Raw genomic sequence first — 144,179 nt, 5'->3', positions numbered from 1 at the left:
GCTCACTGTGAATATAAACAGTGTAAGTATACTCTGTGAATATAAACTGTTTAATTACACACACTGAATATAAACAGATTAAATACACACACTGTGAATATAAACAGAGTAAATACGCTCACTGTGAATATAAACAGATTAAAAACACTCACTGTGAATATAAACTGTGTAATTACACTCACTGTGAATATAAACAGAGTAAATACACACACTGTGAATATAAACAGAGTAAGTACACTCACTGTGAATATAAACTGTGTAATTACACACACTGTGAATATAAACAGATTAAATACACTCACTGTGATTACATATAAAATAAATAAGACCAAGTTCATAGACAGTCAATGGAAACACGGCGTAAATATCGGCGCAATAAGTACTTCACGGAGTGACTATATAGACAATATATGTACATGGTCTCTACATATGCATACAGTAAATACAAGGTACGCATAGAGCAAGTATACATTAAACACATATACCCAATCATTATGTGCACAGATTAAATATATACACAGTAAATGTACATACGAATGCATACATAGATTAAATTTGCACACAATTAATGCATATAAAATAAAATCAATACATGGTAATTTCATCAAAACACACGCAACCAAATTAATAATGTACAGTGAATACCACAGACCAAATTTGCACAATAAATAATGAACAGAGTAAATACTGCTCAGCAAATATATACACACACAAGGAATATGTGTACAGTAAATACCACACGGGAAATGCACACTTCCGATAAATACATAGCAATAGAATAGACATCACACAGTAACTCCATATACGTACACAATAAATACACGTACAGCAGAGTATATGCCACATAGTAAATAAACACACACACATTGCGCGCACCTTTTATTTCTTTCAATTGTTCAGACACCGGAATATTTTCTTTGGTTGGTTAATGATAGTCTGAGTGAATGTAAATTGGAGTCCCACTTTATACTCTTGATGACTTCTCGTTATCTCTGGCCAGTGGGGGGATTTCCCACAATTTCTTCTGATATCGAACAAATCGAACCGACAGCACCTTTTACCTTCGATGACTTTACCCTTAGACCATCTGCTGACATTTACACATTTAACCGCATCCTCCAGCTACATCCGAAAAGCTTAATTTCCTCTTGTATGCCCTTTTGTCCTCAGTGACTTTAATTCGGTATTAAGCCCGAATCATCCCGAGACTTCGAGACTGTTCTTGTATCTGGGCAGACTCTTTGCCGTCTGTGTGCCCTCCTGTGCCAGTCTGATAAGGTCTCTCTCTATATATATATATAAAATAATAATAATCGGCATTGTCTTCCAGCCTTTCGCCAGTCCTCACAGTTCTTGCCTTTCTATTTTGTCAATAATTGTGGGCAACGTTCCTCTAAGCTTTCTTGTTCCTTGTAAGCTCCAAACCTACCATCCTCCTCCCTATTTGGCCACTGCCTTGAAGTCAAGGCTCGTTGCCCGGTCCCCCGCTCCTCCTCATTCTTTCCCAGGAAATCCTTACCTCCCTCAATCCTTCCTTCCTTTGGAAACTTCGGGCTTTTAAACCCCCATTCCTGACACCACCTGATCTCTCTTCATACTCTCTTCACCCTTGGTGATGTCATGTGTCGTGGGCCTTGGACCTCTGAATAAAGAGACGTAAATACATATCTACAGACAATAAGTACACGCAGAGGGCAATATAGGCCACTGCCAGGTGGCTGTACACGCCAGTAAATACACAAGCAGGGTACACACACAATACCAACTTCCATCGCTGTGCAGAAAGAATGCATTAAAGTATTTGACCATAAATGAGTTTCTTTCATAAAACACGATAGGAAACGTCACCGAACAAGCTATCATCAGGAAATATAAACAAAATGTGTTGCTCCCTTCAATGTAATGGTTTCACCCAACAATTCCCGTGTACCTGTTAGGGGATTTGGGTAAATTTCCTGCTTCTGAGCGCTGTGGTTTTTACAGATGTGAAAATTCTGGCACCGACCTGTGTGTAGCGGCACTCGTCTCACTGACTGGGGAACTGACCCTGCTCTGTGTGTGCGAGGCACCGATAGGTTTATTTACAGGGAATTGCTTCCTGTAAGTTATAAATGATCATTTCTCCGAAGCCATTGAGCGGAGTGTCCTGGCTCGGGTCTGACTGGTCCAAGAGATCGAGCAACATTCCCTGGACACCCTGTTTGGAACCGATTACCCGACTTATAAAAATTCACATAAACATCACAACTGTTTTACATTCCTAGTTATTTAAAAAAAAACCTTCGCTTTAATTTGCCGCCAACTTGTTCTTGTTTTTATTGCATTTCATACACGCGAACTGAATCCAGACCATAATCAAACAAACTGTTAATGTCGCTGGCCTGATGTTAAACTGAGCTGCAATCGGATTCAAAGTCCCGTTAGCCCAGGTGTACCCGGGTTAGCAGGAACTGCCCTGATTCCCGCAGGATAGATCGGTCCTTTAGCCCTCATCCAAAGGCATCCCGATTATATCTACCCCCCTCCCTCCACACCTCATCCTCGTCCAGAGATGGCCTTCCTGCTTTTACACAAACCCCACCCACCGTCCCATAGACTCTCTCACTCTCTAAGCCTCTGAGGATATGTTCACACTTCAGGTTTCCCCTTGGCAACTATGCAAAAGTTGTCTTGTAAATGTAGAGTCAGGCGCCGACTTTATTTAAGGTTATAACACTTTACAGGGAATGTTGTACGGTTATGAGAGGGTTGAATCTCCACCAATCGCTCTCCTAACTTTAAGATTAGGGCCCAGGAGCCCTCCAACTCTACATTGGAACAGGAGGAGGCCATTCAACCCCTCGAACCTGTTCCACTATTCAATCAGATCATGGCTGATCTGCACCTCAACTCCGTCTACCCTCTTTTGCTCCATGTGCCTTGATGCCCTTACCCAACAAGAATCTATGATCTCAGTTTTAAAAGCTCCAATTGGCCTAACCTTTTGGGGGAGCGAGTTCCAGATTTCCACTACCCTTTGGGTGAGAAGTGCTTCCTGGTTTGATTCCCCCCACTAGAGGAGATCGTTTCTCAATATCTACCCTATCCAATTATGTTATCATTTTCAACACAAAACTCTGCTCCTACAACCAAGCTCCATACACGGAGTTCCTTTGTGGCTAACCTTACTGTCAATCACAGAAATCACAGAAGCCCCACAGTGCAGATAGAGGCCATTTCGGCCCATCGAGCCTGCACCGACACATATCCCACCCGATTCCCGTAACCCCTACACCAACACATATCCCACCCTATCCCCGTAACCCCACGTATTTAATCCCCCTAACACTAAGGGTCAATTTTATCATAGCCAATCAACCTAACCCGCACATCTTTGGACTCCAGTATAACTCCAATCTGAGGACTGCACATCCAACTTCACAGATACAGGTTCTGAGGTGGTAGCTACAGAATCGTTGCACCTGTTGTCCCTGTGTTTATCTTTTCAGCTGTCTATTTCTCTTCTTTCTCCATGCCTTTATGTCTTCTCTCTCGCCCTTACCATCTTTCCATCTATCTCGGTCTAATTCTCTCTTCTTGTTTACGTCTGTCTATCACTTTCTGTCTGTAATTCTCTCTCTCGCTCTCTGTCTCTATCTCTCTGTGTTCCCTTTCTCTAACTCAGACTCTCTGCTCTTTGTAGTGTCTCTTTATCTCTCTCTCTCTCACACACTCTCTCTGTGTTCCCCTCTTTCTCTAACTCTCAGGCTCTGCTCTGTTTGCAGTTTATCTATCTCTCTGTTTCTCTCTCTCTCTCTGCTCCCTTCTTTCTGTGTCTGTGTCTCTATCCCTCTTTCTCTCTCTCTGCTCCCCTTTCTCTCACTCTCAGTCTCTCTGCACAGTCTCTCTGCACTATTTGCAGCCTCTCTCTCTCTGATCCTTTCTCTCTCCCCCAGGCTTTCTGTTCTGTCTGTAGTTAAGAGCCTGTAGTTTGTGTTTGATCAATTGAAAACCCCCTTCCCACTTGAGTTCTGATTGGCTGAGTCGGAGAGAGAAGGAAAATCCGTAATTAAGTAGCGAATCTGATCCTGGGATGAGAGGAGCTCCATTTCACATCAGTCCTTCACACATGGTAACTTTACACAACAGAACCTGTCTTCAGACCGCCCCGGCCTTCTGAGGAATGCGCCATCGCTTTCTCCCTCCTTTCTTGGGATTCACCTCTGATTATTGTGATTACTATTCCCTAGAACGATGGTTCCCCAAGGCACGCTCCATTCACTGTTATTCTTAACCATCTACCTAAAGCTGTGCCAAGCCTGGTAAGTGAAGCCTTTGGGGACAGGGAGACTCTCGCTGTGTTTCTTCCGTCTATATTCCGCACACTCGGTCTCTCCCCGCTCCGCGTTGCTGCGACTTACTAATCAGTTATTCTTCAAGTAGAGATTCTGAGATTTTAGTGCCTTTTTTCTCAATTCTTACTCTCCGTCACATGATGGGCCAATCTCAAAGGTTGTCAGCTTAAGTTTTCAGACAAACTCTAATGAGTGGGGAGGGGAGGGAGGAATCGCATCAGAGGCCGTTTGAAGGATTTAAGACAAGAACCCCCCCCCCTCCCAAAAAAAATCCCAAATATTTTCGGAGGGCAAAGTTGGAAGCTTTCTACAAGTTAATCGTTTGGCTCTTGTTTTTCCAGGTCAGTGAATAATTTTCTTATGACTGGTCCTAAGGTAAGAGAGATTCTTATTAATCTTCTTCAAATTAATAAATTATAATAACACTGAAAAATGTTTTTTTTTAAATAGTAAAAGATAAATGATAAAGATTCAGACGCCATTTGAAGAGAGGGAGACTCCCCGGGCCGCTTTTTGCGGGTCTAAGGCTATCATAATGTGGAGATGTTATAAAAGTCTCGCTTCCCACATTCTGGGCACTGTCCCACTGATCGAAATCCGGGCCCCCTCCCCTGCAAACTGGTCTTAATTCCATTTGAGGAAATGCAACGGAGGGAAAGGCGGATTATTGTGCATATTTTTTGCGAATTACTTTGTTTAATCAATCTGAGTGGGGCGAAACTGCTGGGAGTCTGAGAGTGTCGGGTGTAACAAACATTGAAATAAACAGTTAGCAACCATCCTGGACACTTCACCGGGTAAAACTGACCAGATACCATCCCCCACCCCCCCCCCCCGCCACGCCTCCTTCCAGATCACTGGGTGCTGGTTGTGAATATTGGAGACACCTTTCCCACATATTCTGCTCTCTCCAATTTCATTCCATTGGGTCCGGAGATGATTAAAGAACTCCGCTCAATCTCACAGGGCCCGCGACTCTGAATTTCTATAACCGGAGGGTTTTATCGAATTAATAATCGTCCGTGTCTCCACTAGCGAGATTTATACACAGATATCGGTACTGTTTTTTATGGGACTCGATATTTGCTATACACGATTAATGCAGATCGAAGCTAAACTTTGGATTGCTACATTTAAAGTGTAAAGATACCAGCTCCCCTTTCTCAGCCCCCGAATATAAAGTAAATTCCTGTTAGGTGTATATTGTTGTGGGATGTATGAAGTGACGATTGCCTTTCCCCACTTACTGTATGTGGCCCTTTGCTCATCAGTTTCCTTATGAAACCGACCGCCCCGACCTTCTAATGTGGGGTTTCCAACTGCCCCGATTTAGGAGAGTGGAGATGAGCTGCTGGAAGTCTGGCAGCTGTAAAGAATCCGTTCCTTTCCCCTACAGGGAATGTTGAGAGTTTCCCCTGTGACGGAGCGGGTACCAATTATTGCTTCGATGGGAGGAAGCGATCAATCGAACGTTTAACCTCGGTTTGAAGTAATCGCCAAAAGGCCCGGGGTTCTGGAGACTGACTGGGAATGATCTTATCCCTAACTCCCAGTAAATGAGGGTTAGGAGAGTCATAGAGGCACAGAAGGAGGCCATTCGGCCCATCGAGTCCGCGCCGGCTCTCTGCAAAGCATTCCAGTCACTCCCATTCCCCCGCTCTATCCCAGTAGTCCTGCAGGTTTACTTCCCTCAAGTTCCCATCCAGTCTCCCCCGAGTGTCTCCGCTTCCACCACGTCTGTCGGCAGCGAGTTCCAGGTCCTCACCATTCGCTGCGTAAAAACGTTTTCCCTCACATTCCCCCCTGTATCTCTTGCCCAAAACCTTAAATCTGTGTCCCCTAGTCCTTGTACCATCAACTAGTGGGAACAGCCTTTCCCCGTCTAGCCTTTCCAAACCCGTCATAATCTTGTACACCTCTATCAAATCACCCCTCAACCTCCTTTGCACTAATGAAAACAAATCCAGCTTCTCCAACCTGTCCTTGTAGCTAAGATCCCCCATCCCCGGAACCATTCTGGTAAATCTCCTCTGCACCCTCTCAAGGGCCTTCACATCCTTCCTAAAGTGTGGTGACCAGAACTGGACGCAATACTCCAGTTGTGGCCTAACCAGCGCTTTATAAAGGAGAGGGGGCTGGTTGTGGTGGTCTCCTTTACTAAGTCAATGGGCTGGGGAGAGATTTGGTCCTGGGTTCTGATCTGCTGGGTCTCCTGTTCTAGGTGGATGGGGTGGGTCTGGGGTCTGGGCCCTGGTTCTGATCTGCTGGGTCTCCTGTTCTAGGTGGATGGGGTGGGTCTGGGGTCCGGGCCTTGGTTCTGATCTGCTGGGTCTCCTGTTCTAGGTGGATGGGGTGGGTCTGGGGTCTGGGCCCTGGTTCTGATCTGCTGGGTCTCCTGTTCTAGGTGGATGGGGTGGGTCTGGGGTCTGGGCCCTGGTTCTGATGCGCTGGGTTTCCTGTTCCAGGTGGATGGGGTGGGTCTGGGGTCCGGGCCCTGGTTCTGATCTGCTGGGTCTCCTGTTCTAGGTGGATGGGTGGGTCTGGGGTCCGGGCCTTGGTTCTGACGTGCTGTGCTTGGCTGTGCTTGCTTGCAGGCCTATCTGATTTACTCCAGCAGTGTCGCAGCAGGTGCCCAGAGTGGCATTGAGGAATGCAAACACCAATTCGCCTGGGACCGCTGGAACTGCCCGGAGAGAGCGCTGCAACTGTCCACACACAGCGGCCTGAGGAGCGGTAAGGCGTGTGCGGTTTAAATCCAGGACAGGAATGTATTCCGGGAATCCATTTATCATTACCTCTGTATCTCCAGCCAGGGGCAGTGACCTTCTCCATCCCCGCACTGTCAGCGGAACCAGCCTCTCCAAACAATGCGCACGGATTCCCACCGACCCGCATCCACTGCCTGCAACCCCTGACACCAGTCACACTCCAAATCGGCGCATTTTCTAATTACACAACCGTATTAATGTGCAAGTCTCAGACACACTCCCACAGACAGCTGTGCGCACATAACCTGGGTTCAGGTCCCTACTCACCTACACGTAACTACCTCCCGACTTTTCCCTCAAAATACTGCAGATGCTGGAAATCTGAAATAACAACAGAAAATGCTGGAAACACTCAGCCAGTGAGGCAGCCTCTGTGGAGAGAGAAACAGAGTTAAAGTTTCAGGTCGATGACCCTTCGTCAGAATACTGGAAGTGCTGGAGACTAGCCGAGTGTTTCCAGCATCTTCAGTTTTTATTTCCGACTTTTTCTCTCTCCTTTTCCCCTCTCCCTTCTTTACATACTTCTCCCTCTGCCCGTGTCTCTTTCTCCCTCTCCGTTGTATATTACTGTGGGGGCTGTCTATTGCTCCGCTCTCACTTTATGCCAATCTCTGGCTAGACATCTGCCTGGATCTGTATTTCCTGCTTATATCTATCGCTTTCTCTGCATGTATACTTCTGTCAGTATTTTTGTGCTTGTTGTGTATCTCTGTCCTTGTATGCCTGCCTTGTAGGAACAGGAGGAAGCCATTCAGCCCCTCGAGCCTGTGTCTTAACCCCATCCACCCTCCTTTGCTCCCTGTCCCTGGATATTCGTGTATATCTTTCTGTCGCTGCTTCTTTCAGGACTTGGCTGTTGGCAAGTCTCTCTGTACCGTCCCAATAGCCCCACGAAGACTCCCTCCACCCAGACCCGCAGGTCGCCGCCCCCTCTTTCTATCCTCTGCTCTTCCTCCTTCTGTTGGCCGTTCCGTTACCTTGTTTTTCTTCATCTTCGCCTCCCCGTTCTCTCCCAATGTTCAGCTGCCCATTCTCACTCCGAGGCCCCCTTCCCTCAACTTCCATTTCCTTCTCGCTTTCATCTCTTGATGTCCTACCTGGTAGATCCCGCGTCCCCTGTCACACCTTAACCCGACTGGCTACAACGCGACACACAGGGACAGCGCTTCAGACATTACTGAAATGGAACAAGGGAGGTAACAGTAACTCATTTGTGTCGACAGCAAACCGAGAGGCTGCCTTTGTCCACGCCATTAGCTCGGCGGGAGTGATGTACACATTAACCAGAAACTGCAGCCTGGGAGATTTTGATAATTGCGGCTGCGACGATTCGCGGGATGGACAACTGGGTAAGTGTTGGCCATTCAGATCTGCCGGGTGTTGGATGAGAGCTGTTAGTGCGGCGGCGATTGCCGGCAATAACCGTGTGGCTGGTGCTTGCTTGGTGCAGGAGGACAGGGCTGGCTGTGGGGCGGATGCAGCGACAACGTTGGCTTTGGAGAGACCATCTCCACGCAGTTTGTTGACGCGCTGGAGACGGGACAGGATGCGAGAGCGGCCATGAACCTGCACAACAACGAAGCCGGCAGGAAGGTAAAGTTCTCACATCTTCGCCACTGTCTGGCCATGTCACCCACACCCACACACACGTAGACAACATTAAAATCAGAGCCAGCAGCGAAATCAGGAAGGAGTTCTTCCACACAGAGGGCAGTGGAAATCTGGAACTCTCTCCCCCAAAAGACTGGGGGTCAGTTGGAGCCTTCAAGACTGAGGTGGATAGAGTTGTGTTAGGTAAGGGTATCAAGGGATATGCAGCAGAGGTGGGTAAATGGATCAGCCTTACATAGTGTTACATACAGCACAGGAACAGGCCATTCGACCCGACAGGTTCATGCCGGTGTTTATGCTCCACACGAGCCTCCTCCCACCCCTCTTCAATTGCGAGTGGGACCAGGGCTGAATGGCCTACTCCTGCAATTCAAAAGTATTTAATTAGCACTTTGGGGCTTCCTAGTTGGTAGGTTGGGCCGCTACTCATATAAGATTGTGAGGGGGCTTGATCGGGTGGATGCGGTGAGGATGTTTCCACTGATGGGTGAGACTAGAACTAGGGGGCATAATCTTAGAATAAGGGGCTGCCTTTTCAAAACTGAGATGAGGAGAAACTTCTTCACTCAGAGGGTAGTGAATCTATGGAATTTGCTACCTCAGAGAGTTGTGGAAGCTGCGACATTAAATAAATTTAAAACGGAGATAGAGTTTCCTAGCTGATAAGGGAATTAGGGGTTACGGCAGGGAAGTGGACGTGAGTCTAGGTTCGGATCAGCCATGATCCTATTGAATGGTGGAGCAGGCCGAGGGACCGTATGGCCTACTCCTGCTCCTACTTCTTATGTTCTTATGGCCGTGAAAGGCGCTATAGAAATGCAAGTTCTTTCTTTCTAAATGAACCTGTCCTGAGCAGCCTATATATCTACCAATTCATCCGTGCACGATAGAGTCACATACTGTACATGCATTTCTCTCTCTGAACATTTCTCATGCAGAGCAGTTTAGGTTGCTGCCCAGTCTTTGAAACGATCGTGTCTTGTGTCAATGACATGTCTGCGATGAACACCAGATTGATTGCTGGGCTGTGATACAGAATATAGCCTGGATCCTGCCTCAGCTAAACGAAAATATTTGCACCGTGCATTCTCTGGCTGTCTGATCCGTCTAGCTTTATGTAACATTAGAACTGCACTTACCCAATTTGACTGGTTAACTAAGATTGGACATTCCAACAATTATCCGAATTTACTGGTTAACCAAAGTGTGTAATTACTTCATCCTTATCAGTTTACATGCAGCACAAGGTTGGAATTAATAGATCAGTAATCCAAATTATTCACTATATTGAAGAGGGATGTTTTCCAAACTGTTTACATAAACAAGGCTCTCTTCCCACCCCGCCCTCACATATATGCTCGCTAAGGCGCGAATCTCCCATTCTCATAATGAGTTTTCCGTAATATTACAGCGAGGAAACGATATTCTGCTGAAAGAGCTTGGAAAGAAGTTTGAGAGAGATGTGCCCAGGGACAGTGAAGTAACATTTGTTTTTTAAGAAGTAGTTTCCCCGAAAAATTGTAGCCAATCATTAATAAGTTGTGCAATGGATAACGTTGGGAAAAAGGGTGCTCGGGATATGAAAATGTGCACACCCCAATTCCTGGTTTGCTGATTACAATTTACTTGCTGTGCCTGCCTATACCTGAAATTTCTGTGTCACAATTGATGATAAATTACAAATCAAAAATAGGAACTCAGCAACCGCTACTAATACAAAAGGTGAACCAATCAAAGCACTCCACATATTTTTGAATATCATTTGAACCCCTATTTTAAACTCTGCACTAATCTGAGGACTTATTAGTAATAATCAAGTTTGTAATATAATAGACATAAATGTTGATATGAACAATATTTATTTCTCACTTCTGTTCCAAACAGTAATAACTTCCGGAGGAACTGTACCATTAACATAGTTTGGAGGGAAATTCTGGATTAAAAATGCTGCATTTAAAATATTTTACTAAAATGTTTTGCTTAAATGCACTAAGCACTAAGTACTGTTCAACTGGGGAGCGGGCAGGGAAGTGGCGTCGAGGGCGATCAACCATGATCTTATTGAATGGCGGAGCAGGCTCGAGGGGCCGAATGGCCGACTCCTGCCAGTAATCCTTGTGCTCTTACATTTGGTAAAGAAGGAAAGATGAACATACGAAAAAAGTTAAGTTAATGTTTTATACATTTCTTTGCCTTCACTATAAAAAAAACCCTCAGTGGACAGAGACTAAAGTTAAAAATCTACTTCCCCCATGGCATGAAGAGATTGATTGATCTCGCTGTGGTGCGTAAGGGAATAAATGTATTTCTCTACCTGCGGCGAGTAAGGAAAATATTACTTATTTGTTTAGTTGTTAACCAGGAACTAATCAAAAACACTAACTTCACTGTCTCTGGGAAGAACTCATAAACGTCTTTCTAAATTCACAAAATGTGCTCTCCTCCCGGATCCCACACCTCATATATGAGAGAGAGGGAGAGAAAGGTAGCTCAACTAATACTAGGAGATCACATGCTACCCAAAGTTCAAATTTAGGATTGCAGTATTCTAAATTATTGCATCATATGAAAAAGTGAAACCATAATTAAATTACTAATGGTTTGTTCCAATCTGCCTTCCTTTCACTTTAAGGGGTATATATTCCACCTTTTAAACACAACTTAAAATAAGCATCAAGTCATCTCTTGGCCTCTTTCTGCTGATAAACAGAGCTGCTGGCTGTGAAACCCCCCTCCCCAAGATGTGCGACAGTTTCCTTTCTTGTTACAAATCCACCTCACATTGTGATCCTGGATTTCACACATCGCTGAAGGAAATCTTTCCCTTGTATGCCTAGAATTTTTAAGCCATAAAACCGAACTGATTGGACATTGTAGATGTCACAAGAATAATTTACATGGGGACTTTTCTGTTATGGAAGAAAGATGAGAAATGTCTAAATGCTCTTGCCACATTCTTGCTGCAGTCCCAAGAACTGTGTCCAAACGAATACAAAAGCAAAATACTGCAGATGCTGGAAATCTGAAATAAAAACAGAAAATGCTGGAAATACTCAGCAGGTCAGGCAGCATCTGTGGAGAGAGAGAAACCGAGTTAACGTTTCAGGTCGATGACCTTCGTCAAGAGACAAGAGTGCAACCAACTGAGCCACGGCTAACATTGCTATCACGGGGTGGATCTTGTCATTGAAGAGTTGGGATTTTTCACAGTTGGCCTCAGATAACCCTGCAAGCCACCACTTTCTTTGTTAAGGGGTTCCGAGCTGCACAAGCAATGGAAAGCTTACCAGTTCTTAGCAAACAGTGCCGTTTTAGCGATTTAAGTTCCAGTGGTGAGTCATGTACAATTGGGCTCCCACAGCCTTGGCTTTTGCGAACCTTTACCTAAGATCTCTGGACTTGGATAACTGGAATGTGTCCCTAGAGAGAGAGCGTGTGCACTTCATGTAGGACAGAGAGAAACTCTACCTGTGTGGATTTCTCAGCAGTTTGCTTTGGAAACTGAGCATGGCGATGGGATTCTATGCATTTCAGATACTCCGCAGGCCAAAATAAAACCTTTGTTTTGGCCAGTCCTTGAATTAGGACACTCATCATCTTTCCACTTTAGATGAAAGTCTTTATCTGAAATGCTAAACTATTCTTTCTCTTTTCAGGTGTTCACAGACCTGATGTGCATTTCAGTTTTTAATTCAGATTTCCAACATTGAGAGTTCCTTTCCTTTTTTATCTCCGCTCTTGATTTTTGCCACGAGGGGCACCTCATCCCTTGTACCCACAAAGGGCAGGCCTTGGTGGTCAGAACAATGAACAGGAGCTGATTTGAAAATAGTTCTGTTTATAAAAGGTGGACTGTTTAAAAATAATAATTTCTCTCGCAGTGAATTTAAAATGAAATGAAAATCTCATGTCAGATGGATTAGCTTCCACTGAAACCCCTCCATGTAAATGAGAATATTGGAACAGTATGTACTCTGCTTTTCCCAAAACGTAGACATCTTGTGAGGGTCTTTCATCATGGAGTCTGTGTGACAGAATCATACAGCACAGATGGAGGCCATTCAGCCCATTGTGCCTGTGCCAGCTCTATCCAATTAGTCCCACTCCCCTGAACTTGCCCCACAGCTTTGCAAAGTTTTCCTTTTCAAATATATATCCAATTCCCTTTTAGAAGTTACTATTGAATCTGCTTCCACCACCTTTTTAGGCAGTGCATTTCAGATTATAACAACTCACTGCATAAAAAACATTCTCCTCATCGCCCCTCCTGTTCTTTTGCCAATTACCTTAAATCTGTGTCCTCTGGTTACTGGCTATCCTCCCAGTGGAAACAGTTTCTCCTTATTTACTCTATTAAAATCCATCATAATTTTGAACAACTCAATTAAATCTCCTCTTAACCTTCTCTGCTCTGAGAACAACCCCAGCTTCTCTAATCTCTCCACATAACTGAAGTCCCTCATCCTCGGTAGCATTCTAGTAAATGTCCTCTGCACCCTCTCCAAGGCTTTGACGTCTGTCCTAAAGTGTGGTGCCCAGAATTGAACACAATATTCCAGTTGAGTCCTATCCAGTGTTTTATAATGCAGATTCTGTTTCTTGCATTGTCCTTTTAATATCATACAATGCCCACATGCCCACAGTAGAGTCCCACGACAGATCAAGTGCCAGTGTGTAGTGCCAGGGACTGGTAGAATGTTGAATCTCACACATTTCCTCACAACAACCTCAACTGTGCAGTTTTAGTGAGGTGCAAGCAAATACCAGATATATAGGGAGGGAAGGAGCGAGAAATCGGAGAGAAAGATTAACCTCAAGCTGCGTTTGGCCATCTCCTGAAAGATAGGTATATTGCAATGAGGTGCTGGCTAGTCTTTTGCTTATCCTCGTGGTTACTAAAGCCATGCAGTGAGAATAAGACCAAGAGGCTCATTTGAGATCAGCAGACTGGATATTTTGCAACAATATCATTCCATTTCAACTATGCTCTGTGATCACTGAGCAAGAAAGTTGCTTGGTGTGGTCATGCAGACAGTGTTAAAGGCTAGACAACAGCATGGTTATTGAACATTACACTGTTTGTCTCTGCCTCAGTCACTTGGTCCCAGTCCCTCAAACATTGGCGGCTTTGAGAAAACTTTGTTTTCTTAAATGGCAGATATATATATTACCTTATACATTACTATCTTCCATGGCTGTTGGTAGCACTCTTGCATCTGAGTCAGAAGGTTGTGGGTTCAAGTCCCACCCCAGAGACTTGAGCACAAAAATCTAAGCTCCCAGTGCAGTGATGAGGGAATGCTGCACTGTTGGAGGTGTCATCTTTCGGATGAGATGTTAAACCACCTGCTCTCTCAGGTGGATGCAAAAGATCCCATGGCACTCTTTAGAAGAGCAGGTGAGTTCTCCCAGGTGTCCTGGCCAATATTTATCCCTCACTCAACATCACTAAAACATCATCTCATTGCTGTTTGTGGAAGCTTGCTGTGCGCAAATTGGCTGTCGCATTTCCTACATTACAGCAGTGACTACACTTCAAAAAGTACTTCATTGGCTGTAAAGCACTTTGGGATGTGCTGAGGTTGTGAAATGCACCATAGAAATGCAAGTTCTTTCTTTTCTTTCTGTGATCCACAAAACAGTGTGTATTTATACCAGCACTGTGTTTGTATTTATTGAATAATGGTAAACTTTAAAATCTTTATTCTTCAGGCAGTTAAAGGCACAATGAAGCGAACCTGTAAGTGCCATGGTGTGTCTGGGAGCTGCACGACACAGACCTGCTGGCTGCAACTGCCTGAATTCCGCGAGGTGGGAAATTACCTGAAGGAAAAGTATCACAAAGCCCTGAAAGTTGACCTCCTTAAAGGGGCAGGCAACAGCGCTGCCAGCAAGGGAGCCATTGCCGAAACCTTCAGCACCATTTCCAAGAAAGAGCTGGTTCACCTGGAGGATTCCCCGGATTACTGCCTGGAAAACAAGACCCTGGGTCTACAGGGGACGGAAGGGAGGGAGTGCGTCAAAAAGGGTAAACACCTGAGCAAGTGGGAGAAGCGGAGCTGCAAGAGGCTGTGTGGGGATTGCGGGCTGGCAGTGGGGGAGAGGCGAGCACAGATGATGAGCAGCTGCAACTGCAAGTTCCACTGGTGCTGCGCGGTGAAGTGTGAACAGTGCCGGAAAACCATCACCAAATATTTCTGCGTGAAGAAGGACAAGAAATCCAGGAATGAGAGTTCCTCAAAGAGGAAGGAAGCACGGCTTGGCAGGAGGCACTAAGGCCGTCCCTTGAACTGATGTGCCCTTTGAGTGACAATAAAATAGACTATTAAAAAAATGGCAACCCTTCTTGGTCTCAAATTGGCCAGCGTTAGCAAAGCGATAAGTAGATGTAAAAAGAAGCATTGTGCTCTCTAAGAAGATGGACAGATTTCTTTCAGTCATATAGCATTGTTCCATTTTTTTGAAGTGTTGCAAAATATAACGCAGCTAAGAGAACAACAAACTGTAAGTACGACAGTGCAGTTACTGCTGATGTAGTGGGTTATTGGGTTGCATTCCAAGTTATAGTAAAACATACACCAACGATGTCTTTAAGACCAATTATCTCGTGTTGGTTTTCCAAGGCTGCCACCCTCATTTTTTGACTTTTTTTCTCTTTCTATTTTCCACAGTGTTGCCCACCACTTTAGCTTATTTCTCTAAAAAAAAGACTTGCATTTATATAGCGCCTTTCATGACCTTAGGATGTCCCAAAGTGCTTTACAGCCAATGAAGTACTTTTGAAGTGTAGTCACTGTCGTAATGTAACACCACAATGCAGTCAAGACAGTGGGCAGTTGGTTTTTGCCCAGATCCTCTGCTAGCTCCACTCTGTGACCATCTTCTGGGGGACAGGGGTAGTGACTCAGGCCAGTCAAAGCCAATATGCCTGTTGAATCGCTCTCCCTCTGCTGGTTTCCATCTGGCACCTATGAAAGCTCAGGGTGGAAGCAGAGGGACGTGTATCCAACCATTGGGTAGCACAAGACATCAGTAGAGGGAACGATAGCATGTTGTTATGTTACTGGACTAGTAATCCAGAGTATATGAGTTCAGAATCCCACCATGGCAGCTGGGGAATTTAAGTTCAATTAATTTAAAAAAACAGCTAGTATCAGTAATGACCATAAAACTAAGATTTTTGTAAAAACCCATCTGGTTCACTAATCCCCTTTAGAGGAAGGAAATCTGCCTCCTCTAGACCCAAAGCAATGACTCTTAACTACCCTCTGAAATGGCCTTGCAAGCCACTCGGTTGTATCAAACCACTAGGAATTGCATCCGTTCAAGAAGGCGGCTCACCACCACCATCAAGGGCAAGTAGGGATGGGCAATAAATGCTGGTCTTGCCAGCGACGCCCACATTCTACGAATTTAAAAAAAAATCTAGTGCAATTGTGTCATCCTCATTGTAAGGCTCATTAAGATATATTAATAAAATACATTAATTTGAAAGTGAGTTCTACTGAATTGGCCCACAATCCTGAATGTTATAATGGAACATTTCTGGTGTCTCTTGGTTGCCCCCGTTCCATATTATAGACCTGCTAGCTTGAAGCAAATATTTTGGGGGTTGCTTTCTGAGGTCACGCCCACAACAAGTACGGATCAGGGATTCTCCGTCCATTGAAACGATGGGCAATGTGCCCGCAATTTTCTGAGACATGCTGTCAGCGGGTGATGCTCCCCACCACCAGGTCACACCCAGAACATTACCCTTACTGTGTGGCAATCCTCCCCTCCCTTAGGTGATATGAGGAGATTCCACTCCAGTGAGGGCCCCAATTCAGGACGACACTTGCAAAGAATCGTGAATGCCACCCTAAAGGGTTTTATTCTCTGTAAACCATTCTATTTATAGCAAAGAGGACTAGTAAAAATAAATAGTTGGAAGTATTTTTTATTTAGTTTTTCATTGACTGAAACTAGACTAGCAGTACAGAATTGGGGAGAGGCTGCAGACATGTGATAGCACATGAAGTGAAAAACTGGCGATAAAAATAGTAAAAAAAGGAATTTAATTGTGTTCTGTTAAAAAGACTCAACAGGGAACATAGAAACAGGAGGAGGCCATTCAGCCCCTCGAGCCTGTTCCGCCATTCAATGAGATCATGGCTGATCTGTATCCGAACTCAATTTACCCACCTTGGTTCCATGCCTAATAAATATCTATCTATCTCAGTTTTGAAGTTTTCAATAGATCCCCAGCCTTAACAGCTTTTGAAGAGAGACTAATCTGATTGAAATGAATCATAGAAATTTATGGCACAGAAGGAGACCACTCTGCCTATGCCGGCCAAAAAAAAAAGCTAACCAGCCTAATTCCACTTTCCAGCTCTTGGTCCGTAGCCTTGTTGGTTACGGCACTTCAAGTGCATATCCAAGTACTTTTTAAATGCGATGAGGGTTTCCGTCTCTACCACTCCTTTCAGGCAGTGAGTTCCAGACCCCCACCACCCTCTGGGTGAAACATTTCTCCTCAACTCCCCTCCAATCCTTCTACCAGTTACTTTAAATCTATGCCCCCTGGTTATTGACCTCTCTGTTGGGGAAATGAGTCCTTCCTATCCACGCTATATAGGCCCCTCATAATATTATGCGCCTCAGTTAAATCTCCCCTCAGCCTCCTCCGCTTTCTGTTTCTGTCCCGAGAAGCCTTTTTGGGTAGGGTTGGGTAGTTGAGTAGCAAGAGAGCGTTACTGAGCGAAGATCCCCTCTCACCAAACTCCAGTAAAACAGGATGCGTCCTCCCGAGGTTATTAACAGAAGCTCAGCTCAGCTCTGATTTGAACTAGCGCCAGGTGTGTGCAATCCAGCTATCGGATTGACTCTCCACGTGTGCATTATCCAGTCAAATAGTCGAAGGCAAAGTCTCGATCTTAAATCCTGAACATTTAATTTGACATTCGAGTCTTAACGACTTAAACCTGAGGTCTCCCGGTTCATATAACGTGTAATTATACATAAAACTGGGCTCAATACTCAAATCTGTCTGCTCCAAAGGGACAGGAACACAATTTTTAAAAAACTCTTATTGATCCGTCGATTATGTTAAAATGGTATAAGGAATACAATGTTAGTTAAAAGTGTTGAATTCTGTAGAAGTTAACCTGCGTTGACAAGATTAATAAGCGGAGGCTCCTCCAACTCGACGGGAAAGGACTATTTACTTGTATTATACATAGGAACATTAAGCACTTTGTACATGGTTAATTTATTGTACCGTTATTTCCAGACGTTTTGTTGGTCTCAGATCTAGTTGATTCTCAATGTTAGTTTATTTAGACGTTGTGCAGTTTGTAATTAAAGAGAATTTAGACCGTGTTCCCTTTTTGACATGGGACTCTCTGGGTATTTGTAGATGTGAGCTGTGTTGTGATGCGGGGATGGTGGGCTGGGGGTGAGTGCCTGAGATAAGGCGGGCTGATGTACCTGGGGTGTCCAGCGGCTCTCGTTATACCAGCAAATCAATCTTATTCAATCACCACACTCTTTCTTTGCTTGTGTCTGTGTGCATTTTCCTCCCAAACCATACTGATGGAATTCAGTAACATACAGAAACTCCAAACCATTAACGCTAACCCCCCTACCTTCTGTTAAGTTATCCCGTGAACGCTTAATACAATCGGTATTAAAAACCGTATTTTAAAAATTGATAAAATAATGTTGTAGTCCTGGTTTATGGCGCTAACATAGTGGAAAATGTTCTCACACTCGCTTTCTTTGGGGTCTGCCAAGGATTGTCGGTATCTTTCCACATTTTATAGATAAACACATAACATATATATACACACATTTACACACATTTATAATATATATACGCACATATATATAAACACACAAACACATATATATAAACACACACATTATATATATATAAACACACAAACACATTATATATATAAACACACAAACACAGTATATATATAAACACACAAATACATTATATATATATAAACACACAAACACATATATATATAAACACACATTATATATATATAAACACACAAACACATTATATATATATAAACACAAACACAGTATATATACAAACACATTATATATATATATATAAACACACAAACACATATATATAAACACACACATTATATATATATAAACACACAAACACATTATATATATAAACACACAAACACATATATATATAAACACACACACATTATATATATATAAACATACAAACACATTATATATATAAACACACAAACACATATATATATAAACACACAAACACATATATATAAACACACAAACACATTATATATATAAACACACAAACACATATATATATAAACACACATTATATATATAAACACAAACATATATATATAAACACACATTATATATATATAAACACACAAACACATATATATATAAACACACAAACACATATATAAACACACAAACACATTATATATATAAACACACAGACACAGTATATATAAACATTATATATACACAATTTATATATATACAAAGACATTAAATATTTACACACATTATACCATTTATATATACGTTTTATATATATATATATATTAGATATATAATTATATATGCAAACACAATTCATATATTCACATTTTATACACAATTGATATATACACACATTTTATATATACACTTCACTTCGGATACAGGCGCATGTTTAACAAAGAGTGAAATGTAATATTAAAAATACTTTAAATCCCAACCCGTATAATTGAGAACCTTACTGTCGACCCATTTCTAATACATTATAGCTTTCACATAATAGTGAGACTTGATATGAAATTATTTTCTGCGAGTTTAATATCATTGGATTAAAATATCTGTTTGAGATCTCTTAGCTTTATAATAAAATTAAGGCTTTAGATAACTGCAATGGAATATTTGAATGGGATTTAAAATCGTTACTTTAGACATGAATCACTTATTTTTTCCAGTTTTACATCCACGATTTTGCCTGAATCGGCAGAGAGTTACCCCAAGAATCCCGTGTTTCCTCCCGCCTCCAACACAAATAAAGCGGGAGAAACGAGCAGATACAATCGTTGCAATTTCATCAGAATACTGGAAATGCAAACGAAAGGCAGGTGGAAGGTTTGATTCGGACCCTTTATAAAACTGCCTCCTTCAGCTTTTGGGGGGCGGGGGCTTCTATTTCCGATGTCTAGCGTTTCACGCAGTTCTTTCTATCTCTACAACTTTTAAACGCTCGGTTTGGTCCCCACCAAGTTAGTTCCCGTTTCACCAGAGTCCCGCGGGAGGAACCAGAATCTCTCCCCCGCTCCTTCACTGGATAAACCCCGCTCCGTCACTGGATAAACCCCGCTCCTTCACTGACCGCACAGAATTTAACCCCAGTTTCTCAATTCCACACCCGTCGTAAATCTCTCCCAACAGGCTTATTGTTCATACACCTTTTTAACTGTGTGTTTTGAGATACAATAGATTTTATCAAAATATATTGAAATCAAAGTGTAAAATTATACAACAGTCACATTTATATTTCACATCATCCCTGTCGATTGGGTGAATCTGTTAGCGTCTCCTGATTCACCAAACATTATTCAGAAAGGTCCAGCCCAGCTCAGTGTTCGGTCCCTTTCCGAATATGGATCTCCAATGCAGCAATATTCCTGTTCAACGAAAAATATTAACGAACGACAAACAGCCCATTCGGAGAACGAGAAGCATCAAAGTCTCCAGCCTCCTCTCACTATAAACTATCACACCCCATTTGCCTGTTATGTGGATGTCTTTATACCCCTGTATAAAATCACAGAATGATACAGCGCAGGAGGTCATTCGGCCCATCATGTCTGTGAAAGAGCTATCCAATTAACCCCACACCCCCTTCTGAAAGCTACTATTGAATCTGCTTCCACCGCCCTTTCGGGCAGTGCATTCCAGATCACAACTCACTGTGTTAAAAAATGTCTCCTCATTTTCCCCTCTGGTTCTTTTGCCTTATATATTATATAGATCGATAGATCCCTGTCTGTATTATTCGATGCCTGGTTGTGCTCCAGTTATGTGTCCCCAGAGTTTTCTGTGTCTGTCAGATCTCTATCTCCTTGCACTGTTTTTTCCATTCTGTTGAATTCAATTTGTATGTAACATAAAAGAAAGACTTGTATTTCTATAGCGCCTTTCACGATCAGCCAATGAAGTAAAGAAGTGGAGTCACTGTAATGTAGGAAATAAGGCAGCCAATTTGCACACAGCAAGCTAAAATGATAATGAGCAGATAATCTGTTTTTGTTGGTTGAGAGAGAAATATTGGCCAGGACAGGGCTCTTCTTCGAAATATTGCCTTGGGATTTTTTAAGTTCACCCGAGAGAGCAGACGGGGCCTCGGTTTAGCGTCTCATCCGAAAGACGGCACCTCCGACAGTGCAGCACTCCCTCAGCACTGCACTGGAGTGTCAGCCTAGCTTTCTGTGCTGAAGTCCCTGGAGTGGGACTTGAACCCACAACCTTCGGACTCAGACCCACTGAGCCACGGCTGACACGGTACTGTACAACGTGTACAGGTAACTACACACACAGAGAGAATGGGGCAGGAGATGCTACAGTCAGAGATTAGATAGATGGAAGAACGGAGCAACAAGTGCATTAGATACTTCACAGCAAGGGAGAGTTTGGGATTCCTCTCCCCCAGCCCCAGCCCCGCCAGAGGACAGAAGTGAGACAGGGAAGAGCAGCGAGCAAAAGCAGAGTCCAAGCGAGGAACAACGCATCTTTTTCGAGTTGCTCAGGTTCGTGCTTTGGATTTGGGACGTTCTCGTGTTTTGATCGGTTTGTACCCAAGGATGGCATCAAAATCCCCCGTCCGCTGTTTTAAGGAAGGTGTTAAATCGTTTAAAACAAACGGATTAACATCACAACAAACGGGTCGATGTATAAATGCAGCCTTCATGAAAATAGTCAAGGGACTGCACAGAGAAAGCGGATATTTGATGGAATTTTCACAGAGCCGTTCAAGCTGGTTGTCGCCCGGGCTGCAGCCACTTCCAGTGAGTAGAAATATTCCACCTGCTGCCCGAGACGCAGCGAAGGGTGTGTGGGCTGGTGTGGACGGTGCAGAGCCAGTCCAGCTCAGAAGATGCTGCACCCGTTGAGGTGAGGAGGGAGAGAGATTCTCCGCCTGTTGGTGTAGTGCCCGGCCTTAGAGACTGTGTACCTGCAATAATAGACTGGACGGTACAAACAAGCTTTGGAGGGGTGTAAGTGTTGGAATAGGACAGTGCAGGGACCCCGCTGGCGTAGACAGTAGAGAGATGAGTACAACCTCGGGTGCGCCTTCTGGTGTAGATAGAGGCCAAGCTTTAAGAAGCCTGTGTCTCTTAGGGTGTATGGTGCACAGTCCATTGAAAGCCAAGAGACTTTCAGTGATGGCCTGTCTGTTCCAATGGCCACCTTTTGCCCATTGGAGTCTCTTGTTCATAGATATCCGCGCCAGTTTAGGTGATGCAGATAATTTCCCCAATTTGTCCCGTGGGCACCCCTGCGTTTAATAAAACACTTGGCTTTTTAACACTGCAATATTCTGTCATTCAGTTTGTGGTAAGCATAATATTCACTTTGGTGCAAGATGACCTGAAGTGGGCCATGTCCCTGTTTATTTTCCCTCCTTGCTTTTATTTGGAATTCTATGGGATGGAATGCGTCTTAACAGTTTGGAAATGGGAGGAATATCAAGATTTGCAATACTAATGTAAAACAAAGTAATATAAACAAACAGAATAAAAGTTTAAAGACTTTAGACAAGTTAACTAGAGCGTCTCCCTCAGACTCCATCCACGCTACAGCTCCCAATCTAATTGATCATATTAGCATTTACCATGCAAATTCTATTCCCATTGTATGACCCTTAATCTCCATGGAATACCTCAACATTAGTGCGATTTCAAGTTGCTTTACTGTATAATGCAAGTTTAATTAACTTTTGGGAGGATTTAAACATTAAACAAGCAGGCAAGACGTATCCCTGCGTTGCTTCATTTTACATGCAAATCCCTTTTTCACGCTACCTTAGATCTCCCCCTTAAAGTTTGGGAAAATGTGCGTGTCTCCTGAGGAGTTCCGTGCACATTTCTTGCCCTGCACATTGCTCTTTCACTCATCAAGGCTCCCTTTATTGACGTGACAATGACTCACGACTTAAATCAGCCTCCAAATCCGCAGCTGCTGAACAATGTAATCTCCTCTTTCTTTCAATGAGCTGGCTGCTTGAAAGGACTTGGGAAAAGTATTTGCATAGTCTCACACTGTTCACTGAATAGAAGTTAGTGCAAGTATTATACCAGAACAAGTGGCTTTATCAACAAGTGCTTGCAAACAACCTAAAAACACACACGATCACTAAACTCAACCGAGGGGACGTGATGTTATCTCCATCAAGGATTAAAGTTCCATTCACCTCTCTCAGGATACTTTTTTGCCCACAGTTCCAAAAATTGAGGCGATTTTTTTGGAGAGATGGGGCGCATTTTTTCATCTTCTTGGTCTGTTTTGTGACGATCTTTAACGTAAAGCAATAGTAAAAAAAAATACTTTATTTGAGGAGACGTTTTGTAGACTCTGAGAGGCTGGACTTGATCATAGAATCACAAATATTACAGCACAGAAGGAGTATTTCGGATTTAAGGTGACAGCCCCTGCGAACCCTTGGACTGGAGATATGCACTTTAATCCCAGTTCCCTACCCTTTCCCGTATCATTTTCTGTTCTTCTTTTGCACATACTTATGCCAATTCCCCTTTAAATGATGTTAAAGCCTTTGCCTCACTGCTCACTGTAGTAAAGCACTCCATCTTCTGCTAAATGTGTGTGAAAAGATACCGTTTAACTCTCCCCCCCCCCCCCCCCCCACACTACCTTCTCCTAGCTGGAACCTCAGTGTGACATAAGAACATAAGAAATAGGAGCTGGAGTCGGCCATTTGGCCCCTCGAGCCTGCTCGGCCATTCAATAAGATCATGGCTGATCTTCTACCTCATCTCCACTTTCCTGCACTATCTCCATATCCCTTGATTCCCTTAATATCCAAAAATCTATCGATCTCTGTCTTGAATATACTCAACGACTGAGCCTCCACAGCCCTCTGGGGTAGAGAATTCCAAAGATTCACCACCCTCTGAGTGAAGAAATTTCTCCTCATCTCAATCCTAAATGGCCGACCCCTTATTCTGAGACTGTGACCCCTGGTTCTAGACTCCCCAGCCAGGGGAAACATCCTCCCTGCATCTACCCTGTCAAGCCCTGTAAGAATTTTGTTTGTTTCAATGAGATCACCTCTCATTCTTCTAAACTCTAGAGAATATAGGCCTAGTCTACTCAATCTCTCCTCATAGGACAATCCCCTCATCCCAGGAACCAGTCTGGTGAACCTTCGTTGCACTCCCTCTATGGCAAGTATATCCTTCCTTAGGTAAGGAGACCAAAACTGTACACAATACTCCAGGTGTGGCCTCACCAGGGCCCTATATAATTGCAGTAAGACGTCTTTACTCTTATTCTCAAACCCTCTTGTAATAAAGGCCAATAAAGGATATATTTCTATAATATTCACCCTGGGACAGATATTTCTAATGAGTGGCAAACAATGATCCAGAGAACTGCCCTGGGGGGAGGGGGGAAGGTTAGCAACACATTTACCAAAGTTTCAGAAACGATTATGGGTTGGATTGGTTACTACATCACCTTTCATCTCTGAGCCCATCAGCCCAGAGCTATATCTCCTTTCTCTGTTGACTGTAAGCATGGCTTATAAGAATAAAGACTTGCATTTATATAGCACCTTTCATGACCACCGGACGTCTCAAAGCGCTTTACAGCCAATGAAGTACTTTTGAAGCATAGTCACTGTTGTAATGTAGGAAACACGGCAGCCAATTTGCACACAGCAAGCTCCCATAAACAGCAATGTGATAATGACTAGATAATCTGTTTCAGTGATGTTGATTGAGGGATAAATATTGGCCAAGACATCGGGGAGAACTCCCCTGCTCTTCAAAATAGGATCTTTTATGTCCACCTAAGGGAGCAGACGGGGCCTCGGTTTAACATCTCATTCAAAAGACGGCACCTCCGACAGTACAGCACTCCCTCAGCACTGCACTAGTGGTAGTGCCTTCTGTTGCCTAGGCCCTAAACTCTGGAATTCCCTCCCTAAACCTCTCCGCCTCGCTACCTCTCTTTCCTCCTTTAAGACGCTCCTTAAAACCTACCTCTTTGACCAAGCTTTTGATCACCTGCCCTAATTTATCCTAATGTGATCGGTGTCAAATTTGTTGTCTTAAAATACTCCTGTACAGCGCCTTAGGACGTTTTACTACATTAAAGGCGCTATATAAATACAAGTTGTTGTTGTTGTTGCACTGGAGTGTCAGCCTGGATTTATTGTGCTCAAGTCTCTGGAGTGAAACTATGAACCTACAACCTTCTAGACTCAGAGGCGAGAGTGCTACCATTGGCTGACACAAGGGAAATGAGTTATCTAACAGTTTCAACCCAGTTACTGTAACCTCAAGTGTAGCGCCAAACCAGCCCAGAATTTAGCTCCAAGTTGCAGTTTCATTCCAAGAAGCCACAAGGATTGAGAAATGGAAATATGGGGCTATCACAGTAGGAGCTTCCCTTCACAGGTTGAAGTGAAGGCACATTGTTGGGACAGTGTTAAGTTTTACCCTGTGTGTAACCTATCAGAGCGGCCCTGGGAGTGTTTGATAGGACAGAGTGGAGGAAATCCTGCATCTAACGCATGTTGTACCTGTCAGAATACCAATGTCTGATTGCCCCACCTTTTGAATACACAAAAGAAACTGTAAAATTACTGAGGAACAAACCCAAAGTTTGGCAATGATTTGCAAATGTAAGAAATTGGTCATCACTACATAGTGTAAATATGGATCAGTTCGACTATAAGGACGATATTTCCCCCGCTCACTAATTTCAGTGGTAGACAGATGTATAAGTTGGACAACACTGTTTCATACACGTTCTGTACGTATCTACTTTTCAGTAAAATTAACGAGCACAATAAAATCTTCCAGTAAATATTTACACAATGCAAACTATACCTCTCACTGTCCTCTTCAAGAATAGTGCGAGGCAATCTTTCGTGAACAGAGTTTGGTGACAAAAACCTTTGACCCGTTAGGTTTGCATAGATGCTTAAAAGCTGCAGTAAGCCTTATCGAAAGTGGATTCCACTCACTTCCTTAATTCTAAAACAGCTGGCTAGAGATGCTTTGTCTGCACGACAACCACTGAAAACTTTTATTTAGGTGTGAACTGGCTTGTGCATTCGAGTATGTTGTGAGAAGAGTGTTTGCCAGTGAGTGGCTACAGATGTTACCTCATGAAGCCAGCTAAGATTCAGACGACGTGTGTTTAATTTCTCATTAGCATTCTATGCGGTTTTAAGATAATGTAGTCTAATCTTAGAGGAAGATTAAGAGGTGGTGCACTATTGTCTCGTGTCAAAATGGTATTGTTACTTTGATCACGATTGATTGGCACTCCCACCTTCAAACAAATTGAGGGTATAAAGCAGTGGATCTTTATATGTTCTTTATTCCTTCTTGGCTTTCTGAACAGTGGTCCAATTAACAAATTCCTCCAATGGTTGGATCATATATCTTTAACTGAAAGTCTGCACCGGATAAATTACTGTTCCATTCCAAGATACTCTGAGAAATAGGTAGAGTGGATACTATAGATGTACGTATTGTAAATTAAGTTGTACTGTACAGTAGGTGCCTAGTATTTTTGCTTCTGTATATTATTTAACTGTAAATAAATTTAATTAGTTGCTTTACCCTGTACCAATCTGTTTTAGTGCATGATATTTTCCATCCTCTGATTGATTGGAGCTGTAATGAGATCATACATTAAGTCCAGTACACAATTTGCATAGAAATACACAGAATTTACAATATAGAAACAGGCCATTCAGCCCAACCAGTCGTGTCGGCATTTACCCTCCACATGAGCAAAGAGCTCTAATCACATTTACCCAGCCTGTCCCCATATCCCTTTAACCCCTTTTCCTTGATCTGTATTTTTCATTCAGTTTGGTACCCTCCCTCTAATTCCATACCCTTTAATCTTCTAGATTACTCTCCCATGTGATACAACTTAGCAAAGATTTCCCTAAAGTCCATGTACACTACATCCACTGTATTTCCCCATCTACCATTTATTGCCTCCTCAAAGAATTGTATGAGGTTTGTCATTTTACTACATTAAAGACACTTTATAAATGCAAATTGTTCTTTTCAAGCTTGATTGCCCCTTTTGAAATATGTACTTCTAACTTTTTTCTCTTTATCTAGATACATAGTAATTTCATCCTTAATTAAATACACTCACATTTTCCCTAAAACAGATGTTAAGCTAACTGGCATACAATTACCCAGGTTAGCCATCTTCCTTTTAAAAAATTGGGTGCTACATTGGCCACTCACCAGTACTCCAGTACACAGACCCCTGAAGTAGAATTTCTAGGGCCTCGTCAATTTCCTCCCTCAGGATCCTATGATGTATCCCATCATGCCCTAATGCTTTGTCTTCCTTTAGTCTAACTAACTTATCTAAAACATTTCTTTTATCTATCATAATGTATCTCACTCTCAACCACCTCAGGATTCACCCCCTTTCTGATATCCTTCTCTTTAGTGAAGACCAATGCAAAGTACTTAGTAAATACTGCCGCCATGTTTTGATCTTCTACAAATGGACAGTCTTCTGTTCTCAGGGGTCCCACCTCACCTTTAACAATTCTCCTTTTACTGATATATTTCTAAAGTACTTTACTTTTCCAATTGATGTCTTTGGAACATTTTTTCCTCTTAGTTTTCCATAGCCTGTTGTTAATCTCTTATTTTCTTTAAATTCATCTTTAGTTTTTTCATCATTATTCTTAGTCTTTATAGGCCATCCTCTTCCATTTTAATTGGTTTTTAACCTCCATTTATCCATGGCATCCTGAAACTACTAATAGTTTCCTTCTTTTTTAATGGCATTCACTTGTTCTGTACGTTTAAAATCTCTTTTTTTAAATCTCACTGTTTCTCTGCAGTCCTGTGGGCCAATTTCTCCTTCCAACTTACCTCAGCTAGCTCAACTCCCCTTGCTTTCTAAAAACTGCCCCAATTCAATCTGGTGTCGTAGATTTTGAACTGACATTTTTCCTTTCTAGTTGGACCTTAAACCTCATCATATTATGGTCACTGCTCCCAAGGTGCTCATCCACATTTAGCTCATCATCTGATCATAGAATCATAGAAATTTACAGCACAGAAGGAGGTCATTTCGGCCGATCGTGTCCGCACCAGCCGACAAAGTTATCTAGCCTAATCCCACTTCCCAGCTCTTGGCCCATAGCCCAGTAGGATACGGCACATCCAAGCACTTTTTAAATGTGGTGAGGGTTCCTGCCTCTACCACCCTTTCAGGCAGTGATTTCCAGACCCCCACAACCCTCTGGGTGAAGAAATTTCCCCTCAAATCCCCTCTAATCCTTCTACCAATTACTTTAAATCTGTGCCCCCTGGTTGTTGACCCCTCTGCTAAGGAAATAGGTCCTTTCTATCCACTCTATCAAGGCCCCTTATAATTTTATACACCTCAATAAGGTCTCCCCTCAGCCTCCTCTGTTCCAAAGAAAGCAAACCCAGCCTATCCAATCTTTCCTCATAGCTAAAATTCTCTAGTCCAGGCAACATCCTCGTAAATCTCCTCTGTACCCTCTCGAGGGCAATCATATCTTTCCTGTAATGTGGTGACCAGAACTGTATGCAGTACTCTAGCTGTGGCCTAATGAGTGTTTTATACAGTTCAAGCATAACCCCCCTGCTCTTGTATTCTATGCCTCGGCTAATAAAGGCAAGTATTCCGTATGCCTTCTTAACCACCTTATCTACTTGGCCTGCTACCTTCAGGGATCTGTGGATATGCACTCCAAGATCCCTTTGTTCCTCTACGCTTCTCAGTGTCCTACCATTTAATGTGTATTTCCTTGCCTTGTTAGCCCTCCCCAAATGCATTACCTCACACTTCTCCAGATTGAATTCCATTTGCCACTGTTCTGCCCACCTGACCAGTTCATTGATATCTTCCTGCAGTCTACAGCTTCCTTCTTCATTATCAACCACACAGCTGATTTTAGTATCATCTGCAAACTTCTTAATCATACCCCCTATATTCAAGTCTAAATCATTGATATATACCACAAAAAAGCAAGGGACCTAGTACTGAGCCCTGTGGAACCCCACTGGAAACAGCCTTCCAGTCACAAAAACATTCATCAACCATTACCCTTTGCTTCCTGCCTCTGGATCCAAACTGATCTATTTCATTATTCATAAAACAGATCTAGCAATGCCTTTGCCCTTGTAGGCCCACTAACATACTGCTTAAGCAAGGAGTCCTATACACATTTTAGGAATTCCATTCTCTTTTCTCCATGTACTCCCTCCCTATCCCAATTATTAAATTTCCCAGAACAATAATCTGGTTATTCCTACTCTTCTCATCTCTCTAATCTAACTTCCAGATTTCTTCTTCCATTTCCTTCCCATAATTTCAAGTCATGTAATACACCCCTACTAATGGAACAAGCCCTTTTTATCTTTGAGCTCCAACCATATTGACTCCATCTGTACCCCTCATTTACATCAACCATGTATTCCATCCATTACCAATGTTGCCACTCCACCTCCTTTCTTACTGTTTCTATCCCTCCTAAATATATTATATCTTGATATGTTTATTTTCCATTCTTATCCAGTGTGCAGCCCGGTTTCTGTTAATTAATCGCAATTGTTAGACGTAAGCAATCTCACCAAGTGAAAGGTGCAGATTTCAGTGTGTAAAGTGATGTGATCCACTTAAAGAAACTGTTGTCAGGTCATTTGAACAAGAAAATGGCATCTTAAAGCACAAACTGTAGCACATGCACTTTCATTTATAATTACATTGAGGTAGTCTTTAAGAATCCACTAAGCCAATCCTTTGATGTTACGGTCGGGAAGCTCTTAAGATTAGTTAAATGGTCCTATAGCAATATGTTTTTGTTCAATCAGGTGTTAGATGTGCTGGTTATCTGTAACCAAATGGAAAGAATTCCAAACCCCAGTGCCAGCTCTACCCTTTCTCCATTCCAATCTCCCAGTGCCCAGGTGTGTCATCTTGAAGCCAACATAAAGTGACCCTACTTATCTCCTCTCCCCACCCCCCAAAGGAGGCTAGAAGCTGGTTGGTCATCAAACAACAGACAGGCATAGGTGTAAAGTCCTTGTTGGCCAGACAGCAGATACATGGAACTCTTCCTGAGTGGCATGTGAGCAGCAGTCATAAATTATGCAAGGGCATTGTCATCATCCTTGTAACCACAGAACAGACATACAAAAATTGGAGGTAGGCACCGACCCTCGATAGGTGAGCCTGTGCATACCCAGGGTTTGCTGAGCGTGCACACCCAGCCTCCAAACATGGTGGAAGAACTAAGGTGGGGCGGTTTGTAACATGCCGGTGAGATGGTTCTGGACATTGGAGATCATCATCGCCTATCCAGATCCTTTCCTTGTCTAACATCCCCAAATACCCATTTCCAACTCATCTACTGCTGAAACCCTCATTCATGCCTTTGTTACCTCTAGACTCAACTATTCCAATGCACTCCTGGCCAGCCTCCCACCTTGCACCCTCCGTAAGCGTGAGCACATCCAAAATTCTGCTGCCCGTATCCTAACTCACGCTGAATACTGTTCACCCATCACCCCTGTGCTCGCTGACCGACATTGGTTCCTGGTTCACGGTCCTTGTTTTCAAATCTTGCCATTGCCTCACCCCTCCCTATCTCTGTAACCCCCTTCAGCCCTACAACCCTGAGAGATCTCTGTGCTCCTCTAAGTTTAGCCTCTTGGATCTCCCAGATTTTCTTTGCCCCTCCATTGGCAGCTGTGCCTTCAGCTGCCTAGGCCCTAAGCTCTGGACTTTCCTATCTAAACCTCTCCACCTCTCTCTCTTTCTTTAAGACGCTCCTTAAAATGCCAAGTTGAGTGTATCGTATCCAAGTTTGCTGATGATGCAAAGCTAGGTGGGAAAGTAAGCTGTGAGGAGGACACAAAGAGCCTGCAAAGGGATTATAGACAGGTTAAGTGAGTGTGCAATAAGGTGGCAGATAGAATATGTGAGGTTATTCACTTTGGTAGGAAGAATAGAAAAACAGAATATTTTTTAAATGGTGAGAAACTATTAAATGTTGGTTTTCAGGGAGATTTAGGTGTCTTCATACAGGAAACCGGGACCAATGTCCTAGGGGGAGTGTTTGCTAGTGCTGTTGGGGAGGGTTTAAACTAAAATGGCAGGGGGTTGGGAACCTGTGCAGGGAGACAGAGGAAAGGGAAGCAAGGATAGAAGCAAAAGACAGGAAGGAGAAAAGCAAAAGTGGCAGTCAGAGAAATCAAGGGGTTAAATCAAACATGGCCACAGTAAATAATAATGCTTAAAGGTCTAAGAGTGTTAAAAAAAACAAGCCTGAAGGCTTTGTGTCCTAATGCGAGGAGCATTCGTAATAAGGTGGATGAATTAGCTGCACAAATAGATGTAAATGGATATGATATAATTGGGATTACGGAGACATGGCTCCAGGGTGACCAAGGCTGGGAATTCAACATCCAGTGGTATGCAATATTCAGGAAAGACAGGCAAAAAGGAAAAGGAGGTGGGGTAGCATTGCTAGTTAACGAGGAGATTAACACAATAGTAAGGAAGGATATTAGCTCTGATGATGTGGAATCTGTATGGGTAGAGCTGATTGAAATACCAAGGGGCAAAAAATGTTAGTGGGAGTTGTATACAGACCCCCAAATCAGTAATGCTGAGGTTGGGGATGGCATTAAACGGGAAATTAGAGATGCGTGCAATAAGGGCACAGCAGTTATCATGGGTGACTTTAATCTACATATAGATTGGGCTTACCAAATTAGTAACAATACTGTGGCGGAGGAATTCCTGGAGTGTATATGGGATGGTTTCCTGGACCAATATGTTGAGGAACCAACTAGAGATCAGGCCATCTTAGACTGGGTATTATGTAATGAGAAAGGATTAATTAGCAATCTTGTTGTGCAAGGCCCCTTGGGGCGGAGCGATCATAATATGATAGAATTCTTCATTAAGATGAAGAGTGAAGTATTTGACTCAGAGACTAGGGTCCTGAATTTAAATAAAGGAAACTACGATGGTATGAGGCGCGAGTTGGCTAGGATGGATTGGGGAATGTTACTTAAAGGGTTGATGGTGGATAGGCAATGGCAAACATTTAAAGATTGCATGGATGAACTACAGAATTTGTTCATCCCTGTTTGGCATAGAAATAAAACAAAGAAGGTGACTCAACCGTGGCTAACAAGGGAAATTACGGATAGCATAAGATCCAAGGAGAGGACATATAAATTGGCCAGAAAAAGCAGCAAACCAGAGGATTGGGAGCAGTTTAGGATTCAGCAAAGGAGGACAAAAGGATTAATTAAGAGGGGGAAAATAGAGTATGAGAGTAAGCTTTCAGGGAACATAAAAACTGACTGTAAAAGCTTCTATAGATATGTGAAGGGAAAAAGATTGGTGAAGTCAAGCGTAGGTCCCTTGTAGTCAGAATCAGGGGAATTTATAATGGGGAACAAAGAAATGGCAGACCAATTAAATACATACTTTGGTTCTGTCTTCACAAAGGAGGACACAAATAACCTCCCAGAGATGTCGGGGAACATAGGGTCTAATGAGAGGGAGGAACTGAATGAAATCAGTATTTGTAGGGAAATGGTGTTAAGGAAATTGACGGGATTGAAGGCTGATAAATCCCCAGGGCCTGATAATCTACATCCTAGGGTACTTAAGGAAGTGACCCTAGAAATAGTAGATGCATTGCTGGTCATCTTCCAAAATTCTACAGACTCTGGAACAGTTCCCATGGATTGGAGGGTAGCTAATGTAACCCCACTATTCAAAAAAGGTGGTAGAGAGAAAACGGGGAATTATAGAATGGTAAGCCTGCCATCAGTAGTGGGGAAAATGCTAGAGTCCATTATAAAAGATGTAATAGCAGAGCACTTGGAAAACAGTGACAAGATCGGACAAAGTCAACATGGATTTACAAAAGGTAAATCGTGCTTGACTAATCTACTGGAATTTTTTGAGGATGTAACTGGTAGGATAAGGGAGAACCAGTGGATGTGGTGTATTTGGACTTTCAGAAGGCTTTCGATAAGGTCCCGCATAAGAGATTAATGTGTAAAGTTAAAGCACATGGGATTGGGGGTAAGGTACCGACTTGGATAGAGAACTGGTTGGCAGACAGGAAACAAAGAGTTGGAATAAACGGCTCTTTTTCCGAGTGGCAGGCAGTGACTAGTGGGGTACCGCAGGGATTGGTGCTAGGACCCCAGCTGTTCACAATATATATTAATGATCTAGACGAGGGAACTAGATGTAATATCTCCAAGTTTGCAGACGACACAAAGCTGGGTGGACGTGTGTGCTGTGAGGAGGATGCCGAGAATCTCCAGTATGATTTGGACAGGTTGGGTGGTTGGGCAGATGCAGTATAATGTGGATAAATGCGAGGTTATCCACTTTGGTGGCAAAAACAGGAAGGCAGATTATCTGAACGGCAATAGATTGGGAGAAGGGGAAGTGCAATGAGACCTGGGTGTCCTTGTGCACCAGTCGCTGAAGGTAAGCATGCTGGTGCAGCAGGCGGTTAAGAAGGCAAATGGTATGTTGGCCTTCGTAGCGAGAGGATTCGAGTACAGGAGCAAGGATGTCTTGCTGCAGTTGTACAGGGTCTTGGTGAGAACACAGCTTGAGTATTATGTGCAGTTTTGGTCGCCTTATCTGAGGAAGGATGTTTTTGCCATGGAGGGAGTGCAGCAAAGATTCACCAGACTGATACCTGGGATGGCAGGAATGACGTATGAGGAGAGATTGGGTCAATTGGGCTTATATTCGCTGGAGTTTAGAAGAATGAGAGGGGATCTCATTGAAACTTATAAAATTCTAACAGGACTAGATGCAGGAAGGATGTTCCCGATGGCGGGGGAGTCCAGAACCAGGGGTCACAGTCTAAAGATAAGGGGTAAGCCATTTAGGACAGAGATGAGGAGGGATTTCTTCACCCAGTGAGTGGTGAACCTGTGGAATTCTCTACCACAAAAGGCAGTTGAGGCCAATTCATTAAATATATTAGAAACATAGAAGATAGGAGCAGGAGTAGGCCATTCGGCCCTTCGAGCCTGCTCCGCCATTCAATGAGATCATGGCTGATCATCCAAATTCAGTACCCTGTCCCTGCCTTCTCCCCATATCCCTTGATCCCTTTAGCCTTAAGAAATGAGTTAGATATATTTCTTAAGGCTAAAGGGATATGGGGAGAAAGCAGGGACAGGGTACTGAATTTGGATGATCAGCCATGATCTCATTAAATGGCGGAGCAGGTTCGAGGGGCCGAATGAGGGTTGTGAATCTTTGGAATTCTCTACCCCAAAGGGTTGTTGATGCTGAATTGTTGAGTATATTCAAGGCTGAGATCGATAGATTTTTGGACTCTAGGGGAATCAAGGGATATGGGGATCGGGTGGGAAAGTGGAGTTGAAGTCGAAGATCAGCCATGATCTTATTGAATGGCGGAGCAGGCTCGAAGGGTCATATGGCCTATTCCTGCTCCTAATTCTTGTTTTCTTTGACCCCAACTATCCTAATATCTCCTCAGATGGCTCTGTATCAAATTTTGTTTGATAACACTCCTGCGAATGTTTTACTGTTAAAGGCGCTATATAAATGCAAGTTGTTCGTCCTCACTTGTTCAATCTCCATATATTAAATTGTCAAACTGGAACAGGAGTCGAGAGGTTGTTTTGCATCACACATGCTCCTACAAACACACATGTCCTGTCCCAACTCAAAACCTCAGAGGGGACCCATCCAAATCTCCAACTTTCACCTCTTATCTAATGACATAGCCGTAAAAAGAAAACATTGCAGAGAATTATAATTCAATTTCAAAATCCTTCCACATTTCTAAAGTTAAGACAAGGTTTCAATTGAAAAACTTTATTATGGACTTTTTTTTTCATATACACAATATTGAATGAAAAAATATGCTATTGTGGCAATAAGTTCATAAATATCTGTGCAGACAAGGCAGCATTTACGCATTTGAGTGCCTTTGAGACACAATAACTGGGTTCTTTGTGCAATCTAAAAAAGCCGCTTACATTGATATCACAGAAATAACTAGAACATTTCCACAGGGCAAAGAGTGTCCAATTGATGGCTATTTTGTCTATAGGAGAATCCTTTGAGGTCTCGTGGAATAACAATGGGCAACAGAGAGAGAGACCAAATCTTTCACTGGTATGTTGCGAATCAGAAGTGCAAAGAATTAGACCTTGACAAAGTGTCCTGGCATCTGCAAAGGGTTCTATACGCAGTATGCGTTAAAAAAAAAAAGCCTCTGTTCACCATTGTAGCGCCATTTTTAGGGGTCCATAATTGAAGCTGGCAGCCAAATATCTGCAATGCCAGTACCACGGTCATCTCTGTAATCAGACATACCGAAATTGCCATGATGATGGTGAGGCTGAATTCTGTATGAGTACGGTGTGGCATTTGATAAGTTTCAACCTCTCAGCTGACACAAACCCACAATTTAGTATAAACTTTACTGAGAATACAAAAAGTTAATGCTTTTCTTTTAAAATAAAAATGTTTCATAGTAATTCACTTAAGCTTTTCCAGACTACATAAAAAAAATTGTGTCTCCTACAACGTAGTAACTCCTGGCTGAAATGTTTTCTTGTAGCCTCGTAGGCCCATGGGTTGTGCCCTCCAATGAGTGTGAAGCACAGAATCTGAGGTTCATCCCGTTTCCCCTCACCTTCCATCTGGCCAATTCATAAATCGTAGCTGTGGATTTCAGATGGAGCCAATTTATTTGACTGCATGACTTCCATGTCAGTCTCTGCTATCGACGGTATATAACATTTAACCGGCACCGAGTGGCTACTGGCCATACTCTAGCTATTTGTGGGACATCAGTGGCTGCAGGGGGGAAAAAATGGCGTCCCTTAACACAAAGAGCTGCACAGATGTCTTGTGACTGCCCAATTGACCTTTAGTAAACAAGTAGCTTATGCCTATCACAAGGCGACTACAAACCAGAAGCTCTTAGCCTGGACCCCGCCAATGGGTGCTTATTAAAGAACTCTCTGAAGAGAACTGTAACCTTAGAAATGAACCAGATTCAACCCAGTTCAGCTCATTTAAAAGCGAAGAACCCCATGTGGTGCATTTCACAGAAACAAAAGCTGAACTTTCAAAGATAGGCTTCACTAAATATTGCAAACGTTAACACTTTCTTCATATTCAATGAATCAAAACACTGAAGAAAAGGAAAAGCAAACAATTCAAAAATCCCAAGTATCCTTGTCCTCAAATCGACGTGAAACGCTGCAACAGCAGTTTCTTCAGATGTGGAGCTTGTTAGCGATTGTCACCACCACTTTCAGAACTGGCATGAAGGCAGAGATCTCGCTGAAATTGCTGCTGCTCACGACGTGTGTGTGAACAGCCAGTGCTTGCTGGTAATTGCATCCCTCTATGTTCCGCACAATTTCATGCAGTCCGCTCAGAATGTGAGGAGAGAGCTGGGGGACCAGAAAATAGAAATGTTAGCAATGCTTCTAAACAGCATTACAGCACTTGCAGGCTTTCACCCACACACCCACCCAAATGAACACATATATACAGATGAACACCTGCAACCCACACTGCAGCATGTACAGCCCCCAACCATAACTGGACTAAAGAGAAGCATCAAATTAGCTCCGGGTTCCCATCCCAATTCCATTATGGAACTTTTGTTGGAACCATAACTATATAAACAAGTATTAGTTTATCTGAAATGTCAGGTATGATCTCGGAGTAATCCTGCTTTTAATCCTCTAACAATGTGGGCTTTCATTCTGCATTAATGCCTGGTACTTGTGCCCACTCAGATTCTTTACACTAATTTCTCTATTAAAGTGCACTGAACTTGTCACTAAACTTAATTTCAACCTCAATTATTCAAGCTCAGATAAGTTTAAGATGATCACCGTCAGCTCAGCCCTGCTACGTTTAAGGGCAACTCTTAAACAAACACACACTGCAAAGAATGAATGCAAAAACAGTGCAAAAATGTAAAAAAACATTCAAGCTCTCGGTGGCTCAATGAGTTTATCCAGTGAGTTCAGTCGCTGGTCTGTCCTAGGTTAGCCGAACTCAACAAGGGGTGGACAAATGTAAGAAGTCACACAACACCAGGTTATAGTCCAACAGCTTTATTTGAAATCACAAGCTTTCGGAGCGCTGCTCCTTCTTCAGGTGAAGTGGAGAAATGCATAAAGACACAGCTTATATAGTCAGAGAATCATGTCAGATGTTTACAGGTAACCTTTCCAACTGCCATTTATCACACCTCGGCAGAGAGATAATCACAGCAGTCAAAGGTGTGAATGGTGTCCAAACAGGTCAGTCAGGGAAACATTACATCAAAGAACAATGAGGTGGGGTCACAAGGGGTCAAATATTGCAGATGCTGGGGTCTGTATGAAAAACAAAAAAAGACAAAAAACATTTTTTTTTGGCTGGAAATCACAGCAGGTCCGGCCGCATCTGTGTAGAGAGAACAAGCCAATGTCGACTCGAGTCGAGGGGCGATAGTGGGCGTACAACTGCCCTCGGGTTGGAGGTGGGAATTCAGACAGGGTTCCTGCCCCGAGTTGGTATCCAGTGACCCTACCAATGGAAGTGCAAGTTGATTTGGGTGAGGACAGGATTGGGCTTGGCTGTGATGTCCTATAGTTGAATAGTCTCCTGACACTCATGGTCCAGGCTCACACGTGAATAACAGTAGCTCGGGTGATGCACCAGACAATACATATGGAGCCAGAACTACAGCTTTTGGAGAGGAGAGAGAACAGGAGGAAAATGGCAAAAGAAAAATCACAGTACAAAACTAAGTTGATACCACGTGTGACAGGAGATGGGTTGAGTTATTTGCGTTTGGTTATTTTGTGGACAAGATTTCACGTGCATGACTTTGCATCACGTGGTGATGACCAATGTTCCCGCTAAGGTGTGCGCGCGCACACAGCCGCGCAGTAATTGGAAAGGCCCCACGCAGGCCGCTCACCGACTTTTACATTGTAAATACCGCGCATGCGCAGAAATTTAAAGGGACCGCGCATTAAAAGAAACAGATCGCGCAGAACAAAGCGCAGCTTCCAGGGAACATTGGCCATGATGGCCGGCCTTTTTTCCCTACGAGAGGCTAAATGTTAGGCTCAGCAAGGGGAGGGATATTAGTCATAGAGTTATACAGCACGGATAGAGGCCCTTCGGCCCATCGTGTCCGTGCCGGCCATCAAGCCCTGTCTAATCTAATCCCATATTCCAGCATTTGGTCCGTAGCCTTGTATGTTATGGCATTTCACGTGCTCATCCAAATGCTTCTTCAATGTTGTGAGGGTTCCTGCCTCCACAACCCTTTCAGGCAGTGAGTTCCAGACTCCAACCACCCTCTGGGTGAAAAAGTTCTCTCTCAAATCCCCTCTAAACCTCCCACCCTTTACCTTGAATCTATGCCCCCTAGTTATTGACCCTTCTACTAAGGGAAAAAGCTCCTCAGTATCCATCCTATCTATGCCCCTCATAATTTTGTACACCTCAATCATGTCCCCCCCTCAGCCTCCTCTGCTCCAAGGAAAACAAACCCAATCTGCCCAGTCTTTCTTCATAGCTGAAGCGCTCCAGCCCTGGTAACATCCTGGTGAATCTCCTCTGCACCCTCTCCAAAGCGATCACATCCTTCCTGTAGTGTGGCGACCAGAACTGCACACAGTATTCCAGCTGTGGCCTAACCAGTGTTTTATACAGCTCCATCATAACCTCCTTGCTCTTATAGTGATTGGGAATAGAGCACTTTTCAATCTTTGCACTCGGTCAGTGAGAAGTAAATAGATTAGGCAGATTCAGAGTAAGGCTTTCTATACTGTAGCAATATTCCTTAGCCCTAACTGAGTCAGTTTAATATTCAATTTCCCATACCAGCCACCCCTTGTGGCCAGAGTGAGATTGGTCATTTAGTGTTGAATTATAGGCAGTTGTATGCTGTGGACTGAGAATTGCTATGAACTGTGATAAGACTGCCCAAACTAAGTCCCAAATGTGAAAAGACAGTAACCTAGCTCATTGCAAAAAGCAAAATACTGCAGATGCTGGAAATCTGGAATAGAAATGGTTGGAAACACTCAACAGGTCATGCAGCATCTGTGGAGAAAGGAGTTTAACGATTCAGGTCTAATGACTGTCAGAACTGAAGCGTCGCAAGACCTGTAACATTAACCTTTTTCCTTTCTCCATACATGGTGCCTGACCTGCTGAGTGTTTCCGCCCATCTCATTGCAGCCCTTAGTCCTCCTCAGTCCCCTGCATCCAGCTAATCTCACTTCAAAATGATAAATCACATGTACCACATAAGAGCACGCTATGAACAGTATTATGAACTGGGGAATGATAGGATGTTAGAAAACAATTCAAATTGACCTCGAGATACAGCTTCCTAACACTTAATTTTTCCTACATCCCACTGTTCCCCATCTACGACCCAGCCATGACAACATGAATTAATCTCAAAATTATTCCAGAATAACCATTTAAAACAAAAGAATCTATGGCCCAGGAGCAACTACAATAAGGTAAGCATTTGTCTCAAGCGCCTTTCATGTCAATCTACCTTGTACAGACAGATAACCAACTTAAAAGGCAAAGTCTGATAATATTTGTGGGAAATCCTACTTTCACAGCGCAGTTGCTTAAAAAAAATATAAAACCCCCATACAGTGAAATTAAACCATCCATCAGATCATATCCTGGAACTTCTGCCGAAACACGCCACTTTTACCGTTGCCTTTGCTTAAATCGTTCTCACTTACCGTCTGGTCTCGCAGTTTATCATACAGGTAATCTAGTCGCTTTGCAGCGTCATCCAGCTTCCTCTTAGTTTGCTGTGGAATAATTCAGAATTCATCGAATGAATGTGGTTCAGGATGGAGACAGGGGCAGCCAAAGTTCCATTAGCGTCTTGCCTTCATAGAGAAGGAAGCTCTTCAAATCTTGGCCGAGTTAATTCTTAAGATTGTGCACAATGCCTTTGTTTTACTTCTTGCATGCAAATGTATATACATACACAACACACACTTTTCAATACACACTCCTTTCCATAGGTCATTTGCAAAATAGTTAATCAATGTGATGCATCAAACTAGTGCTCCATATGATTTACCGCAGATTGCTATAAAATTGGTTCACTGGTACAATCACACCTTGACGTAAGAAAACTACTAGGCACTTAGTCTAAGCGTTAAACAAAGCTTTAATCAACTGTTTTACAACATGGAGGTCTAGTTGTGTCCTTCACTAGTTCCTGTTAAGAATGTCCTGCGCAAGCTGGGCCCGTGCCCGAGTATTTATACACTCCCTGGACAGTGCCACCCGCAGGCCGCTCAGTATTATTTCATAAGTCTGTCTTTCATGAATGACTGATTCATGTCACACCTTACACGGACACAGAATCACAGAAACCCCACAGTGCAGATAGAGGCCATTTCGGCCCATCGAGCCTGCACCGACACATATCCCACCCGATCCCCGTAGCCCCACGTATTTAATCCCCCTAACACTAAGGGTCAATTTATCATAGCCAATCATCCTAACCCGCACATCTTTGGACTGTGGGAGGAAACCGGAGCACCCGGAGGAAACCCACGCAAACACGGGGAGAATGTGCAAACTCCACACAGACAGTCACCCGAGGCCGGATTCGAACCCGGGTCCCTGGCGCTATGAGGCAACAGTGCTAACCACTATGACACGTATGAGAATATTTGTTACAGCAGTATTTATAAATTAAATTAATTTATTTTTGTCCTCAGGTTTCAATTACTTGGAAAGGCAATATCCAGGAGTGTAATGTTTCCCTCTAAGTAATTAGAGGCTATATAGTGGAGCACAACTAAAGTGAAGAGCTGAAGAGGTTATTGACTATTGGGCTGGTTTCTAGGCAGGCTTTTTAAAAAATATTAATGCTTTTAGATACAGGTGAATACTCTGGCAGTCAACGCTGGCTGTGCGATATTATTAATGCAGCCTTAAAACATTACCACATTTTCTTGTTGTGAAACGAAGAGGGCACGTCAAGGTGCAGAGGGCAGGACACCGCCATGGCTGAAAAGAACAGGAGAGAAGGTGAGGCAAATGAGGAAGTAATTTAGGTGATGGCGGCAGGCTTGCAGTTTAAAAACTTGAAGATCGTGGGAGGAAGGAAAGACCAAGTGATATAAGGAGTTCCATATTTTAGAAGTCCTGCGAAAGAATTACCAAGTGAGAGACTGGGGAATTAATCTTGACTTAAAAAGTTAGAATGTAGGGAACATGAATAGTCTGTATGACAACACACTTGGAGTTTAGAAGAAACAAGAGAGGAAGATTCAGAAAATTATTGGCTATTGCTGTATTCAGTTGGAGGGGGAGGGGTAGAAGAGGCAAGAGAGAGAGAGAGGCAGAGTGTGAAAAACTGAGAAGAGATTGTGATTGATGGATAGAAGTGAGAGGAATTGTCTATCAAAAAAGTTTTTTTTATATCTCGTCCAGAAATGCAAGTGAAAAACATCTTGGGCTTTATAGATTGTAAGAGTTGTACAGGGAAAAGTAATATTTGGCGCAGAAGATTAAACAGAGCTTCTGGAGACAGCTTTTGCAATGGAGGAGATGCGAGACTTCCATTTGAGGTGGAGATAGCGCGGCCAACAAAATGTAATTGGATGAAGAATGCTGGGGGTGGTTTGCCAAAGGTAAGACGTGGCATCTGCTGGTTAGATTTGCAAGATAAAGAAATTGTCTTTGAGCAATTCAAACAACATTTTTATTGCCCCACTGAAAGGCATGAAGGAGATCTAGTCGCTGTGATTCAGCCACTGCACTGCAAGAGGAAAGGAGTTGAACATTAAGGGTTTGCAATCTAAAGGAAGTTAATGAACGCGAAGAGGCATCAGCAAGGGTGTGAATAAGGATGGGCGGTGAGTGGAGAAAGTCAATGATATAAAGAGCGAGCGAGAAAACGGAAATGCTCTGGGATACCCGAGTTAATGGAAAGCGAGTCAGACAATGAACCATCTACAGCAAAGATGGTGCAATTTGAGAAAACTAGACAGCCATGAACACAGCAAAGTCAGATGATGGTAACTTGTTTAGAAGTGCATGGTAAAAGGACCGGTGGAAGGATTTGGAAATGTCCATGGCAACAAGTGATTTATCAACGCATTTCAAAAGCAGGGTTCTAGAAAGTAACTAACATAGCGGTCAAGATCACCAGTTGAATGGCATACTGCAAACCATACTGCACATCATGGGAGTGCTGATGAAACTATAGTCAGTTATGTTTCTGCACGGTACTGTGTTTAGCTGATGATTATATCAAGTCGTACAGCATAGGCTTCTGTTGGAAATGACCAACTTACACTTTTCACGTAACAAAATATCTCAAGGCACTCTAGTGAAGATCAGAGGACAGGAAATGGGAAGAAAATTAGAGAGCTGTCCAAAGGGGCAATGGAAGTGCTTTTTTCCCCAAGGTGAAAGAGAGGTAGCAAAGGACAAGGATTTAAAGAGTGCAGAGGGATGGAGGCTCCAATGGATCGGAGTTGAAAAAACACACAAGAAAGGTAGGTACTGTATGACATTAATCAGGGCCTGAGTGGTCTCCTGGACCAGTTTTGATCGCCTAAAGGGGTTGGAGAGGAATTTTCCAGATGTTTCCCTCCAAATTGACCTGGGTTTTATATATTTTTCCTCCCTGTGGAGTGCATATATTGTGATACACAAGGCATTGCAGTTTCGTGGGACATGCTGGATGGACCAGTGGGTCTTTTCCTGACCATCATTGTCGTACATTAGTGTAAAGAATTTGAACACAGTTTGTGAGGTGGGGACTCTGGTGGGTGATGTTACAAAGTGGAAGATGGTGGTCCTGTCAATGGACCAGAGGGCCAAACAAGGCACAAAATCTGCACACCTTCAGGGTTCAACCTGAACAAGCAGTCAGGACGGGGTCGGATCACCTACTGAGATGCGAAATTTCTGGTGGGATTTGAGTTTTTATTGGTTCAATTATGTTGTTTTGACTCACAAGTCATCCCAAGACATGATAACGCAGGCATATATTTTGGTCCAGATATAAACAGTGAATTAGCAGTACACTCAGTTAAGCCAGAGTCGTAAATCCTGTGGTTAAACACAAGAGAATTGACTGCTGAAAAAAGTGCAGCTGTAAGAGCATGTGTGGTATCAGTGTTACGGCCAGGAATAGCTCCTCCATGTTAATACTGCAATTATAGCAATGACTTAGTCGCCCCATCAAAGGTTTAATAAAATGTCTCTACTACTATGCAAGTAGATAATGCTTCAATATGAGCACAGAGCACTCAGCCTCCAGCTGGCTTCAATTCTACTGACTATTTTGCCAGCTACCAAGATATAAATGTCAACAGGTCAAGAGCGAGGTGTGCACAAATGAAGTCTAGCCATTTTCTACACTGGCCCGCCAGTAAAAGGAACGTGATGGCAAAATAGTTGATCTACTTCATCTGAACACACTAAACCCTAATTGGAATCTGCGTCCGATAAAATGATCCTCCAGATGAAGAAAATCCCCAGTGAAACACTAACGTCGAGTGTGCTTTCTGGAAATAATCCGGATAAAGTACTGGGCTCCAATCGTGAGTCAGATTGTTCAGCACTAAATCCAATTTGAGCAGTGGAGCACCTTACCACCCAGGAGGGGGAAGCTTCAGTACACACTGACCATTTGAGGGCTGCAGCAAGGCCTGCGCACCAACATTTGGAATAAATATTTCTTTATTCAGCGATTACCATATAAAATAAACACATTGCACCACAGACCATTTTAATATCAGCATTTGAAATGAACAATTTGTAGAAAATTCATACTTCTGAAACTATATATGACCTCCTTTGGGGCTCAGAAAAAGCCTTGCGTACAAGATAATTATGCTTGCAGGAATTTGCAGCGAGCATTAGGGTGCTAGACGGGCACGCTTCACTGGGATAAATGATCTGGTCTTGTCCTTGTCTGTTCTTATTTGACCGTGAATTCACAGGTGTGATTTCTCAGTTTCGCTTCGACACTCAAAATGAATCCAATGGTAGAGACATTGAACTCCAACTGCTCTGGAACCTGGTCCCTTGGCACGTGATGTTATAAGATAGTTCTAGTTGCAATTCTCTTCTGCTTGCCACAACCCTCAAGTGCTGCAGAGCAGAGAACATGGTGCCTACTATAGTACTTGCATTAGGGTAGGTCTTCTCAGGAGTCAATAATCCACATTAAAAAAAAAAGGCACAGAGACATGGAAGTATCAGGTGGGCCGGGCACTTTGTAAACACACTGCCCCGAGGCTGAAAAGTACCTGATATAGGAGCATTGCTGCAGCTGCATGGAACATTAGAACTGTCTTCTGTTGTGCCATATCCTTGCCGACCAGCTCCCTGTGAGAATGGTGCGAATTATTTGAGGGAATGTAATAAATTTGAAAGCTTTTATTCTTTGGCGATTAAATAGACAGCAGAAATCTAGGGTGGAAAAAGCTTTCCTGAATTTTTTTTTTGGGGGGGGGGGGGGGGAGGCGAATGTAAAGAGAATACAAGCCTTTGTGTTCTTAATCCTGAGATTTGTTTCCTATGGTACATTGAGGAACCCTGCAATGGTTTTTCAACTCTGGACATCCACAAGGGCTAACGTAACCTGTCAAACTTTGAGCATCTTAACTGGAAGTAAAGCGATAACCTAGTTCCACCATCTTAAACACCCATTGTTCCATAGTAATTTCACTCCAACTTCATGGGTCGAGCAGTTAGCGCTTTCCCCATCATACACACATACCATTATATAACACACACACACACCATTATAACTCACATATATACCATTATATATAACAAACACACGTGCATAAAACAAACACATGTATAGGTAATCTACTTATTTCAAATGGCAGGATTATTGTTAAGCAGGGACATACAGGGTCACCAGCAGCTAAAAGGCATCGTTGTACCAGCCCATCAAAGGTCGTCTTCAACACCATGTGCTCTTCTGGGATTTGCTTTTTCACAATCTTCTCGGTGGGCAGCTGCTGCAGTGGCTGGAAATGACAATGATAAAAAAAATATAGCGAAATACTGTGTAGGTTACCCATCTTTGAACAGACAGAACCAAAGGGAAGGCACAATATAGCATATGCAACAGCACAATGTATCCTACACCAAACTGCAGCCCAGTGCAAAGCCATGTACACCAGTACTCAGCTCAGCAGACATCCACATGGGCCAACGTACACCCAAGTGCGAAATTCACATAGTAAAGTTGCTGGAAAAGTACACAAACTTGCTATTCTGTCTGGAGTAGGTGCAGAAGTTTTATACCCACATTATAAAAGTTAGCTAAAAGATGGCACTAATGGAAGCGTGATATATATGTTAAAAAATCTTACATCTATACACACTTTATGTCTGCAAAATCTTCCCTCCAGTTGTCATGCTGGTGTCAATTTTGTCCCATTTAAAAAATTCCTACACCCATATGGGTGTGGGAGCCTCGTGGTTATGGTGCTTGACCAGCACTTTAGGGGGTTGAGAGTTCAAATCCCACCATTGCCAATTCACTAAATTTGGTAATTTATGGGTTGGCACTAGATAACTGATACATTAATATCAGGGAAGGGAGCTTGCCACCCTGAATTTATCTGCTTTAAAATGGGGACTGAATTAAAACTGCATGCTCTGGTCCAACTATTCCCATGACTGAATTAAAGGAGCCCACGCTAATAGGAGACAAAATGTCATTGTGAGAAAGAGGATCCTTTTCTTTGCCCCTCCTCCCAAAGGCTAGTGATCCCTCCACCTCCCTAGGCCAGTGACCAAATTTGGAGAACCTATTCAATTCTCTCTGCCTCCCTACCTCCCATTGTCTCCTCTTTTCCAGTTTACCAACTCTACTTGGGAGATGAGCCACAGATAACAGACTGCCTGCCACCGCCTCTTGCCCGGTTTCACCAGGGGTGGTGCTGGATCTACAACATGTCCGATCAGGAGGCAATTTACAGAATAAACATCCATGTAATTCATGCAACCATATGCTACCCTTTTTAATCTGTATACATATGACATTGTATGGATAGCAGTGATGCTATTGCATCTGCAAATGGATCTTCCTCTTCCCAGTATCTATGTAATTAAAATGGTTTTGTATCTAGTATGTCCATAGCCGAGGCAAAAAGGAGATATTAGATGGGGTGACTAAAAGCTTGGCCAAAGCGGTGGGTTTTAAGGAAGGTCAAAGGAGGAGAGGGACATGGAGAGGCAGAGGGGTTTAGGGAGGGAATTCCAGAGTGTGGGGCCAAGACGACTCAAGGCACAGCCACCAATGGTGGGGCGAAGGGTGTGGTGGATGCAGAAGAGGCCAAAGTTGCAGGAACGCAGAGATATATGAGGGCTGTAGGATTGGAGGAGATTACAGAGATAGAGGGAGGTGAGGCCATGAAGGGATTTAAACACGGTGAGAATTTTAAATTTGAGGTATTGGGGAACTGGGAGCCAATGTAGCAGAAGAGTGATAGACAAGTGAGGCTTGGAGTTGGATAGGCTATGGGCAGCAAAGCTTTAGATGAGCTGAAGTTTATGGACAAAGTCGCCACAAAAGGCAGGCAATAAATGCTGGCCTTGCCAATGACGCCCACATCCCATGAACGAATAAAGAAAAATGTTGGAGGATTGGCGGCCATCTAGGAGAGCATTGGAAGTGTCGAGTTTGGAGGTGACCAAGGCATAGATGAGGGTTTCAGCAGCAAATAGACTGAGGCAGAAGCTGAGATGGGTGATGTCATGGAGGTGCAAGTAAGCGGTCTTTAAGATGGAGAGGATATGTGGTCGGAAGCTCAGCTCAGAGTCCAATAGGACACAGAGGTTGCAATCTGTCTGATTCAACCGGAGATAATGGCCGGGGAAGGGGATGGAATGGTGGCGAGGGCCAAAGGCGACGACTTTGGTCGTCCGGGTAAAATCAGGAATTGATGGACAAAACCTATGTGTCCTCATGCTCCCCACGATAACCCTCAGTTTGGGAACCTCTGATCTACATTATATAATGTTTATTGTTTCACAGTAGATGGCTGCTGTTGTTATAAAGCAGCGTGTGCTCCAACTTACTGTAAGCAGCGCTAGGGGAGATCTGCTAGTACATTATATATTGCTGCAATGGTTTTTTTTGGCCACGCACGCTTAATTGTTCATTTTTTTTTTCCTTTTGTATTATACAATCCTAATTAAAAAAACATAGCAATGACATTCCAGCTCTAGATTTCTTTTGCAAGCTCTGCAAATGTAGCAGGATATAGTATTTACATTCTTTGCCAGTATAAATTCTTCACAATGAGAGACTGCGACAGGGCATAACACTGCACTCTCTCCTCCAGCGTTACCGATTACATTAAATTATGTCACAAGCACAATCTCGGCAGGAACGAGTCATAAAAGCTCCAAGCTCTGATTGGCAAAGAGCAGACCTGAAAGTTGGCCTCTTTTGGTGCGCCTGGAGGTCCTTGACTGGTTTCCTGAGAAGTGAAGCCCTGGGGCTGGAGCTGCTGGGTATCTGCAGGGAAATTCACAACGGGAGCAGTAATGGGAGCCGGAGGGGTGTAGTTGTCAGGTAGCTGTAAGATTATAAAGAGCACGTTATAAAAATAGCCGCCAACACAAAAGGCCTCCAACTGTATCGAGAGAATAGATCAGAAAGGAACGCAAAAAGGTCAGGATACTGATCATTCTACACAAACATACTGGCCCACTAACTAATGGTACAAAATCAATACAATTTCCGTGGATAGCCTGACACAGAGGGCTATTCCCAGTTAAAACAGACCACAACTCATCCAATGTAAGGGCAATTCTCTCCTTAGTTCTAGAATATAGCATACTAATTGGGCTACGTAACATTCCATTGTCCTAGGCTACACAGTGGATACTGGGTGCATGCTAAATCCCTTTATTCAAAAATGAGCACACACTCCATCTAGTGGTGTGTGTGAAGAGTAGCCCCCTTTCCTGTGATGTATCTTTCACCTTTGTATATTGGTTTATACAAGTACTTACTGAATCACATGGCAGTCACGTAAAAGATCACATCCAATGATCAACAGGGCTGCAGGACAGTTAATGCTCAGAAATGACAACCAAATCACTTCTAAACCTTCTATAGAACAGTGACTGCAAAAACTGGCAATATGGATTGTCGACTAGAGTAAGTACGTTTGATTGAGAACTCAGAACAAACACTGATTGGGAAAAATGTGTTTTATCTGCTATATAATTTAACACTGTTTATAGATCCTAACCACATCTCAAATCTTTTGCAACGGTTTGGGATATCAGCACACGCTTCATTAATGTACAAAACTGAATGCAGACACTGCATGGGAATTTTCCTTTTTTGGTACATTGCAGGTTTAAAGAAAAATTGAATTTTATGCAGAAGAATAGGTGGCAAAATAAGGAACCTTCACAGAGTCATGACATAGATCAGTTATGAAGGGAAATCGTGATTTTCTTTTTTATATTTGAAAATTCAGAAAAAGTCTGTACAGTAATAAGCATTTTAAAGGAATACCCACTCTCCCACTGATCTCCAACAATCGCAGTTTTCCCATCAAAACAATCAGAAAGAAAAAGACTTGCATTTCTACAGCGCCTTTCACGACCACCGGATGTCCCAAAGCGCTTTACAGCCAATGAAGTACTTTTTGCAGTGTAGTCACTGTTGTAATGTGGGAAACGCTGCTGCCAATTTGCACACAGCAAGCTCCCACAAACAGCAATGTGACAATGACCAGAGAATCTGTTTTAGTGATGTTGATTGAGGGATAAATATTGGGGATAACTCCCCTGCTCTTCTTTGAAATAGGATCTTTTATGCCCACCTGAGAGAGCAGACGGGGCCTCGGTTTAATGTCTCATCAGAAAGGCAGCACCTCCGACAGTGCAGCACTCCCTCAGCACTGCACTGGAGTGTCAGCCTAGATTTTTGTGCTCGGGTTTCTGGAGTGGGGCTGGAACCCACGACCTCCTGAGGAGAGGGTGCTACCAACTGAGCCATGGCTGACACAACAGCTGTGAAATATAGTGTTCCAAGCATAATGAAACCCATGAAAGATGTTAAAAGCACATCGACTTGTGTCGTCACCTCAGCATGATGTTACACTGCAGTTATAGTACAGGCTTCTTAAAGACACCTGGAAACAGTTCATACAGATCAGCAATTGGAGAACCGCATTGCTGGACTGCATGGACAGGCTGAAGCACTCAGCCCATCATGGCCAGGACATATGGCCCTTCGAGTCTCTGGAGGGCCAGTGAACGCCAGCTCCTTAGGTGGGTCTCAGTTCCTATGGAGACAGCGGCGCTAGCTAGGGTTGGCATCTTTTGCAGGCCCAAAAAGGAACAGGAGTCTGTTTAAAGCAAGAATGGGATCATGGCTCGAACTCTGAGGTTTGTGTCGCTGATGGAAAAATGATTTGAAAACCCTAACAACCTAAATCATTTATGCCTCCACATCATGAGACATGGAAAAATAAATGGATAAACAGTCTTATTTTAAAAACAGACTTTTGGTTTCTGGCTTGCATCCTGCAAATTTCCTGACAGTTTACTCAAAACAAAAGTTCAGACTGCCCAGTCTAAAGCTGGATGACTGCCAACCCCGCCACCAGCACAGAGAAATGCAGTATAGCAACGACTCCCGGAATTGCATTTACACAATAAGCACGGTCAATAGCAACAAAAAAAGGAATTAAAGATTCAACTGTTCTGCCAATTTCAACAACAACTTGCAGTTATATAGCGCCTAAAACGCAGTAAAACGTCCCAAGTCACTTAACAGGAGCATAATCAAAAAAATTTGACATCGATCCACATAGGAGATATTAGGGCAGGTGACGAAAAGCTTGGTTAAAGAGGTAGGTTTTAAGGTGCATCTTAAAGGAGAGAGAGGCGGAGAGGTTTAGGGAGGGAATTCCAGAGTTTAGGGCTGAGGCAGCTGAAGGCACGGCCGCCAATGGCAGGGCGATTAAAATCGGGGATGCGCAAGATGCCAGAATTGGAGGAGTGCAGGGCTGGAGGAGGTTACAGAGATAGGGAGGGGGGCGAGGCCATGGAGGGATCTGCCAGACTGGGAGCCAATGTAGGTCAGTGGGCACAGGGGTGATGGTGAAGGGAACTTGTCGCGAGTTACGATAAGGGCAGCACAATTTTGGATGAGCTCATGTTTACAGAAGGTGCAAGGTGGGTGGCCGGCCAGGAGAGCATTGGAATAGTCGAGTCCAGAGGTAGCAAATTCTTCTCTCTTACAAAGATAGAATATTGCACTACTGTGCAACTGGCATTAATTAATCATATGTGACAGCGGTGAAGTTTCTGCTCTTTCTATAAATCTTATAATCCCTCTACAACTCAGACGATTTCATAAAAAAAAAAATCTCTTGCTCTTTGAACTATATTGTAGTAATCCATGTAAGTGCACTAAATATTTTCGCCAGTATTACTATATAAAATCCTTCTCCTAGCCCACAAAAAGCAAAATGCCCTTTTTGAAGTTGTCCACTTGGTGGTATCACTTGCAGTTCACAAAAGGAAAGAGCGAGCAATTTCTAGCTCAGCTCCACTACCGCCCCCCCCCGCCCCCCCCCCACCCCCAGAAGGCAGCTGTTGTTATTCGACTGCAGCCTCCATTTTCAGGTCAGGTAGATTAAGTTAAAAATTCACAAATGAGGAGTAGGGAAACGGAAGGCGACAGGTTTTCACCCAAAGGGTAGGAGGCTTGTGGAATAAGTTACCAGGGAAGGCCACCGAAACAGACACTATAAATGGATTCAAGATAATAAGGTGCGTTTCTAGAGTGAGAAATGATTGAAGGATATGGTGAGAGGCAGGTAGGCATGATAAATCTATCAAAAAGAAACAGGCTAATTTACTAATGATTTTTCTGTTCCAAATATTCTTATAGTTTGGAAAAATGGCATTGGACTTTAAAATGTGACAAGTGAAAAAAACACCCACTCAATTCTCTTCAAATGCCTAAAGTAGGCTTAAAGAATATTGCTCCGTTTAGGAATTTCAAACCTCAAGAATGCAAAGATTAGAAATGAGAATCCATAAGCTATGGAAAACGAGATTCATATCCCAAGAAAGGATAGGTATAAAACGCTTTGGATTAGATACTCTTATCTCCTTTACAATGCAGGAACTGTGAGAGTGATCCAAGAGCCTTAGAAATACATAAGATTACAGTAGCTGCAATATGCACTCTAATAGAGCTTACTTGCAAAGCAAAGGTCAATAGATGGTGGAGGTACTCCAGAATTATCTGGTACCTCATGATAAGAGATCAAGTCACCTGGACAAAATCCAGAGAACAAATTTCTTCTACTTCGTACCATGGGGTTCATTTCTAGCCAGTTTCCTGGAAGGAAGTTATCAACTACAAATGCCAAAGTCTTGGTGAGCAGATCAAGCGTGGGAGAAGGCCTCTATTTTCTACGTCTGAAAAATTCTTCAGGGATCTCATAAGGAACAGAAACCACTGCTGCTGTGGGAATGAAATCCTTGATGAAAATAGAATTACTGATCAAGGAAAGTCTACAAATCAGAAGGAACACCATGGGGGAACAGAGGAGCAAGAGACTGATTCCCAAAGTGACCACCAGAGAAGGGAATGTGGCACCAGATGATGTTCAAACTTTCTTGGTAAGACAAGTGAAGATGCTGAAGGGGGGAAAAAAAAAAAGTCAGGATATACCTCAGCCTACCTTCCACAAGGAGTGTCAGCATCAGCCTGTTGCAAAGACATCACATGAGCCTGTACGTCTGGATTTAAAAATTCTATCAGTGCCTTGGAGCAGTGCAACGATAGACTAGTCACTTTCCTTGTGATGTTCTACACCAACAATTCGGAAAGGCTTGATGTAAGCAGTGAAGAACAGAACTTACAATCTGAGACATTACATCCTGGCACTCAAAGTAGGAGAATATACCTTAAAATTTGACACAAGGTATCCGATATACCGTGAAACTAGAATAAAAATAGCAAACAAAAGTGGCATCGCTCACTCCACAAGTAAGACTTTCTGAAGTGGGACTTAAGACGCGCTGTTAGGTCAGAGTAAAGGCAGCTTTAGCTGACCTGGGACATGACACTAGGTGGGAAAAATGTTCCATTTCCAGTGCCAACATCCTTCACTTCATTAACCACAAAGTTCACCCAAAAAGGGGAAAAAATTGCAACTGATTTGAAAAACAAAGTTATATCGTCGGCAGAAGAATAACAACTACCGAGAAGCAACAGCACAGAAAAGTGCTCAGCAGTCTGCCAACTAAAGTAGCCAAGCATCGGTTATCAGGGCAGTGTAAGGAGTTCCCGAGGACTCTGCGTTAATCCAATTCTGGCCTCTTGCGCATCCAACCATTGGCGGCCCTGCCTTCAGCCGCCTGGGCACCAAGCTCTGGAATTCCCTCCCTAAACATCTCGGCCTCTCCACCTCTCTGTCCTCCTTGAAGACAATCCTTAAAACCTACCTCTTTGACCAAGCTTTTGGTCACCTGTCCCAATATCTCTATGTGGCTCGGTGTCAAATTTTGTTTGTTAACGCTCCTATAAAGGCGCTATATAAATGCAAGTTGTTGTTTTCAAAATAAGTTCTTCTGTACAGAACTGTACAATAACAATGAAATTACATCAAATTGGTAGCTTTACTCTGATTTGGTTTCACATGCAGTAGAAAGAATACCACTGCTACTTTTCAGCTAGATTACATTGATGTTGCAGATCAACGGTTGACCGAAAACAACCTGAAAAAGGTTCCAAAGATTTCTTCTTGCCTCGGAAGGCAGATAATGTGGATAAACCTAATGGAGAACGGGACAGATGTGAGGGAGTGGGCAAATGAAGGGCACTCATTTTCATGGCTGGCGGGATGGGATGTGGAGTCTTTTCCTGTACTTTCCTCTGCTCTTGACCCTGTACCTTATTTGAGCCCTTGTTTGTGTATCATATCCATCAGAATAACATCAACTTCAAGGATTAATGAGATCTTCACTTTCCATGGTCACATTCGAGTTATTCTGCTCCTTGACTATGTTCCTACCAATGCAAAATGTGCTATTTGAAGGGTTAACATCACAGGCACAATGTTAACACAACTGATAGTAACTATAAGTGACACAGGCTGACTGAACTACAGGCACTGTGGAGAGACATCACCACAAACTGAAATTGCAGTTAATGGTTCCATGAATCCACAGCTAAAAGGATTTTCAGATTAACCCTCTAAGCTCATCATGGCCACAAGAGGTCACTCAGCTGAACTGTAAAATCCACTGAAGGAAAGCAATTACAGTCACAGTAAAACGGATGACATCTTTCTCCTTCAAAACAGCTAAATAATTTCAAGCAGGGCTAACAAACACTCGCTGCTTCATTAGTGCCTCTCCAAATACAGTTTAACTTTGTATGAATTCAACCAGCACTTGAAAGTGGTCCTGATCAATTCAGGTTTGCAACTTTGTTTGTTTTTATTTGAGTAAGATAGCTTCATTTTGCTCTTGTACTATCTGCTGGGAGAAAAGGAGGAGGAGGGATTAGGGTAGGGGATTACTGCTGACATTAAAAAAAAAGATACCTCCTACTTTGACTGGCATTATACTGCAGTACAAACGAACAGCCCAAGTTTCACATGACCAGCCCTTTTCCTGCACCACCTATAATCCCTTCCTTGGATCATTCCCTTGATTCTTTCACCCAATGAAGTAGATATACTTGACAATAAAATCCAATCAAAACAAACTGGAAGCTTCAAAGACTTTCAAATAACATTTGTAGTTTACTCAGATCCCCAAGGAAGCATCAGTTGCTCAAATCCTCTTGCCCACAAAAGCATTTGGTGTTCTGATCTCATCCCCGCCTCCCCCCCCCACCCCAAGCCCCAATCACAGTTACTCAAAATTCCACATCCATTAGCATCCACAGCTTGAGACGTGTACAAATTAATGGGAATGTGGATTTAAACTTCATAGCCTCGATTTTCTGGTATGGGCGTAGTTTAGACGTCAATGGCTAACACAGGTTCTAGGGTACGGTAGCTTAGTGGTTATGTTACTGAACTAGTAATCCAGAGGCACGGAATAATAATCTGGAGAATACGAGTTCAAATCTCACAATGGCAGTTTGAGAAGTTAAATTCAGTTTTTTAAAAATCTGGAAATAAAAAGCTGGCATCGGTAAAAAGTGATCACAAAGTTGTTTGATTGTAAAAGCCTAACTGGTTCACTAATGCCCTTTAGGAAAGGAAATCTACTGTCCTTACCGTGACTCGAGTCCCACATCAATATGGGTGACTCTTAACTGCTCTCTGAAATGTACTAGCAAGCCACTCGGTTGTATTCAGGGCAATTCTCAGGGCAAGCAGAGATGGGCAATAAATGCTGGCCCTACCAGCGAAGTTCACAGCGAGAGGATGAATTAAAAAGGCTTTAGAGATTCAAACAGAAAGGTGCCATTTGCACCCAATTTGTTGAGGTTAGCTCCTATGTATAGCTTTACACATGGCACTGTTTAATTGCAAACAAGGTATCATATGCCCTCCTTCCAAAGCTCAAGGCTGTCTAGTTTCCTCTCAAAACAGCTCTATTCTGCAGTGAATGACACATTCTCTAGCTCTTTTCCCCCCATTAATTTGAGGGATCCCCAATGCTTTGTTCTTTCGCTCCGTTATTTAAATAACTTCCTTCAATCATCCAAAAACAATCACTCTTTTTGCTGCTAATTCCACTCATTTCTCAAATTCCTTCAGATCACACAAGGCAACTAGGGATGGGCAATAAATGCCGGCCTTGCCAGCGACACCCACATCTTGAGAAAGAATTTTAAAATGCAGTCTTCGACGCAAACTCATCCTTTCTCAATACCTCAAATTTTTGGAACTCCTCATCATGTTGAATCATTCCTTCCTCCAAAAATTCTTTGGCTTTTAAAATCCAAGCACAGCATCACATTATCATTACTGCAGCACTGCTAATATTCACAACTCTCATAATTTCCAGTAGTCTCTGCAAATGTTCACACTTCCTCATTCATAGTTTTCTACATGTTTAAATTTCCCATGTGACGAACAAGCATTTAAAAACGACAAGTTACAGGATGTTTAAGTAAATCACACGCAGGGCCACTATTTTAGTGACTGAATAAATTTAGTTCCATTTTTAAACAAAGGGATTCTGGGAATTTTTACTCACGTTTTGGGAATCGTGTACTGCAGTTCCATCCATTTAGAATTCGGTACATTGGTTTACGGTAACCAGTTTCTACTACATGGAGTTTTACAACTTCAGTCTTTCACGAAAACAGCAAATCAGTGGCCGTGACCGTGAACGTTCGGAATGCTTTGTCAGCCTTGGCTCAGGGGTAGCACTCTTGGCTCCAAGTCAGAAGGTCATGGGTACAAGCCCCACTTGAGACTTGACTACATAATCTGACCGACACATCAGTGCAATACTGAGGGAGTGCTGCACTGCTGTAGGTGCCGTTTTTCAAATGAAGCGTTGCGCTTCAGGCCCCATCTGCTCCCTCAGGTTGGCGTAAGAGAGTCCAGGGCCCTATTCAAAAAGCAGGGGCGGTCTCCTGGTGTTCTAGCCAACATTTATCCCTCAACCAACACTGCTACTACAGATTATCTGGTCATTTAGCTCATTGCTGTCCGTAAAGACCGGGCTGTGCAGAAATTGGCAGCTGCATTTGCCTACATTACAACAGTGACTACACTTCAAAAGCATGCCATTGGATGCCAAACACTTTGGGACATCCTGAGGACATTAAAGACACTGTATAAATGCAAGCTTTTTTCTTTCTTTACTGACTGTGAGGCGGATGCCGAGAAACTCCAGTATGATTTGGACAGATTGGGTGATTGGGCAGATGCAGTATAATGTGGATAAATGCGAGGTTATCCACTTTGGTGGCAAAAACAGGAAGGCAGATTATTATCTGAACGGCAATAGATTGGGAGAAGGGGAAGTGCAACGAGACCTGGGTGTCCTTGTGCACCAGTCGCTGAAGGTAAGCATGCAGGTACCGCAGGCAGTTAAGAAGGCAAATGGTATGTTGGCCTTCGTAGCGAGAGGATTCAAGTACAGGAACAAGGATGTCTTGCTGCAGTTGTACAGGGCCTTGGTGAGACCACACCTTGAGTATTGTGTGCAGTTTTGGTCGCTTTATCTGAGGAAGGATGTTCTTGCCATAGAGGGAGTGCAGCGAAGATTCACCAGACTGATACCTGGGATGGCAGGAATGACGTATGAGGAGAGATTGGGTCGATTGGGCTTATACTGGCTGGAGTTTAGAAGAATGAGAGGGGATCTCATTGAAACTTATAAAATTCTAACAGGACTAGACAGACTAGATGCAGGAAGGATGTTCCCGATGGCGGGGGAGTCCAGAACCAGGGGTCACAGTCTAAAGATAAGGGGTAAGCCATTTAGGACAGAGATGAGGAGGAATTTCTTCACCCAGAGAGTGGTGAACCTGTGGAATTCTCTACCACAGAAGGCAGTAGAGGCCAATTCATTAAATATATTCATGAAGGAGTTCGATATATTTCTTAAGGCTAAAGGGATCAAGGGATATGGGGAGAAAGCAGGGACAGGGTACTGAATTTGGATGATCAGCCATGATCTCATTAAATGGCGGAACAGGCTCGAGGGGCCGAATGGCCTACTCCTGCTCCTATCTTCTATGTTTCTATGCATCCTGAAGAGCTCAGTTTCTCTCTTACTTTTTTCAGCTTTGGGGTTGCGTGCACTACACACATTGGACTCTTAATTGGCTTCTCAAAAAAAAAATAGGGCGCATCAAACATTCATAACGAGATTTAGTTCCCATACAGATGCAGTGGATATGATATCCCATCGTTAGGCAGTATAGTGGTAATAAATATAAAATGACAATGCTCAGACAGGGCAATGTACAGTTCAGTCAGTAGTTGGCACAGATGATCTTGGGCTCTCCTAGATACATTGGGAGACTTGGAAGATATTAAATGATGGCATGTCAACTTTCCAAGAGCAAAGGTCGACTTTTCATGTAATTTCAAAGACCCGCATAAAGGATGAATATGCAAAAGACTAGATTTTTTTTTTTTTTTTTAAAAGGTAGAACGAAGCAATGATATTACAGAGATGCAGCAACATGACGGGGATGCAAAGAGACACAGAAGCACCATTTACGTGAATGCGACAATTTGCAAGCAATCTTCTAAAATAGTTTTATCAACTAGTTTTCTTTTAATAGCTATATGTCCAAATTTTGTCATGCAATTATCATTAATAACAAGCTGCAAAAATCCCTAACTTTAGTTAGCACAGGTTTAAAACTAAGACAACAGGACCAGCACAACAAAAACCCTGCTCTCATTCCCACTTTGCAAATATTTGTGGAAATAAGATATTATTTTGAGGCTTAAAATGGTGATATCACATCAACTCCCCCCTCCCCCCATGGTTGCTTTTAACTTTGTGCTTCATATAACACTGCTGATGCTGGAAGATTTGCAAATTAGGAAAATCTGAAGGAAAATCATCATGTGTCAAAAAATGTATTAGCAATTCAAATTTGAATATACATCAGTCAACCAGATGAGAAGTATCACTTTTTTGGCAATACAGCTTTGGGGTGAAAAAACAGAAGGTGGCGCTCTTGTGCGCATCTCAAGCATGACCTAGGCAAGGAAGACGAGCAAGTCAATCGGCCTCTCTGTTCAGGCAGTGAATGCTGCCTGGATATCAATATAGTGGAGGAAATTGAAAAGTGAAGAGATCAAAATGAGAAAATTTCCCAGTTATTTTCGCTCCTTAAACTGCTTCTTTCCCATATGCCTTTGCCCCCCCCCCCCCCACTACCAGGAAATGGAGCAGTTCCATTTGAGATAATATGGCACATAATGCAAGTTCATCACAACTGCAATAAAACCCAGGTTGTATGATTAGCAAGTATGCACAACTTACCATTTTCTTTCGTTGCCCTGCCCGCATTTTTGGAGGATCATTCCATCCATCCAGGAACCCTATTAAAAGTAAATAACGTGAGATTGTGTATATGCAAAGAGGTCTCGTGTGTCATACTGTTGATAAAGATGCTTTTTTTTTTACTGCAAGTCTACAATCACTTCAATGGCGTTACATCAAGCTCAGTAACAGCATTATTGCTTTTTGCATGATAACGTCAACACAGCAAAGCTTCAACATTTTAATGCTCTCAGTCACAGCCCCCTCTTTATTGGTACCAGAGAGCACTTTAATATAATCTACACCCAGGCTCCCTGAATGAATCTTTGAAAAGCACTCGGTTGGGTATAATGACTTATTTAAGGGTTTCCAATGCTGCCCCGTACCTTAATGCATAGTTTGATGTACAGTCACAACCTCAAGATGAATCGCGCCATGAACAACTGTTCATCACCGAGACTGTGACCTTACCACAGAGGTCACTGAAGACTGCACTGGACCGCCCATTAATTACTACGTTATCTGTGCAAAGCTTCAAGTGCATTGTTAGGCATTTTCATCATCAATAACCCCATTGGTCAGTTTTCATCAGTTTGCTTCTATGTGCTGAAAATGTATGACTATGTCACATGGAATCTGGTGGCAACTTACTGAAACCGTTGAACAAAAAGCAACAATTCCTTTGCTTATCTTAGCAGGGATTAACACAAAATAAAGCTCTGGGCTGACCATTCCCTTTAAGAACTCTTGTTGCCTGGATTAAGCCAGTTATTCGCATTTATTAACATGATCACCTCATGCCATCAGCCGGGAACACCTTGTGAAATGGGAGCTCACAACCGTCAGCCAGGGAAAGGCGCTGACTGGAAGTGGAAGTGTTTCCCCCGCACGGCAAAAGAAAAAGTGAAAGTGGGCGGCAAGGGGGGGGGGGCGAAGAGAAGCGTCAAGATTCAACCCAAGCAGCTCTTTTACCTATCCTACCATTTACTCAAGAGTAGGATACACAGAGCTTGCAAGCAGGTCACTTGCCTATCTTAGAAATCATTAAATGAACAGTTTAATGAGGGAAGACAAAATGGAGGAAAGACAAATGAAAACAAAGGAACCCCCCCCACAAAAAAAGCTTCCATTAATATCAATATCACTCAATGAAAGCCTCACATTAAGTGGATTGGTGCAACATAATGCATGAATCCCTGCTCAAGTGTTGTTAGTTGCAAAAGCAACTTTCAAGTACGTCTCAAAAAACAGTTCAACCAAGTATTACAACTTTGTTTTTTTTAAAAAGCATGCAAACTGAAAAAAGGAACATCAGTGTTCTTCATACTCTGCGCAAGAGATATAATATCAGTTTATAGATTAATCTTTAAATTAAATTATACAGAAGAACCCTTCCTTTAAGAATAGGACTAAAAACAGGCGTGAAAAATCTGAAGACCTCAGATGTAAACAAGAGATACAAGCCATGAAGAACACTAGCGTTTCAACAGAAAATCCATTATACAAGGCTAGCTGACCCAGCCAGGACACTTATTATCCTTTCACCTGATGCACAAGGGCGGTTTTGTAGCCATGGAAGGAATCCTGAAAAATCAAAGAATACAGGGAGGTTCTATGGACAATCTAGACATCACTCAACATACTACACACTACTAGATAAATAATAATTCAGCCAACTATATACATTAGAACAAGGTGGTGACTATTCTGTTGGTGTTTATTAAATAGCCCAGCAATGTGATAGTTTGCTCTAATGTACACAAAGCAGAGAACATCAATCCTTGCCGCATACTGCCAAAAACACTCCACAAGTTGTCATCCCTTACCATCATGCAATACAGGGGAGTACTTTTGTCAAAAAGCATGCAGCACTGCCTCTTCTTGTAGAATTGACACTTAAACCTAATGGCAGAATTGGGCAGAAGATGCACATCAAACCAGCAAAAGTCAACAGCACAAGCCAATGGTGGGGACCAAACAGCCAAACTTGGGCACAAATAAAAAGGGAACCAAACAGAGGCAGCTGACAGGAACTGTGAGCAACTATGGAAAATGATCTGTGGACTTGAAAACCCTTGAACTTCACTCTTCAGATCATCAGAACTGATTGTGTTTAGTTAGTTTACAGCCTTCACACAGAAATCACACAGAAACCCCACAGTGCAGATAGAGGCCATTTCGGCCCATCGAGCCTGCACCGACACATATCCCACCCGATCCCCGTAACCCCTACATATCCCACCCTATCCCCGTAACCCCACGTATTTAATCCCCCTAACACTAAGGGTCAATTTATCATAGCCAATCAACCTAACCCGCACATCTTTGGACTGTGGGAGGAAACCGGAGCACCCGGAGGAAACCCACGCAAACACGGGGAGAATGTGCAAACTCCACACAGACAGTCACCCGAGGCCGGATTCGAACCTGGGTCCCTGGCGCTGTGAGGCAACAGTGCTAACCACTATGCCACCATGCTGCCTTGTTAACATATTTCCACCCAACTCCATTTGCTAAATTCTCTTGAAATGGTTGAATCCATTGTGCATCTTCCATGTTTAACCAGAATGGCAGCACTGGCAAACTCCTTCTTAGACAAAAAGGAACTCGAGCAGGAAATTATCGGCAGTCACTAATAAACAGGGACTACATTTTGCAAAGTGGCACAAAGTGAGTTCCGTGTAGTTTAAATATGTGCATGCTAATTCTAAGTGTGTGTGTTCTGGCAGCGTAAAGCATTTCAATTGGATTAGTGTCTGATGAAAAGTGCTGAGGCAGTTTGGTTAAAAAAAGACTCTCAGTTAAGGCACATCGTTCAGCAAAATTGGGGGAATTTCTCAACAAGAGTCTGGAAATTTTAGCCTTACTGATATATTTGGAGAGGATTTGAAGAGTACAACACCTCACTTCCAAGACCTGCTGAAATATTCACCCCACTAGCCCTTTCACAACAATGAGTGTGATCTGGATCAGATCTTAGGAGAGAATAAATATTCTCTATACTTGTTCATTCTTAGGATCTCAGGAGACAATATCACAGAGGCAGGTTGGGTGAATAGACATGAAGAGGCTGTTATTGCACAGGTGGAAAGGAGATCCTGTCCTTGCACTGGATATCTTTGTGGTTAGGTTAGGTCACTTAGGCCCGTCTAGGGCTAACCAATAGGTTTATCTAACCACAGGCTCCACTGGACAACTATTGAACAGCGAGATAAAAACAGAAAATGCTGGAGACACTCAGCAGGTCAGGCAGCGTCTGTGAAGAGAGAAACAGAGTTAACGTTTCAGGTCGATGGCCTTTCATCAGAACTGGACAAAAGCAGGAAATGGAACAGATTTTTAAGCAAGTTTAGGGGCTGGGAAATGGGGGAGGGGATGAAAGAACAAAAGGGAAGGTCTGTGATAGGATAGAAGGCAGGAGAATTAAAGAGACATTAGATATATTCAAGGCAAAAGGAGATGGTAATGGGACAGGTTCAGAAACAAAAGAGCCATCCTTTGTTTCTTAACCTGTCCCATTACCATCTCCTTTTGCCTTGAATATCTCTTAATGTCTCTTTAATTCTCCTGCCTTCTATCCTATCACAGACCTTCCCTTTTGTACTTTCATTCCTTCCCCGCTTTCCTAGCCCCTAAACTTGCTTAAAAATCTGTTCCATTTCCTGCTTTTGTCCAGTTCTGACGAAAGGCCATCAACCTGAAACGTTAACTCTGTTTCTCTCTTCACAGATGCTGCCTGACCTGCTGAGTGTCTCCAGCATTTTCTGTTTTTATTTCAGATTTCCAGCATTTGCAGTATTTTCATTTTGTATTGAACAGTGAGGTTTGACTCATGTCTTCCAGTTTCTTCAATTAAGGTCCTAGCCTGTGTACTCCCCTTAGTAATAGATGGTTTTAATTAGATCGTCATCATAAGGCACTCATATTTAGCATCTTAGCGGTGTTGTGAGGCTCTTGCATAATATATTCCATATACATCTGGGCTAGGATCTGAATCAATGACTATACAGAGAACATGTGAAACAAGCAGTAACTGATGAGCAGTTAAGGACATTAACAAGTGCCTCCTACCCACCGAGATCACACCTACCTAGAACTATACACATACCAGTGACCACATCCCCTTTGGAGATGCATGGACAAATAGCAATGTTAGGCTACTAACAGTAAATGACCAGTTTTATTTACAACACTCACCAGACATCTTCATTTTACCATTTGATGCAATCTATCAAAACTTCTGTGCTCCAATAATCTACATGTACATTTACAGTAGACTCCCAATGTAGAGATTCCCAATAAAACATGATACATAAATATATGTAGAATACTCAGATATAACTGCTACAAATTCTACCCCTTCTCAACATATGGACATTGAGACTCTAAACTAATAAAATAATCACAGGTAATAGTGAATTCAATAGAATGTGGAGAGATGGATAGATAGCCCAGTGAGTATACATTATGTAAGAGTGTGAGCAGGAGCATATAACAATCTGTAATACAACCCATGGATTTTGATCTTCTTCAAAGACCTGAGCTTTGCTCTCATGGTGCACAATTTCATTAGAACTCCAAGATTGCAGTGCAGTATATAATACACCATTCCATTACACCTCCTGTACTCCACATAATACTTTATGGGGCCAATTTTCCTGGGTGCCCTCTGCTCAGGCACCAAACAGAAGGAGAGCACTTAAAGTAGATCATCCCTACTTCCAGTCTGGGGCCATTTTAATGGCCTGAAGGCAATCCTGGCACAGACCTGCCCCATGGCAGGGCCTAGTGCTAGTGGTATGGCCTGGAACTTCAGAGGCAGCTGTGGGCCTCTCAGGCCACGGTGACTGGGAAATTCTGGCTGCCAACAGAGATCAGGAGGTCCTGACTGAAGTGAAAATTTCTAGGGAGGACAAGAAACAATAATTGCGGCCTGCCACCCACCCCGCCCCCCCGCCCCAAGGGAGATCGGGGATAGAGCACATCAGGTTTTTGTGGGCAGCCAGCAAGCGTTCCAAACCGAAATAGAGGCAGGAGGCTGGGAATGCTCTTTCGCATGCTGCGGTCTGACCTGCATCTTCTGCACACTAACTGGAAAGCCTCGGGAATCCCAGGGTAGCGTTAAAGGGGAGTAGTCCTAACAATCCAAGTATCTGCTCCTTTTTACTGGCCTCTGCACCCGCAGAACACTCAGTGCCTGAGCACAAGGACCAGTAAAATCAGCCCTTACAGGTCCTTCCCATACAAGACAGGTTAACAATGCCAGCATCGGAATCAAATTCTCAACCGAGAATAATCGTGAAACTAAATTTATCAATAGACTTGGCTTTCCTTATGCACAGTCAACAACCAGTTGAATTTCAATGAAGTGATCTGCAACCAATGGTTTCTAGTAACAATTACAATGCTGACTGAGTTGTAGCAAATCAGTAGTAATTCAAATATGATTTGGCATCAAAATAATTCATTTCAATCATAATTAAATCTGCCTGAGTGTGGCAAAGAGAGACAGCGAACTGGTGACGCTATAGGTTCGTACATCAATATGCTGTAGAGTAGTAGGATGCACGAGTGCACCTGCAATTCTCCAAATGGCAAGTTCCCAATCTTGCCCAAAGGTACCAAAGGTCTTTCCCTCAAGGAGGGAGAGAAGAACAGGGAGACCTGTCTCCTGGCACAAGTCCTGGCAGCTGGTACAAAGCAGTGCTGGCAGAACATAAGAATTGGGAGCAGGAGTAGGCCATACGGCTTCTTGCACCTGCTCCACCATTCAATAAGATCATGGCTGATCTTCAATCTCAAATCCACTATCCCACCCAATCTGCATATCCCTCGATTCCCCTAGAGTCCAAAAATCTATTTACCTCAGCCTTGAATATACTCAACGACTCAGCCTCCGCAGCCTGTTGGGGTAGAGAATTCCAAAGATTCACAACCCTCTAAGTGAAGAAGTTCCTCCTCATCTCAATCGTAAATGGCCGACCCCTTACCCGGAGAATATTCCCCCTAGTTCTAGGCTCCCCAGCCAGGGGCAACAACCTCTCAGCATCTACCCTATTGAATCCCCTCAGAATCTTCTATGTTTCAATGAGATCACCTCTCATTCTTCTAAACTCCAGAGAGTATAGGTCCAAGAGGCCTGGGATCACGTTACCTGCACGTGTTCTCAGTGAAGAGCTTAGTGTGAATATCTCAAAAGAATTCACACAATTTTATTAAGTACCCCGAAAAAATGACACAATAAGAGATCAAATTAAAAAGAAATTTCTTAAAATAAGAAAAAAAATCAATAGCAATTTATCCAGACTCATTATGAAGCTTTCCATTCTTCCTTTTGAGTACTTAAGCCAACAGTCAACATGGTAGGAGGGTAACCAGTTCCCAGGGATGTGCAGTACCATTCCCAATCAACTACCAGGAGATGCACAAGAATCATTCTCCTCCCCCCCCCCCCCCCATTGGAGGAGGTCCTGTCTGGCCTCCAATTAGCACCTCCCAACGTGCCAGAAGCAGCGGAGGCAGGCGGGCGGACCTGCGAGGGAACGAGGCTGAGCGGCGGCGAGTTCAAAAACAGCTCCGAGACCAGGTAAGGCCTCAGAGCAGCAGAGGCAGGCGGGCGGACCTGCGAGGGAGCGAGGCTGAGCGGCGGCGAGTTCAAAAACAGCTCCGAGGCCAGATAAGGCCTCAGAGCAGTGGAGGCAGGTGGGCGGACCTGCGAGGGGACGAGGCTGAGCGGCGGCGAGTTCAAAAACAGCTCCGAGGCCAGGTAAGGCCTCAGAGCAGCGGAGGCAGGCGGGCGGACCTGCGAGAGAACGAGGCTGAGCGGCGGCGAGTTCAAAAACAGCTCCGAGACCAGATAAGGCGTACCAGTCTCCGAAGTCCGAGGGAAGGAGAGAAGTAAAAAGTAATCCAAGTGTGACGTCACCAGAAAGCGGGTAAGTGATTGGTTGGTAAGTATTTACTCTTTCTCCTTCTTTACAAAACTTAAATTCTGAGGTTTATAGTTTCTAGGGTCTCTGTGGTGCAGCGGGGACTGCTGGCAGGCAAGCGCCCTTGAGTATATCATTAAATTGGTGGTATTGATTTAATTTAAATTAATTAAAGGGTAAGTCATGTCAGGACAGCCCAGCCCCATGTTATGCTCCTCTTGCTCTATGTGGGAATTCAGGGACACTGCCGGTGTCCCTGACGACCATGTGTGCCAGAAATGCATCCAGCTGCAGCTACTAGCAGACCGCATTGCGGCGCTGGAGCTGCGGGTGGATGGGCTTTGGAGCATTCACGATGCTCAGAGGGTCGTGCATAACATGTTTAGTGAGTTGGTCACACCGCAGGTAAAGGCTGCACAGGCAGAAGGGAAATGGGTGACCATCAGGCAGAGCAGTAGAGGCAGGCAGGTAGTGCAGGGGACCCCTGTGGCCATCCCCCTCTCAAACAGGTATACCGATTTGGATACTGTTGAAGGGGATGACTTACCAGAGGAAGGCAGCAGCAGTCAACTTCCTGGCACCAGGGGTGCTTCTGCTGCTCAGGAAGGGAGGAAAAAGAGTGGGAGAGCAATAGTGGTAGGGGATTCCATCGTAAGGGGTACAGATAGGCGTTTCTGTGGCCGTAGACATGACTCCAGGATGGTTTGTTGCCTCCTTGGTGCCAGGGTTAAGGATGTCACTGAACGGCTGCAGGGCATTCTGAAGGGGGAGGGTGAACAGTCAGAGGTCGTGGTTCACATTGGGACCAATGACATGGATAGGAAGAGGGATGAGGTCCTGCAGCAAGAATTTAGGGAGCTAGGTAGCAGATTAAAGGGCAGGACCTCAAAGGTGGTAATCTCTGGATTACTCCCGGTGCCACGTGCTAGTGAGTATAGGAATAGGAGGATAGAGCAGATGAATGCGTGGCTAAAGAGTTGGTGCAGGAGGGAGGGCTTTAGTTTCCTGGATCACTGGGCCTGCTTCTGGGGAAGGTGGGACTTGTACAAGTCGGACAGGTTGCACCTGAACCAGAACAGGACAAATATCCTTGTGGGGAGGTTTGCTAGCACTGTTCGGGGGGGGGGTTTAAACTAAAATGGCAGGGGGTTGGGAACCTGAGCAGGGAGACAGAGGAAAGGGAAACAGGGGTAAAAGCAAAAGATAGGAAGGAGAAAAACAAAAGCGGCAGTCAGAGAAATCAACGGTTTAAATCAAACATGGCCACAGTAAATCATAATTCTAATAGGTCTAAGAGCGTTAAAAAAACAAGCCTGAAGGCTTTGTGTCTTAATGCGAGGAGCATTTGTAATAAGGTGGACGAATTGGCTGAGCAAATAGAGGTAAACGAATATGATTTGGTTGGGATTACGGAAACGTGGCTCAAGGATGGCCAAGACTGGGAACTCAACATCCAGGGGTATTCGATATTCAGGAAAGATAGGCAAAAAGGAAAGGGAGGTGGGGTAGCATTACTGGTTAAAGAAGGGATTAATACAATTGTAATGAAGGATATTAGCTCTGATGATGTGGAATCTGTATGGGTAGAATTGAGAAATACTAAGGGAAAAAAAACATTAGTGGGAGTGGTATACAGACCTCTCAACAGTAAGGCGGAGGTTGGGGATGGCATTAAAAGGGAAATTAAAGAAGCGTGCAATAAGGGCACAGCCGTCATCATGGGTGACTTTAATCTACATATAGATTGGGCCAACCAAATTAGTAACAATACTGTGGAGGAGAATTTCCTGGAGTGTTTACGGGATGGTTTCCTGGGCCAATATGTCGAGGAACCAACCAGAGATCAGGCCATCTTAGACTGGGTATTATGTAACGAGAAAGGATTAATTAGCAATCTTGTTGTACGAGGCTCCTTGGGTCGGAGCGATCATAATATGATCGAATTCTTCATTAAGATGGAGAATGAAGTAGTTGACTCAGAGACTAGGGTCCTCACTTTAAATAAAGGAAACTATGATGGGATGAGGCGCGAGTTGGGTAGGATAGCAAAATACTGCAGATGTTGGAAATCCGAAATAACAACAGAAAATGCTGGAAAAACTCAGCAAGTCAGGCAACATCCGTGGAGAGAAATTTGAGTTGACGTTTCGGGTTTGACCCTTCTTCAAAACTGGAGAGAAAAGGAACTAGTTTTGAAGAAGGGTCAAACCCGAAACGTCAACTCAAATTTCTCTCCACGGATGTTGCCTGACTTGCTGAGTTTTTCCAGCATTTTCTGTTGTTATTGCGAGTTGGGTAGGATTGATTGGGGAATGGCACTCAAAGGGTTGATGGTGGATAGGCAATGGCAAACATTCAAAGACCGAATGGATGAGCTACAGAATTTGTTCATCCCAGTTTGGCATAAAAATAAAACAAAAAAGGTGACTCAACTGTGGCTAACAAGGGAAATTAGGGATAGCATAAGATCCAAGGAGACGACATATAAATTGGCCAGAAAAAGCAATAATCCTGAAGATTGGGAGCAGTTTAGGATTCAACAAAGGAGGACAAAGGGATTAATTAAGAAAGGGAAAATAGAATATGAGAGTAAGCTAGCAGGAAACATAAAAACTGACTGTAAAAGCTTTTATAGATATGTGAAGAGAAAAAGATTGGTGAAGTCAAGCATAGGTCCCTTGCAGTCAGAATCAGGGGAATTTATAATGGGAAACAAAGAAATGGCAGACCAACTAAATTCATACTTTGGTTCTGTCTTCACAAAGGAGGACACAAATAACCTCCCAGAGATGCCGGGGAACATAGGGTCTGATGAAAGGGTGGAACTGAAAGAAATCAGTATTTGTAGGGAAATGGTGTTAGGAAAATTGATGGGACTGAAGGCCGATAAATCCCCAGGGCCTGATAATCTACATCCCAGGGTACTTAAGGAAGTGGCCCTAGAAATAGTAGATGCATTGCTGGTCATCTTCCAGAACTCGATAGACTCTGGAACAGTACCCATGGATTGGAGGGTAGCTAATGTTATCCCACTATTCAAAAAAGGTGGTAGAGAAAAAGCAGGGAATTATAGACCGGTAACCCTGACATCGGTAGTGGGGAAAATGCTAGAGTCTATTATAAAAGATGTAATAGCAGAGCACTTGGAAAGCAGTGACAGGATCGGACAAAGTCAACATGGATTTACAAAAGGTAAATCATGCTTGACTAATCTACTAGAATTTTTTGAGGATGTAACTGGTAAAATAGCTAAGGGAGAACCAGTGGATGTGGTGTATTTGGACTTTCGATAAGGTCCCACATAAGAGATTAGCATGCAAAATTAAGGCACATGGGATTGGGGGCAAGGTATTGACTTGGATAGAGAACTGGTTGGCGGACAGAAAGCAAAGAGTTGGAATAAACGGGTCGTTTTCCGAGTGGCAGGCAGTGACTAGTGGGGTACCGCAAGGATCGGTCCTAGGACCCCAGCTGTTCACAATATATATTAATGATCTGGACAAGGGAATTGGATGTAATATCTCCAAATTTGCAGACGACACAAAGCTGGGTGGGAGGGTAAGCTGTGAGGAGGATGTTGTGAAACTCCAGTACGATTTGGACAGGTTGGGTGATTGGGCAGAAAAATGGCAAATGCACGATAATGTGGATAAATGTGAGATTATCCACTTTGGTGACAAAAACAGGAAGGCAGATTATTATTTGAATGGCAATAGATTGGGAGAAGGGGAAGTGCAAAGAGACCTGGGTGTTGTGCACCAGTCGCTGAAGGTAAGCATGCAGGTGCAACAGGCGGTTAAGAAGGCAAATGGTATGTTGGCCTTCGTAGCAAGAGGGTTCGAGTACAGGAACAAGGATGTCTTGCTGCAGTTGTACAGGGCCTTGGTGAGACCGCACCTTGAGTACTGTGTGCAGTTTTGGTCGCCTTACCTGAGGAAGGACGTTCTTGCCATGGAAGGAGTGCAGCGAAGATTCACCAGGCTGATACCTGTGATGGCAGGAATGACGTATGAGGAGAGATTGTGTCGATTGGGCTTATACTCACTGGAGTTTAGAAGATTGAGAGGGGATCTCATCGAAACCTATAAAATTCTGTCAGGCCTAGACAGACTAGATGCAGGAAGGATGTTTATGATGGCCGGGGAGTCCAGAACCAGGGGTCATAGTCTAAGGATAAGGGGTAAGCCATTTAGGACTGAAATGAGGAGGAATTTCTTCACCCAGAGAGTAGTGAACCTGTGGAATTCTCTGCCACAGAGGGCGGTGGAGGCCAGTTCATTAAATATATTCAAGAAAGAGTTGGATATATTTCTTAAGGCTAAAGGGATCAAGGGATATGGGGAGAAGGCAGGGACATCAGCTATGATCTCATTGAATGACGGAGCAGGCTCGAAGGGCCGAATGGCCTACTCCTGCTCCTATCTTTCTAACTGAGATCTGAAACTCAGTGGAGTGGGGGAAAGGAAAAAAAAATTCAAGATTCCTCCAGGATCTTAAAAATTAGCTTCACATCAATTATTATCCATTATTTTTATTTCTATAACTTCTTTGAAAGCCATTTCTGACTAGCACAAAGAATTCTAGCCAACATGTTGGTTATGAACCTGCTAAGATACAATTCCAAGTTTTGATGAAATGACTAATGTAGGGCACTTGTGCTGATTTAAAACAAGTTTTGATAGACAGGACAGTTGTTCACATCCTTAATGTGTATTTTGTTTGTATCAAGACCGCAGGAAGTTACCCTCAACTCCAGCAATCTCCCCCAACATTAGCTAGGTAACATAACTTTCTCCAGCTGCCATCTCCCTTCACAGCCAAGCAATAACAGATGTTCCTGTAGCTCAGGTGCAACCTTTATGATGAGGAAATAACATTATAAAACTCAAGAGGAGTGTCTTCATTCAGATAAATGGTCGATAAACTGAACTGTCATCTTACACACTGAAAACAAGTCTTAAAAGTGCCACAGTCAACGGCTGTCAAACAGTTCACATGAACATCAACTGGCAATGAACTTCACCACTCCCCACCCACTCCCCAAACGCCATAGCATTCTCAGCTCCAGCTGTGCATTAATCCAGGGATTAATCATTTTATTTTCAAAAACCATTCAGAAGGCTCCTCTCTAGGCTTCACAAGCTTTGCCATGCACAAATGTGAAGAACAACTGCCTGCATATCAGGTCCATACCTTATTTTTTTTTTTAATCCAAAAAGATCCATGCAAAGCTGAAAACCAGCAAGGCCGCTACTCTTTGAACGCAAGTGCATCTTGCTTACAAAGGTTTGATGGTTCAGGAACAGTTGGAACTAGTTTTCAGAAGGAACAATTAATCATATTTATTTTTGGCACCATTTTGTGTAGTTTGCCTTCAATATTCCAGGCAGCATTTCTCTGAATAATAGGAGAGACTTGGCAGGAAGTCTCATGTGAAGGGCATGCTCTGCTCTTCAGCCAGACACTCGGAGCCAGGCTGTAAAGAGGAAAATGGAGGAGGGTGGCTGAGGTGGGGGACACCAGAAATTTTGGGAATGTTAACCTTACAATGCATCTGTAGGGAGTGCAATGATACTTAAAAGACAATTCCGCAAACCCCAAAACAAGACGAAAGCAACAAAACTATTAAACACCGTGTACGGGCGCTCTTTTGGGATTTTCACCAAGGGGATTTCCCTTCTTCACATAAACCAGATGCAAAAGGCAAGGTGCTGAATTATTTGCCGTGCTCTTAGATTAAAATTTAAACGCAGCCTTTCGCTTTGTTGCATCCAAGACTGGATCGTCAATTGTTCTTTGAAAACTAGCCCAGATTTGTGTGTGTGTGTTTTTTTTTGTCGGATTCAGCTCACTGATTGATGGCTGAAAGCAACCTGCTGGTGAGCAATGTAGTCAGTATGAGCGCGCCATCTCATAACGTTTTTTTAAACTTCATGCAAGTGTCCAATGGTTGCATACACCTATTGAGGCAGACAGTGCGATAGCAGCTATAGACTGAGTACCTGTTGGAGGAGGAGGAGGAACAGCTGCAGACGAGAACGGTTTGGAGGAAGGAGCTCCGGGGCCTCCTGTTCCAGAGGGGTGGGGAAAAGTAGGGTGAATGCCTGGTAGAGACGTGGGCGGGTGGGGCTGATGCTGGTGGTAACCTGGGTAAGTTGGCAGTGGCCCAGGCTGTGCAGAGGGTGGCAGTGTGTTAGAGGGTTGATAGGATGGCATTGAAGCAGGGGTCACTGAAGCAGGGGTCATTAACGATGGTCCTGACATGGACACACCAGGCATTGTTGGACCGCTCAGAGAGGCTGTAGGTAGAGACGGACCAGTCAACCCTGAACCTGGCATAGGATTCTGAAGAGGATAGGCTGGTAGTCCACTTGGAGGAACCTTTGGCTGTCCGAAATTCTGGAATTGTGAAAAAGCTAGGAGGGAAAAAACAAAAATAAATTTAAGCTATATGACAATACAGCAATGTTCAATTTGAATTTATATTTTCCTCTTTCCTGCGAGCCACTCCTTGGCAATATCGTTCATATAAAATTTCACAAAATGCACAACCTGACTAAGATTCATGGTTCCTGCATTCAAATCTCAAATCACAGCAGAGCATTTCTTTCTTATACTCTGCCTCAAACTCCAGCAGAATTGGGAGGCGCACACCAAGTGTTACTGGACCACTCAAAGGCTGCCAGTTCAGACAGACCAATCAACTTTGAACTCGGAAAAGGATTCTGGCAATTAAAACGACTAAAACCTCGCTCTGTGCTGTGTTTAAAACCAACAACTTGCATTTATATAGCGCCCATAATGCAGTAAAACTACCCAAGGTGCTTCACAGGAGTGTTAGCAAATGTATTTTTACACCTAGCCACATAAGGAGATATTAAGACAGGTGGTCGAAGAGTTAGGTTTTAAGGAGCGTCTTAAAGGAGAGAGAGGTAGTGAGGCGCAGAAGTTTTGGAAGGGAATTCCAGAGCTTAGGGTTTCGGCAGCTGAAGGCACAGCTGCTAATGGTGAAGCAAAGAAAATTGAGGATGCACAAGAGGCCAGAATTGGAGGGGCGCAGAGATCTGAGGATTACACAGGATATACGGCACAGAAACAGGCCATTTGGCCCAACCAGTCCATGCCAGCGTTTATGCTCCACTCAAGCCTCCTCCCGTCTTTCCTCATCTAAATCTCAGCATAACCCTCTATTCCCTTCTCCCTCATTTGCTTGTCTAGCCTCCCCTTAAATGCATCTATACTATTTGCTTCAACCACTCCCTGTGATAGCGAGTTCCACATTCTCACCACTCTCTGGGTAAAGAAGTTTCTTCTGAATTCCCTATTGGATTTCTTGGTGACTATCTTATATTGATGGCCTCTAGTTATGCTCTTCCCCACAAGTGGAAACATTCTCTCTGTATCCACTCTATCAAAACCTTTCATAATTTTAAAGACCTCTATTAGGTCATCCCTCAGCCTTCTCTTTTCAAGAGAAAAGAGACTCAGCCTGTTCATCCTTTCCTGATATGTATACCCTCGGTATTTTGGTATCATCCTTGTAAATCTTCTCTGCACCTTCTCCAGTGCCTCTATATCCTTTTTATAATATGGCGACCAGAACGGTACGCAGTACTCCAAGTGTGGTCTAACCAAGGGCTGTAGGAGATTACAGAGATATCTTCTAGATATAATAATACTGGAAAACAAATTAGAGAATGCTACCTACATGTTCTCTACAGTGTGAAGGACTGAAGCTCCTCATAATCCTCTACTAACCTGCAGGTCAGGTACCTACTGACTCATCCAGGCAATAGTACACAGCACAATCCTCTACTAACCTGCAGGTCAGGTACCTACTGACTCATCCAGGCAATAGTACACAGCACAATCCTCTACTAACCTGCAGGTCAGGTACCTACTGACTCATCCAGGCAATGGTACACAGCACAAGGGTCAACCTAACTAGGAAGCAACCATGAGGCAGCCACCAAATCTACTGGGGGGTTGCAGTGTGGGGGAAAATACACTTAAAATGGGTCAACGTCATAAAAATTAAGAGTCTTTTTAATCACTAGAACACAAAAGGAGGCCTGGATGAAGTAGCAGGTTGGACACCAGGCTTTCATTTCTGGGTTCAAATCCAGCTCACACAGATGGGATAAAAGCTTCCTTTATCTGCGGGTTAGATAGGACCAATATGAAATGAGTTTGGACAATCTCAACCCGTCTCCTAGTGAACAATGCCTAAAACTGGTCCTCACTGGCAATTCCACTGAGAAACTAAAAGATGACTGTTGTGGGAAATAGAAAACGTGCATGCTTTGCTGAAGTTGGGGCTGAAATCCATTATAACAACAGAAAATGCTGGAAAAACTCAGCAGGCCAGGCAACATCCGTGGAGAGAAATTAGAGTTGACGTTTCAGGTCGAAACCCTTTTTCAAAACTGGAAAGGAAATGAAATAGATCGAAGGCAGGGCTGCGATAGAACAAAAGAAGTAAAGAGACATTAAGAGGTATTCAAAACCAGACGAGATGGTAATAGGACAAGTGGAGACAAAAGACGGCTCAGATTAGGTGTGAAGTGTACTGGCAGAGAGACAGCTGCCATGTGGGAGAGAGAAAAAAAAGGAAAGGGGGGGGGGGAGGGAAACACATAACAAAGGGGTGGAAAAAAAATATAAGTAAAAATGTAATAGGGGCCGAGGTTATGATCTGAAATTGTTGAACTCGATATTGAGTCGGGCAAAGTAGAGGGAGCTTCGCTCTGCGTCTATAGGCAACCAAAACCCAAATAAAAAGTTCCCAAGTATAAACACCTTGATTAGCACAAATTTAAAAAAAAAATTGCATACATGTGAAAAATTACATATATACAAAAGTTATACACTTGATACTTTACATAAAAATTAATTACTTTACATAAAAATTAATTATTTATTAGAGTATAAATGTACTTCTCCCTCCACACCAATGTTCCCGCTAAACTGCGTGTCCGTGCGGCTCTCTGCTGGCCCCACGCAGCCCGGGACCGGCTTTTCCAATATTAAATTTTGCGCATGCACGGAACTGTGAATGGGGAACATTTCTACACACCCCCTGGATTTCCTCCTCCCACCACCTTAGCTGAGAAACACATGAATTAACTTGAGTTCTATTCATTTTAACAGGAAAATGACTGATCTGCTTTGAAGTGTTAAACGGATTACCTGGTGCAGAGACTGTGGTAGGATGTTGTGGGTAGGCGGGGCGAGGTGCTCCCGGTTTGGAATAGATGTTGGTGGTGTTGCCGGCAATGCCCTGAGCGGGGACAGCAGATGGAGGAGGTGCTGCTGGAGCAGGCTGGGGAGTGAATATTGTTGGAGCTGAAGGACGGATTTGGGCCGGAGGACAAAAGGAGGTCTGGTATGGAGTCTGTGAAGACAAAAATTGATATTATGAAGGGAAAAAATGTTTGGTAGTTAACTGAAGCAAGTCTCATAACTAATTTTAATTATTCAGATTATAGGCTAAATAGCCATGATGCCACACCTCAATTTTCATGGATTTTTCAATAATATAATTTTAAATCGCAAGACATTCAGAAGAGCGAAGGAAACAAGTTACACAAATAATGAAATTCATCTCCCACAGAATGTATTAGGCACCTGGGAGTGAATACTTAATCACTGACGGGTACTAATCCAGAGTGCACCATGCAGCTGGGAGTGATCATAGAGAGTGCACTATGCAGTTGAGAATAACTGCAGACAAGTTACGCGGCAGGCATCAAATAGCCAAGAGTAAGTTACACAAGTAGTGAAGGACACCTGGGAATAAGTCAAGGACAGTATGGAATAAGCTGCATATTTGACAGTAAAAATAGACCAAATAGATCAGATGTTACTTTTGTCCATTTTGACTTTTCTGTTTGCTCCTCCAATGAGTCAAAGGAAGCATGCACAGTGATATGGGCTCACACACAGTGAAACATGCACACAGTGAAAACGCACAGACTGCAAAAGGAAGAATGAAAATGTGCATGACAGTGAAAAACGTGCATGAAGAAACAGTGAAACGTGCGCATAGTGAGAAAGCGCATGCACAGCAGAGCAATGGTGCAGTCACAGAGCAAAACCGCAACAATATGCACACACAAGGGAAAAGAAAACTACAAAAGAGATTTAGTAGGGAAGGCATGCTCTAGTGCCACCTACCTGCTGGGTGGGTTGCTGGATTGGTCTCTGAGGTGGTGTTTGTCGGGCTGGAGTGGGAGAAGGAGTGGAAGCCGGACGTGTACTTCTTGTTACAACCCGGTTAAATGGGAAAGGGGGAGGCTGTTGATCCACCATAGCTTCTCCCTGAGCGTGGAACAGCCTGTCTCGGAGCTGGAGTATTGTAAACTGAAAGAGGTAATGTTTCCGTTTAGGTAAATGCTTCACTATGTATTATTCTGCCGCTATGCTTCACAATGTATTACTCTGCTGCTAAACTTCACAATGCATTATTCTGCTGCTAAACTTCACAATGCATTATTCTGCTGCTAAACTTCACAATGCATTATTCTGTTGCTAAACTTCACGATGCATTATTCTGCTGCTAAGCTTCACCTTGTGCCTTATAGAACGCTCCTGTGCTCGAGAAGCAGTACATCTTCTGACTTACCGTATATAAAGCCACACGTGATCCACTTGATAGATGTATAATGTGAGACAAGAATTTGTTTGCTTTGTTGATCAATACACTAATGTCTATTGAGCAATCACTGAATCTTCAAATGCAAATCAGGTCCAGTCAATATAATTTATTATTATCCTACTCTCCAGATTTTGTAAAGATGGTTTCAAAGTTTCTCAGTAAAAATTCAGAGAGGTTAATGACGGTGACATTTCTTCATGTCTCATAACGACAAGTAAAATAGTTTAAATACGCTGGAATCTTTGTATTAGAAAACAACTATCTGCATTTCTCATATATGTGCTTGACATACAATCATGAAACAAAAGAATCAAGGTGATTCAGTTCACCGCAATATACGAGTATCTTTTCTTCCCTCTTATTTAAAGGATGACAAAAATTAGGTGCATTACTTTCAGCACACTGCAGCCCCCAAAGTTATTTATTATATACTTTTATTTACTTTTTAAAAATATACAGAGAAACAGTGAATGCACACAAATTCTGTCACACTTCACACATTGTACAGTGTCACAGAAGCAAAATGATCTTTTTAAAAACAGCATCATTTATGGTTGGGTGTTTCCGATCTGACATCAGTTACCAATTTCCACAGACCCCTCGTTAACAGTTAAGTTTTGGTTGACCTGAAGCTGCAATTAGGAATACATTTTTGTCTTTACTCTCTGGGCATTAAGCATCACTTGGGTGGAGCACAGAAAGGAAAATCTGTCAGGGGCAATATATCCTAGTTTAGGTGTTTTGAAGCCAGTCTGAAGCTTTGGGACCCAGGGAAGTGAAAGGAGCCACACCTCGGTCACTCCTGTAAAACAAGTCCTTAAAGCAGCGCTAGCGAGGAACATAGGAACAGGAGCAGGCCATTCAGCCCCTTTCACTTAGATCATGGCTGATCTGTATCTTAACTCCATTTATCCGCCTTGGTTCCATAACTCTTAGTGCCTTTACCTAACAAAAACTTAGCAATCTCAGTGTTGAAATATTCCATTGACCCCCAACCCTGGATGTCAAGGGGCATACAGGGTAGGAAAAAGAAAAAAAGAGAAGCTTATGACAGATACCGAGGACTCAATACTGCAGAAAGCCTAGAGGAGTATAGAAAGTGCAGGGGTGAAATTAAAAAGGAAATTAGGAAAGCATAGAGAGGGTATGAAAAAATATTGGCAAGTAAAATAAGAGCAAGAGGATAACTAAAGTAAGAGTAGGGCCTATTAGGGACCATAATGGTAACCTGTGTGTGGAGGCAGAAGACATGGGTATGGTTCTTAATGAATACTTTGGGCCAGATTTTCAGTGTGCCGTGAGGCGGGCTTTTAGGCGTGCGGGGGACTAAAATCCCGAATTCAGGGGTCCCGACACAAACCCACCTCCACGTAAGTTTCAGAGGAGGCGGGTACCCGCCCTGCACTGGGACCCACCGACCCGAGGCGGGAAGGGATTAGTACCAATTAACTGCCTGTTAACAGGTAGTTAACAGGTAGTTAACAGGTAGTTAACAGGTAGTTAACAGGTAGTTATTAGCCTAATCCCTATTTTGAGGGGTGTCGTGTGGGATTCCCGACAGCTCCAAACCACGCCAGGTTAGAGCAGGCGGGCCGTCGGGTTGAAGGACTTGGAGGGGTCGCGATGTCGGTTTTCAGGTGAGTGGTGGGTGCATGAGTGCAAAGGGAAGTGTGTAAAGAAGTTTAATAAATTACCTGTACTTACATTAACAGCCTTTCTGCCTCTAGGCTTCGGGAGTCCATCACTCAGCCGGAACTGAAAGCTGAATGGCTGCGATGTCAAAAGTGACAGCCTTCAGCTTTGAGTGCCGGTGTGAGTTCTAACTGAGTCTGCGTAGAAGGACTCAGGTTAGAAATCAGACTGTCAGTGTTTGACAGCTTCAAACAACTGTGAAACACTGATATTTCATCTGTCAAAAACTCTTGACAGATGAAATTTCAGTCTGTGACTTCACCTGTTGCCGGGTGGCCCTTAATTGGCCTGCTGAGCCCGCTGGGCGGGCTCAACAAGGTCAATCAAGGGAAAATCGCGTGGATTGGCCGGACGTCGATGGAGGCGGGACTTAAGCCCGAAAGTTGTAGTCCCGCCTCCTTCCTGACTGCTGAATGAAAATCCAGCCCTTTGAGTCTGTTTTCACAGAGCGGGACGATGCAGACACTGCAATCAGGGAATATGTGAATTATTAGATGAAATAAACAGTGAAAGAGGAAGTATTAAGGGGTTTAGAATCTTTGAAAGTGGATAAATCCCCTGGACCGGATGAAATCCCAGACTGTTAAGAGAAGGGAGGAATTAGCAGAGGCTCTGACCATCATTTTCCAATCCTCTCTGGCTACAGGTGTGGTGCCAGAGGACTGGAGGACTGCTAACATTGTTTAAAAAGGGAGAAAAGGATATACCGAGTAATTATAGGCCAGGCAGCCTAACCTCGGTGGTGGGAAAATTATTGGAAAAAATTCTGAGGGACAGGATAAATCTTCATTTAGAAAGACACGGATTAATCAGCGACAGTCAGCATGGATTTGTCAAGGGAAGGTCGTGTCTGACTAGATTGAATTTTTTGAGGAGGCAACAAGGAGGATCGATGAGGGTATTGCGTTTAATGTAGTCTATATGGATTTTAGCAAGGCATTTGATAAGGTCCTGCATGGCAGACTGGTCACGAAAGTAAAAGCCCATGGGATCCAAGGCAAAGTGGCAAGTTGGATCCGAAACTGGCTCAGAGGCAGGAAACAAAGGGTAATGGTCGAAGGGTGTTTTGTGATTGTTTCCAGTGGGGTTCCGCAGGGCTCAGTACTGGGTCCTCTGCTTTTTGTGGTATATATCAATGATTTGGACTTGAATGTAGGAAGTATGATTAAGAAATTTGCAGATGATACAAAAATTGGCTGTGAGGTTGTTAGTGAAGAAGGCGGCTGCAGACTGCAGGAAGATATCAATGGACCAGTCAGGTGGGCAGAACAGTGGCAAATGGAATTCAATCTGGAGAAGTGTGAGGTAATGCATTTGGGGAGGGCTAACAAGGCAAGGGAATACACTATAAATGGTAGGACACTGAGAAGTACAGAAGATCAGAGGGACCTTGGAGTGCATGTCCACAGATTCCTGAAGGTAGCAGGACAGGTAGATAAGGTGGTTAAGAAGGCATACGGGATACTTGCCTTTATTAGCCGAGGCATAGAATATAAGAGCAGGGAGGTTATGCTTGAACTGTGTAAAACACTAGTTAGGCTGCAGCTAGAATACTGCGTGCAGTTCTGGTCACCACATTACAGGAAGGATGTGATTGAACTAGAGGGGGTGCAGAGGAGATTTACAAGGATGTTGCCTGGGCTGGGGAATTTTAGCTATGAGGAAAGATTGGATAGGCTGGAGTTGTTTTCTTTGGAACAGAGGAGGCTGAGGGGAGACCTAATTGAGGTGTATAAAATTATGAGGGGCCTAGATAGAGTGGATAGGAAGGAACTATTTTCCTTAGCAGAAGGGTCAATAACCAGGGGGCATAGATTTGAAGTAATTGGTCAGAGGTTGAGAGGGGAGTTGAGGAGAAATGTTTTCACTCAGAGGGTGGTGGGGGTCTGGAACTCACTGACTAAAAGGGTGGTCGAGGCAGAGACCCTCATCACATTTAAAAAGTACTTCGATATGCACTTGAAGTGCCGTAACCTACAGGGCTACGGACCAAGAGCTGGAAAGTGAGATTAGGGTGGAGAGCTCTTTGTCGGCCGGCGCGGACAAGATGGGCCGAATGACCTCCTTCTGTGCTGTAAATTTCTATGATTCTATGATAACCTCAACGTCTTTTTGGGAGCAGAGTTTTCCAGATTTCCACTGCCCTTTGTGAGAAGGAGTGCTTTCTGACATCACCCCTGAGCTGCTAGCTCTAATTTGAAAGGTTATGCCCCCTTGTTCTGGACTCCCCCCACCAGAGGAAATAGTTTCTCTCCATCTACCCTATCAACTCCTTTAATCATGTTAAACACCTCGATTAGATCATGTTAAACACCTCGATTAGATCATGTTAAACACCTCGATTAGATCATGTTAAACACCTCGATTAGATCATGTTAAACACCTCGATTAGATCATGTTAAACACCTCGATTAGATCATGTTAAACACCTCGATTAGATCATCTTAAACACCTCGATTAGATCATGTTAAACACCTCGATTAGATCATGTTAAACACCTCGATTAGATCATGTTAAACACTTCAATTAGATCATGTTAAACACCTCGATTAGATCATGTTAAACACCTCGATTAGATCATGTTAAACACCTCGATTAGATCATGTTAAACACTTCAATTAGATCATGTTAAACACCTCGATTAGATCATGTTAAACACCTCGATTAGATCATGTTAAACACCTCGATTAGATCATCTTAAACACCTCGATTAGATCATGTTAAGCACCTCGATTAGATCATCTTAAACACCTCGATTAGATCATCTTAAACACCTCGATTAGATCATGTTAAACACCTCGATTAGATCATGTTAAACACCTCGATTAGATCATGTTAAACACCTCGATTAGATCATCTTAAACACCTCGATTAGATCATGTTAAACACCTCGATTAGATCATGTTAAACACCTCGATTAGATCATGTTAAACACCTCGATTAGATTACCCCTTAATCTTCTATACTCAAGGGAATATAAGCCGAGAGAGGAGATATGATAGTATTTATGAAGTCAAATTCATCTCCTACAGTTCCCCAACATTCTCTTTTAGCTAGTAATGCTCTACGGTACTTTACACTGCAAGTACTGTGCTAGGCTTTGCTTCTCTATTAAACCTGGATGTTATAAAGCATTGGGCTCTTGTATAAATAGTTACACTATCTTTTTATGGGTAATTACAAACAGAAAAACAATGCAAAAGCAAACCTGATCTGAAATAGTAGGGAGGTAGCTCATGGCTGCTTCCAAATTTCCTTGTGCGGCCAACAAGCTGGCATACTGCGTGAGCTTCTTCGCAAAGACTGGGCCCTCTGCAGCCATGTCTGTGCCCTGGAGTAACTCAATCGCCTTCTGCAAGATCATAATCTTTTCCACAAGGTCCTGGCGAGAAGGACAGAAAACGAGACTGGAGCGAAAAAGTGTTGATCATTGGGTTCACCATCAATACTGCAAGATTCTGAATCTTTATCCTGTTATGCTTTAGATAAGTATTCAAATGGATTATCACCAGGGTTCTTTATCAATCACTAGCAAAACACTACGTCACAAGAGCTTACTGCAGTCAGTGAGTTTTGTGCTCCAAGTGAGGGAAGACATCAGTTTTGGGAAATTGAATCATTGTACGCCCAGTGTCAGCATTAAGCATTTTCTATACAGATGTAGCGCAAATTCAATACAAAGAAAATACCTCAATGTTCAGCCTCAACTGTGTGCCATAATCTAATGCAACAGTTCTATTTCCTAACCCAGCCACCCTCAAGAGCCATCGACGCGAGACAGATAATTAAGCACTAATCTGTAGGCTGATTTCCATTTTAGAACTATGCAACTGCCTAAACTCATTTCAGAGCAGCATTACAGGTGGTAGAGAGAGAGAGCACACATGCACAAGAGAGAAAGGGAACGAGCGCGCAAGTGAGAAAGAGAGAGCAAGTGAGTGAGAGAGGGCGAGCGAGAGAGAGTGTGAGAAGAGGCAACAAATGGGTCATTTTCAGGTTGTCAAACTGTAACTAGTGGGGCGCCGCAGGGATCAGTGCCGGGGCCTCAACTGTTTACAATCTATATTAATGACTTGGATGAAGGGACCGAGTGTAATGTAGCCAAATTTGCTGATGATACAAAGATAGGTGGGAAAGCAAAGAATCTCCGAAGGGATATAGATAGGCTAAGTGAGTGGGCAGGAATCTGGCAGATAAGAGTATAATGTGGGAAAATGAGAGGTTATCAACTTTGGTAGGAAAAACAAAAAAGCAAATTATTATTTAAATGGGGATAGATTACAAAATGCTGAGGTAGAGGGGGATCTGGGGGTCCTTGTACATGAATCACAAAAAGTTAGCATGCAGGTACAGCAAGTAATTAGGAAGGCAAATGGAATGTTGGCCTTTATTGCAAAGGGAATGGAGTATAAAAGTAGGGAACTCCTGTTACAACTGCACAGGGCGTTGGTGAGACCACACCTGGAGTACTGCGTACAGTTTTGGTCTCCTTATTTAAGGAAGGATATACTTGCATTGGAGGCAGTTCAGAGAAGGTTCACGAGGTTGATTCCGGAGATGAAGAGGGTTGTCTTATCACAGAATCACAGAAACCCCACAGTGCAGATAGAGGCCATTTCGGCCCATCGAGCCTGTACCGACACATATCCCACCCGATCCCCGTAACCCCTACACCAACACATATCCCACCCTATCCTTGTAACCCCACGTATTTAATCCCCCTAACACTAAGGGTCAATTTATCATAGCCAATCAACCTAACCCGCACATCTTTGGACTGTGGGAGGAAACCGGAGCACCCGGAGAAAACCCACGCAAACACGGGGAGAATGTGCAAACTCCACACAGACAGTCACCCGAGGCCGGATTCGAACCCGGGTCTCTGGCGCTGTGAGGCAACAGTGCTAACCACTATGCCACCGTCTTATGAAGAAAGGTTGAGCAGGTTGGGCCTATACTCACTGGAGTTTAGGAGAATGAGAGGGGATCTTATTGAAACATATAAGATTCTTGACAGGGTAGATGCAGAGAGGATGTTTCCCCTCGTGGGGGAATCTAGAACTAGGGGGCATAATTTCAAAATAAGGGGGCACCCATTTAAAATGGAAATGAGGAGGAATTTCTTCTCCCAGAGGGTCGTGAATCTTTGGAATTCTCTTCCCCAGAGTGCTGTGGAGGCTGGGTCATTGAATATATTTAAAGGTGGAGATAGGCAGGTTTTTGAACGGTAAGGGAGTCAAGGGTTATGGGGAACAGGCAGGGAAGTGGAGTTGAGGCCAAGATTAGATCAGCCACGATCTTATTGAATGGCGGCGCAGGCTCGAGGAGCCAAATGCAAGAGCAAGGAGAGCAATGGGAGGGCTTGACAGAGGGAGAGGAGGCGACAGAGTGAGGGAGGGGAATTAATGGGTTGGGAGGAATGTTGGGAGTAATAGGGGAAGCAGAGTGCCAGGGAGGGCCGGGGGGAGTGCAGTGACAGAGCATGGCAGGGCAGGGTGACTCCAGTGAAAAAAGGAAAGAACATTATGTTCATCCACTTCACCATCCAGATAGTAAATACAATGTACAAAATTTATCTGATTTGAAACACAGATGTACTCTTAATTCACTGCAGTTAAATCCAACTCTGTATAGTCCACCATGCATTTAATTCTGGAACATGCTGTTAATGTAGGTCGCACATAAACACAGCAATGCAAAGAGATCTGAACAGCAGGCTCCTACCTCCAGTGCAAGTGGAGCTGAGCTTTCGTGAGTCTTCACCCAACATTCTACAAGTTTCTCAACATTTCCGGAACAGATGTAGCAAAGACATGCCTGCATGCACAGCTTCTCCTCATTCTCCATCTCCAGGCGGGATCCCAAGATATCTGAGGAAGGGAAGGTTCCCCAATGGATTCAACACTGGTTACTGAAGTGCAAAATGTTTGCTGAAAACAGTTCATTGCACAGACCTTATTCGCAACCTTCCATTTTAAAACCATTTTTTGGTTGCCTATTACTTTATAGATGTTGTCCAGATTAGCAATGATGATTTTTTATTCATAATCATTGATTTTTGCACCTCTACAGTGTGTAGGCAGTGCCCAAGCAGCACCTAGTACTAATGATCTGTAATAAATATCTGTGCAACGCGAATATTTTAACATGAAGATCAGTGTGTGATTTGTACAGCTTTCTGGGACAGTCATCACTCCTCAAACTAAAACTGCATTTGTTAATATTTCTATTGGCAGACGATAATTTTTCTCGTGAACTTAAATTTATTTTGCCCATGTTACACTTATCTCATGGTTAGAGCCCAAATTAAATTCCACCCCGTTAAAAGGAAGCATAATATTTTACAATTCAGAAAAGCTTGCATTACAATTGAACACATTTAAGAAATTCCGCGACCGAGTTCTCTTGAATATTTCACTGTAAATTCTCAATAGGCTGATATTACTGAGGAGCGAATAAAATGACTTGGGAAAGAGGTTATTCACTGAGTAGGAACTAGCTCTTCCCCCTCCTATCCTAGAACAAAACACACAGGGCAATATTGGGTGCGGTCACTAAGATTTCAATAAAGTGGGTTGTGAAGTTTTCGTACCATGAACTCTGGAAAAACACCAAGCAGTAGTTATGGATTTTGTCCTTCCAAACATGGACTGCACTGGGAGATGTCTAAAGTACTGGTGGTTACAAGTGTGTGTCATTGGCAGTGGAAGTAATTCAGGTAATGAAGTGAGAAATGTATTGCACATGAAAGCATTATTAGCTCAAATGCATTTTCTCCTATAGTGTACTGGTTATCTGTTGGACATCCTGGAGAGCTAAAAGTTTAACATTCGCATTTCATTGTATCTTGGAGCAACAGGCTTTCCACTATAAACAGGATGACTTTGAAGTGTTGTGAGAGGAATGCATGGTTTGTTTTCTGATGTGTAAAGTGCTTGTGCAAAGAAATAAGTGTTCGTAATAAAGAGAGCTAGGGTAATGAAACGTGGGTAGAGGATCCACTAGCCATAGTATGGAAAGACAACAGTTGGTAAAGCATTTTCTTCAAAGATGTTAGTAACTATTAGATCAAGAAGTCTTGTTCAAGGGAAGTAGCTTTGGGATAAACAACTACTAATGTTTACATCAGTAGTCTATTTTCAAAGGATTTGGAATACATAAGTCATGAGGTCTTATCCATGACATGGACCTTTGATGTAGTCAAAATATGGTGTATAAAAAGAGCATGGTTTTCAACATTTCTTTGGAAGGTTCGAAAGATACGGAAACCGAAAAGCCACTCTCCACACAGTTAGGCTGATCACCTGTACTGTGTATCAATAAAGTTTGTTCCGTATAAGGAAACTCTCTTTTAACCAGCACCTAAATATCCGGAAATCTCTCTTAACCGGCAAAATTCAGGAGTAGGTTCAGATAAGTTTTACTTCATATTAGTGGCCGTGTAACCGGGGTTCCTGGATTTGTGGCCATGTAACCGGGGTTCCTGCACCTGTGGCCGTGCAACAGGGACTTCTGGATCTGTGGCCGTGTAACCGGGACTCCTGCACAAGTGCCGTGTAACCGGGGCTCCTGCACCTGTGGCCGTGTACGGGGCTCTCGTACCTTGGTAAGTATACCTCTCTGTAATCCGGACTTTTTGATCGACCGGCACCACGTCGGTCCCGGATAAAAAAAGAGTTTCCTGTACTACACTACGAAGTGTCTCATGCTTACTCAAAACGTGTTGTTGTGAACCAGAGGAGGAAGGAGGCTGACTGCTAGCAGTATCAAAACATAAAATATGCCGACTGACAACACGGAACATATTCTACTGCAACCAACATCACACTAATAGAAGCCCAGTCCATTCAGATCACAAAATAACAGTGGTACGGTGGGGCTTCTACATTTATCTCGGGAGTAGCTGAGCCATACAGAAGCCAGGAAGATCCCAGATTCAATCCCTGGTCTGCATTGTTAGTTGACCTTAGCCAAAGCAGGAAGAGGGACCATACAATTGGCCTTTGCACCCTGTGTAAGGAAAGGGAAAATTAGTCCTAGTCTCTGCGCCTCAATGTTATCCAGTGATCGCTGCCTTTAGTGCCTGTTTTAGGCACATCAGGCAAGGACTGGTCCCAACCATGACTGTGGGCAAATTACCTGTACATGCTCACCAGCACAATCACACTTACATACTGGCCACTGAGGTGATGGGGCACCTAGATCTGTAGAACCATTTGCAAATAAGGAAGCAATCCCTTAAAGAGTAGGGGATTGGAAAAAACTGGCAAGAAAAAAAATGATATAAAAGAGATGAAGTAGCGAACCTACCACATAGTAAGGGGAACATCTCTGGTTTGGCGTAAGTCAAAAGAGCGGCCAAAGCTTCCTTCCAATTGTCCAAGTCACACGATTCTACAATATCCCTCCAATTGTGGGTGACTACAGAGGACACGAGCTGCAACAGGACATTTACTACATTCAGTCTTCCTCTAACTGCAAGAGATTCAAGCATGGTAACATCTGGAATTGTACTCGAGAGTTGCTTAAAATGGTATTCCTTATTGGCCTGCTTAGGTTGCAAAGCCTGCGGTTAAATGGATTCTATTACTCGTACCAGGTTTTGAAAACTCTGTTTAAATGTTAAAGAAACAATGTTTTAGACAGGCCCAATGAATCCCAAAGATCAATTTGTGCAACATAGTGATCGATATACAGTACTTCGTGCTCTTTGCCTTCATTTAAACTAAACGTCATAAGCTTTAGGTTAAAGTTGAGTATACTATACTATCCTGTATCCTCCTTGTACCATGACACATATACCTCTATAGTTCGCAATTAATTCCAATCACTGTGTACTTTTTCTGCCTGGTCAATGAGGTAAAAGCGTTTTACATCGATCACAGCAATGGTTACAATAGAGGATACAATGTTGGTAACGTTATTGATTGCTTACACAACTCTTTCACAACCATTAAAACGTTCCCACACCCTGGGTGGTACAGGAGTGCGAGGGAATAGCCGCTTTTTCCCTACTATGCACTGTTAGCGCCAGGCATTTCCAATTCAGGCACCGCACAGGCCAGATGAAAAGTACTCTGAGGTCAGGTACAACACAGATCAGATACACAGTGAATCTACTTGTACCCTGCCCCAACAAAGTGCTTTATCCCCAACCTAAAGAGTAACCCCACCCCTAGTTTGACATTTTCCGTTAGCTACACCAGTCCATGTTGTGACCTCAGCGAGATGGCCATGTTGATGCAAGTAGCTTTGTGTTGAGAGTGCCTCAATTCATTTCACTTAGGAGTCTAACAGCTGAAAGAGACTGTCAATCCATCAGTCCGAGGTCGGCTCAAACTCCGTTCCCAGAAGTGAACGGGCTAAAACATGTCACTTAGAAAGAAAGACTTGCATTTATATAGCGCCTTTCACGACCACTGGACGTCCCAAAGCACTTTTTAACCAATGAAATACTTTTGAAGTGTAGTCACTGTTGTAATGTAGCAAACGGGGCAGCCAATTTGCTCACATCAAACAGCAATGTGATAATGACTAGATAATCTGTTTTAGTGATGTTGGTTGAGGGATAAATATTGGCCAGGACACCGGGGATAACTCCCCTGCTCTTCTTCAAAATAGTGCCACAGGATCTTTTACGTCCACCTGAGAGAGTAGACAGGGCCTCGGTTTAACGTCTCATCCGAAAGTCAGCACCTCCGACAGTGCAGCATTCCCTCAGTACTGCACTGGAGTGTGAGCCTAGATTTATGTGCGCAAGTCCCTGGAGTGGGACTTGAAGCCACAACCTCCTGACTCAGAGGCGTGGGTGCTACCAATTGAACCACGGCTGACACTTACAAGGGGGTCCACAGATCGCTTCTTCCTGAACAAAGTTTTGAATATGCTGATGCCTGTAGGTTTTAGAATGAGCAAGGGTGTATGTGCTCTGCAGACTGAAGTGATATTTACCCGTGAAATTTTTGTCTTCCTCTTGGCGAAGTATCTGTTCTGCGTTTGTGCAAGAAGCTCTTCTCCCCCAGCAATAGCGAGAATGATGGCATCAGCGAAATGGTCATCTTTTAGACACAGCTCAACAGCGCCTTCAAAGTTACCTATTAGCAAGGCTTGGCTGATCAACCCATCAGTATCTGAAAAATACATACATTAATCCTTCAACAAGTAGGTCCATCAGAGCTCTACAGCAACAATAATACCGAATTATTGTGACCTTACTAGTCTCTGCAATGTACATGGGACCTAACCAAGGCTCCACGGACCTCTTCAACTATCAATTTCCAGGAAGAAACAACTTGCAAGAAACAAGCAGCAAAATACCGTGGATGCTGGAAATATGAAATAAAAACAGAAAATGCTGGAAATACTCAGCAGGTCAGGCAGCATCAGTGGAGAGAGAAACAGAGTTAATGTTTCAGGTCAATAACGTTTCATCAGAACTCTTACTAATGAAAGGTCATCGACCTGAAGCGTTAACTCTGTTTCTCTCTCCACAGATGCTGCCTGACCTGCTGAGTATTTCCAGCATTTTCTGCTTTTACTGCATTTATATAGCATCTTTAACATAGAATACCACCCCAAGGCACTTCAGAGGCATGAGAAAACAGATACTCAGCCAAAAGGTGGAATATTAAGAGGTGATCAGAAGTTTGGATGAAGAGGTGTGTTTTAAAGAAGATCTTTAAAGAAGAGGAGGTGGAGAGGCAGAGGGGTTTAGTGAAGGAATTTCAGAGCATGGGTCTAGGCAGCTGAAGGTATGGCCACCAATGGTGGGGCAAAGGGGAGGAGACGCACAAGAGGGCAGAGTCCCGGGGGATGGGTGCGGGTGCAGCACTGGCAGAGGTTACAGAGCTAGGGAAGGCTGAGGTCATGGAGGGATTTAAACACATAAATGAGAATTTTATACATAGAAACATAGAAGATAGGAGCAGGAGTAGGCCATTCGGCCCTTCGAGCCTGCTCCGCCATTCAACGAGATCATGGCTGATCATCCAAACCCTAGCACCCAGTCCCTACACCGACAGCCATCCCACCCAAGCCCTATCCCCGTAACCCCACGTATTTAATCCCCCCTAACACGAAGGGCCAATTTTTTTTTAAATCATGGCCAATCAACCTAACCCGCACATCTTTGGACTGTGGGAGGAAACCGGAGCACCCGGAGGAAACCCACGCAAACACGGGGAGAATGTGCAAACTCCACACAGACAGTCACCCGAGGCCGGATTTGAACCCGGGTCCCTGGCGCTGTGAGGCAACAGTGCTAACCACTATGCCACCGTGCCACTGACCTACATTAGGCATTACAAGATCAGGAGCCAATGTAGGTCAGTCAGGACAGGAGTGACGGCTGGCGGGACTTGGTGAGAGAAAGGATACAGGCAGCAGAGTTTTGGATGCGCTAAAGTTTATGGAGGATGGGACAAAGATATGGATGTGGTTTTTAATGGCGGATGCGGTGAGGTTGGGCCAGAACCGGGGTGGTGGGGGAGAACGTTATGGTAGCAGAAGCAGGCCATCTTTGTGATGGAGGGGATACAGGGGGAAGCACAGCTCAGGGGCAAACAAGACGCCACGGCATCAAACAGTCTGGTTCAGCCTGAGCCAGTGGCTGGGGAGGGGGTTTGGACATGGGGGCGATTGAAAGTTCATTAAAAATTACACAATGGCTAAATCCCATCTTGTTCCTTCCTCCATGAGTTCAATAGCAGCATTGTAAATCGCCACAAATTAGTAGAGTGAATGCTGTGTTTTGTGTCTGATTACAACAACTTATTAGTGACCTTAAAAACAGTTGATTGGCTATGATAAATTGACCCTTAGTGTTAGGGGGATTAAATACGTGGGGTTACGGGGATCGGGTGGGATATGTGTCGGTGCAGGCACGATGGGCCGAAATGGCCTCTATCTGCACTGTGGGGTTTCTGTGATTCTGTGACCATTGCAAGTGTCTTCTCAGGTGCAGATAGTGCAATCAGAGCGATGAGCGGGATTCACAATCTCACAAACAAAAAGGACCAAAAAATAATGTCCGCTCTCCCCATAGAGATGTGGAATATCCCAAGATTAAGTTCCTCTGTGGCAAGTTAGCTCAGCTCAGCCAGTGCAGTAGTTGGGATGTTACAATTGGACTCAGCACCTCTGGATGAGAGAGGGGGAGGCAGAAAAAAAAAATCAGCCAGGGTTACAACCGTCTGGTTACCATTCAGCAGCACTGGTGTCAGCCGTGGCTCCGTGGGTAGCACCCTCGCCTCTGAGTTAGAAGGTTGTGGGTTCAAGTCCCACTTCAGCACAAAAATCCAAGTGCGGTACTGAGGGAGTACTGCACTGTCGGAAGTGCCATCGTTCGGATGAGATGCTAAAACCAAGGCCCTGTCTGCTCTCTCAGGTGAACATAAAAAGATCCCAGGGCACTGTTTCGAAGAGGAGCAGGGGAGTTCTCCATGGTGTCCTGGCCAATATTTATCCCTCAATCAACATCACTTAAAACAGATTATCTAGCCATTATCACATTGCTGTATGTGGGAGCTTGCTGTGCGCAAATTGGCTGCCACATTTCCTACAATACAACAGTGACTACACTCCAGAAGTACTTCATTGGCTGTAAAGCGCTTTGGGATGTCCTGAAGTCATGAAAGGCGCTATATAAATGCAAGTCCTTCTTTTTCTGGAAAATGCACTTGCGTTGGCATCAAGCAAGGACAGGATCAAGCCCAAACAGCCTGGCGGCACTCATTGCCGAGGCTTAAACATGAAGAATAAGCGCTTGAAGCAAGGCGCTGGAGGGCAGCCAGCTCCTGTAGAACTTGGCCCCCAGCCTAGTTCTGAGCCTTCAGGAGAGAAAGGGCGAGGGTTGGAAAAGGGGCAAAATAAAGCCGCTCTCTCCTACAAAGACAATTCCAAAATCAGATTGCAATTCTTGGGTTTGTACAGTTTTATTGAAACGCTTCGCTTGAGAATCATCCAGTATTTACCTCCCGTCACAGGGATTTCGAAGACGGGCCTTTCCCCCGGAATATTGTCAAAGAAGTCAGAAGTTGTCGAGGCATCCCCAGCTGCTATGGACTCCTCGGAGCTCGAACTCTGGAACAGCGAGCGAACAAAAACACAAAAGTCACTGCTTTGATGGATACGAGATGTGTTAGCCCCTGAACAAAGTTACAAAATATACTCATTTGTTCATTACACTACAGTGCAAAAAGCTTCTTAACCACATACTGTATAACTAGTTCACAAAAGACCGTGTTCTCTTTTTGAAAGGTGTTGTAATTGCAATTTATGCATTAATAGCATTTAAAGTGCACACAAACTGGATCAGCGATCATTGACTCCAGGTGTTTTCATCACAAGATTTGTGCTGATAAGTGGATTACGTCTTCATTCAGTGGGGCATCAAACCACACACAACCAGTTCAGTATTTTTGTTACCCTATTTTTGTTGCTTATAAATAGAATTTTGGCATCACCAATAATACTGAAGATCTACACACACTAACAGGAACCTCAGCCAGTTTAAACTTCCATACCTTTATGAATTCTGCCTTTCTGACATCATCTGACCTACTGCCAATCCTGAGAGATCACTTTTGGCATTTTAGAATGGAGTGTCTGGGCTTGATTTTCCCAGCCCCGAGGAGGCGGGTTTGGAGGCGTGCAAGTTGTTAAAATCGCCAAAACTGGCGGGCGGGCCCGTTCCCACCTCCAAGCAATTTTCCCAATTGCATGTTTTCTGACCCATAGAAACATAGAAGATAGGAGCAGGAATAGGCCATTCGGCCCCTCGAGCCTGCTCCACCATTCAATGCGATCATGGCTGATCATCCAAATTCAGTACCCTGTTCCTGCATTCTCCCCATATCACAGAATCACAGAAACCCCACAGTGCAGATAGAGGCCATTTCGGCCCATCGAGCCTGCACCGACACATATCCCACCCGATCCCCGTAACCCCAACACATATCCCACCCTATCCCTGTAACCCCACCTATTTAATCCCCCTAACACTAAGGGTCAATTTATCATAGCCAATCAACCTAACCCGCACATTTTTGGACTGTGGGAGGAAACCGGAGCACCCGGAGAAAACCCACGCAAACACGGGGAGAATGTGCAAACTCCACACAGACAGTCGCCCGAGGCCAGATTCGAACCCGGGTCTCTGGCGCTCTGTCCCTTGATCCCTTTAGCCTTAAGAAATATATCCAACTGCTTCTTGAATATATTTAATGAATTGGCCTCTACTGCCTTCCAAGAGGCAGGATAGGCCCTTAACCACTTAATTGCCTCTATAATCCCATTTTGAGAGGCCTTTCCGATTTTAACACATTTTCCCCATCCTACACGTCTCCTCTGGAACACGCCAGGTAATCCTGGCGGCTTTACCAGTGGATTGTTTACGAACAGCTGCAGCTGCACCATTACAAAGGAGTTTTCACCAATGATCATTTGCAGGTGGCAGACCTTTGTTGTTTCAGGTCTGGGGGAACTTTTAGCAGGCATACTCAGTGTTGTGGAAGTTTGGAGCCTGACACCCATCTCCAGTGTGACCTCCTTGGAAACCCCTCTCCCCACCTTGACTAAGCGCTTCCTCAACTGAGGCATATACCAGAAGCATGGCGACCATTTAATTCCTTTCCTCCTGGATATCAGATTCGGATGAAGACCAGCCGCGGCAGCAGTAGAACCATGAGCAACAGCAGCACCAACAGCAGGAACATCAACAGGAGCGCCAAGCTACTAGTCACCCACCTGAAGACGCACAGGCCAGAAGGCGCCAGAGCGCCACCATATTGCTGCCCGGGATGCAAGGGACGCACTCATGTTGGTCACATTTGCTTAGCCTGCACAATCAAACAATTTAGCCTCGCAGCTTCTTACCAGAGCATCGACAATGGACAAGAACCTGCGGATTCCTCTCACTCTAACCCCATACTGACAATTGCAAGTCGCCTTACGTCCTCAATGTGGAAGTCCCGTTAGCGAACTGACACATGCCACAACTGCAACAGTTTGCCATCAGAATTTTTTATGACAATAAACAACTGATGGCTTCTCAAAATTACATGCAACATTACACCCAAGTGACAACCCTTGTGACTACTTGTGCATTATCTTCCTCTTACGAGTGCTCCTACGTGGTGCTTCCCCTGTGGTTTCAGCAGATGTGGCGACCCCTTGCTCACTTTCTTGCTGCACCTGTCTCGACACCTTTGGCGGGCGTCCTCTGGGATTGCGAACCTGTGAGGGCTCGACAACAGTCTGCTGCTCCTGCGGCTGTGCAGGGGTTGAGACGCTGATCTCAGTTGGGTGGGGACCTGACCGAGGGCTCTGCAGTGGCATAGTCGTGTGAGCGCTTGGAAAGGAGCCCCCACTTCCTTGCAGCGACCCTGGAGACAAAACCTGCCAGAGACTCCTGCACCTGTTCCTGGAGTTCAAGCACCGCTCTCCTTCTGGATGGACCCGGAGGCACAGGGTCAACATGCAGCTGAGCCGAGCTGGCAGAGTCCTGCACCCTCCGACAAGGACTTTCCACTGCTGTCCCTGTCTCCACAATCTGCTGATGCTCACTTGTGAGCTGTGATACACCAGGTGACAACACTACTCTATCTCGCGAAGGTCCCACCGAGGTGTGAGTGTCTGCGCTGGTGCTGGGTGCTCTGAATTCTGCTGACGCTGCGCCCTCAGAGTTTGCAGCTTCCTCTGAGGAGTCTGGAAGCTCAGGCTCTTCCTCCTGGACAGTGGGGATGGGGGCGCTCGATGGTCCTGTGGGGGAGTAAAGGAAAGAGTTAGAGATGTGAGGTCAAGGTTACATAAACATTAAAAAGTGCAGATGATAATAAGTCAATCTGTTAGAGCATCAGATTCATTATCAGTGAGTCATGCAATGTCAATGAGAGAGATGCCAAACTATTCTGTCACCAGCTTGCTGCGATGCGCCCGTCTGTCCGTCCCCCACTTGGGAATCGTCCTCGATTCCGGCGATCTCCAGGGCCGCCGCCTCCCAGGGGGTGAGCTGGGCTACTGAGGGTGGCCCTCCTCCGGTCATGGTTCTTTCTCTCTTATTGTAGGCTCTCTTTTCCTGCAATGAGGGACACAAGTGGAGTTTGAGTGAGAATGAAGGAGTGTAGAGAATCCATAGCATAGATGCTTAGAAGGATACAAAGGACCCTCCCTGTGTGTTGAAAGTTGTTGTTGTCATGGCATCACAGTGATAGGGAGTGCGAGGGCTGCGTGGTGGAATAGTTAAGTGACTGTGACCTTAGAGAGGGAATAGGTATGGGTGTACGCATGTAAATGTCAAGTGGGATGTGGAGGAAGAGGTTGGCAAAGCGGAGTGCTGGTGAGGAGAGGCGATGGGGATCAGATTGAGGGTGATGGGAAAGTCATACTCACTTTTCCTGCTCGGAGAAGATCATGAAGCCTCTTCCTGCATTGCAGCCAGGTTCTGCAGCTCAGCGAGATGGAGCTGACCTCCTGGGCCACTTGCAGCCACACAGCTTTTGTCTGCTGGGGTGGCCTTTTTTCTCCCTGAGGAAGGGAGCAGCACCTCCTTCCTGGATCTCGCTCCCTCCACCAGAGCTTGGAGGGAGGGCTCATCGAAGTGTGGAGCACACTTTGGCCTACTGCTGGACATAGTTGATGAAGAAGGCGAAGACAGCAATGGCCATAAAGGTTGCAGTTTCCAGAAGAAGCAAGGCTGCTTGCAGGCCTTAAATCCAGCAGCACTGAGGACGTCATCAGAGGCGGTTTTCTGTCTGAAAAGACTCATTGGGCCAGGGGTTCCCACACGCAGGAAATCAATTGGCCAATTAGGAGACAATCCCACTTTTTCAGCACTTCAATTAGGAGTCGGGGTCCTGGCACGATTTCCACCCGACACGCTCCAGCCCGCCCACACTGACTAAATCCAGCCCTCTAAGTCTATTGCACATTTTCATCTCGTACGGAGATGCTGGAGTGCTCCTGTTGCCCCACCTACTGCCAACAATTAGGTACTGCATGACAATCCAAACACTCCTGGTTTTGACTATGACTTTTTTTTGAAGATTCTTTCCTCACACTCCCTCATAGAATCATAGAAAGTTACAGCACGGAGAGGCCATTTCGGCCCATCGTGTCCACGCCGGCCAACAAAGAGCTATCCAGCCTAATCCCACTTCCCAGCTCTTGGTCCGTGGCCCTGCAGGTTACAGCATCCCAAGTGCACACCCAAGTACTTTTTAAATGTGGTTAGGGTTCCTGCCTCTACCACCCTTTCAGGCAGTGAGTTCCAGACCCCCACAACCCTCTGGGTGAAGAAATTTCCCCTCAAATCCCCTCTAAACCTTCCACCAATTGCTTTAAATCTGTGCCCCCTGGTTTTTGACCCCTCTGCTAAGGGAAATAGGTCCTTTCTATCCACTTTATCTATGCCCCTCATAACTTTATACACCTCAATAAGGTCTCCCCTCAGCCTCCTCTGTTCCAAGGAAAACAGACCCAGCCTATCCAGTCTTTCCTCATAGTTAAGATTCTCTACTCCCGGCAACATCCTTGTAAATCTCCTCTGAACCCTCTCTAGTGCAATCACATCTTTCCTGTAATGTGGTGACCAGAACTGCACGCAGTACTCTAGCTGAGGCCTAACTAGTGTTTTATACAGTTGAAGCATAACCCCCCTGCTCTTGTATTCTATGCCATGGCTAATAAAGGCAAGCATTCCTTATGCCTTCTTAGCCACCTTATCTACCTGGCCTGCTACCTTCAGGGATCTGTGGACATGCTACACTACTCAGTGTCCTACCATTTAATGTGTATTCCCTTTCCTTGTTAGCCCTCCCCAAATGCATTACCTCACACTTCTCCGGATTGAATTCCATTTGCCACTGTTCTGCCCTCCTGACCAATTTATTGATATCTTCCTGCAGTCTACAGCTTCCTTCTTCAGTATCAACCACACAGCCGATTTTAGTATCATCTGCAAACTTCTTAATCATACCCCCTATATTCAAGTCAAGATCATTGATATATACCACAAAAAGCAAGGGACCTAGTACTGAGCCCTGCGGAACCCCACTGGAAACAGCCTTCCAGTCACAAAAACACCCCTCCTTTCTAATCCCTTTCTAAACTTATTATTTTCTCATTCTTCTGCAGTTTTAGTTTGTTTATCGCTTCTATTTATCCACAGCATTTCAAAACTTTAAAAAAAAATTTTTTTTATAAATGGTGTACTTTTTTTCTGCAACTTTGCAATCTTTCCTTTTTAAAAATGTAATTTATGTATAGTCCGGAGTGCCAATTTCTATTTCCATCTCATCCAGCTCATTCCTCATCTTTTTAAAATCTGTCCTATTCTAATGAAAGCGATCCCATATAAAAGGTAAGGCAGGTAGAAACATGGAGACGGGAGTATGCCATCCAGCCCCGAGGTGACCATGTACATAAATCACCAAAAGCTCAAGGAAGCAACGCCTAAGTTGTACAAAGCCACATCAGTCAGACCACATCTGGAGTATTCTGTTCTGTTTTGGACACCGAATCTCAAGAAAGATATATTGGCCTTGGAAAGGGCACAGCGCTGATTCACCAGCATGATACCAGCACGGTGGCATAGTGGTTAGCACTGTTGCCTCACAGCGCCAGGGACCCGGGTTCAAATCTGGCCTCGGGTGACTGTCTGTGTGGAGTTTGCACATTCTCCCCGTGTTTGCGTGGGTTTTCTCCGGGTGCTCCGGTTTCCTCCCACAGTCCAAAAATGTGCGGGTTAGGTTGATTGGCCATGATAAAAATTGACCCTTAGTGTTAGGGGGGATTAAATACGTGGGGTTACGGGGATAGGGCTTGGGTGGGATGGCTGTCGGTGTAGGGACCGGGTGCTAGGGTTTGGATGATCAGCCATGATCTCGTTGAATGGCGGAGGAGGCTCGAAGGGCCGAATGGCCTACTCCTGCTCCTATCTTCTATGTTTCTATGTTAAAGGGTCAAATTATGAGGACAGGTTGCATAAATTTGGCTTGTATTCCCTTGAGTAAAGAAAGTTGAGGGGGGATCTAATCGAGGTATTTAAAATGATTAAGGAATTCAATAGGGTAGATATCGAGAAACGATTTCCCCTGGTGGAGGAATCCAGAACAAGAGGGCATAAACTTAAATCATAATTTACAACTAGGCCATTGAAGTGAACTCAGGAAGCACTTTTTTTCCACACAAAAAGGTAGTGGAAATCTGGAACACTCTGCCCCAAAAGGCTGTGGATGCTGGGTCAATTGAAATTTTCAAGACGGAGGTCGATAGATTTTGTGTTGGGTAAGGTCATCAAAAGATAGGGATCAATGGTGAATAAGTGGAGTTGAGTATAGGTTAGCCACGATCGAATTCAATAGTGGAGCAGGCTCAAGGAGCTGAATGGCCTACTCCTGTTCCTATGAAGCATCAGCAATTGGAATAGCCAGTTTAAAGAGCAGCTCATGTACCACTACCTTGACCGCCAGTGAAAGTCTGGCACTGCAGACAACACTGAATCTACTGCAGCTTGAACTTTTCTATCACAATTTCACATTTCAGCTTTACTTAAACTGCGACAACAGTAAACTATTCGTCTGGAAAAATACAGTGAAGGATCACTAATGCTGTTCTCTGTTCACAAACATGATGTGCCTCACAAAACATATGACCCATGCAAGTAATAACCATCAAGGTCAGTGGAGTTTGGGGACAATTGCAATTGAACCAGCAAGTACCTGGCTGGAGACACCTGGCATCTTCTGTACACGCTCATTCGCCTCCATTTCTAGACTTTTCAGTCGCGTGCTGTGACCTAGAGACGCGGCAATCTAAAACGACAATTCAATGTGGTGATCAATTGGCAACATTCCGAAAGGAAAAATTAAAATAAAGCATAAAATAGAGTTATGGACTATTTAAATAGAGATGAAACAAGAGGAGAAAGAAAAGATGCAAATGGGGGAGCAAAATAGGAGTGAAGAGAGTGTGCAACAGAGAGCAAGTGAGCGTGAGAGAACAAGCGAGAGAGAGAAAACGAGAAAGTGACAGCGAGAGAGCGAAAGAGTAAACAAGGGAGCGAGCAAGCGCAGGAGACAGACCAGCTGGAAGAGACTGAGTAGAAAGCGGAGTGACCAAGACAGAAAGAATTAGGTAGTTGTAAGTATTTACAGGATGATGAAAACTCTTAGTTAGCAACATCACAGGAGATCAACCAGTTCATTTTTACAAAACCATCTCGTTTTTTTTTAAATAAAGAAAAGCTGGCCTTCCCTAACTAGTCACCGTCTTCACCAGCTTTCCAAGGATAGGTGCAGAAACATGGAATTTTAGCAAGTAGCCTCAGCTCCCTTACACCGATCCTCACAAGCAATACACTTATCAGACCTAGAGTCAAACCGCACCACATAACTTCAGTTTTCAGTGAAGATATTTTTCATTTAGAACCCCCCAAGCCATCATATATTTTTACCTTTTTATCCAATCCTTCCTTACTGTAGCCAAGCAGATTCAAGTACTTTGTTCGAGGATCCTGTTCAAAGTTTACCTAGTGGAAGGCAATCCGTATTAGCACAAAACTGTTTAATCCATATTAACGCGTTTGACAATTCATTAGAGAGCTTTCCCGAGGGGTAAATGCACTGCCCAGAATGGTACTGCACCACACAGATTAAGATCATCCCTGGTCTGTGCCAAGTTAGCTGATATCTGGAGACTTCTTGGAATTGGCATGGTGCTCCCGGGGTGGGCAGGAGGATTCCCAGGCTGGATTGTTATCCATCTGGAAATTGTCTATGAGAGGGGGCAGGATTGCACTCGGCTCAGATTCACAGTCAAACGGCCTGTTTGTCCTTTCCTTTATTAGCCGAAGCGTAGAATATAAGAGCAGGTGGGGTTATACTTTAACAGCATAAAACACTAGTTAAGCCACAGCTAGAGTACTGCATACAGTTCTGGTCACCACATTACAGGAAAGATGTGATTGCACTAGAGGGTAGAGAGGAGATTTACCAAGATGTTGCCAGAACTGGAGAATTTTAGCTATGAGAAAAGATTGGATAGGCTGGGTTTGTTTTCTTTGGAAGAAGGATTAGAGGGGAGTTGAGAACTTTTTTCACCCAGAGGGTGGTGGAGGTCTGGAACTCACTGCCTGAAAGGTTGGGAGAAGCAGAAACCCTCATCGCATTTAAAAAGTACTTGGATATGCACTTGGAAGTGCTGTAACCTACAAGATTACGGACCAAGAGCTGGAAAGTGAGATTAGGCTGGATAGCTCTTTGTCGGCTGGCATGATGGGCCGAATGGTCTCCTTCTGTGCCGTAAATTTCTAATGTTTATGATTCTATGACAACCTCTGTCTACGCTCACATATGTAGAACAGCCACGTGGGCAAGCTACTGGAGAACTATGAAACAGCACACTAACAGGTGTCTACAGGAGAGGAAGAGACAAAACTTTGCGGAAGGGGGAATAAAATAAAAGTTAACTAGAATTGCCAGAGAAGGACATACAGGAGCTTCCAGTACGAGGGACACATATCTAATCAAAATAATTGTAAGCATTGCTGGTTAATTATTTCAAAACCAATTTTTTGGAGGGAGGGGAATCCAGAAAAATACAGATCAATACCGCTGTCAAGCATTGGAAGGGATATCAAAAAGACACCAGATTTTATCTACAGGAAACTTTCTGGTATCCGGCACTGACGGGACCGAGCTGGTGCCATTAGATCAAAACTGCCGTATAAACCAGCGGCAATGTTAAAACATAGTCATCTTTTCGATGACTTTTCAGCTCCGTGTGAATCAACAAACCCTGTTGCTTAGCAACAGCTTCAAAACAGTCGGCTGCAGCTGCAAGCGTCTCTAGCTGAAGCTGTTGCTTAGCTACAGACCTTGCAGAGCCTGACTGGGGAAAAAAAAAGCAACGAGAAGTAAAAAAACTTATAGAAAACGGCTCCTAAATTTTGCCGGTAGATAGAGCTTTCCGGACTTTTAACCTCTGGTTAAACGAAAGTTTCCTGTACCTTTAAACAAGCCCAGCAGACTTTAGGCACTCTGTTACTTCACAACAGAACATACAAATAATTTTAGAAATGGCATTCGATTGCCCTACAAACTCAAGTTTACATAATATATAAAATTATAGACTGTGGTAAAATCTAGTAAAGTATAATGCACCGAAAGAAAGCTCTAAAGGCTGATGGGTACTGCAACAGAAACAGCATCCTGTCATGTAAAATTTCTGTATTATATCTTTATCAAATAACATTTTTGAGGGACAGAAGTATAGTGAATTTCTTTTAGATGACTTCAGACGGCATTTCTAAAAGACTTCAGTTGTTTATGTAGCAGAAGGAATACTCTATGCAAATACTATCAAGTGGCGACAGCTCTCCTGTATTGATGGGAATGAGCGGATCAGAAACTAAAGCTAAAATTTGCATCCTCGTGTTTTAAGTTCCTCCACTGCCTTGCCTCTCCCCATCTCTGTAATTTCCTCCTGGCCTACAACCCCACCTCCCGAACACACTGCACCTCTGACTTTGGCTCCTTTTACATTCCTTCCCCCCCCCCCCCCCCCGCCACTTTGCCCCACCATTGGTGGTCATGCCTTCCGCTGCCTAGGCCCCACACTCCTGAAACCCCGCCATCTCTCCTCCTCTTTTAGGACGATACTTAAAACGCACCTCTGGCAAAGCTTTTGGTCACCTATCCGAATAACTCCTGCTTTGGCTCAGCATCCATATAGGTTACAGCTCTGTAAAGTGCTTTGGGATGTTTTTCTACATTAAAGGCGCTGTACAAATGCAAGATGTTGCTGTTGTAATCAGATCGTTTATTTGGGTCACACCTTTGTTGTTTGTAACTGTGAGAGAAGGCGGGACGAGTAATCGGTGATTGCTTGAACCGTACAAGGAGCGTTGGACAAAATTCCAATGTTTGGCCAGTCTAACAACGCAACAGGCGCCAAATAGGTTTCTGCTCACACCTTGTCCACTTAAATGGTGAGATCATTAATATTCTGATGGTTTCTCAAAGAAACCTGCCTCCCATTTAAAGAAAGCCAAGCAGATAGGATGTTCAGCTGCCTGTTTGTTTCCACGCTGCAGCAGCAGGAAGGGCTTTGTGGATCTCAAGTACACGCATTATTCCATCGAAAACTTAAGTCAAAATATTCTGAAAAAGGACTTCAATACTTTATAGACTATATTTTTGTTTTAGAAACAATGTTGATTATGTGAATTTTAACAGGCCCATTCAGCAAGCTCTATCATTTGGGAGGCTGTCAAAGCAGTATGTACCTTCAAGAAGTTCCAGATGTTCTTTTCAAATTCTGTGGGTGCGATGTTGATCTTGGACTGACAGTAATGGACGAATGCCTGTGACCGGAGAGCTGTCTGCAGCTCGCTGGAACGGCACAAAAATTCTGTTTCCGTAGTAACCACACTGACAAACACTTGACGTGAAACAGGCTGCTGTATTTGTGGTAGAGTAGCTTTTGAGTTGGCAAAAGTGATCAGCTTCCCTCCGAACTGCAAAGTGAAGATGCAGGGGTAAAAGACACAGACAATCTCGACTTCTTTCTTTATACATACTGTAATAATAAAGGTGCACATTCTTTAACATAAAGATATAAGAAATAGGAGCAGGAGTAGGCGATTTGGCCCTTCAAGCCTCCTCCACCATTCAGTAAGATCATGGCTGATCTTCTACCTCATCTCCACTTTCCTGCACTATCCCCATATCCCTTGATTCGCTTACTATCCAAAAATCTATTGATCTCTGTCTTGAATATACTCAATGACTGAGCCTCCACAGCCCTCTGGGGCAGAGAATTCCAAAGATTCACCACCCTCTGAGTGAAGAAAATTCTCATCTCAGTCCTAAATGGCCGACCCCTTATTCTGAGACTGTGACCCCTGGTTCTAGACCCCCCAGCCAGGGGAAACATCCTCCCTGCATCTACTCTGTCAAACCCTGTAAGAATTGTATTTGTTTCAATGAGATCACCTCTCATTCTTCTAAACTCTAGAGAATGTAGGCCTAGTCTACTGAATCTCTCCTCATAGGACAATCCCCCCATCCCAGGAACCAGTCTGATGAACCTTCGTTGCACTCCCTCTATGGCAAGTATATCCTTCCTTAGGTAAGACCACTAAAACTGTAAACAATACAGGAAACTTTCGATTTACCGGCACCTAAATAACCAGAAATCTCGGTTAACCGGCAAAATTCAGGAGTAGGTTCAGGTAAGTTTTACTTCATATTGTACTTGCCTTCCTCGATCTGTTGCTGTGCAAGGGTGTGGCTGCAGCTGTTGCTAAGCTACAGAGACGCTTGGAACTTGTGGCCATTGTTCTGCACTTGTTGCTAAGCAACAGGGTTTGTTGCTTTATACGGAGCTGTCAGCTCTCCGTATCTTTTACTATAGCTTTCGGTTATCCGGAATGTTTGATGAACCGGCACCACGTCGGTCCCGGATAAAAAAAGTTTCCTGTAGATTGTGAATAGCTGAGGCCCAAGCACTGATCCTTGCAGTACCCCACTAGTTACAACCTGCCAACCCGAAAATGACCCGTTTATTCCTACTCTGTTTTCTGTCCGTTAACCAATCCTCAATCCATGCGAGTATATTACCCCCAATCCCTTGAGCCCTAATTTTGTTTAATAACTTCTTGTGTGGCATCTTATCGAATGCCTTCTGAAAATTCAAATACACCACATCCACTGGTTCCCCCTCATATATTCTGCTAGTTACCACCTCAAAAAACTAAGATTCGTCAAACATGAATTTCCTTTCATAAGTCCGTGTTGACTCTGCCCAATCCTATTATCATTTTCTAAGTGCCCTGTTACCACGTCCTTAATAATAGATTGTAGCATTTTCACTACTACTGATGTCAGGCTAACTGGTCTGTAGCTGCCCGTTTTCTCTCTCCCTCCTTTCTTAAATAGTCGGGTTGCATTTGCTACCTTTCAATCCGCGGGAACCATTCCAGAATCTATGGAATTTTGGAAGATGACAACCAATGCATCCACTCTCTCTATAGTCACCTCTTTCAAAACCCTAGGATGTAGGCCATCAGGTCCAGGGGATTTATCGGCTTTCAGTCCTATTAATTTCTCCAGTACTATTTTTTTACTAACACTAAATTCTTTCAGTTCCGCATTGTCACTAGCCCCTTGGTTCTCCACTATTTCTGGGTGGTTTTTTGTGACTTCTTCCGTGAAGATAGACACAAAACATTTGTTTAATTTCTCTTCCATTTCCTTATTCCCCATTATAATTTCTCCTGTCTCAGTCTGTCAGGGACCCATGTTTAATCATCTTTTTGCCAATCTTTTCCTTTTTACATACCTATCGAAGCTTTTACAGTCTGTTTTTATGTCTCTACTAGTTTACTCTCTTATTCTATTTTCCCTTTCTTTATCAATTTCCTGGTCCTCCTTTGCTGAATTATAAAATCCTCCCAATCTTCAGGCTTGCTTTGCGTTTTGGCAACATTATAAGCCTCTTCCTTTAATCTAATACTATCTTTAATTTCTCGTTAGCCACAGTTGGACCATTTTTCTGTGGTGTTTTTATTCCTTAAGGGAATTATAAATTATTTATTTAAATGTTTGCCATTGTTTTTCTATCATCATAGAAAAACTACTGGTTTGCCAGGACCAGTGTCCTGGTGAACCGAATAACTAGGGCAATAGACAGGGCTTTAAACTAATGCGGGGGGGGAGGGGGAGGATTCAGGAAAGAGTAAATTTAAAAGCAGTGAGAAAAATGTCAAGACTCGAAAGCAGAGTAGAGTTTTGGGTAAAAATAAGCAAAGTGGGTCAGGAAGGGACAGAGATTGTAACAAAGGTAATAAGACATCAGTGACTAAGGTGACATCAGGGAAAAATAGAAATAAGTCAAAGCTAAAGGCACTATATCTGAATGCACGAAGCATTCGCAACAAAATAGATGAATTAATAGCGCAGATAGAAATTTAACAGGTTTGATCTAATAGCCATAATGGAGACGTAGTTGCAAAGTGGCCAAGGTTGGGAAATAAATATTCCAGGATACTTAACTTTTAGAAGAGATCGGCAAAATGGAAAAGGAGGAGGGGTAGCCCTGATAATAAATGATGGGATAAAGACAGTAGAGAGAAAGGATCTTAGCTCCGAAAATCAAGAAGTAGAATCAGTTTGGGTGGAGCTAAGAAACAGCAAGGGGCAGAAAACATTGGTAGGAGTTGTTTATAGGCCCCCAAACAGTAGTTGTAATGCAGGGCAGAGTATAAATCAGGAAATTAAAGGTGCATGTAACAAGGGTAATACAGTAATCATGGGGGACTTTAATCTACATATAGACTGGGCAAACCAAATTTGCAGTAATAGTGCGGAGGACGAATTCATGGAATGTATGCAATAGTTTTCTAGATCAGTATGTTGAGAAACCAACTCTAGTTCTAAAATATCCAATTCCCTCATAGGTTTCTTGACATACTGATCTAGAAAACTATCTTGAATGCATTCCATGAACACTTCCTCTGCACTATTTCTGTAAATTTGGTTTGCCCAGTCTATATGAAAGTTAAAGTCCATGATTACTGTATTATCCTTGTTACATGCATCTCTAATTTCCTGATTTATACTCTGCCTGATACTACAACCGCTGTTCAAACAGCCTCTCAAGTGTTTTCAACCATGTTAAAAGACATTCAGTACACCCAACAGATTCGGTCACAAGTCCCCGTATAAAGATCCCTAAACTCCTAACTACAAATGTTGCTGAGGTAACAGATTTTGCCTTTAAGGAAGAAAATTAGCTGGTGCAGATAGACAGAGCATTTTCACTTTACTTCAACGATCTTACTGATTTCCTAATAGGACCAATGCACAGAAACTATACTCTTTATAAGTTTATTAAGTCATCTCTACATTTTGGAAATAGTTTGTTCTCATGGGTTATCATTTGCTAGACAACACCTTCTTGTTAGGTCTAGAATCTCCAAAGGGAGTTCTAAAAATCAGAAAACAGGCACTGAGAATCTTGGCAAGCACTGTGAAATACAGCTTTTGCTGTTTAATATTTTCAATGCCAATGCTGACACTACTTTTTCTTCCCACCTTTACAGGTGACAGAACATCTCTTGCGCAATCTTATGCTCTGTAGATGCCTTAGATAAGCACTCAAAACTAGTGGAAAAATACCTGGTTTTACTTATGAATAAAATTCAGTGGAACGTTACTTGAACTTATGCACAGTGACAATCTCACCCAGAGCCGCTCCCAGATTTTGAGAAGTAAATAAACGCACTGTCCTGGGCTGCATTTCTCAAAAACACAATATGGGCCCTCAACAGGGGTAGGTGTCTACAATGATGCAAATGTCTGAGTTTCCTGAAAAGGTCCAGTTTTGTCCCAGACTGAAGCCTACCACAATGGCAGTCACTCGTGCACTGCCAACATAATCCAGTTACAGGAAACTTTGTGCTATCCGGCACCGAGCTGTTGCTGTCCCATCAAAACTACCGGAGATTTTGAGCTCCGTATCTGGCAACAAACCCTGTTGCTTAGCAACAGCTTCTAAACAGTTGGCCGTACCCTGCAAGCGTCTCTGTAGCTTAGCAACAGCTTCAGCGAGACCTTGCAGAGCTTGACTGTTGAGAAAAAAGCAACGAAAAGAAAAAAAAACTAACGAAACAGCTCCTGATTTTTGCCGGTGGCTCGAGCTTGCCGGACATTTAGCCTCCGGATAACACAAAGTTTCCTGTACATGCTTGCTGTGACAGTGGCTGAGGCGTCTGGCGCGGGCTTACAGCCCTGTGTCCCTGAAGCATTTTCAAATCTGGAACAAACAGGTTTCAGAGTAAACTAGCAAAACATAAAACTGCTTGAAGTGCCATAACCTACAGGGCTACGGACCAAGAGCTGGGAAGTGGAATTTGGCTGGATAGCTCTTTTTCTGCCAGCAGACACGATGGGCCAAATGGCCTCCTTCTGTGCCATAAATTTCTCTGATTTTATGAGCTGATCCATCAATTAACTAAGACTATAGGTAATTTCTCCATCTTGTGGATTAGCTTCAGGCACAGTTCAAATGGTAAGAGAACTGAAAGAAGCCTGCATTAATGTGACATTTTCTACACAACAACTTTCTGTCTCATTTCCTTGGACCTGGCTAACCCTATAGACCCTGAAAGGCCAGGTGAAGGTGTGAAAACAAAATGACCTACAGCTACTGAGGAAAGCAAACAAAAAATGTACAAGGGAACGATTTCATTTATTTCTTTACAAGCTGTCTTTTAGCCAAAGATAGACCTGAAAAGTTTACCATTTTGCACCTTTACAACCAAGGATTATTAAAATGAAAGTATAGTCTATGGTGCTATACCAAATACCTGGTGGGATAACTAACTGCTTGGAGCTCTGATTCCAAAATTCCAATCTAGCCAACTTTGTTTTGGGAAGGGGGTGGAAGCAAGCAATGTTCCCTGTAATTTTTTTTGGTGTGCGAGCCCTTTAACTGCCCGTGTGGCCCATTCAATTTTTCGTGCACGCGCCGTTAATTGCCATTGATGTTTTTTTGATGTTGTAATTGAACATCGCAGCTCCCTTAAACCTCTATACGTATGACATTCCTGTTTCAGGTAGAACACGTGACAATTCCATATTTAGACCGCTGGTTATATTGAAGTGCAGGAATGGTTTCACGGCACTGAGAGATTAGGGGCCGGTCAGGCTAGCAAGGCAGTGCACTTCACCGATCAAACGCACGCAACTCACAGCAAATGATGCTCCCACAGGTCTCCGGATCCATTTGGGAGGCTTTTTCAAAGGAAGCACCACGGTGGGCCGAACTGCCTTCTGTGAGATATCTAGAGGAGGGAGAGTCTGTCCAGTGCCAAATGGATCTAGGTTGTTGAATGAGGAAGAAATCTAAATCCAAAAAGAAAATCAAAAAATGCATTTTAAAGCACTCAGGTGGATTAAAACCTGCAACACTGAGCTTTGAACGCAATAGTGAATACCAAACACTTCAAATGGCTCTATAATTTCCAGAACATTTACGTTGGTCATTTTGCATCAGGATAGGAGAAGGGTGAATTTGAGACCTCTGGTTCAATCTGAATCTGATCAATTGGCAAAAGTGACAGTGTTTGGGGAGGGGGGGGGGGGTGGTGGTGGAGGGGAGAAGTGTAAGGAACTCGACAGAGAGCCAGTGTGACCTGGGAGCACCAGAATGAATGAATTACAGGCCAAACTCTCGAGGCTGTTTTTTCCACTAAGTCGTGATTCCTTGTGACATTCAATATCATACTTAAAATATATGTCACCAGGGAAAAGTGTGCACGAGCACAGAGGGGATTAATGAGGGGTCATTAACAGTTTTGCAGAGAAGGCTAATAAATGTCATAGACCATGCTGCCTGTTGGCAGATCACTGGGGCAGCATCTAAGATAGTGCCCTCCGAGAACAATTGCCTATTCACAGCTGAAGGCTGCACTTTTGCAAGAGGCATGCGAGGAGCTGAAAATGGGGAATGGGCGTGGGGGGGGGGGGTGGTGGCGGGGAATCGCGCAGGAGAGAATGCAATTCAACAATTCAATGAAACTTACAGGGAATGCAGCAGCAATGCTGAAAAATTTGTAGACATCTTCCCATTCCCCTAAATTATCACCCAGAACCTGCTATTGAGTAGACTAGGCCTATATTCTCTAAAATTTAGAAGAATGAGAGGTGATCTCATTGAAACATACACAATTCTTACAGGGCTTGACAGGGTAGATGCAGGGAGGATGTTTCCCCTGGCTGGGGAGTCTAGAACCAGGGGTCACAGTCTCAGAATAAGGGGTCAGCCATTTAGGACTGAGATGAGGAGCAATTTCTTCACTCAGAGGATGGTGAATCTTTGGAATTCTCTACCCCAGAGGGCTGTGGAGGCTCAGTCGTTGAGTATATTCAAGACAGAGATTGATAGATTTTTGAATATTAAGGGAATCAAGGGATATGGGGATAGTGCAGGAAAGTGGAGATGAGGTAGAAGATCAGCCATGATCTTATTGAATGGCGGAGCAGGCTCGAAGGGCCAAATGGCCGACTCCTGCTCCTATTTCTTATGTTCTTACTTTATTTATAAAAGGAAAATTAACATCTTACAAAATTGAAGTTTTAGTTATTTGGTGAAAGTTATGCCATGTGTACTTCCTAAACACTAACATCCAACACTTGTGGTGTTTTGAGTTTTTTCAACACCTCTCACCTTAATGATGTACATTTTTTCACTATCTTAATGTACCCGACTCCTGACAGATTCACATACTTTATCAACGTGGTTTTGTTTCTGTGCTTCCAGACTCCCGCCCATTACAGAATAAACGCTGATCTGCCCATCAAAGGAAGCAGCCGAGAGGACTGCCGGACTCCGAGGGCACCACTGGACGTCAAAGCACCACTGACTGCTTGTTGGCAGCTCGTACACCACCTGAAATCAATTAACAGCAACACTTAGTGCATGATCAAAACATAGTCCTTGTACTTCAGACTGCAAGGGTTAGTAAAACTATCCGTTAGGTTGGTGCTACTTGAACCAGAAAGAACAATTCATTCTCATTAACAGATCAACTAATGACATGAATCAGTCATCCATGAAAGAAAGACTTATGAAATAATACTGAGCGGCCTGCGGGTGGCACTGTCCAGGGAGAGTATAAATACTCGGGCACGGGCCCAGCTTGCGCAGGGCATTCTCAACAGGAACTAGTGAAGGACACAACTAGACCTCCATGTTGTAAAACAGTTGATTAAAGCTTTGTTTAAGGCTTAGACCAAGTGCCTAGTAGTTTTCTTACGTCAACTACTATGGTTGATACAGAAGTTAGTAGTCCTTTACATCAACTGGAGTCGTAAAAATTCAGTTCGACTGCATACGGCTCACCACTGAACTGAATTCATTATTACTGTAAGTGACAGTCACCCACCTCTCCGGTGTTGGGATTCCAGCACAGGATCCTATTGTCTTTTGCACTGCTAAGGAGCAACTCTGCATCAGCTTGACACCATGATATGGACAGTATACCTCTGAATGATAAAATGATAAATATCAGAAATAAAATTGAACAAATTCTCTCACAGGACAAGATCCAATTTCTTGCACACCTTAGAGCTAGCCAGCACGCTTCACAGGCAAAGACCGAGAGCAATCCACTCTCCTAGTTAGAATACAGTGTAACTGGTTATTTCTTCCCACTGTCCAGTCAGTTTAGGTTAAACGCTGAACCAAGTGCTTTTTAAGGGAAAGAAAATTTAAAGCAATCTCTCAAATAGAGTACAGGAAACTTTGGTTTATCCGGAGGTTAACTGTCTGGAATGCTCGAGCCACCGGCAAAAATCAGGAGCCGTTTCGTTAGGTTTTTTTTCTTTTTGTTGCTTTTTTTTCCACCAGTCAGGCTCTGCAAGGTCTCGCTGAAGCTGTTGCTAAGCTACAGAGACGCTTGCAAGGTACGGCCAACTGTTTAGAAGCCGTTGCAGGGTTTGTTGCCAGATACGGAGCTCAAAATCTCCGTATGTTTCAACATTAGCGCTGGTTTGTCCGGCAGTTTTGATGGGACGGCAACAGCTCGGTCCCGTCGGTGCCGGATAGCACAAAGTTTCCTGTATGTGGGTAATTCTCCTCTGACAGACTTTGAAAATGGCCAGACTGAGTGCAGAGGGTTTTCCAGTCCTGTACTTTTCCATGTTTCTATTAAACAGTTTATACAGTGTAGAGGTTTTAGGCATGAATTAACAACTTGCATCAGTAGCAACTCAGATTGTAGCACACTATCTACCTAGAAAATTGAAGTCTTGCACATCCCAATCAAATCGGTCAAAAAAGTGTTACTGCTGTTTCGATAGCCATGCTACTTTCCAGCCACTACACCATTTACTTCTAATAATGATATTCAGAACAAAAAGTACTTTCAAAAATGACATCACTGTTTAAAAAAAAAATTGAACCTATTCGCTCCATGTTGGAACTTTCCCCTTGCAAAGACCGAGCCTTCTCTCTAGACCCCAGGGTTGAATTCTGCTCCATTCCTGCAGCAGGTATTCTTCACCTCAGTCAGCCGTGCCGCTGTTTCTCGGGCTCTAGGAATGCACAAGTGTCGTTCACAGTCTCTTCTGGGGCCTCTTTACTTGCATGGACTGTCAGTACTCCTCACTGCCTGTTTCTGTGTGTCTGGCCTGAGCCATGGATTTTTCCCACTCCTTTACAGCCTGACTTTTGTTTTTCCCTTTATCCGTTCCCTCTTCTTGTCACCCTAAAGCTTTCACAGCGAGTTGTTTTGAATAACTTGCAGCAGCTGTTTTCAGACCAGCTTGATCCAGGTTATGCTTCTTGGGGTTCCCATTCAATAAATTAATTCCAAATCCTTTTTCAGTTCAAACTTGTGTAACACAAATATTTCAGACCCCAATAAACAGCACCAAAGCTTTGGTACTTTCCCAGCCTGTTGAAATCAGTGATCTTTACTCAATTTCAGATTTGTAAAAGGTTAAGTTATAAGAACACATAAGAAGTAGGAGCAGGAGTAGGCCATATGGCCCCTCAGGCCTGCTCCGCCATTCAATAGGATCATGGCTGATCCGAATCTAGACTCACGTCCACTTCCCTGCCCTCTCCCCGTAACCCCTTATTCGCTAGGAAACTGTCTATCTCTGTTTTAAATTTATTTAATGTCGCAGCTTCCACAGCTCTCTGAGGTAGCAAATTCCATAGATTTACTACCCTCTGAGTGAAGAAGTTTCTCCTCATCTCAGTTTTGAAAGGGCAGCCCCTTATTCTTAGATTATGCCCCCTAGTTCTAGTCTCACCCATAGTTCTTTTTGATGCTTACTGCACGCATATTTTTAGTTTCAGCAAACACATCTGTATAGATCAAAAGACTTGGAGTAATTAAACCAGGTTAAAACTGCTGAAAATTTCAACACTCCCCTATAACTCAGTACCCTGCCAGTGACAAGTATCAAGAAACCTTTCCCTGTTCCCTATGACAGACATGTCCTCACACCCCAAGTGGGATTTCTTGTATTTCACATGATGTGACTGCTGAAGGAACATTTGTTTTGAAAACATTTGCTTCTTCCGAATTTCCAGCTTGAGTTGCCTCTCCTACCAGGTGGGCCTGGCTCCTGCTCTCAGCCATCTAGGGCACGAGAGGGCTGCCTCGGTCTCGCTTTGAAACTGTTCGCTTTCTGATAGCGAGAACAAGCTAACTTCAGAGTTTATGGGAGGATAGGATACACCCACCTCCCAGCAGTAATCTTCATGCTCACCGTGAAAATGAGGGTAGGAAGAAACAGATAATTATGTAGACAGGAGGCGGAAGGGGGATGGATGGGAGTGGGGGAGGCAGAAGGCTCGTCGAGCATTAGAACAATGAGGGCATCAGTCCAATAAATAAGGCCAGTGAGTGAGGCAGTGGGACTCAGAAATTGAGAAAAAGTAAAGTTAAAAATAGAGGCAGAAGGAAGCAAAACGAGGAAACAAAAAGAGGAACAAATAGCAAGAGAAATTAAAAAAACACAATAGAACAGAAAACCAAACAGCAAGAAGCAAAGGACTGGGAATAGAGGTGGCCAGAAAGGTAACAATGCATTATAAATATCAAAACTGTAGACTGTAAGAAGCGACTGTATAGACCAGTGAAAACACATGAAGTGCAGAAAAAGATTCCTTATTTTTACCTCTATTCTTGGTTTCTTTGCAATCATGCTGACAATCTGTAACTATCACATCTCTCAACAGCGTACAGCACATTCCCTCACACCACATGTCCCATCTCCTCACCCACCACACCCTTTTGTTGCTTAAGAGAGCAAAGCTTGGAGCTGCAATCCCATGTGCCTTACTGTCCCTCAATGATGTTTAAATACCTGGTGTGATTCTCTAACACTTTGAGAGGAGAAGTGGCAAACCGCAAGTCCCATATCTGCAGTATGGGCATTCGGTCATCTTCAGATGCAAGAACAAGTTGAGTTGCAACTTCAGGGTTCCAGGCCATTCCAGAACAACGCATCTACAAAAGTCAAGTGAAACCACACTAGTTATTTTACATGGAACTAATCCACGGCTCTAGATTTTTTACTTAGGCAAATCTTTCTGCTTATTAGGTGGAGAATGCTAGTGTTGGTAGCACCCTCGCCTCTGAGTCCGAGTCAGAAGGTTGTGGGTTCAAGTCCCGCTCCAGAGACTTGAGCACAAAAATCTAGGCTGACACTCCAGTGCAGTACTGAGGGAGGGCTGCACTGTTGGAGGTGCCGTCTTTCGGATGAGACGTTAAACCGAGGCCCCCGTCTGCTCTCTCAGGTGGATGTAGAAGATCCCATGGCACTATTTCGAAGAAGAGCAGGGGAGTTATCCCCAGTGTCCTGGGGCCAATATTTATCCCTCAATCAACATCACAAAAACAGGTTATCTGGTCATTGTCACATTGCTGTTTGTGGGAGCTTGCTGTGCGCAAATTGGCTGCTGTGTTTCCTACATTACAACAGTGACTACACTTCAAAAGTACGTCATTGGCTGTAAAATGCTTTGGGACGTCCAGTGGTTGCGAAAGGCTTTGTAGAAATGCAAGTCTTTCTATATTTCATTTCAGGGATTTAATATTAGCATTAGACACTACTAGGTCAGGTACAGCGCAGGTTATAAGCTGAATAAAGCTTTTCTCTGCCTCAATAATGTGCCTTAACCCAGCTCACAAGAGCACCCCATAGTAGGACAGCTGCATTGCCCACAATAGCCACCTTCCTGGTGTCAATGTGCAAGATTAGTATCAAACGCAGGGCAATTTTGTGCTATTAGGAACCCACTAGGAACTGGATTGAAACTGTCCAGGTGCATTTCACTGCCAGGGCGTAGAGGAGACTTACATTCTATTAGTGTGGGGCTCATAGAAACCCAGACCCACTGTGCGGGACATGTGCTAATGATTTTGTTTCTGAAAAAGATGTATTTTTCAGCACAACAATTCATTTGTTTCTCTTAAATATTAACCACACAGAAATGAAATAAAGATAAGTGGTAAAATAAGTTATATTAAACATTTAGAACAACAGGATCTCATTTTCACCCACAGGATCCGAAGGCACAAAGCGGTGGAAGGTACATTAAGGATTAGCAAGTGTGCACTCACCCTGTTGCTGTGATCACTGACTTTGATGATAGGTTCATTCTTTCTCAGGTCCCACACCACAGCTCTGCCGCTTGGGTGGGCAGAGGCCAGGATATGCTGCACCTGCCGATTCCAGGCCACACAGCTGATATCTTCAGAAGGCTGCGTGAATTCAAAAAGTCCCATTAAAGAACATTTTAAAAAGGATTTAGTGAGAATGGTTCATAACTGCAGCACACAATTAGCCATTCAAAGGCATTTCCAGTCCACCTCAAGACCCATGCGATTGAATGTGAGCTCCCATGGTGGAAACGACGTCAACTGATGAGCTGCCTCTGGTGTCACACACACATACACTAATGAACTTGCACCCTAGCTGCTGAGACAGCTTTGAAGGAAAACTCAGCGAGGACCATCATACAGCCATGGAAGCATGAAGTAGCATTGGTGCGAGAAGTTACAAAAGAAACAATTTGCATTTATATATCACGTTCAACATTAAAAACGTCCCACGGCATTTTACAGATGGAAGCCACGGAGGGAAAGATTAGAGGGAGGGGTGAGCAAAAACCTGGGCAAAAAGGTGAGTTTTTAGATAAGTGGAGAAATGGAAGGGTATGAGGAGGAAATTCCAGAGAGTGGAGCCAAGTTAGTGGAAGGCTGTGCTACCAATGGTGGAGTGGAGCAACCCGCAAAAAGTCAGTCAGAAGACTAGAGTTGGGAGGGATTACAAGGCCAGAGGAGGTGCGTAATGCTGTTAAGGTATTTGGACAAAGACACAGAGTTTATATTGAATACATTGGGAGGCAGGGGGCCAGTCCTGGTCAGTGATGACAGCGCTCATGAGCAAGTGGAAGTTAGAGCGGTTGTGCTCTGGACAAGGTAGAGAATTCAAACACCAACCAGACCCCAAAGACCTTCATCCAGCGGAAGTTGTTGTGTTAGCGGGGGGAGAAGACAAAGTGTAACGACAGGCTGAAAACCAGGGAAAAAAATTGAAGGAATTGATCAGATATGTGGCATAGACTCTCAACTAGAAGATTCAAGGTTGACTCCTAATTTTGGCCCGTTTCACACTAGAAATCGTCGAGAGAGCAAGTTTATCAGTCTCAGCTAGATAGGAAAGGCAAGAGAGAGGCCAAAGGCAAACGGTTGGGCTAGAAGGAACGAGGAAGGTTCGAGTTGGGGGTGAAATGAAGTTGAAAAAGGGAAGAAGGGTCTACCTTTGCACATCTCTTCAAAACATTACTTTGCGGTCCAATAAAGAGCATCATTGACGGAATTTGTGGATTTATTCTCAGATTTGACTGTACTGATTTCCTAGCCAAAACAGAATGTGCAAGGAGCCAAAAAAATCCTTTACAGAACAGTAGCGTAGTGGTTCTGTTACTGGGCTAGTGAGAGGCCTGGACTAATGATCCGGAGTCTGTGAGTTCAAATCTCACCACGCCAGCTGGTAAATTTAAATCCCGTTAATTAAATAAATCCGGAAATTTTAAAAAAGCTAGTATCAGTAATGGTGACCATGTAACTATCGGATTGTCATAAAAACCCATCTGGTTCACTAATGTCCTTCAGGGAAGGAAATCTGCCGTCCTTACCTGGTCTGGCCTACATGTGACTCCAGACCCACAACAATGTGGTTGACTCTTAACTGCCCTCTGAAATGGCCCAGCAAGCCACTCAGTTGTAACAAACCGCTACAAAAAACAGTAAGAATAAAACCAGACGGACCACCCGGCATCGACCTTGGCACCGGCTACGGACACGACGACAATGGTACACCCAGCCCAGTCGACCCTGCAAAGTCCTCCTCATGAACATCTGGCCAAAATTGGGAGAGCTGTCCCACAGACTAGTCAAACAACAGCCTCTGACATAGTCATACTCACAGAATCATACCTTTCAGCCAATGTCCCAGACTCCTCCATCACCATCCCTGGGTATGTCTTGTCCCACGGGCAGGACAGACCCACCAGAGGTGGCAGCACAGTCAGGAAGGAGTGGCCCTGGGAGTCCTCAACATTGACTCCGGACCCCATGAAGTCTCATGGCTTCAGGTCAAGCATGGGCAAGGAAATCTCCTGCTGATTACCATCTACCGCCCTCCCTCAACTGATGAATTAGTACTCCTCCATGTTGAACATTTAGAAGAAGCACCGAGAGTAGCAAGGGCACAGAATGTACTCAATGTCCATCACCAAGAGTGGCTCGGTAGCTACTGACCGAGTCCTGAAGGACATAGCTGACAGACTGGGCCTGCGGCAGGTGGTGAGAGAACCAACATGAGGGAAAAACCCACTTGATCTCATCCTCACCAATCTATCTGTTGCGATGCATCTGTCCATGACAGCATTGGTAGCAAGTGACCACCGCACAGTCCTTGTGGAGGCAAAGTCCTGTCTTCACACTGAGGACACCCTCCATCGTGTTGTGTTGCACTACCACCGTGCTAAATAGGATAGATTCAGAACAGATCTAGCAGCTCAAAATTGAGCATCCATGAGGCACTGCGGGCCATCAGCAACAGCAGAATTGTATTCCACCACAATCTGTAAACTCATGGCCTGGCATATCCCTCACTCTACCATTACCATCAAGCAAGGGGACCAACCCTGGTTCAATAAGGAGTGTAGAAGAACATGCCAGGAGCAGCACCAGGCATACCTAAAAATGAGGTGCCAACCTGGGGAAGCTGCAACACAGGACTACATGTATGCTAAAAAGCGGAAGCAGCATGCTATAGACAGGGCTAAGCGATCCCACAATCAACGGGTCAGATCAAGGCTCTGGAGTCCTGCCATATCCAGTCGTGAATGTGGCTTCACAAACTAGCAGGAGGAAAGGTTCCATGAGCATCCCTATCCTCAATGATGGCGGAGCCCAGCACGAGTGCAAAAGACAAAGCTGAAGCGTTTGCAACCATCTTCAGCCTGAAGTGCCAAGTGGATGATCCATATCGGCCCCCACCATCACAGAAGCCAGTCTTCAGCCAATTCGCTTCGCTCCGCGTGATATCAAGAAACGGCTGAGCGCACTGGATACAGCAAAGGATATGGGCCCCAACAACATTCTGGCTGTCGTGCTGAAGACTTGTGCTCCAGAACTAGCCGCGCATCTAGTCAAGCTGTTGCAGTACAGCTACAACACTGGCATCTATCCAACAATGTGGAAAACTGGTCAGGTATGTCCTGTCCACAAAAAGCAGGGCAAATCCAAACCAGCAAATTACCGCCCCATCAGCCTACTCTCAATCATCAGCAAAGTGATGAAAGGTGTCATCGACAGTGCTATCAAGAGGCACTTACTCACCAATAACCTGCTCACCGATGCTCAGTTTGGGTTCCGCCAGGACCACTTGGCTCCAGACCTCATTACAGCCTTGGTCCAAACATGGACAAAAGAGCTGAATTCCAGAGGTGGGGCGAGTGACTGCCCTTGACATCAAGGCAGCATTTGACCGAGTGTGGCATCAAGGAGCCCTAGTAAATCTGAAGTCAATGGGAATATGGGGGAAAACTCTCCACTGGCTGCAGTCATACCTTGCACAAAGGAAGATGGTTGTGGTTTTTGGAGGCGAATCACCACAGCCCCAGGACATCTCTGCAGGAGTTCCTCAGGGCAGTGTCTTAGGCCCAACCATCTTCAGCAGCTTCATCAATGACCTTCCCTCCATCATAAGGTCAGAAGTGGGGATGTTTGCTGATGATTGCACAGCATTCAGTGCCATTCGAAACTCCTCAGATAATGAAGCAGTCCATGCCGGCATGCAGCAAGACCTGGACGACATTCAGGCTTGGGCTGATAAATGGCAAGTAGCATTCCCACCACACAACTGCCAGGCAATGACCATCTCCAACAAGTGAGAGTCTAACCACCACCCCTTGACATTCAACGGCATTACCATCGCCGAATCCCCCACCATCAACATGCTGGATGGTCACCATTAACCAGAAGCTTAACTGGACCAGCCACATAAATACTGTGGCTGCCAGAGCGGTCAGAGGCTGGGAATTCTGCGGCGAGTGTCTCCCCTCCTGACTCCCCAAAGCCTTTCCACCATCTACAAAGCACAAGTCAGGAGTGTCATGGAATACTCTCCACTTGCCTGGATGAGTACAGCTCCAACAACACTCAAGAAGCTCGACACCATCCAGCACCTTAAACATTCACTCCCTCCACCACCGGCGCACCGTGGCTGCAGTGTGTACCATCTACAAGATGCACTACAGCAACTCGCCAAGGCTTCTTCGGCAGCACCTCTCAAACCCACGACCTCTACCACCTAGAAGGACAAGGGCAACAGGCTCATGGGAACACCATCACCTGCAAGTTCCCCTCCAAGTTACACACCATCCTGACTTGGAAGTATATCGCCATTCCTTTATCGTCGCTGGGTCAAAATCCTGGAACTCCCTCCCTAACAGCACTGTGGGAGTACCTTCACCACACGGACTGCAGCGGTTCAAGAAGGCCACCACCTTCTTAAGGGCAATTAGGGATGGGCTATAAATGCTAGCCTTGCCAGCGACGTCCACATTCCATGAATAAATTTTTTTTAAATTCAGCTATTAAGTAATCAATAACTCAGTCTGGCAAGCACCACAAATATGAACTACTTGTCATTAGTGCTGTATGCACTACATTGCCCCATGATAAAATACACAGGAATGACTGATAGCTGTGGTTAGTTTGATGAAACAAGTTTTGCCCTGCACGATCAGTTATGCACAGCTTAAACTGGCAACATCACAGTTTACTGGGAAACATCTATCTATCAACAGAGTTCTGAAATGAAACATGGTCCGATGGAAATGGTGCTTCCCCTCATGCTGTACAACTCAGAGGCTGACTCTTCTTCATTCACATCAAGAAGACTCACTGTAAAAATTGCAGTGATTCAATCTGACAAATGCATTTTTGATCTGGAATGCATTGCCTGAAAGTGTGACGGAAGCAAATTCAATAGTAACTTTCAAAAGGGAATTGGATAAATACATGAAGGGAAAAAACTTACAGGGCAATGGGAATAGAGACAGGGAATGGGACTAATTGGATAGCTCTGTCAATGAGCCAGCACAGGCGCGTTAAGCCGAATGGCCCCCTTCTGTCCTCTATTATTCCATGATTCACTGGAAATGCAACGACTTCAAGATGTGGCCCGTTAATGCTGGGGATCGGAATGCTTTTCCACTTTCTGTCCTCGGTGTCAACAGAGATAAGAGGTTCCCAAGTACAGAATGGCCAGATGCAAAACAAGACACTCTGTTCTACCTCAGAAATGTACCTTAACTCTGAACTCAGAAGAGCACTGACTAATGCACCAATATGACATTTCCACTCCCATAACAGCGATCATTAGGAGAGTCCAAACCACTGCAAAATTATGGTCAATTTTGTGCCTTAATTAATCTGGATTTGTTTTTAAAAAAGACAATTTTCCCCAACTTCTCATGAAAGCTCCTACTCTTGTAGTGGCATGGACAGCCCTCCCGTAGATTGTTCAAGTGCAAGTCAAGCCGACAGGTGTCAACGAGCTATTCGATTATCACAACAGAGCCTATCCTGTCCTGTCCTCGGCTAACATCCACACATTTTCTAGCAAGGTTCACTGGATAGCAATCAGGAACAGAATTCCTAGCCTGGGGCACTGAAGCCAACTTTAGCACCCCAACTTAGATCATCTGGCTCAAGGCAGACTAAAATCACAACATGGGACTTTCTGGTCTGTAGGCTTTGTACCACAGCACTTAACTATTGGGAATGCTGTGGTACAAAGGATTTTGAGCTAACAGGGAGAAACTTTTATCCCATCAATCTGAACGGACTGAAACCCAGTTCCTGCCAGGAAAGGAGCACATATTATCCCACTGCGCCAGCACCAACGGAAGTTTATTTATATTTTGTACATACTTTACTGTGGATATATTGGATGGCTCATCTTACATTTTAGCTTCCTTGATCTCAGACAGTCTCCATGACTGCTTTCTGTGAAGTTTACTCTATTGTTCAGGTTTTGTACATTGTTTTTCTTGCTGTTAGTTTGCCAGCCTGCCTGTCCACTTTGGTGCATTCTGTCAGTGAGCATCACAACTGTGTACCTCATTCCCCATCTGCCATCCTGTTCTTGGTAGTGATGCTTTTTGAGCTATACTCCTCATGTGCATGCCACTTCCATCAACTCTCCCACTTATGCCTTGCCCATGTTAACCCCATTCTTCACATTTCTATACATAGACAGCCGGTCTTGCGCAGCCCGGGACCAGCTTTTCCAATGCGTGAAACTTTTAATGGGCTGCACAGCCCGTTAAAGGGATCGCGCACCAAAATTTAAAATTGGGGAACATTGATAGACACCACCGTGTCTATAGTCACGCTTTATGCCACTCTCCACTGCTCACTTGATTATTTGTTAACAGCGATTTTTCAGTCTTTTGTGCTATACATTTCTACCACTACCATGAGCATTTACATTGTGTCAATATTTACAATAGCAACAACCGTGATTTAAATTATAGGCCGGAATTTTGCCGGTCCCGAGAGTGCGGGATTGGAGGTGGGACTGCTGTAAAAATGGCAAAGATTGACAGTGGGCAGGAAACCCGCCGTCAACCCGCCTCCAATCAATCTTCCCAAGTGCCGGGTCCCCGCTTTGCGCATGGACCCGACACCTAGCGCCGGGTAGAGGATTATAGCCACTTACCTGGCTGTTAACAGATACTTGATACTTGTTAACAGGCTCTTTTTCAATTTTGCCACTTCTGCCTCGGGTTCCCCGACATCTGGACACCACGCCAGGTAAGTGTGTTGTGGGTCTGTTGCAATGTTTCTGCATTGATGACAGCTGCAGAAGTGGTGTGAAGGATCCAATGGTACACTGGTGTGTTTCAGAGGTAAGGAAATGTTGGGAAAATCATTTTTAATGCATTTACACTTTTCTGTAGGTAACAAGTTTTGAATTGGCTAGTCCCACCTCATTGGGAGAACCTCTCTCACCAGTGACAGATCGCTTCTGTAACCTCACCTGCAGCTGCCATCTGTTCTAGCCTATGGAGGGAGTCATTGGAGAGCCTGGATGCAAGAGCTCACCTGTGAACAATCATTGTCAGTGTTTGCAGCACCTCAATGTTGTCAAACACTGAGAAATGAGCTGTCAAAGAAAAATTGTGCATGGTCCCTTTAAGAAAACTGGCAGATGACGCGTCATCAAATGACCGGCTTCTTCTTAATTGGCCGGCAAGCCTGCAGGGCGGGCTTAACAAGGTCAATCGACGTAAAATCACATCCGTTGGCCGGATGCAGTTGGGGGCAGGGCTGGAACCCAGAAACCAGCTGACCCGCTCCCAAGCCTCATCCATTTGCAAAATCGCGGCCATAGTTTCTGTTACATACAAGGAACAATATTGTTTCCATTATATACAAGATATCCATGTTATAACACAAAAACTCTTCCTATTAGCTAGACATTAGTTCACACAATTCTGTAACACTTGCATATCTAATTGTACGCAGAGCCCAAGACAAATAGAAAGGGGATGGAAAGAGAGAAACCAAGAGGTAGATAGAAAAGAGACAGCAGAGCGAACAAGTGCAACAGGAAATATCACTCATGCATCTGAAAACGTGTGGACAGATAGCAGACGGGATGGAGAGATGGGAAGAGGCACCAGTGTGGACTGAAGGAGAGAGAGCCATGAACACAAAATGTGAGCAGGGTGGCGAGATGGGCAGGCACACACGTCGTGATAGGGAGGAGAAACACTGTTGATAGTCTGGACACACTGGAGACACACACGTTGTGGGTAGTGTGGACAGAGTGGGGGTAAAAGGGACAAAGACACATACTGTGAAAACTGTAGACAGAGTGGCTAAAAAGAGACAAACATTGTAGACAATGAGGATAGACACACACATTGCAGATGTTATTTTCATATCTTCACACTCTTCCCTTAGAGAGCAGTGTGAAGTAATGGAAGGTTACAAGCTGATTAACATAAACACTCCTTCCGTGACCGTAACCATCATTATACCAGACAAGTGGGTGGTAAAGCGAAAAACGGCAGAAGGATTTTATTGTCGGGGGGGATCCATACCCACGGGACGAGAGTACTCCCATTAGATGTTAACCCAGAATTCAGAGCTGGAGCTACCATCTCCGCTCTCCGGGACTGTCTGGAGAAGGATTCGAACCTTGTGACTCAGAACTCTACCAGTAAGCCAAAGGCTCGCTGCACTATGGATAATGAGGACAGAGCAGGGAGACACACACACTGTGGATAATAGGGACAGAGCAGGGAGACACACACACTGTGGATAACGGGGACAGAGCACGGAGACACACACACTGTGGATAATGGGGACAGAGCACGGAGAGACACACACTGTGGATAATGGGGACAGAGCACGGAGACACACACACTGTGGATAATGGGGACAGAGCAGGGGGACACACACTGTGGATAATGGGGACAGAGCAGGGAGACACACACACTGTGGATAATGGGGACAGAGCAGGGAGAGACACACTGTGGATAATGGGGACAGAGCAGGGAGACAAACACACTGGATAATGGGGACAGAGCAGGGAGACACACACTGTGGATAATGGGGACAGAGCAGGGAGACACACTGTGGATAATGGGGACAGAGCAGGGAGACACACACACTGTGGATAATGGGGACAGAGCAGGGAGACACACACACTGGATAATGGGGACTGAGCACGGAGGCACACTGGATAATGGGGACAGCGCAGGGAGACACACACACTGGATAATAGGGACAGAACACGGAGAGACACACACTGTGGATAATGGGGACAGAGCGCGGAGACACACTGTGGATAATGGGGACAGAGCACGGAGACACACACACTGGATAATGGGGACAGAGCAGGGAGACACACACACTGTGGATAATGGGGACAGAGCACGGAGACACACGCTGTGGATAATGGGGACAGAGCGCAGAGACACACTGGATAATGGGGACAGAGCAGGGAGACACTGTGGATAATGGGGACAGAGCAGGGAGACACACACACTGTGGATAATGGGGACAGAGCAGGGAGACACACTGTGGATAATGGGGACAGGGCAGGGAGACACACACTGTGGATAATGGGGACAGAGCACGGAGACACACACTGTGGATAATGGGGACAGAGCAGGGAGACACACTGGATAATGGGGACAGAGCAGGGAGACACACTGTGGATAATGGGGACAGGGCAGCGGGAGAGAGACACTGGATAATGGGGACAGGGCAGCGGGAGACACACACTGTGGATAATGGGGACAGAGCAGGGAGACACACACTGGATAATGGAGACAGCACAGAGACACACACTGTGGATAATGGGGACAGAGCACGGAGAGACACACACTGGATAATGGGGACAGAGCACGGAGATACACACACTGTGGATAATGGGGACAGAGCACAGACACACACTGTGGATAATGGGGACAGCGCAGGGAGACATTGTGGATAATGGGGACAGAGCACGGACACACACACTGTGGATAATGGGGACAGAGCAGGGAGACACACACTGGATAATGGGGACAGAGCAGGGAGACACACACTGGATAATGGGGACAGAGCACGGAGATACACACACTGTGGATAATGGGGACAGAGCACAGAGAGAGACACACTGTGGATAACGGGGACAGAGCAGGGAGACACACACTGTGGATAATGGGGACAAAGCGCAGAGACACACACACTGTGGATAATGCGGACAGAGCAGGGAGACACACTGTGGATAATGGGGTCAGAGCACAGAGAGACACACACTGTGGAGAATGGGGACAGAGCACGGAGACACACTGTGGATAATGGGGACAGAGCACAGAGAGAGACACACTGTGGATAATGGGGACAGAGCACGGAGACACACTGTGGATAATGGGGACAGAGCAGGGAGACACACTGTGGATAATGGGGTCAGAGCAGGGAGAGACACACTGTGGAGAATGGGGACAGAGCACGGAGACACACTGTGGATAATGGGGACAGAGCACAGAGAGACACACACTGTGGATAATGGGGACAGAGCACGGAGACACACTGTGGATAATGGGGACAGAGCAGGGAGACACTGTGGATAATGGGGACAGAGCACGGAGACACACTGTGGATAATGGGGACAGAGCAGGGACACACACACTGGATAATGGGGACAGAGCACAGAGAGACACACACTGGATAACGGGGACAGAGCACGGAGACACACACTGTGGATAATGGGGACAGAGCACGGAGACACATACACTGTGGATAATGGGGACAGAGCAGGGAGACACACACTGTGGATAATGGGGACAGAGCAGGGAGACACACACACTGGGGATAATGGGGACAGAGCACGGAGACACACACACTGTGGATAATGGGGACAGAGCACGGAGATCTCTACATTACCAGGCTACACCTACAGAATGTGCACTTCGAACCTTACCTCTCTTTGCTGTGGATGGATAGACAGGAAAAAGAGAGCAAAAGAGTGAAGTTACTCGCATTGCATTAAAAGAGAAATCAAACATTTTTATACAGTGCACAGAGTTTGGAAAAATACTGCAAATTCCAGTTACTGACGCACAAGTGCTGATACTGAGGATAATTTAGTCAAATATTTCAATCACATAAAATCGATTCACTGCAATACTCGAACAGGGCAGTATCAAGACTGTCATTCTGTTTTTGTGCTTTCACACACAAAAAGGAGTCTAAAACATCAGCAGCCACCAACAGCAGTTGTCGCTCAATATTAGAGTAAATCAACACCCATACACTGTGCTCCCCCCCCAAAGCCAGGGTGCTTCTGACCACCAGCATTATCCTGGTGATTATCAAAGACACAGGTACGACATTGCTAACCATTGGTAATGACAACATACCTGGGATTTTGCTCCTGGTGTCATTGGTGTACTGAAGTTATTTAAATCCCAAATATATATCTCAGAATCATTAGCTCCAGAAGCCATAAGGTTGTTCTAAAAAATATGAAAACAAAACAGATATATAAAATTTCAAGATTAAACGGAACATAGGAACAGGAGTAGGCCTTTCAGCCCCTCCAGCCTGTTCCACCATTCAATGAGATCATGGTTGATCTGTATCCTTACTTCATCTACCCGTCTTGGTTCCATATCCTTTAATACCCTTACCTAACAAAAATCTATCAATCTCCGTTTTAACATTTTTAATTCCCCCCCCCCACAAGCCTCAAGTTTTTTTTTTATTTTTTTAATAAAGTGCGGGAGTTCCAGATTTCCACTACCCTTTGTGTGAAGAAGTGCTTCCTGACATCACCCCTGAACGGCCTGGCTCTAATTCTAAGTTTATGCCCCCCCCTCCCCACCAGAGGAAATAGTTTTCTCTCCATTGACACTATCAGATTCTGTAATCATCTTAAACACTTCTATTAGATCACTCCTTAATCTTCTATACTCAAGGGAATACAAGCCTGGTCTATACAACCTGTCCTCATAATTTAACCCTTTGAGCCCCGGTACCACTCTGGTGAATTTGCACTGCACTCCCTCCGAGGCCAATATATCCTTCCTGAGGTACTGTGCCCAGAACTGAATGCAGTACTTCAGATGGGGTCTGGCCAGAGTGATCTAACCAAGGAGAGAAGTGGGCAGAAACTTCAAACCCTAATACAAAAAAAGTCTTTTTTTGAGCAATCTCACTGGCCAAATCTGTGTGATGCTTTTAAGTAATCTCATTTGCTAAAGTCATGTGACTGTTGTTTCCATGTCGGTGTTTAATTCATGTCACTTTGCAGCTAATCACTTGACCAATTTGACTGTCCCACATTTGGCACGGGTAATTACAGTTTCCTTAAACAGACCACAGCTCTTACGAAAGCCACATCTTAACTCTCTGCCATGGTAGTATAGCCCAGATTGCACAATTAATGCCAAATCCCAGTAAATTGTTTAATGGAAGAAACATGGGATCACCTCAAAAGGCAAAAAAATACTACACTGCAAGAACACTGTACAGGTTAAAACTATTTGTCCAGATTTCTCTACAGATAAGATACCATCAGTGAATTTAAAGTGACATTCCATTTTCCACAAACTGGGTTGAGCATTTAAAAACAACACTTCAACAGTTCTTGCTATTCCTGTCAGCATGTTCTTAGAATCACTTATCCACTCATTCGTAGTCAATGCAGGGGGAGGAAGGGTTGGGGGAATCTTACTCAGTTTCTGATGGTATGTATTTGGTATCTTTTTAAAAAGTTCCCATTCCCACTTTAATACAAAAGACCACGCCAATAGAAGACTGAAGACCCTTACAGGGCCTCGGATTACGATGATGTCTTTTTCTTTGCAGTTCAAACAATTCCTTTGCAGCAATCAGACAGTCAAAATGTTTACAAAAGCAAAATACTACGGATTCTGGAAATCAAATAAAAACAGAAAATGCTGGAGATACTCCGCAGGTCAGGCAGCATCTGCGGTGAGAGAAACAGAGTTAACGTTTCAGGTCGATGACCGTTCGTCAGAATTGGGGGAAAAAAAAGTTTTACATTTGATAGACCTGCGTTTAAATCCAGCACAGACGGATGGGATGGAAGTCTCCATTCATCTGCTGGTTGTCAGGATAGTGTGTGAAATTACTTCGGGAGGTCCCAATCCAGTTCCTAGCAGGCACGGGCTTTCAGCACAAAAGTATCCCTAATTCAGCACTAATTGGCATTCTTAGTTGGAGAGACTGCAGGATGGCTGCTGTGGAGAAAAAAAAAAGTGATACTGGTAATCTTTTGAGGTTGGGACTGAGGCAAGTTGCTGCGACAGAGCAGAGAGCGCTTTATTCTTATTTTGCGCTGTACCTAACACAACAGTGTTTAATGTTGATACTGTGCCGGAAATGGGGAGAGTTCCATTCTGCAGCACTAACTTTCTTCGCCTTGAAGAACACAAAAAAAAGGGGTAAAGAATGATCAGAAAACGCCACATAGGTCAAGTCACACTGTTGGTCTAGACCAAGAGTCTTTCACTAATGATCTCTAGTAGACTTGTATAATGTCACCAAAAGATCCTAATGCAGTAAACTCTTTCGTATCCGGCACCTACGGGGCAAGGATGGTGCCAGTTATCAAAAATTCTGGATAACAGAGAGGCAGGCTATTTTTAACACAAAAAAAATAAAAACCACTAACTCGGCCACCGCGGGAAACTCAGACTCGGAAAAACGAAAATTGGATGGATTCGGCAAGATTACCGGTTATCTATTTTGCTGGTTATTAAAGAATTCCGAATGATTCAGTGCCATTTAAACAAGAGTTTACTGTACATATATATATATACACCAGGGTTCATCAGTGATATATATATCCAGAATTGGAGATAGTGACAGAGACTGTACACAGAACAGCTGTTTTATCTCTACTGTGGTGAAAGCCAAAGGTGACAAGATAAACACTGTACCTGTTAATGCATTGTTTAGTAAAATATTGCACTGCACAAGACCTGGTACTGCGTCATGCAGCAGATTACAGAGAGCTTTACCCCGAATCTAGCACAGCACACCTGACTTGGGAGTAAAACATTCACTTAAAATGTTAACTCCATAAAGAATTTGCAACAATTTTTCTGCTGCTAAAACATACATACTTTTAATTCAACAATTTATCATTCAGTTTGTTTTTGTAATTATCACTATATTTGCAGCTTATAATTGGTAAATGCACAAATAAGTTACACAAAAGTACTATGTACAGGAAACTTTGGTTTATCTGGAGGTTAACTGTCCGGAATGCTCGAGCCACCGGCAAAATTCAGGAGTCGGTTCAGTAAGTTTTTTTTCTTTTCGTTGCTTTTTTTTTTTCACCAGTCAGGCTCTGCAAGGTCTAGCTAAAGCTGTTGCTTAGCTACAGAGACGCTTGCAAGCTACGGCCGACTGTTTAGAAGCTGTTGCTAAACAACAGGGTTTGTTGCTAGATACGGAGCTCAAAAGCTTCCGTATGTTTTAACATTAGCGCTGGTTTGTCCGGCAGTTTTGATGGGACAGCAACAGCTCGGTCCCGTCGGTGCCGGATAGCACAAAGTTTCCTGTATTAAGTAAGCCTGTAAACAAGTTAAGAAATTATTTTTTCCCAAAATTACACAATGGGAATTAATATTTTTCAGCTTATAGAAATACGAGGGCAGGTAGATGATGTTTCAGGATTCGCTGAAGTGAAACTGCTTGTAATAGAATGCAAGACCGTAGTCTCAATACCTGGAAGGGGTTAAAATCCAGCCCTCGGACAGGGCCTGCATGCTTCTCACTCTGTCCAATGATGGGATCATTTCCTGCTGCAAGGATCTGTTCTGCGCTGTAAAGGGTGATGGTTCCTGTATCCCCTCCAGCAGCTATGACTCCATCAGAGCTTGTGCCATGGCTGCTCCAGATCAGTTTGTGAAATCTGTAAGAGTTACCAGACGCGTGATTTCTTTTTCCTCCCCAAGAAACAAAAATTCTATCTTTAAACAACTTTCATATACATCTAAGTCAGCCCACCCTGGCCATACACCATTTCCAAGCTGACGGGGTACACATAAAAGGACCCTGCCGGTACTGTTTGGTTACGTTGTCATAAGTGCATTGCACCAGCGCAGTTGACAGTTCCTCCAATTTGTCTTCCCTCCCTCCTGTCTTGGAAGGGAGAAGCAATTGGCCTCTTTCAGAAAAGAGATCATTAGCTCACTAGATTTGAGTGTGGACCTGCATTGCATCACTGTAGGAAAAAGAATGCAACTACATACTATAAACAGGAATACCCGCAAACACATTCTAACAGCAACTGCTAAACAAATGCAAGTTATGCTGTGAATCCTATGACTTGCTCAGGATATTAATTTTTTTTAAGTTGTACACCATTATAAAAGGAGTTGTCAGTCTTTTATTGCCATGTATTTAGGCATATACACCAAGCACTCACCTGCTGGTAGCAGGTAGGCAACCTTGCAATTTTGCATCCAATGAGGGGTCTGAAAAGTCCAGTTCATAGATCTCCAGTGCTGCATTTGTGCTGAAGGTAGCATCCAATTGTTGCGCTGAGGTACCTACAGTGCAAAAGAAAGGCGGCGTGACCTACACTTCAACAATAATTGATAGTCTTCTGCGAATCATCTACTGAAACGACTTTTTAAAAACTGCTATTGAAATTTGTCATATTTTCAAGCTGAGTTATTTTGTTATTGGAACTAAACTTCAAAGGGTGGCCATTGGTCCATGACAGCAACGTTCACATGCCTTTCGAATGATCGAAGACAGCAACCAAGGATTTGGAAATATAGTGCATATGGACAAGCAAGCAATACAGAAGAACAAACGAACTTACATTTATATAGCGCTTTTCACGACCTCAGGACCAATGTTCCCTCTACATTTTTTTTGGGTGTGTGGCCCATTCAAACTTCCGCGCATACGCGGTTTTTCCATTGAGAAGTTGGCAAGCGGCCTGCGCAGGAGCTTCAGATAGTTGCGCAGCTAAACGGGAACATTGCGCAGGACGTCCCAGAGGGCTTTACAGCCAATTAAGTACCCGCTGAAGTGGCTGTAAAGCACTCTGGGATGTTCGGAGATCATGAAAGGCGCTATTTAAATTCAAGTTCTTTCTTTCCTTCTTTGAATAAAACTCTGACACTACTGAAATTGCAGTCCACCAAATATGTCCTGGTCTCACTTACTTCAATAGGGTGAAGTTCTATTGATTGTCAGAAAGTCACTAGATTGTTGTACTGTGTAACTGAATGTCAAGACCTCATATAAACGTTACATGGTCAAGTACTCCACTGTAATAAGATGCTGCGTAGTTCAATAAATGGCATGGTTCACTTATGCCACCAGAGGACTTTCCACATTAGTGCTGGAAAACCATCTAAAACCAAGTCATCTGGGATTGTACAACACGCAAGATCCTTTCACGCCTAAAAGCTGGGTTCAGTTCAGCTCAGACTGTAGGGATAAAAATCTCTTCCAGTTGTTAGAATCCAGCATGAAATGAGCTTAGGGCTGTCTTGGTTTAAATTCGCAATGACCATGGGCTGCACAAGACTGTCCACAACTTGTCGTTTTGACCTTGAGAGAGCAGAAAACTACGCAGGGAATTGGAAATGTCACACTAGTGCAGCGGTGGGTGTTCACCTGACATTGGGGCTGAGGCACATTGTTGGGGGAAACAGAAAGAACTCCACACTGTATCTGGGAACGGTTGATATTAACTAACACTGAGTGACCAAAATGGATCCATTCTCCAGCACAAACTGATCTCAATCCTTGAAGCAAACATTTAGGAGCAGAAATCAGAAAATTTACAAAAATTATTCAATTATATTTTATAACAAAATACTATAAAAGGAAATCAAATATATATTTCCCCTCAATATCACAAAAAATATATAGAATTAACACTAATTCCAAAATAGAATCAGTTTATTAGAACTTCACAGCAACGTTCCATCTAATATTTTTTTGTGCGCAGTCCCTTTAACTGGCTCCACAGCCCATTCAAATTTTCACACATGCACGGTTTCTTCCATGTAGAAGCCGACGAGCCGCCTTTGCGGGACCTCCAGACCGTTGCGCAACTTAGCGGGACCATTGCTTCACAGTGTAGAACACTTTCCCTGTGGTTTGGATGGCTCTTCTGAAGTTACCTGTGGCCAAATAGAGGGGATGGTGAGAAGCAGGGCTCCAGGACTGAATGGCAGTCCTCTCAATCTCCTTCAGCTTCATTTTATCTTATTGACCTGAAAAACAAAAACCAGTGATCATGAAAAACTGTCCCGATATGAGACAGCACGCTATGTTCTTCTCTAAAGGCGCTCCATGGTGGGAATGTGCTATTATGCAGCTGGGAGATCCGTTATAGAGCTGCAGGATCATCCCTTGATATCAATGCGATGAGAAGTCTAGCCAAGTTAAATTTAGGACAGCGAGCTACTTGAGGTAGAAATGTTGCTCAGCTTTCAGCAGCTACAGGACCACTGTGTTCCAGAGAGAGACAGTGAGTAAGGAACATCTTCTAAACACAGCGAAACCTGTACAGGAAACTTTGGTTTATCCGGAGGTTAACTGTCCGGAATGCTCGAGCCACCGGCAAAAATCAGGAGCCGTTTAGGTTTTTTTTCTTTTCGTTGCTTTTTTTTCCACCAGTCAGGCTCTGCAAGGTCTCGCTGAAGCTGTTGCTAAGCTACAGAGACGCTTGCAAGGTACGGACGACTGTTTAGAAGCTGTAGCAATAGGGTTTGTTGCCAGATACGGAGCTCAAAAGCTCCGTATGTTTCAACATTAGCGCTGGTTTGTCCGGCAGTTTTGATGGGACGGCAACAGCTCGGTCCCGTCGGTGCCGGATATCACAAAGTTTCCTGTATAAACAGACACACTCAAAAAAACAGACACACTCAAAAAAACAGACACACTCAAAAAAACAGACACACTCAAAAAAACAGACACACTCAAAAAAACAGACACACTCAAAAAAACAGACACACTCAAAAAAACAGACACACTCAAAAAAAGACACACTCAAAAAAACAGACACACTCAAAAAAACAGACACACTCAAAAAAACAGACACACTCAAAAAAACAGACACACTCAAAAAAACAGACACACTCAAAAAAACAGACACACTCAAAAAAACAGACACACTCAAAAAAACAGACACACTCAAAAAAACAGACACACTCAAAAAAACAGACACACTCAAAAAAACAGACACACTCAAAAAAACAGACACACTCAAAAAAACAGACACACTCAAAAAAACAGACACACTCAAAAAAACAGACACACTCAAAAAAACAGACACACTCAAAAAAACAGACACACTCAAAAAAACAGACACACTCAAAAAAACAGACACACTCAAAAAAACAGACACACATTGAGAGGCCCAAATAATTTACATTGCAAAATATAAGTGGCACTCTGAAACTACAGACAAATTACGAACTACAGACAGCCCTCAACGCACCAAATCCTTTTACAACTTAAAACATGGGATATAGCCGGACGTCACACTTTAAAATGTTCAAAGTATGTACTGTATCTGAGTCTAAATAGCGTGACCACCAAAGAATTGTTACCAGATTCCTTTTTGTTCGTGCTATCAGGATTTGAATCCCCCCCCCAGCCACTGACCCTGCTTCCAAAAGCAACCTTGTTGACAACGCAAGCCAGCAGTTGCTCCCGACCCCACGCGGGCCCAGAGGTTACACACGCTCCCGCCCCCATGCTGACACAGAAGATACGCACCCTCCTGAACCCAGAAGATACACACGCTTCTGACCCCACGCAGTACGGTTGTCCGTCTTCAAAGTGTCATTAGGAGAACAGGTTCCACTGTAAAAGTACAAAGGAACATAGGAGCATAGGAACAGGAGGAGGCCATTAAGCCCCTCAAGCCTGTTCCACCATTCAATGAGATCATGGCTAGGAGTAGGCCATTAAGCCCCTCGAGCCTGTTCCACCATTCAATGAGATCATGGCTAGGAGTAGGCCATTAAGCCCCTCGAGCCTGTTCCACCATTCAATGAGATCATGGCTGATCTGTAACCTAACTCCATATACCCGTCTTTGCCCCGTATCCCTTAATACCTTTGGTTAACAAAAATCTTATCAATCTCAGATTTAAAATTAACAATTGATCTAGCATCAATTGCCACTTGCGGAATAGTTCCAACCTTTTACCACCTTGTGTGTGAAGTGTTTCCTAAAGGTCTGGCTCTAATTTTTAGACTATCCCCCTAGTCCTAGCATCCCCAACCAGCAGAAATAGTTTCTATCGACCCTACCTGTTCCCCTTAATATCTTGAAAACTTCGATCAAATCACCCCTTAACCTTCTATATTCTAGGGACTACAACCCTAGTTTGTGTAATCTCTCCTTGTAATTTAACCCTGAGTCCGGGTATCATTCTGGTAAACCTACGCGGCACTCCCTCAAAGACCAATATATCCTTCCTAAGGTGTGGTGCCCAGAACTGCTCACAGTACTCCAGGTGTGGTCTAACCAGGGCTTTGTACAGCTGCAGTATAACTTCTACCCCCTTGTATTCTAGTCTTCTAGATATAAAGGCCAGCATTCTATTAGCCTTTTTGATTATTTTCTGTACCTGTTCATGACATTTTAATGATCTATGTACCTGGACCCCCCCAAGTCTCTTTGGACCTCCACTGACTTTAGCTTTTCACCATTTAGAAAGTACCCTGTTCGATCCTTTTTAGGTCCAAAGTGGATGACCTCACATTCGCCTACATTGAAATCCATTTGCCAGTTTTGCCCATTCACTTAATCTATCGATATTCCTTTGTAATGTAATGCTTCCATCTACACTGCCGCCTATCTTTGTGTCATCAGCAAATATGGATATGTGGCTTTCTATGCCATCATCAAAGTCATTAATAAATACTGTGAATAGTTGAGACCCCAACAGATCCCTGCGCGACACCACTAGGCACACCCTGCCAATTAGAGTACCTGCCCATTGTCCCTACTCTCTGTCTCCTGCCGCTCAGCCAATTTCCTCACCAGGTCAATAATTTCCCTTCAATTCCAACTTAGTTAACAGTCTCTTATGAGGGACTTTATCAAATGCCTTTTGGAAGTCCATATAAATAACATCCATAGACACTCCCCTGTCCACTACTTTAGCCACCTCCTCAAAAAACTCAATCGGGTTCGTCGGGCATGAAAAGCACTGTAATTGCAACATCAGTTTTGTTGTTAAATCTGCTTCTGAACACAAATTCTTAGCATGGCTGCAGCAGATTAGGTACTGATCATAATCTCAGCTGGTTCAAGATTGTTAGGACAATTTTTAACAGTACATAAGAACATAAGAAACAGGAGCAGGAGTCGGCCATTTGGCCCCTCGAGCCATTCAATAAGATCATGGCTGATCTTCTACCTCATCACTTTCCTGCACTATCCCCATATCCCTTGATTCCCTTAATATCCAAAATCTATCAATCTCTACATACAATGACCATTTTGAAAATAAGGACACCTGCAAAAAAAGACACCTGATGCAAGTCCTTTAGGTGTCCCTAATTTACAGGTTTCACTGTAATCAGATTCAGCAGCCTTCTACATTGACACAGCAAGCAGAGAACAATCCTGGCAGAGCTCGCTTAATTGCATTTCACTCATGCAAAACACGAGAGAATAACTTGGACGCTCTGCTGTCTATGGCCCTGGCTTGCAAACTAAGTCTCAATGTCCTGGCGGAACAGGATTTGTGCACAAGCGGAGTCTTGTCACAAGGTATTTTTTATCAATACACTATGGGAAAAATCACACTTATGCTAAATAAATGCACTTTAATGTTGCACTGACAGGCTCCTGTGATTTTCTTAATTCATCACCATAAACTATTCCCACCACAAGTAACAGACCAACAACCATTACTATTTCACCACAAGAGCAAAGCAGCTCAAAATTCGCACTCCAGATTATAATCGAAGTTTGGAAGAACAAAATCTATAATTGTACTGCTGAATGATTTTCCACAGGTCAAGGGGGTATAATACATCAATCATTACATTTTTTTGAAGCTCGACGACAACAACAAGTGCAGCAATACTTCAGGATTCGCTCAGCTACCGGCCCTTTTGGCCTTGGAAGTTTGGCCGAGGGCGATTACGCGAGGGGGCAATCAGGGAAGAAAGCAACAACATTTCCATAAAAGAAAGTTACAAGCTGTTTTTGGCAACAGTACTGGAGGCAGCTCCTGGGAGGAAAGTGCTCATGGAAAAGTAGTTACAGGTTCCACTAGTCATGTCCTATGACCATTAAATAACAAGTTAATGGATACTTAATGAGCTAGCGTCTGCATGTAAACACTTTGTCCTCGTACTGGATGCAGTGTTGAGCCTTCTCAGCCAAACATGCACAGCAATCAACCTCCAAGTGAAATGTCATTAACATTCTGCATAAATATTCAAAGGAGCTTTTTCGCCAGCACCTCCCAAACCCGCGACCTCTACCACCTAGCAGGACAAGGGCAGCAGGCGCATGGGAACACCACCACCTGCAAGTTCCCCTCCAAGTCACACACCAGCCTGACTTGGAAATATATCGCTGTTCCTTCATCGTCGCTGGGTCAAAATCCTGGAACTCCCTCCCAAACAGCACTTTGGGAGTATCTTCACCACACGGACTGCAGCGGTTCAAGAATGTGGCTCACCACCACCTTCTCAAGGGCAATTGGCGATGGGCAATAAATGCTGGCCTTGCCAGCGATGCCCACATCCCAGCTGAGACAGGGAATCAAAGTGTTCACAAAGTGAATACGGAAATACTGATGGATCAAAAACACTGTGCATTCAGCGTATTGTATACGTCAATAAATAGGCGACATTCGCAGGCGCACTCAATTTGATATTGATCACTGTTTTATGGGTTGTATATAATCAGGTAGCTGAAAACAGCAGAGCGGAAACAGACCAAGAGCTTGTCTGAGGACTGCAGGGTAGAATAGCTCATGTCCAAGTCACCTGGAGTGAGCCTTCCTTTTCTGGTTGAAGCGAGGATGGTGGAGTTAACAAATTCTCAAACAGCGGAGGGATGCAGCTTGAAGTTCCCGAGGGGATCACTGGGAGCTGACCGACATGCTCGTATCTTTCAGCAAGTAAATAATTTTAAAGGAATCAATGGTCTGATGAGAGGGAGAGGCAGACGATTTCTGGTCCAATTCTGATGATAGACTGATTTCGAAGTTGAAGTGCTCAATTAGTGCCGAAGACAGTCGCACTCCGACACAAATTCTCGCACTTGTTATAGCACAAGGGATGAAATAGGAGTCAGTGTGCGAAGTCACCTTGCCAGAGCTGAGGAAGACGTGGGTGAAGACATGTAATTCTCTCCATAATCAGGCTGATCACAGCTAGTCTGTCAGAGAGAAGCGCTGAATGAAGGCTAAACAGTTCCCCAGTGGGAAGGTAAAATAACGTTTGAGTAATTATACTTTTTGCAGTAACAGAACAAGTGTACCTTTCATTGTCAATATTGAGACAAAAACATTTAATTCCACTGTTGGCCATCTTCTGAAGCTCAGCAGCACCCTCTTAATTCACTTCCAATAATGCATCTTTAATGACATCCTCATTGTCAATTACGGCATAAACACATCCCAAAAATTAAAGTCACTGAATTACTTAAAGCAACACACTGGCACTCTAACTTGCATGGTACAAGGCTCTCACCCATGTGGGGACAGGGCATCCTATCACTTACTGTGAGCAGCACGATAGGAGATTCACGATTATCTAGCACATATTTCATGGAATTACACAGAATTGATAGCACAGGCCATTCAGCCCAACTGGTCTATGCTGGTGTTTATGCTCCACACGAGCCTCCTTCCACCCTACCAACAGATCCTTCTATTCCTTTCTTCCTCATATACTTATCTAGCTTCCCCTTAAATGCAACTATGCTACTCGCTTTAACTACTCCATGAGTTCCACATTCTAACCTATTGCTTATCACTTCTAAATGCCACACTCAAATATTTGTGTTGCCAAAGAAAAGTGTGAAGAAACAAAGATCTTTCCAGGACCACACAATACCAGAGCCACAATATCTGAAGGCTCTTAAAAGTCCTTCCTACAAAGACAAGGTTCTGAACACTAGCCTGAACAGCAATCAACCTTTGAATGCGCTGATCCAGTGTTTACAACACCTTGCAGCCTTACAGAAACACACACGTACACTTTCAGCAGAATAATGTATTTCATTAAATGGCAGAATGCTCCTGTCCTTATAAAACTGTGCATCCACTGACTTACCATGAGGAGGAAGTTTGCTAGCATTATAAAAACCTTGTGTATGATGAAGTTCCTGTCCACCATAATTCCTCTAACACCTTGTCTGTTGCGCTTGTAATACGCACAGTCCATGTCACACTTGCACACATTTGGCTTAAAATTTGAATTTATAAGTTAGCTACAGTTAGTTAGCATATCAACTGAATGGGAGAAAAACAGGTAGCTAAACTTTCAGTGAAAAACTCCAAAGAATTTACCAATACAACCAACCTCAATGAATTGTCAGGAGAGCATAACCAGAAAGGAAAGGAAGAAGTTGCACCAATCAATTCCTTCAAATTACTTTAAAATCATTTCAGTTGTCAGCTTCCCCCTCAATAACTAAAATTTGTAATGTTTGAAACGAGAATTACGACAGCAACTTCTACTTGTTCGGTGCTCCTCGCGTGCAGCAAAACATCTTCCGAGCCCTTGGAAACTAGGAAAGGAACATTGATAGGAACAGGAGAAGGCCATTTAGCCCCTTGAGCCTGTTCCCCCCCATTCAATGAGATCATGGCTGATCTGCGACCTAACTCCATATACCCGCCTTTGCCCCATATCCCTTAATACCTTTGGTCAACAAAAATCTATCAATCTCAGATTTAAAATTAACGATTGATCTAGCATCAATTGCCGTTTGCGGAAGTAAGTTCCAAACTTCTGCCACCCTTTGTGTGTAGAAGTGTTTCCGAATTTCACCCCTGAAAGGTCTGGCTCTAATTTTTAGACAATGCCCCCTAGTCCTAGAATCCCCAACCAACGGAAATAGTTTCTCTCTATCTACCCTATCAGGGAGATCGTGTACACCGAGCATGGGAAATGGGGAGGGAGATGGAGGGGCTAGGATGGGAAATTAAATTCACGTTCAAAGAAGAAGGGTTTGAGGAGGTTTTTGGAAGCAGGGAAGAGTATAGCATAGGTGAACACAGTAGGCTTGTAGAGGGCAGAAGCACAGCAGCTAAACAAGTAGTCACCAATGGTGGCGAGGACAGAGCACGAGGCAAGGAGCAGTGATGTCCAATACTTTAACCTCTAGTCACAAGTGGCTAATTGCATTTTTGATTTGTAAATTAAAAAATGAGTAATAGACACCCTTGTTAGGCATGTTTACAAGTGGGCATGAGAACTTTAACCTTTTTGTATGTTTGTTGCTAAAATGGAGACACGAAAAGCAGAGCGTGTGAGTGTTCGCTGATCATTGTTTGCTTTACGTTCTTGGTTCCTGCTTATTGGTCGTCTGCCAGAATGGTGGGTAACATGGGCGAAAATGTCAGACTGCGGCACCGTGGAAACACCAGCAAGATTGTATGGAAAGGGGAGTTGCTATCGTGGTCAACTCGACCAATTGGAATAGCTGCTCCATCTGATGCACTTTGTTCGAGTCATATGTAAAACTCCAATAAATCGCAAAAATTGCAGAAGAAGAAACAGTCATTTCCTGCTATTTCTTCCAGAGATAATCTTGCCTTTCCTCAAAGGTTGCGACCAATCTAGAGCAACAGCAAAATCAATAAGCCTCGAGCTGGTCTTCAAGTGATCACAACTTTGCTCAGCTGTGAGAAACACCAAAGGAGATCAGCCAGAACAAGTGGTGCTTAGTGACTTCACCAAATTTGCAAAATTGAGTTACGTGTTCTTTTTATTGTTTTTAAAACTTTTGGCTAATTTTGCCATTTGCTTCAAGTGAAAATGAAGCAGAGGTGCCACGTTTTCCGGTTCCAAGATGAAGGATTACAAGCTACCTGCAGCAGAGTGTAGCAGTAACCACGACATAATTTTACGTGAAGTAATTTAAAAAGTGTGTAATATTGCAAAAAAATAAACCCACTTGGCAACAGCATAAAACATCCAACTCCGCTCAAATCTAACAATGGACACACACCTTGAAGTCAACCCAATTAAGTAATATACTAGATGTGGAATTTCACAATAATCCACGATTAAAGATATTTTCTGATAGTTTTGTAAAGGTGCCAACGAGTGTACAGCATTGCTCCGAGACACTGGAACACACCTGGAAACAACAGCTCATCCTGGAACCTTTCCAACACCAATAAAAACTTCTGACTATGAATTACAGTATATGGAACAAAAACAGCATAAATGAATAAACCCTTGAGCTTTGGTCTCACCAATACAGTAACACACACACAGCTCCATCAGGGAACACCAACTGAGAGATCACCTCCAGAGGACAGGACCTAGAAGGTTGCCACTAGAGATATTCATGCAACAGTGATGTGGAAAGGGTTTTCACTAAACCAAAGTTAGAAGCCACAGGGACCAAAAGTGGTATCCAAACAGATGCAGGAATAGTAGAAGGATCAAGGGAAATGGTCGATATGAATTGTACAGTCAATTTCCAATCATCTGAAATCATTTTAGCTTGAAAAAAAAAATTATCCATTAATTCAAATTAAGCAATTTAAATAAATCACAGAAGTTCTTGTTTGCTAAAAACCATCAAATTAGCAGATAACTCAAATTAAGCAACATTGAATTAAAAATAGAATATATACTATACAACTTCCAGAAGTGACCCAATGGCATCAACCTAATCTAATAGTTCAAAATATATACACAGCAAGCATCACTCCTAATGGTTAGGACAGTATCCCCAATAAGTCAGTAGCCCATCTCCATGATCCAGTGGCTAACACAACAGGGGACTCTGCAAGACAGAAACCCACATCTGGGGCACAACACTGCAGTGACACTTAAATACAAGACAGCATTGAGGAAGGAGAGAGATTGTGACCTGGAGGGGAGGGTGGAAGCAGGAGGTCGAGTCCACAGGGACACTAGGCAGTCTCTAGCAGGGAGGAAAAGTGGGCACCGGCACTCCATGGGGTGGGGGAAGAGAGCATAGGAACTGGAGGCACAGCCTCCAGGGGAAGAGTCAGCACAGGGAACACAGGCAAGTACCCGAGGAGAGGAGAACAGGGATCCTGGGAAGAGAACACAAATTTCCACAGGGCATTGAGACCATAGACAACATCTCAGTGGGGGGGGGGGGGGGGGGGGGGGGAAAGAGTGTATGGATCTCAGAGGGGTCTCAAAATGTCACCCTCCTGACCAATAATTTTGCCTAACTCGCACTTCTGGGTTAGATGTGGCCAATCTGGTTGTTCGGTTTATTCGGCGTTTTGGACGGGCGATGCAAAGCCAATCAGCGCAGCAATTACAGCTGGGGTCAGGTCGGGTTGGGGGATGTTGTTTTGCTTCAGACATGGTGGGGCAGGGCAATCCGGTGCAGGGAGAGGTACACCCAGGACTGGGCCAACAGGGAGTAAAGTACATTGTGGTTATCACCAGCAGCATCAATTTAGCGGATTTCCTCAATTCATTCGGTAAGGAGCAGCAGCCAGTGAATAATAAATAACCAACAATAAAGTCACCAAAGGAGAACTTCCCCTTTACACCCACTCACTCCGGTGGGTACCGGTAATGCTGGGCTTTAGGGCTTGCTTCAGGTCATATCCTGTTCGTTTGTCTCTCACTTGACGGTAGTGGAAAAATAAAATTGCATCTAATTTCCAGTTAATGATTAAAGGAGCGGGGTTAACATATGTTTGGAATTTCTCTTCCGAATTGGTCACATTAAGACCACGGCAGCTGGTAAATTTAAATTCAGTTAATTAAATAAATAAATAAATCTGAAATAAAAAAGCTAGGATCAGTAATGGTGACCATGAAACTACCCGGTCTGGCCATTATGTGACTCCAGACCCACAGCAAGGTGGTTGACTCTTAATTGCCCTCTGAAAGGGCCTAGCAAGCCAGTCAGTTGTCTTACCACCACCTTCTCAAGGGCAATTAAGGATGGGCAATAAATGTTGGCCTTGCCAGCGACGCCCACATCCCATAAATGAAAAAGTAAAACAAAAATAAATATGTTTAATTGTATAACTTTTTTATACAAAAAAATACTTGTGCTGGGTTACAGGGGGTCCGTGGAATTTTTGTAACACAGGAGGGCCACAGAAGCAAAAAGATCAAGAACCCCTGATATAGGAAATATGGTTGAAATCTGCACAAAGCTGACTTCCATAAACTGCAATGATATAAATGACCAGATCATCTGTTTTTGGAGTTGGTTGAGAGATAAATGTTGGCCAAGACACCAGGAGAACTCCCTGCTCTTCTTCAAATAGTGCTGTGGCACCTTTTACGTCCACCTGACGGGGCCTCAGTTTAACGTCTCATCTGAAAAACGGCACCTCCCCCAGTACTGCACTGGAGGGCCATGCTAGATTATGTGCTCAAGTCTCTGGAGGGGGACTTGAAGCCACGATCTTCCGACTAAGAGGCGAGAGTGCTACCCACTGAGCGAAAGGCCGGCACCTTTAAGGGGAGTGGGTCAGAGGGGCAGAAAGAGTGTATTCCAGATTGTAGGGCCTTGGCAGCTGAAGGCACAATCACCAATGGGGAGGGGAGGGGACGAGAGAGGGCGGCCAAACGATAGGGGGGCAGGGGGAGGGGCAAACGATAGGGGGGCAGGGGGAGGGGCAAACGATAGGGGGGCAGGGGGAGGGGCCAAACGATAGGGGGGCAGGGGGAGGGGGCAAACGATAGGGGGGGCAGGGGCAAACGATAGGGGGGGCAGGGGCAAACGATAGGGGGGGCAGGGGCAAACGATAGGGGGGGCAGGGGCAAACGATAGGGGGGGCAGGGGCAAACGATAGGGGGGGCAGGGGCAAACGATAGGGGGGGCAGGGGCAAACGATAGGGGGGGCAGGGGCAAACGATAGGGGGGCAGGGGCAAACGATAGGGGGGCAGGGGCAAACGATAGGGGGGGCAGGGGCAAACGATAGGGGGGGCAGGGGCAAACGATAGGGGGGGCAGGGGCAAACGATAGGGGGGGCAGGGGCAAACGATAGGGGGGGCAGGGGCAAACGATAGGGGGGGCAGGGGCAAACGATAGGGGGGGCAGGGGCAAACGATAGGGGGGGCAGGGGCAAACGATAGGGGGGGCAGGGGCAAACGATAGGGGGGGCAGGGGCAAACGATAGGGGGGGCAGGGGCAAACGATAGGGGGGGCAGGGGCAAACGATAGGGGGGGCAGGGGCAAACGATAGGGGGGGCAGGGGCAAACGATAGGGGGGGCAGGGGCAAACGATAGGGGGGGCAGGGGCAAACGATAGGGGGGGCAGGGGCAAACGATAGGGGGGGCAGGGGCAAACGATAGGGGGGGCAGGGGCAAACGATAGGGGGGGCAGGGGCAAACGATAGGGGGGGCAGGGGCAAACGATAGGGGGGGCAGGGGCAAACGATAGGGGGGGCAGGGGCAAACGATAGGGGGGGCAGGGGCAAACGATAGGGGGGGCAGGGGCAAACGATAGGGGGGGCAGGGGCAAACGATAGGGGGGGCAGGGGCAAACGATAGGGGGGGCAGGGGCAAACGATAGGGGGGGCAGGGGCAAACGATAGGGGGGGCAGGGGCAAACGATAGGGGGGGCAGGGGCAAACGATAGGGGGGGCAGGGGCAAACGATAGGGGGGGCAGGGGCAAACGATAGGGGGGGCAGGGGCAAACGATAGGGGGGGCAGGGGCAAACGATAGGGGGGGCAGGGGCAAACGATAGGGGGGGCAGGGGCAAACGATAGGGGGGGCAGGGGCAAACGATAGGGGGGGCAGGGGCAAACGATAGGGGGGGCAGGGGCAAACGATAGGGGGGGCAGGGGCAAACGATAGGGGGGGCAGGGGCAAACGATAGGGGGGGCAGGGGCAAACGATAGGGGGGGCAGGGGCAAACGATAGGGGGGGCAGGGGCAAACGATAGGGGGGGCAGGGGGAGGGGCAAACGATAGGGGGGGCAGGGGGAGGGGCACAATCGACCAGAGTTAGAGGAATGGTGAGTTGGAGGCAGGAGCAGTGCTGGAGGAGGTTGGATGGGGCGAGGATATGCAGGGATTTAATCACGAGGATGAGAATTTGAAATTTGAGGCTAATACAAAAGCAAATGCTGGAAAACTGAAATAAAATTTGAATGTATTTGAAATTTGAGGCACTGGGTTACCAGGAGCCAGCAAGGAAAGCTGGGTGAGTGGGACCTGGAGTGGGATAGGACGCAAGATTTGGATGAGCTGAAGTTTAAATGAGACTGGTACAGGCGAGTCTGAAGGTGGCCAAAGTCATGGGTGTGGGTTTCAGCAGCAGAGGGTCTCCTGGTTGCTGGGGCAATGGGAGCCCTGGGCAGTCTGAAGGGGGTGGCTGTAGGCTGATCCCTCCCAGACAGGGAGAGTGGGCCTCTTGGTAACGCTCTCCGTGCTGTCACACAGCGGGCAGGGCGCTGCGCTCCCGCAGCCACTCTCTTACCCGTTGTAACCCGGGCCTGTAAAGGGGGCGGGACGGCTGAGGCCCGCCGCCTTCCCGTTAGCGGGGCACCACTGCTCCTTCTTCGCGTCAACCGCACACCAGGCCGCAGCCTCGGGGTCCGAACAGCGCTGCTTACCGTGAGGTCGCTGGCTGTAATCCCGCGGCTGGACACGCCACCAGCCCGTTCGCTCGCTCCCTCACGCTGAGACGTGGCAACTGCGCCGGCGCACACCCGCCGCTCGGGCGCCAGCACGTGATCCAGTGGGCGGGCCGGCCTGCGCCGCCGCCATCTTAGTAAAGGGGACTGTGAGGGGGTGACCCTACCCAACGTAGGACACTGTGCATTCGACATATTGGTAAAGGATCATGGAGTAGTTAGATCCATATGAAATATCACTATTGCCATTTTGGTGCAGGATTGGAGGAGGGCGGGGGGGGGGGGCAGAGAGAAGGAGAGATCGTGGAACATCCTATCCACCGCAGGACACACTGCTTTCGACGTATTAGTAAAGAATCATGGAGCAGCTGGATTCATGTGGCACATCACCATCTTGCTAAAGGAAAATGAATAATTTCTTCCCACTTCATTTCATTTAGTTCTGGAAAGAGGGCAGTTCCTCTCTCCCACTTTCCCAATCTGTAAAAAGACGAAAATTAAAACATCTTTTTCTCTGCAGCTGTTGACCGACTATTTCCAGCATCTCTATTTATCGTTATCATATTAACCTAAGTGCTAATCAACAGTTCCACAAGGCATAACCGGTGAACAAACTTCCCACTCCACCAATGGGTAAACCTCAATCATCCCAGCTGACTTGCAAACTTTGCCACCATTAGACCAACTGGATGTATCTATTAACAACTACAGGAATAAAAGTTTTCAGCCAGTAAGACTCTTCTGAATACCAATTGTAAGTTTGAATTCTGGCTGTAATATAAAAGCAGCTTTTAAACTTGAAACCTTGATGGCTCATCTTTCACATTTTAATTGCTAGAAAATGCTATCTTGCCAGTTATTTGCAAGCATTAAAAATCATACTGGCAATCGGCCAGCCAGCAGCACTCTATACATAAAATTGAATACAGGTGACGTTCTGCCTTTCCCAGCTTAGTAAACACGTGAAGTCTTCTGTAACCAGTAAGCACCACTGCACATCAACTGTCTCATTGGTGAAGGAAACCAGATTATGATTTAATTGCAAATATTTTAAGCTCGATAGAGCCATGTGCTCTCCTCTTGTAATATTTTATCCCGGTGGTACTCTATTGGCTCAACTCAAAATAATCTCCACTTAATAGCATGTAGTCAAAGCGTTGCTTCTGTTTACAGAACAAATTATATTTATATAGCATCTTTAACAAAGTAAAACTTCCCAAGGCACTTCACAGGAACGTTATCAAACAAAATTTGACACCGAGCCACATAAGGAGATATTAGGGCATATGACCAAAAGCTTGGTTAAAGAGGTAGGTTTTAAGTTGCGTCTTAAAGGAGGAGAAGGAATTCCAGAGCTTAGGGCCTAGGCAGCCAAAAGCACAGCCATCAATGGTGGCGCAACTGTGTAAAGTTAATATCACATTCTTGACCTTACTGCAGAAACGCCTAACGGGCTGAAATATTGCAGGAATAAAAGAAACAAATGACAAACCAGTAATTTAGTTCCCCCCGATATCTTTAAATGTATTTATGCTATAAAACTATATTTAGGGCATTTAGTGAACTAGGTGAGGAACCACGATGACCCCTCAAAAGGTGATATAAAACAAGTTGAGCAATTTGATTGGTTGGTTGGTTTTGTATTGGTCTAATTTTGTTTGGCAACGCTCCTGTGAAGCACTTTGGGATACATTAAAGGCGTTTTATAAATGCAAGTTGTTATTGTTGTTGCTTCCCAATATTGGAAGTAGTTTCATAGGTATGGAGTGATTGGAAATGTTCAAAGAGATGTAGCAATTTTTTCCCCACAAATAGCTTTTCAGTTTGACTAAAAACCTATGAGGTTCACGTGCGATCAACAGCTGAGGACAATAGTATGATGCCTGTGAGAAAGCAGAGCAAACTGTTTGATCTAGTAATAAATCAGATAAGGTGGTGCTTTATATGGGGACCTTGGGAACACATTGGGCTAGATTTTCCTGGAGCCGTCAGATGGGGTTTCAGGCGTGTTGGGGGGGCGGGGATCCCGAATCTGGAGGTCCCAACACCAACCCGCCCAAAACCCCGCCCCACGCGACTTTCAGGGGTGGCAGGTACCCGCCCCACACTGGGACCTGCCGAAACCAGACGGGAAGGGATTAGTGCCAATTAACTGCCTGTTAACAGGCAGTTTTTAGCCTAATCCCTATTTTGAGGGGTGTCGTGTGGGATTCCCGACAGCTCCAAACCATGCCAGGTTAGAGCAGGCGGGCCGTCGGGGTCGCGATGTCGGTGCTCAGGTGAGTGATGGGTGCATGAGTGCAAAGGTAAGTGTGTTTGGTGTGTGTAAAGAACTTTTACTTACCTTAACAGCCTTTCTTCCTGTAGCTGTCAGGAGCTCATCACTCAGCCGGCACTTAAAGCTGAACGGCTGCGATCTGTGAAAAGTGACA

General features: G+C 44.2%; 2 protein-coding genes across 6 annotated transcripts; one reads left to right on the top strand and one right to left on the bottom strand.

Moving 5' to 3' along the window:
• Positions 1 to 4,233: 4,233 nt before the first annotated feature.
• Positions 4,234 to 14,989, top strand: wnt8b (wingless-type MMTV integration site family, member 8b). Its single transcript, XM_085970073.1, has 6 exons — positions 4,234 to 4,301; positions 4,676 to 4,709; positions 6,929 to 7,067; positions 8,326 to 8,451; positions 8,553 to 8,695; positions 14,426 to 14,989. Exons 1-6 carry the CDS (start codon positions 4,234 to 4,236, stop codon positions 14,987 to 14,989), a joined length of 1,074 nt encoding a protein of 357 aa, XP_085826199.1.
• A 19,874-nt stretch (positions 14,990 to 34,863) lies between these two features.
• Positions 34,864 to 141,831, bottom strand: sec31b (SEC31 homolog B, COPII coat complex component). 5 transcript variants are annotated; one of them, XM_085970302.1, is made up of 27 exons: positions 141,727 to 141,831; positions 129,113 to 129,205; positions 127,393 to 127,516; positions 126,690 to 126,876; positions 123,350 to 123,445; positions 112,467 to 112,607; positions 111,208 to 111,350; positions 108,270 to 108,369; positions 107,612 to 107,773; positions 106,075 to 106,227; positions 100,605 to 100,835; positions 97,773 to 97,847; positions 97,039 to 97,131; positions 90,292 to 90,400; positions 87,272 to 87,450; positions 85,631 to 85,757; positions 83,045 to 83,190; positions 80,529 to 80,702; positions 75,148 to 75,333; positions 74,161 to 74,365; positions 70,974 to 71,387; positions 59,588 to 59,626; positions 58,043 to 58,101; positions 47,506 to 47,652; positions 44,968 to 45,087; positions 39,805 to 39,876; positions 34,864 to 36,474 (listed from the first exon to the last, which is right to left on the bottom strand). In XM_085970302.1, the coding sequence occupies exons 2-27, from the start codon at positions 129,189 to 129,191 to the stop codon at positions 36,295 to 36,297; spliced, it is 3,741 nt and encodes a 1,246-aa protein (XP_085826428.1). In that variant the 5' UTR covers positions 129,192 to 129,205; positions 141,727 to 141,831; the 3' UTR covers positions 34,864 to 36,294. The 5 variants fall into 5 exon arrangements, with proteins under 5 accessions (XP_085826428.1, XP_085826429.1, XP_085826430.1 ...); XM_085970303.1 differs by lacking the exon at positions 141,727 to 141,831 and adding an exon at positions 141,591 to 141,689; XM_085970307.1 differs by lacking the exon at positions 34,864 to 36,474 and adding an exon at positions 36,546 to 37,413.
• Positions 141,832 to 144,179: the final 2,348 nt, after the last annotated feature.

The sequence above is a fragment of the Somniosus microcephalus genome, chromosome 29 (genome assembly GCF_052327205.1).
Source record: "Somniosus microcephalus isolate GS21.2 chromosome 29, FLI_Smic_1.0, whole genome shotgun sequence".
Lineage (NCBI taxonomy): Eukaryota > Metazoa > Chordata > Chondrichthyes > Squaliformes > Somniosidae > Somniosus > Somniosus microcephalus.
Note: the sequence above shows the minus strand (reverse complement) of the source record. Positions and strands in the feature narration are given on the sequence as shown.

Coding starts and splice junctions, on each gene's coding strand:
- wnt8b (XM_085970073.1), top strand. CDS start 4,234: ATGGTTCCCCAAGGCACGCTCCATTCACTGTTATTCTTAACCATCTAC. Junction 4,710..6,928: donor TTCTTATGACTGGTCCTAAG/GTAAGAGAGATT, acceptor GCTTGCTTGCAG/GCCTATCTGATTTACTCCAG. Junction 7,068..8,325: donor ACACAGCGGCCTGAGGAGCG/GTAAGGCGTGTG, acceptor TTGTGTCGACAG/CAAACCGAGAGGCTGCCTTT.
- sec31b (XM_085970302.1), bottom strand. CDS start 129,191: ATGAAGCTGAAGGAGATTGAGAGGACTGCCATTCAGTCCTGGAGCCCT. Junction 90,401..97,038: donor TGCCAGGTGTCTCCAGCCAG/GTACTTGCTGGT, acceptor TCGCTGTTCCAG/AGTTCGAGCTCCGAGGAGTC. Junction 47,653..58,042: donor CAGGGCAACGAAAGAAAATG/GTAAGTTGTGCA, acceptor ATAATCTTACAG/CTACCTGACAACTACACCCC.